This window comes from Adiantum capillus-veneris, chromosome 21 (assembly GCF_014529385.1).
Source record: "Adiantum capillus-veneris isolate H3 chromosome 21, ASM1452938v2, whole genome shotgun sequence".
NCBI lineage: Eukaryota > Viridiplantae > Streptophyta > Polypodiopsida > Polypodiales > Pteridaceae > Adiantum > Adiantum capillus-veneris.
In genome coordinates, this window is record NC_140951.1 from 10,394,224 (window position 1) to 10,538,402 (window position 144,179).

Consider the following 144,179-nt stretch of genomic DNA (forward strand, 5'->3'; position numbering starts at 1 on the left):
ATATAAGAGGTGCAGATGGTATATTTTTCTCACCAAGCAAAAGTACATGTTTACCATTGGCCATAAAGGATAAGGAGTTGTGTTCATAACTAGTATGCAATGTATTTCCTAAACCATGCTCCCGTCCTAAAACTACATCAACACAGTCCATGTTCATAACTTGAAAGTCAAGGGTCATCGTATGATCTTGAACAATAAGCTCAACCCCTTGAACTACCGTGTCCCATAATTCTTTATCATTGCCAGAAATCTGTTTGACCATATACTTGTGAGAGTAGGGAGTCTGTGTAAGCTTCAATTTCTTGACTAGCTTATAGTTCAGGAAGTTATGAGTTGCACCATCATCCACTAAAATAAAAACATAGTGCCATGCATGCAAATCAAATCATGGGGGCCAAAGGTGGGCTGCCACATTGAAGCAGGCACACAACACTTGTGCTTTTCTTCCATATGAAGAACCTCTACAACACAATATTTAGGAGATGAATCTAATGTGAGGCGTTGCACAATGTGCATGGCCTTTTCTTTGCCTTGCAAAAGAGGACAATCTTTCTTGTTATGTTGGTTCGAACGACATCTAAAACACAAATTGTGTTTCTTTGCACGCTCAAAATCAGCAGTGCTGAGAGACCCACATGGAGTATCTCGTGATTGCTTAGGTTTCCTACCCTCTTGTGGGTGTGGAGGGGTGAGACAGTCTCTTATTCCTCTTGGAACGTGTGGGAGATCTACCTCGCCTTGGCTCTTAGCCACATAGCAAAATTATTCTTGGAGTAGGGAAGATTTCCTTTCCTCTCTTGGTCATCATCACATCTTTGTGCATGATTGGTGGCTTCTTCCAAAGTTTTTCGATGTTGGGTCCTGACATGAAGACAATAGTCTTTGTCAAGACCCCTATTAAAACCCCGTATCTTTTGGAATTCATCTGGACATTCTAGTTTTAATATGATTTCCCGATACTTCGAAAGGTACTGTCACATTCATCTAGTCATTCTAGTTTTAATACAATTTTCCGATACTTTGAAAGGTACTGTGAGAGAGGAGGCCAGACATGCAGCATGCATCCCATGCTAACCAATCCTTATCTTCTTCATTGGAGTCCAAAAACTCTTTGGAGAAAGAAGCTTGAAACGCAGCCCAAGACGGAGGGCGAGCATCTATTGGAAATGTCATTCACCACTTATAAGCCTTGCCTTTAAGAGATAGACTTGTTTCCACAGCCGTCTTTATATATGGGGTGCGTCTCAATCTATGAATATCACTCTATTTGTGTAAGAACGTATTGACCGCATCCTTGTTGCGATCACGCTCTTCCCGTGAAACTCAGGAATGGTGATATTCTTAAGCAATGGATTGCTACCTTCTGCATCTTCTGAATCACTTGTCTCTTGCACTACTTGAGTCGTGCAAGCTTGGTTTCCGTGAAACGTGCCACTTGTGGCTCCTTGAGCCATATGTAAATTCATAAATTTCACAAGTAGCTCAATAAGATTTGTAACATTTGCATTGAGTGCAGAAAGGTTTTTTTTAAGTACGCTTTGGCGATTTTCCAAAGTCTTGAAAGCAGCCATATCCACAGGACCATGATCTCCTAGATTATCATTGTCATGCATATTAGTGTCAACAACATCCATGGTGCCCTGATTCCGATCTACATGCTCAAAATCAAAAGTGTGCGTAGGTGGGATATCCTCACTGGCCATGGTAAACACACACTAATATAAAGAGATTAAAAAAAACGTCAACTTGTACCTTGTAAAGTTTGAAGTCTTTGTGTTTTTTATGCTCGGTGATTTGCATTGCATGCGAACCTCGCCTTGCGAAAATTGTAGCGCTTCACGTGTCGTTCGTAAGAACATCTTTGTGAATTCTTCACAAAAAATCATTGTTTTTGTGAAGACTTTTGTTCACTTTGAAGCTACCTCTTTGAGGAAAAAATAATTTTTGGAGGAAAACTTGCCTTCCTCCAAGAAGTGAAAAGGAAGGGTAAACTACTTCCTTGAAGTTTGAAGCTTTACCTTTCCTTCTAGATTTCTTGTCAACACAAGTATGCTATCTTTCCTTGCTATACACAACAAGGATCAATAGCTTTCTTGTCAACACAAGTATGCTATCTTTCCTTGTTATACACAACAAGGCTCAATAGATTGATGGTAAAGTGTTGGCCTCTTATCCTCATGGGGTGGGTTCAACCCTCCTTCACGCAAGGGTTAAGCGGGCCTTCCTAGGTGCACAACCAATGGTGCCAATGAGGTCTTCATAGCCTCGATGTCGTAGAGTTGTCAATCAAGTTTTCCATGGTCGTGCACTGTGGAGGGTGTAGGTGGGGCTGTCGCTGTCTGTCTTTGCACACTGCATACAAAAAATTGTGCCTGCCTTCCTTTTGTTGCATAGTGGAGACGTCGTTGTCTGCGGATTATGGGAGAGAAGCAGCACGTCGCATGCACATGCAACCCACTTTTCTCATTTTTCAGAGATAGCTCGAATACGTGAAAGGGCGATGGTAATGCGCAAACTAGTCTCCACCCAACCGTGCTATCGTATAGCCTCCCCCTAGCGTACACACTTTCTGGCCGTGTCGGTGGCCTTGCCCGTAGGACCCATGTCCTTTTACAGTCTCGCGTAAGGATATCTAGAAAAAGAACATCCTTCAAGTACGAGGTGGACTTGGGTGTGGAGGTAACTGCAAACACTCTGCGATGTGAGTAAGAGGGACCCTCATTATCCTTACTCCACACTGGCTAAACCGAACTCCTTGAGTTCCTAGACCATGTTGTATCCCATGTGACAACATGTGCCAAATCAAACCCTACAAGTGGGTCCATAACTACGTAATCACTACACACGTCGTACAGAAATTGGTGTAGATATCGACGAGATGAAGTTAGTTTTTTAAAACTAAAAAGTGCTGAAATAGGCATCGAAAAAGACGCCGATATCGCGTCGTCGCTATAAGCATTGGTACATTAGGCGCCAGAATAATCTATGAAATAAGCATGTAAACAAGCGTTCATGTGAGCGTCGATAATTCTATAGGATATCTCGACGCGTCTTTCGAAGTGTGTACCGACGCCTGACCGTATTCTGTATGGACGACCAAACCTACAAAATATTTTTGGGCGGAGAGGGTTGGGAATTGATGCTGCATGTACTGCAGCAAAATAAAATAGCCCTCTCTGCCCAAAGGAAGAGTGCACAAGCAACCTCACTCCACCTATAAGCTGACGCTAAAGAGCGAGTGTATGGAAATTAGCAAAATTGTAAGAATAACATAATCACAAAATCAAAATCTTGATCATGGCATAAAGATTTTATGACCATAATTAAAACATGAGTCAAAATTGCAAAACCATAAAGATAACCCGATTGCCATACCATAACCATTACCATAACTTGCTTGTCATACCATAACCATAACAACCATACCATCATTGCACAACCATAACCATAACCATAACCATCACATGATTGCCATACCATCATAGCAAAACCATAACCTTAACTTGATTGCCAAACCTTAACCATAACATTGTGCCATACCATAAACATAACCATAAACCATAAACATAAGGACTACAAAATTGTACATATACAAACAATCACTGAGTGAGACTGTATCAGGAAGACCACAACTACAAAAAAGACTGTATAAAGATGATTGGGTAAAATTGTATCAAGAAGACCCTCATGGTAATGTCTCCTAGTCGACGTGCTCTCCCTCCTCCTGTAGCTGGGTCAAAAGGGCCAGAAGTCCATGCTTGTACCAATTCTTCTCCTCTCGGCGTATCGGAGGGCGCTTCGCAGCAAATTCCTATAAAATTATGGTTTAATCACTAGATAAATCTTCAAATAACATATATATTTTTGAGAATTTAAATCATACATATAATACTTACAAACTCATGTCGTAGCCTCCATTCCCATGATGTGACGCTCCAACAAACTCCAAACGTGCTCTGGCTGCATCTCTGTGCTACTGAAATCTCTCAGGATTGTCTTATGTCTCTCGTGCAATGCCTATCCACTCCTTTGTGTCCAACCATGCTGGCTTTGGACTGCCGGCATTGTATTTGTCTCTCGCCTTTGACCGATAGTGTGACATTGTGACCCTCTCCACAATGTCACACTGCCACGCCCAAAATCCAGCCATTCGATGGTGTGACATTGTGGCCCTCGCCATCCCCAAAATCCAGCCATTCGAGACTAGATCGTACCCCTCTGCCGGCCTGTACTCTTTGTGAATGTCCTCAACGATGTAACTCTTTCTTTCATCATTGAGATTATTCCAAACCTCCGTCACAAAGTGACCAAACTGAATTGTACATAGCTACTAAATCCTCTGTCGCATGGCCTTTCCGACCCTATCCGCCACAACAACCCCATCCCTGCTCTTGTACACCTTGCTAGGATCATGCTCGTGTGATCCCCAAGGTGTACGTGGTGTGCCAATCAGTGAACTATCTACTGAAGAGTGTGGTGGAAGCTCTCTCGGTGGTGTGGATGCATCGATAGAACCGCTATCACAACAACCACCACCTCCAGAATGATGCCTACCTCGTCTCAAGGATGAACCACCCATTGATGTAGGGGGCACATGATTCCTAGGCATAGGGGGCACACTCGACTGAGTTGTGGACCCAGTTGGTGTAGGGACCACACTAGTCCTGGGCATAGGGTTAGCCGTAGTAGGTCTAGAGGAACCTGCTATCCAAACGTTCGGTGCCATTGCGATCTGCTCTGGTGTGAACTGAGACAAAAGCGAGCCCATCTGCTCGGGTGACATGCCGACCGAAGTGACAGGAAAACTAAAACTAGGAGAGTATGGAGCATCGTCATCGGCCATGGCTAATCATACACAGATAATACCCACAAAATATATTAGTTTACAGAAGAAACACTTAATCAATACAAATAACAAATAAACGAAGTTGCAACACGAATGAATGAATCTAAAGTGTATTGTAGACTAATAAAAAGAGTTTCACAAAAGAGTTCCTAGCAAAAATCATTAGTTAATCTCTCATCTTCTATGAGCTCTCATGCACCAAAGATGTCTATCTCAATATGTACTTTTGTATCTTCGTCATTGAACTCTACTTCTTCATCTCTCTCCAAAGCAGCTTCAGTGTTTGACACCTCATCTCTAGGTTCATACTATTGCTCACTGCTGACCGCCACCTCAAAATCTAAGCTTAAAGTTTCCGTCGGTCTTGCGTTTTGTTCACGAATCATCTCTTCAATCTCAACGTCTAATCCTTCACACACTTGCTTGCTTCATGGAGCAACTTGAATGACATAGAGCCAGCACGGTTTAGACGAATCATTCTCTTTCCATAGTGGATCTTGTGTGAACACAACTTGTTCACAATGCTGCAGAAGTACGAATGTACCTCGTGCATCTGTCCACACCTATCTAGAGTTCACTTGAATCAATCCACTCTTGTCTTTACGCACAGTTGCATTAGGGCCGCTGGTAATAACTTTGAACCACTTGACATCAAAGATAAGCATATCAAACTTTCTAAAGCTAATCTTCAAGATGTCTTGGATGTAGCCAAAGTATTCAAGTTGGCTAGTCTCTATGTTCTCATCCCTTCATCCCTGGCACTACTCCTACTTTCTTGGATGAAGCTTGCCCTAACACCACTGTCGAAAGTGACCCTTTGTTCGTCCATCCGTTGCACTCTGAAATGTTTCCCATGCGACCACAAAGCTCCATATTTGTGATACTGCATCCACAAAATTGAAATAGACTAAAATTTATTAAAGCGATGTGATCGTGTGGAGCTCAAAAAGGAAGTTTTAAAAATATACATGCCAATCGCAACCCCTTGACATCTCCTCTTCCTCTTCAGTACTCAACACTCCATTCCTCTTTGCCTCTGAGATTGTCACATCTAACCACCACCCAGTTGGAAATTCATGCAATTTTAGAAGATGATCTAGAAAAGGAAGGTTTCTAGTTGCACGATTGCGCTTAAATTACAGGCAATTTGTCAAGCGTTGTTGCTTTTTCTCTGCGTACCTCTCTAGCCACTTTTGCATGATGTCTGAGTTGAGAAGTCAAAATCTCATAACCTTTTCTCGCATTGTGATGTCCATCTTCCTAATGATGCCTTGTCCCTGCAGCTCGTCCCCTGTCACCTTGATGTTGGCATTAGTAGTCCACATTCAGGGCATCTCTGGATCAATTGAGCCCAAAAATTCACTAATGAGGACAAGAGACTCTTATGCAAGCCATCCCTTGGCCATGCTACCCTCGGGGCGAGCCCTTTGACAAACAAACCCCTTTAAAGTCTTCATAAATCTCTCCAAGAAGAACATCCACCTGCTATGGACCACCCTAGCAATTGCAACTTCATCGACCACATGCACAAGTACATGCATTTGGATGGTAAGAATGTTTGTTGGAAAGTACTTTTCCACCATGCACACTGCTTCAATAGAATTTAAGCGTGCTGCATTAGTGTTGTATTCTCTTATCTCCTTTGAACTAATCCAGTGTACCAACTCACTGATTTTGTAGATTGTTCTTCTAATGTTATTTGTCAAACAACCCTTTATGGTGTTGGACTTAGGGTTGCATAGAAACACACACAACTTGGAAAAGGCGAAGGAAGCTCAAGGCACACAATAGAGAGTGTGTTACTTGGTGTGCAATGGAAAGATAACTAGCCCTAGAGTGATGGGCGTATATACAATGCACGAGGGGAAAAACCTCCTAAAGAGGGAAAAAATGCTTTGATGGTCCTAATGTGTTTACATATAGATGTGGTAGTGATGTGTTCACACACATCACTACCACATCTATATGGCAACAAATCCCCCCTGGAGTGATGCCGTGAACGAGAGCTGGCACATGAGTAAAGGGAAGTGCCATGCCATGAGGCATGATCAATCCACAAAGGGGAGTAAGCCCAAAGCTTTGCGGAAAGCTTCGAGCTTCTCACAAGACAATGCCTTTGTGAAAAGATCTGCAAGGTTGTCATGTGTTGGCACATAAGCCAAGCTGATCTCTCCTGCTGAGAGCCTCTCCCTAACATAGCGGTAATGCACCTCGATGTGCTTTGTACAAGCATGAAAAACTGGGTTCCTCACAACTACTAATGCACTCTGACTGTCAGTGTAGATAGTGTTAGCAGTGTCCTGTCCAATACCCAAATCAGCCATAAGGTGTCTAAGCCAACTGTAGCTGTGAAGACTGCCCTGTACTCAGCCTCACAACTCAAAGTCGACACAGTAGGTTGCTTCTTGCTCAACCATGATATACATGAACTGCCAAGCATGAAACAAAAACCACTTGTGGACACTCGTGTGTCAAAACAACCAGCCCAATCTGAGTCTGAAAAAGCATGTAAGTCTGGCGGAAATGATCCCCCCTTGGGATATAACAAACCAAGATGTAAAGTGCCACTAAGGTAGCAAAAAATCCTCTTGACAACCTGCCAATGCTTAGACCTTGGGCTATGCATAAATCTGCTGACTTGTGAGTGCAAACTGAGTATCTGGCCTCGTGTTGCATACATAAATGAGGCATCCAAAAGTAGTTTGGGAAAGAGTGACATCAGTAGGATCACCAGCGTCATGAAGACTTAAGTTCAAACCTGTTTCCATGGAAGTGGCAATAGGTTTGCAATCCTCAAGTCCAAACTTACATAGCAATGTCTCTATGTAACTTTTCTGACACAAGGCAATACCACCATCACACTGCTTGAATTGTATACCCAAGTAATGATGCAACAACCCCAAATATTTCATCTTGAAAGTAGCATTCAAATCAGCCTTAAATTTAGCAATATGTCTCTCATTTGGTACAGTGATCAGCAAATCATGTACATAAAGAACCACAAGGAGACGTACATCACTCTCACACTTTACATACAATGTGGTTTTTGTTGGACTGTTAGGAAAGCCTTGTTTGACCAAATGAGTGCCAGATTTCTCATACCAAGCACGAGGAGATTGCTTCAACCCATACAAAGCCTTGTTACATTTGCACACTTTGTCCTCTTGTCCTTTCTTGACAAAACCGCGAGGCTGCGTTACATAAACTTCCTCAAATATGTCACCATTCAAGAAAGTAGTAACAATGTCTGATTGATGTACATCCCAACCAAAATGAGCTGCCAATGCACATAGAAAATGCACAGTAGTCATACGACAAGTGGGAGCAAAGGTCTCTTCATAATTTATGCCTTTTGGTTGTGCATAAACCTTTGCAACAAGTCGAGCCTTATAGCGATTGATCTCACCATCTGGCTTGGGTTTCAACTTGTAAACCCACTTCGTACCAATGGACTTTTTGCCAGAAGGCAAACCACATAAATTCCATGTGTCATTTTCTATAAGTGCATCATATTCTGATTGCATGACAGCCATCCAATTTTTTGAATTTTGTGCTTCATCAAAAGATAGAGGCTTCTCAACATCATGTAAGCTAGACAAAGCCAAAGCATAACAATCTGATGCATAATATGCATGACGAGAGCCTGAACGAGTACAACTAGACAAAGGTGCATCCAATTTATTGTCACGCAAAGTGTGCACTAACCATTTTGGCATACCCCAGAGCCTGCTCATTTTCAGCCTTTCCTCATCAAGTACATCATGTACATCTGCATCAATAATAGGATGATCTGTAAAATTTTCAGAAACCCCCATAGGCTGTACATTTGCCTCATTAGAACTTACATTCGTATTTTCATCACTGAAAACACGCAAAAAAGTGTCATAAATGTCCTGTGAGCTTACATTATTGTCTCTAGTACATGACAACTAGGGCTGAACAGAATCTTCCACAAATAGAATTTTGTTTGCGGATGATACAACCTGTAACCTTTTCTTTCAACACTATAACCAACAAAAATACATTTGACAGCCTTATCATCCAATTTTCAGCATTGTGTTTGTGGCACCAAAGCATATGCCAAACAGCCAAAAACACGCATGTGCTCAATAGAAGGCTTTCTATCATGCCATGCTTCACATGGAGTAATATACTACAAAGATTTTGTAGGACACCTGTTTAGTACATAAGTGGCACACCTGATGGCCTCAAGCCAAAAAGAATGCGGCAAAGCTTGACTTTTGACCATACATTGTGCCATTTCCGTAAGTGACCTGTTTTCCTGTCATCAGCAACACCATTGTGCTGAGGTGTATAAGGCATTGTACATTGGTGTTTTATCCCACGACTAGCCAGAAATGCATTGAATTCATGAGACATATTCTCCTCCCCTCGATCGGAACGGAGGGTGCCCATAGTACATTTCGAGACATTTTCAGCCATAGCCAAAAATTGTTTGAATCACATGAAAACTTCAGACTTCGCTTTAAGCGAAAATACCCATGCATGCCTAGAGTATTCATCAATTAAAGTCACGAAGTAAAGGTAATTGCCCAAGGACAGAGTTTGCATGGCCCACAAACATCACTATGCACAAGTTTCTACTTGCATGTGGCCCGAACTGAACCATCCTTTGGAAACTTAGAACACTGCATCTTACCCCAAATACTGCCTTCACAAACATGTTTGACAGGTGCTTCAAGAGGAGGAAAAGAAGCAACCATATCAGATTTCTGCAAATGCATCAAACTGGCAAAATTTAGATGACCACAACGTGCATGCCAAAGTTTTCATATGAAATAGCCCTTGAATCTGCAACTGCATTTACAAAATTTTGTCCACACTTGGAGTACAAAGTGAGCTTATACAGCCCACGGCACAAAAGCCTAGATGCAACGATTTCATCACCAAAACTAAGATCATGAACTGTACATCTGTCATCCACAAATTTGATTGCAAGTCCAAGTCTAGCAAGTGCAGATACAAACAAAAGATTCTTCTTGATCCCAGGTACATAAAGTGCATCAACAAGTGTGAAAGAACTGCCATTAGCAACAGTAAGAACAATCTTTTCAACTCCCTGAACCGGATAAGAGACATTGTTGGCGCAAGTGACTGAATTCCCATGAGGGACAGACTCAAGAGAGGTGAACAATTCACGATGTGAGGTAATGTGCTTTGTAGCACCATTGTCGAAATACCACACATGTGAATCTGCAGCAATTAACATGCATGCATCATGGACAGCAGGATTGTAATTGCACTCAGCACTAAAAGCCCATTCTGCATCAACATCAGCATTACAGTCTCCTTTTATAGAAGACTCAACAATGGCTGCATTTATAGTGGAACCAACATTTGCAGTTTAACCACCCTCTTTCTTCTTAGCCTCTTTGCCCTTCAACTTAGGACACTTCTTGATCAAGTGACCATTAGCTTTACAATAACGGCAACACATCTTCTTTTTGCCCTTATCACCAGAATTGCCAAGCAAAGTGCTGCCAGTAGAAGCACTGGGAACATAATTTTTTCCACTCGCAACAGAACCATAAGAAGTGGCTGCATTGCTGTTACCATCCTTTCTTTCAAAGCAATAAAAGCCTGTTCAACTGCACGCTGTCTAGTCCTGTTTTTTTTTTTGGAAAGTGACTCTTGCAACAGCAATGTGCATAATGCATCAAACTTAACAACTTCTAGAATTCCTTGGGTCATAAGTCTCCAAGTACTAGCAAAAGTGTGGTAAGAATCTGATAAGGCATCAAGAACACTCTGCACAAGGGAACTGTCTGAAATGACTTCACCTGCAAAAATAAGTTTCTCATTGATATCCTTGACACTAGCAAGAAAAGTGTCCATATCATCCTCCTCATGCATAATCTTTGACTCCAGCTCTTTACGCAGCAAAGCAATTTTAGCCTCATTGCGACTTTCATAAAGATCAGCCAAAATATCCCAAGCCTGTTTTGCAGATTTTGCTGAATGGATGTGAGGAACAATGGTGCGCTTCACAGACAACACAATCAATGCATGAGCCTCCACATCCTTTACATCCCAACGAGCTTGTTCTGTCGTAGGCAAAACAACTCTAATAGCAGAAATCCTTGCAGAAAGACCTGCAACATCCTCAACATCGCCTACATCCTCAGAACCAGGACGTACATCAATGCCCTGCACAATATTCTAGATGCCCTTTGACACAAGAACGTGTTGCATCATATAAGCCCACATAGGGTAATTGTCCCCATCCAACCTATCCTCAGCAGCAGCAAACATCTTGAAGACATCTGTGTTGTTGTCAGTCATGGTAAATGCTGCACCTGATGTGAAAAAACTACACGAAAATAGGAATCCGATTGGTTGGGACATATCAACCACATCGATTCCTGTCCACAAGATTTGGAGCTCTTCTATAAGTGGTGCCAAATAGACGTCCATGTTATTTTCTTTGCACTTTCCTAGGACGATCAAAGACAACAATAGGTGGCCCTTCTTGATAGCTAGCCATGGTGGAGGAATATAATTAACCAGACAAATAGGCCACGTGCTCCATGAAAAACTCCGTAATCCGAATGGGTTTACTCCGTCCATTGCCAGATCAAAGTGGATACATCGAGGCTCGTTCTTAAATGTAGGCAAACTTTCCTCTATGTGCTTCCATGCACAAGAGTCAGTAGGTACCCACATCACATCATCTATTGATCTAGTATTTGAGTGCCATGTCATCAAAGCGGCTATGGACTTGCACTTAAACATGCTCTTTATTCTTGGAATGATAGGAAAGTGTCAAAGGACCTTTGCAGGGATAAATTTTCCTTGTGCATGTCCTCCCTGTACCTGTTTGATCCACAATTGGGACACTGTTCCAAATTTGCATACTCATTGCAAAAAAGTATACAATCATTAGGAAATGCATGTATTTTGTGATAATCCAAGACAAATTAGTAAGAAGCTTTTTAGCGGCCGGATGGGTAGGGGACATGTGATTCCCTTCTGGCAAGATTTGCTCATTGAGCAACCTATCGTTACATGAACAAGTCAGCTCCTTGATCACATTATTGAACTGTAATTTTTACGTTATCATGCTTAGGATACAATGTATTTACCTGAAAAGCTTTGTGACTGAGGCGTCAGACCAACCGTAGACAGACTGCAAATTAAGAATTTCCAACGCGGTACGAAGAACTGAGATTTTTGCACCAGTGTAAAGCGGCATGCGTGCAAGACTTCGCATCATCTCGCCCTCTTTATCATTGCTATCATGCAGTCGATATGAACGGGATGGTTGAGATTGGTCCACAATATTGCATTCAATGTTGTCGTCTTCTATGTTTTCAATGATGGGATCCATGTTAAAGAACGCGTCTAACATCTGTTCCATCTCTACTTCTTGAAATGCCACATCAGGTATTGGTTGGAAGGACAAAGTCGATGGCTGTTCATTTGAAAATCGTCTTCTCTGGGATGAAGTTGGAGCAAGATCTATTGTCTCTAGACCATGAGATTGATAACGCAGGTCTTGTAGTTGCTCTATCGGAGAGAGCTCGTGATTGCATATGTGTTGGTCATAGATTACAGTTTTTTTGTTTTTGAAAGATTTGATGCTTGCAATGCGTACAAGGACACACCATCCTATCGTCCATACTTTATCTATCAATGATGCAACAAATAATTAAAACACTCTAGTTGTTATAGCTACACACTACTAAGTACATGACAACCTCACATTATCTAGCGAGGCTCGATCCCCGCACACCTCGATCAAGAGGTGCACAAAGATTAGGACCACAGGGTAATAATCTCATCTTTATTGGTCAATGACTATATATTAAGGTTCTTGAAGTCTGTGTGCCTTTTAAAGTCTGTTTGCGTTTTTTCAACTATTTGCTACTAGCTCTAACAACCTCACATTCTCTAGCCAGGCCCCATCTCCGCACACCTCGATCTAGAGGTGCACGGAGATTAGGACCACAGGGTAATAATCTTGTCTTTGTTGGTCAATGACTATATATTAAGGTTCTTGAAGTCTGTGTGAATTTTTGAAGTTCGATTCGTTTTTTCAACTATTTGCTGCTAGCTCTAACCTAACCTATAACCTAAACCTAACCTAATGTAACATAACCTACAACCTAAACCTAACCTATAGGCTAACCTAACCGAAGTCCTTTTGCGTTTTTTGAAGTACACAAGTCATATTCAAAGTCCGTTTGCGTTTTTCTACTATTTTTTCCTAGCTCTAACCTAACCTACAACCTAAACCTAACCTAACCTAACCTAACCTATAACCTAAACCTAATCTAATCGAAGTCCGTTTGCGTTTTTTGAAGTACATGAGTCATTTTTGAAGTCCGTTTGTGTTTTTTCTACTATTAATTTGTCGCGAGCTCTAACCTAACCTATACTCTAACTTAACCTATAACCTAAACATAACCTAACCTAACATAATCTAAAACCTAACGTATAACCTAATCGAAGTCCGTTTGCGATTTTTGAAGTACATACGTACACTAGTCACCTTCGAAGTCCGTTTGTGTTTTTTTTACTATTAATTTGTCGCCAGCCCTAACCTGGCCTATAATCTAACGTAACTTATAACCTAAACCAAACCTATAACCTAAACCCAATTTAGCATAACCTATAGCCTAACCTATAATCTAAACCTAACCTATAACATAAACCTAACCTAATTGAAGTCCGTTTTTTGCGGGGTTTTTTAAACCAAACCTATAACCTAAACATGAGTTAACTTAACATATAACATAACCTAACTTTTTACGTACAACCTACAACCTAACCTAACCTCCTCTAGCCTAACTTGTTGCCGAAACTTGACCTATAATCTAGCTAACCTAGCCTATAACCTATAACCTAACTTATAACTTAATCTAACGTATAATTTAAACCTAACCTAGAACCTAACCTATAAGCTAATCTAACCTAACCTATAAGCTAACTTAACATAATTAACGTCCTATAACCTAACCTAACCTATAAGCTAACCTAACCTAATGTATAACCTAACTTATAACTTATAACTTAACATATAACCTATACCATAACCTAACCTATATATAACCTAAATTAAACCTAACCAAAACCTATAACCTAAACCTCATCAATTGCATAATTTAAAAAACGACATAATTCAAAACGAATTTTTTTCAAAACAAATTTTTTTCATAAACCAAAATTTCACAACACAAACCATAATTTCAAAACAATTTTTTTCAAAGCAGTATTTCAAAACAAAATGACATAAATATCTAAAGCATTGAAAGTTTAAAGCATGAAATTTTCTTTTGTCAATATACAAATTAATTTAATCTGCATTAAAAGTTCAAGCACTCACATGCGGCCTATTTGAGCAAGAAAGGGTGTTGTAAACGTCTTTGAACCTGCAAAACCACACTTATCGACACTATGTTAAACCCTAAACCCTAAACCTACAAGAAAACTTGAAAACAATCTCACCTTGGTGCTATGGAGTAGTCCACATGCAAGATTTTCACATCCGACAACTTGTTTTGCACTAGATCTGCAGTAGGTGAAGAAGAAGAGAGCAAGAGAAGAGGCACAAAAGAAGAGAAATGCGCAGGGAAAGATCCGTCGGTTTTTTTTTGCAGGGTCCGTTGATACAGGTTTCGTACAGGTGTCGAAACATACATCAATACAAGCGTCAGAAAGTGCATCGAAATAGACGCTGTAAAGCGCATCAGAATAGACGTTGGAAATTTATTAAAAACTTCATCTCCCTCCATACTTACCTACACATATACCGGCGCCCGCCATTGACGCCGGTAATTTAGTGCCAAGATTTAGGTGGCCTCTTGTAGTGAATGCAGAAATTTATTTTGGACATTACAACCTTGTCATCTTGCTGAAAAGCAAAAAATGGATGAAAACATAGAAGTGTATGCATCCTACTTGGAAAAGAAAACAGAAGCAAAACAAAAATAGATGCTTACATGGCCTTGTCATCTTGGTGAAAGCAAAAAATGGATGAAGACATAGAAGTGTATGCATCCTACGTGGAAAAAAAAACAGAAGCAAAACAAAAATAGATGTGTACCTAGAGGTTGAACATAGTGTTCACTTATTTGTAGTGAAAGGTACCTGCCCAAGTTTCCTGCCTGCAAAGGCCTGGGGACACTAGTTGAGAATTAGTGAAATGCAAGTAATATTGCACATGTAACCTTGGGTGTTTCCTTTGCAATCCAAACCCCTTGGTTAAAATCGACATTGTCAAACCCCTTGATAAAACTTCGAAGGAAAACTGCTCAGCTAGCAGCCGGCCCTTGGCCTCTGTCCATGACCCCCCTTGGGTTTGCCCTTATGACTTTGGAAGCTTAAAATTGTCCACTACCCCTTGGCAGTTTGTGGATTTCTTTCCTTAAAAGCGCAAGTGTGATGGTTCCAAGAATTGACCATCAACACCTAATAAGTCACGAGCTGGGTCTTTCCCCAAAGCTATACTCATATAGACACTCTTAGTGCTATTCATAAAATAGAAGAACCACAGAATTTGGAATCACATTCACAACTAGATCTTTTTTGGACCCAAAAATCCATAAGCTTGGGTTTTTATAAACAACCGTGCTGTCTGAAATGTTGGATTCACCTATACACCTTGGCAATAGATGACTCTTAGCCCTACCTGTTGGCATATTGACATGCAAAGATTGCAATGAAATCATGCCTAGTTTCACCTTTCCTGCAGAGAATTTAGTGTGTGTGTGTGTGTGTGTGTGTGTGTGTGTGTGAGAGAGAGAGAGAGAGAGAGAGAGAGAGAGAGAGAGAGAGAGAGAGAGAGAGAGAGAGAGAATTTAGTGAGTGTGTGTGTGTGTGAGAGAATTTAGTGAGTGTGTGTGTGTGTGTGTGTGTGTGTGTGAGAGAGAGAGAGAGAGAGAGAGAGAGAGAGAGAGAGAGAGAGTGTTGGGCTGAGGAAAACCCCTTATTCCAATGTGTTGTATGCTCCTTACATATGCTCCATTGCAGACCATGAATGTGTCATAACTTATCCCATAAGCGTACAACAATATGCTTGTACAATGCTCTCATAGAGAGAGGTACCATAAGTCCCATCTTGACTCACTTACCTTGTATGCGATCGTAATGTAACATAGTGACTTAACCATGGTAGTTTGCTTGTGAATAAACATAAATAAAGTTTTTTGGAGACATCAATAACTTACTGTGTCCTTGACAGGGTAGGTGGTGTTATAGCAAAAGCGTAAACAATACTGAGGTTAAATTTTATCTATCTCACTGGCATGCCATCCATGCAGAGGTGTTTCCCTTGGTGACAATGACATCCCTTCAGATGGATCCAATACAATGAGTGCCTTGCACAAACAGGCATGGATACATCACAATTTGTCGTTGTCATACATGAATTGTGAGCTTATATCCTTACTTTGCCAAATTATTGAGCATGTGTGCTAATTCCCTTGATGCCCAATCAATGGGCAATATCTTAGTACAAGTTAGAAGCCTTGCATCACATGAAATCATCAAAGCACTTTGCTTTGCACGATAGGCAGTCCTTGACAACTTAAAGGTTAAAAGAAATTGTCTAACCTGGGTGCTCCGCATTGGCCAGTTTTCTTGAGTTTTGAAAACAAAACTTGCTTGAATCTAGCTCGGCTCTGAGCCATATATATTGTGCAAGAGAGACTTTTCATATGCACCATATACATCTTCTTAGTAGATAGTGAAATAATCTGAAGGCACTTGCCAAGTACCTCCCAAGTTTATATTCTCATAGCATATTCCAAACTTGAAGTCTTGTCTGTGCACAATATATCTTAGTAGACCCACTTTGAATACTACCATTACTCATAGCTAGAGTTACTCTTGCTGATATACATATGTCAAAATAAAAAAGAATCAATTTTGTCAAAATTTCATAGAGAATCGGCCTTGACTAATTGTGCAGCTTATTGAGAATCATGAGATTGCCCAATATTGATAGAGATAGCATTTGCAGCTTAGCTATCAAGTATCAACTATTGTCAAATACTGCTTGATTAAAGCAACAAGTTAACATACTTATTGACTGCCCTTGGCAGTGAAATTCATAGCATCCTATAGTATGGTTTTTGACTTGGGATTTATCTCATAGCTATGGACTTTGCCTACCCTCTACAAACTATGATGTGATCATGGATCCAATGCATATATACATAGGGATTCATGTCCATGATAGTCTTGTTGTATAGAGCCTTTATCCCTGGGTCAAACATGATTGATGTACCCCTTTTAGATTCAACCTTGTCAATGTGGCTTGTGTTACTTGTACTGCTAGGCAACCTTGCCTTGTTGGAGCACCATAAAATCCCTTGTATGGGTTATCTTTGTTGGAGCGTTGACCCTTAGTCCAAATTGTGGTAACAACCATCTAAATCTGATGGAATGAACTGACCATGGTCATACTTGACCCCTAGGTAGTCTCTCAGGGCACCATGGCCAAGATTAAATCAATTACATGCTCCTGCAATACAATCATATACATAAAGCTATGAAAACTACAAGAAGGTGAATCTCAAACGTTATAATCCATTCATGTTGGAATATTTGACAACAGGCCTTGCATGCGATGCCCTTATTGACAACACTTTGCATGGCTTCTTAATGGTGCTCGATCTCTTGAAATGCTATGATGCACCATGAAGCCTCTCCAATATATCAAAGAACCTTTAACATGTATTGAATTCCGTCAGAAATCCTTGAAACTACGACCTTGTCATGCATGGTATTCTTGGTAGGTCTTGCCCTTTGCTTGCTATGTCAATTCCAAATCGGTATCCATTGAAACCCTTGCTAAATATTGTGATTCTTCTTGTAGTTGGAGATGTCGAGAACCTAGTTAATCATGATATGCCTTGCACCTTGTGCCTCCTCCAAAGGCAACAAAGAGTTGATCGACAACATCACTTGCTCGTCATCTTGAATCCATGCCGAGGTGACCATGCCTTGCAATCTTGTGCATGCTGCAATTGGCTCAAGGCCACTGGAACTATGCTACTGCATTGTCGGTTGCATCCCCCAACATGGCCCATGGGCTCCCTCCCTTGCTCTTAAAATTGTTTCCCTAAGGCCCTTGGCCTTGGGCATTCAAATGGAAAAAGAAGACCAAGGCTATGGCGACGCGTCCATCTGCTACAGAGAGCGAGAAGGAGCAGCACATTGTGATTTTTACCAGCTTGCATGCCCGTGACAAAAAAAGGGTCCCCTCCTCAGTGCGACCCCGCCGAGCTGCTTGCCCTGTGTTTTGATGCAAGTCGATAATGACCCCCAACTTGCTCCAAGAGCCTCTGCACACGTAGGATCCTTGACTCTGACCTTTGCTTAGGGACCTTGCACAGAGAGTCCAGATGTGGCTTATTCTTCCCATGCAAAGCATGCAAAATCCCCCCAATCTTGAGGACCACGCCCTCCATGAGGAGAGAGAGAGAGAGAGAGAGAGAGAGAGAGAGAGAGAGAGAGAGAGATAGAGAGAGAGAGAGAGAGAGAGAGAGAGAGAGAGAGGGAGAGAGAGAGAGAGAGAGAGAGAGAGAGAGATGAAACAAGTCATGCAAGGCCATCTTCCCCCTTCCTCCATAGCTCTCCCCCGTGAGCTCTAATACCAATGTAAGAAACCCGAGAACTGTCACGTCTTGATCCTCCGCCCAATGTCCCTTTATAGGCCTTGCCCCTAGGATCCCGTCTCCATTGGCAGCCAAGGGCTGTCGGTCCTTGACCTCCCTTGGGTTTGCCCTTGGCATTACACTTTTGTGCAAATAGTTTCAATGCCTAAGAAATACCACACGTCTCCCAAGTCTTTCATGTCAAAATCCTGTATAAGTAGAGCTTGCACACCCTTCTACTTCAGCCACATTATCACCTCCAACAATCAAACCATCCACATAGATACATATTACCACAATTACTACCTCATTCTTTCGCACATACAATGAATGGACTAAATCAGACATCTCAAAGCCCAATGAAATGAGGATTTCCACAATCCTCTCAAACCAAGCTCTAGGTTCTTACTTTAGTCCATAAAAATGCTTTCTTCAACCTGCATATGAGGTCACGTAGCCTCATATTTGCATAACTTTTGAGGCTGCTTAATATGCACAACTTCCTCCAAATCTCCATTCAAAAATTCACTCTTTCCATCCATTTGTTTCAACACCCATTTTAATGTGGCAGCCACTGCTATAAACACACGAACAGTAGCCATCTTAGCTATAGGGTTGAACATCTTCTCATAATCAATCCCATAAGTATGTGCATAACCTTTGGCCACAAGTTTAGCCTTGTACCTACTCACATTGCCATCAATGTTATTCTTTATTTTGTAAACCCACTTACATCCAATTGCCTTGTTTTCCTTTGGTAATGGAACCAATTCCCATGTTCCATTTGCATCAAGTGTAGCCACCTCTTCATCCATAGGTTGCGACCATTTTTCATCGTTGACAACATCCTCAAAACATGTGGCTTCTACTTCCTCTGTAATCTTTGCCATAAATGCACAATGATGAGCCACATAACTGTCATAAGTCAATCTCTACACAGGATTTCTTACCCTTTTTGACGTGCGTGGTCTAGGATCACTTGCAAAAGCCCTATTCCCTACTTGCATTCTTCTTGCACATGAAGTCTTCATAGAGGGTATGCCAAACTCCCAATCCAAACTCTGCTCAAAACCAATATGATAGCCATCATCATAACCAACACTCAAATTTGGCAACTTAGGGGCATCATCAACTTTTTCCTTTCCTTTCCTTGATACATTTGAAGAGTTCGCAGGACTCACTCTTTCACGTAACCTACCAATCCATGGATTCTCACCATGACTTGCACTAGAGGATCCTTGCGGCCCACTCAAAACTTGTGACTGTGCACCTGTATTTTTTGCATCCACATTTCATCTTAAATCAGCCCCCAAATCATCTTTTACATCAGCATAACAACTTTCCATTTCATAAAAAACGACATCCTTGCTCACCCTCACTTTACTCGTGACAAGATTGTAACACTTGTACCCTTTCTTCTCAAGGGGATAGCCACTGAACACGGATTTTTTTTCTTTTGGATCAAGCTTGCTTCTTAACTCATCTGGCACATGCACATAAGCAATAGATCTGAACACTTTAAAATCTATTACATCTGGTTTTTCAATATTGAACTTTTCTGTAGACGTCATATCATGTACTGTAGCAGTAGGGGTCTTGTTCATAATGTACACTTGTAGCAACAACCTCAACCCAATAACAATGAGGAATGTTCTTCTTATTCATGATCAATGCTCTAGCCACTTCTGCAATGTGCATGTTGTTCTGCACAGTCACACCATTTTAATGGGGGAGTATACCTACACAAAAATTGCCTCTAAATTCCATGCTCTCCAAGCCATCATTCCCACCAAGATACTACATTGTTCACTAGGTAAATTCCCCACCTCAAAACCTCCCACACTTTGAGATTGACGGCATCAAGCCTTCACATAGTGCATCTGTTTAGCACCATGTTTAGAGGCTCACGCAACCCAAGGGGCATTTTGGTCAACATGCAAAGGCTTGCAATACCAAATTAAATCGGTGTGAAAATTCAAAGAAATTTGTTGTGAAAAGTGGCTCCACCATAGGTGAAGAGGTGCTTCACATCAACCATTGATAATTGAATGGCTAGTAACAATAGTACTTCAAAATCAAAGCTGGAATATTTTCCTGAATCAATCGTACGTAAGCCCAAGAATTTGAGAGGTAACATCATGTCACGGCAAAAATCAATTCAAGATCAAATTCGATTGCAGAATCCTGGACCTCCCAATGCTCTATCACCACGGATACCTACACCTATGGAAGAAGTCACCACGGATACCTACACCTATGGAAGAAGTCGTTGAAAATGACCTCAACCAAGCAAATAAAGCTTATGCATACAACTTGGTCAATAAAGTTTTAAACTTTTGATCATTGTTTTTGTAAAGCACTCATTTGTGTGTCTAAGCCACCCTCTATGTTTTTGTAAGGGAAGGATTTGTGTGATCTCACCTTGTGTTTGAGGGATCTAATGTTCCATACCCTACATGTGTTCCAGGGGATGATTGTTTATACCTACACCCTGATGTGTGACAAGAAACTTCTATGCCTACACCCTATGTGTCAAGGGGAGGCAAGTTTATATTTCTTCATTTGTGTTTGAGGGGAGGCAATTGTGAAATATGTGAGTGCTATTTTGTGCATCCAAAAGCCACAAAGGGGAGGATTGTAAGGATTGCCGGTTTTGCAACAATCCCCATGTGTAATCGCTCTCCATGTTTCAAACTACTTTTGTGTATTGTGTTGCCTACCATGTCTCAATTTACATGTCAAACATGTGTTAGCCAGTGTGTGTGTCAACCATATGTCAACCTATGTGTCAATCTTGTGCATCCTTTGTAGCTCTATATAAGAGCACCTTCGCACAAATTTCAATAACAAATCAAGTGTCTATTTTGCATCCATGTTTGATTATCCTTCTCGAATTATTTTTAGTTAATTAACATCTTCTAATTATGAATGGCTCCTTTAATTATCCGCCTTCAAAACCCTACACTTCCTTAGAACTAAACCCTTCAATGATGTATCTCGGACCCCTAATATGTTGAGTTCAACTAATGATTCCCCCTCTGGGGCTTAGAACTAAACCCTTCATTGATGTATCTCGGACCCCTAATCTGTTGAGTTCAACTAATGATTCCCCCTCTGGGGCTGATTTGATGCAGTTTTGAATCAGTCTCGATGAGGGATTGCTGATGGCCACCAAGGGATAATTTACGCTCTCATAACACAGATAATGATGGAGCCAATAATGGACAACAATGGGAGCACTCAACGTGGTGAGGGAATTTCCAAGAAGAGGCTCAATGGGTTGACGAAGTATCAGCCTGCCACATGGAAGATAGAGTTAGTAAATCAATCGCATTCTTGATGAGAAAAAAGGGTAAAAATTAAAAACATTGGATTGCTTTACTAATCTGGGCAGTTGCTCATGATGAAAAGCCAAAAACACCACGGTTGATCTGTCAATGCAAAACTTTGGGGCTGATTTGCAACAACACTGGCTCTTCTCCTAGCGTTAGCTGATCTGAGAGAAAACGTTAGATCTCTTGCTCCTTTTATAGGGGGAAATATTGCTAATGAATCTTTTAGGACTTAGGGAGGGCAAACTTGGAATACAAAGTTTAAAAATAGATCATCTGAAATGATTTATTAATAAACTTGTCCAATTAGAATTTCTGGGTGAAACCATCGCCGCCCAGTAATCCAATTGATGTGGGGAATAGCTTTTAATTTCTCTAGCCTAAAACTACATGCATGTCATGCCAAATTCCCACCATAGTGTAACAATAACTGTCAAAATTCTTGTACATTCCATTTATGCAAGGGGGTTCCAAAACAGAAAAACCTAATCTAATGGACTTGTTTGAACATACAAATCATGTAAGTATGCTCATGAAATTGCCGGTACTTGTCCTTCTAGGATTCTAGAGACTCCTATATAGGTATAGGTATAGAATCCACTCTAGAGCATGTCCATGTGCCATACAAATCCATGTGCACATGATGACATTATGTGTCTGCCACCCTCCTTCAATATGGGCCCTCGATTAGTTTTGAGTCTGGTAGAAACTGGATGTGAATAAAGTCATCCAAAATAGGCAATGGATTATGGCCTATAGTAGAAGATGATGTGTAGAAAGATATGAGGCATTATCATGCAAATTTGTGTTTAATTTGTTGGAAATTTATTCTACCTTTGGTTCTTTACATTTATCACCTTTCAATGATCCATTAGGTCGACATTGCCTATGTTATATAATCTTTTTTCTCTTGCTCAAAATGATAGCTATTACCTTCTCATGGTACATAAATACTTGTTGAGGTCTGATTGTGAATGTGCAATGTTTCTGTCAACATTCAATCATCATAGACTTCATGCCTATAAGGTCAGACATTTGGTACAGTACTATTTTTTTGCACCTTCATTTCTTTGAAAGACCATCAACATTTTTTGACGCACAAGAGTGGTGAAAGTTGAGCTACTTAGATTTTATATGTACTATCATTTCTTTGAAAGACCACCAACATGTTTTTACGGACAAGAATGGTGAAAGTTGAGTTGCTTAGATTTTATATGTACTATGGGCCATCCAATTTGTGGTTGATGAATGCAATCATTTTATCTGCATAATGATGGAGGTTCCCTTATCAATAGGTGAAAGAGTTTCTATCATTTCCTTTGCTGTTTATTGTCCTTACCAAAATGTTGTTTTTGGATCAGGCTTCAATAACTTGGAAGACACCTTGTCTTGGATTCTTATTCATGACCAAGGTGAGATTATTCTTTCAATACTATACTTCATTTTGTTCAAGTGGGCTTTGCTTTATATATTCACATAATGACTCTTTGGTGTATGTGGACAATTGTGGTTTGCTTCTCTTGGGAAGGTTGACAAGGAAGCAAGTGAAACACTTGCCTTGACACCTTGTCAACAAAGCGAGTATGAAGGGTTCCTAGAAGTAGTGAGCAGAGCAGTTGTAGGAGAATTTGATTACTTTCTACTCGTTACAAGGCAAGTTAAACATAAGGGTTTTCAAAATCCTTTTCATGAACTAAAAAATTATATAACTTGTGCTCAATGTCACTGTTGTACTTGCTACTTTTTATATAAATTTTCTAATTCAAGTTACATATACTTTGTTCATCACTTTTATGCTAACGCTGCAAGCATAGTAAGTTCTCTCTTGTGGAAGGTTGACTTTAGAGCATGATGACGTTCTATCCTATCTCTTTGACTTTGTTATGTATGTGATGAGACCATTATATGTGTCTATATTTTAGTTTAAGTTCTTGAGGTGTAAGGATGGCAGTGCAAGTCCTAAAGTGAGCTACCAAATCATCAAGTTTTTGTAAGTTTGAGCATAGTGTAGCATTAAGTTCAAAGAAAAATTGTAATATTGTCAGTTCCTTTGAGATTTGCAATCACTTCCATGTCAAAGGTATTGGCTATTGAAATCTAAATATTGAACCAACACAAATAATAAAAAATTTCAACCATTATTACTGCTCTACACATCAATACATCAAGACAAAGAACATGCCATGGCTATTTAGTGCAATGAAACTAAGGTTCCTATTAGAGGTAGGTGCTAGACATGGCACAAAACCCCTCTTTTGGTGCTATGGTATTCACACTATGAATGTCATGACTGATTAACTTCTCTGACTTAAACAACATCAAATCAATGTACTTTAGCTAGTTCAGTTTTTGGTTCTCATGGCACATGTAGGAGGTTGAAGTTTTTTAATTTCACGCACTTTTGGATTAGCTTGTCCACAACATAGCAAAGATGGTTAAGTGGTCTAGCAAGTATGATAATGTGTTGTAGCGTGTACATGGAAACTCAATTGTCATCCACCTAAGAAAATACTCCATAATGTGCTGGCTCTTCTTGTAATCTTTTGCACTTAATGTAGGCTAGATTAACAATTTTGGCAAGTCATTGAAAGCTCTCAATATTTAATTTTGAAAATGTTTTTTGCTTTATTTCCACAAATGGATATTATTATTTTTTCTCATGTGTGAATCTCATTTACACACAAGAGAAAGCGTAGAGCCCTTTTTCACACAATAGACTCTTTGAGATTCACTCTTGTGCATAATTTTTGCATATGAGGTTTTTCCCCAAGACAGAGAGCATGTTATCATAATTATTCTCACATCTATAAGGTTTCCACCTTTCTAGCTGCAAGGAATGAATTCAAAGCTTTAGGAGAAAGCATTGGTCGTACAAACAGGTAAAAACACTATCTCAAAAGCAATTAAAAATGGTATTTTCGAAATCTTAAGCATAACAAACCCAGGGCTAGAAAGTTTTAGAATTAAATTTGGACAAAAACTGACCCTGCTAGTCCCTCAAGAAGATTCAATGTAAATTAAATTGCTACGAAAAATTGGATGGTTGCAGTAATCATTTAAGCATAGACTTTTACTAAGGCCTCCGAGATATTTTTCCCAGATATTTATAAAAATAGTAAAAAATAGCCAAAAAATTAGCAGGGTTGATTTTTTAATCAGGCAAGCTGTTGGAGGAGATTGCAGGAGCTTCTAGGCATTGAATTAGTAGTAGATGGATCCTTCTTGAGGATGGTGTGCGCTCCTTGCCGCACTGTCGAAGCAAGGGACTTGCCAATACACCGTGTGCGAGCCACAGACGGCTCCAAGCACACAACAAGCCTAAACTAGCAAGCTCAAGAAAACAAAGGGTGTGTCACTCACCGCTCTACGCTCGCCTTCGTGGTGGATTCCTCGCCGCGATGAAGAAGAAGCTGCAGTCGTGCCGCACTCAACCGCTTCGCCGCCGTCGTGCCTTCGTAATGCTCGATCGCACACACACTCTCCCTCTCTCTCTCTCTCTCTCTCACACACACACACACACACAAGGAGGTGAAGAAGAAGAAGATGGAGATGGAGCAAGAGCACTCTTCAATTGCACAAATGAGAGAATGAGTAAAAATTAGGTTTAGTTGGCTTTTATAGGAGCTCACCCCATTCACACTTGGGCGCCCATGCTTAACCAACTAATCCCTTGAATGTCCAAGTTAAAGTGCGCCTCTCATCGGCGATCACTCTACCTTTCCCTATTGGTCGGACAAGCCCGATACCTGACTCTACCAAATACATAATACACGTCCATCGTAGGTGATGGGTGTCCGTGTGCCGTGAGGGTTAACATGCCCCCCTTCCTGATGTAGATTCCGTCCTCGGAAGCTATTGAGTTGAAGCTGGGTCGTCGAGGTGGAAGAGCATTTGAGATGAATGTCCTTAGCCTTCTTCAGTCACTACAAAATCAAACAACATTGGCACAGTAATTGCATTCTCTTAAAAAGCATATGCAGTTTTAGGTAGACACATTGATTGGTCAAAGAATTTCAAACAAGTTGATAGCAATGAACATTAAATTGCAATGTAATCAAATGCATAAACAGATGTAAAGGCAAAAAATTAAACAAGTCTGGGGTCGCTAATTTGACGGTCGAAAAGCACTAGAGATCGAATATTAATACCATGGGTAAGCTTCTTAACTTTCTGTGGTCAATTAAGTTGTTTAATCGCGAGAGCCAAGTATTCATGTTCAAGGGCTGACTAGAGGCTATATCTAGAAAACCTTGTAGTTAAGCTACCATAAAAGGAATTTCTCATGAAATCATCGCCTGACTGATTACTTTTTTTTTGACCCCCCAAGGTCTTTTCACAGTGATTCAATTATGATGTGTGTGCTTATTTTGTATGCCTTGGGTTTTTTGCTTTTCAAGGAAAAGCGCCCACACTGGGAACCTCTAGGGCTCTAGTACCATAGGCAATACATGTGAGTGAAGTACCAAATCAAGCTGAGATTTCTCTTCCAGCTTAAAATTTTACATTGTGGCACTTTGATTTTTTGTTTGTTCATTTTCATCATTTTAATTTTGTAACTTTGGGGGGTCATATAACACTGTTACCCTCCCCAGGCTCATCACATTAGTAAACTCCCTTTATAATACTTACGCTAAAGGTCAATAGGGTTAAGCCCACTAGAAAGCCCTAGTACATTTCATACAATGCTGCCTAAATCGGATTAAGAACCTAAGTAACCATTGTTTATTAGGAAGGCATTCCCCATGGTATTAAGAGAAGATTTCTAATACCTAGCTTGGTCAAACTAGCTTAGTCGGACTGCTTGATTTTTAAACCTAGACAAGTGATTATGACAAAACATTACATTGAATTAAATGTTTGATACTAAGCCAATGCGCTGAATATTATGCTACCAATCACAATCAAAGCAGACAAACATGCATGCACAAAAGATAAGGGCAATGCTAATGGACAAGAAACACCTGTTTGTGTCGATGGTCGCGCTTGATTTGAAGGTTCCATGAAGGTCCAAATCCTATCAATAGCAACACGTTCCTGTACACACTATGAAACACAAACAATACTTCTAGGAGGCACATCAGTGGGAAAAGAGAACTTTGTTAATCACTCAACTCTAAAACAGAAACACTCCTATCGTACTAATCTTACCTACCCTCCATCACTCAAGTGATGAGGATCAAAGGTGTTTTATGGCATAGGTTTCTGTTTCACTGTACCAGATGTGACATGTGTAGGTCTGAGTCAATGTTTTGACTTTAATGTGCATACTCGTTTGCTAATTGCTCTTGCTCTTTTTTTTCTTTTTTTTTCATGAGTATAAAGCTTTATATGTACATTCCCTAAGATCGGAGATTAAGAGGTCAGGGAGAAAGGTTGAGAGGGAAACAAATGAATGATGACTGTCAGCAAACACTCCCCCCTTCCTTGGGTAGATCATACCTTTTGAAATGAGCTTGTCACCCTTTGAAACCAATTGTTCCAGTTGGTAATAGGTGAGGATTTTTGCCAGTAGTTTTCTATTACCCTAGGTGCCTCGTCAAGTTGCAACGGTGGTAAGGTACTCTCCCAGGATCGAACTTGAAGTGGTTCATCAGGTGATTCTTGAACACTGGGAGGTGTGGATTCTTTTGTAGCTTCATGGAGGTCCACTACTATAGATGGAGGCGGTGTAGAAGCTTTTACCTCTATGGATGTATTACATGAGAAGCTAAAAGCTTCATGGGACTCCCCCCTTCCTGAGCTAGGTGGAACAAATCGTTCTTTCTTTGGTACCCAAACTAGCTCGGGAGCGGGTGTGTAGCATTCTGTGATTTTTTCCTTTCCACGATCATTGATTCGTTTTGGAGCTACGGGATTGGGCTCACTTGGGTCAGGTGATAGGTAAGAGCACAATCTACGTTTTGGCACCCAGATTTGATCATTTCCTTGATAGTAGCCTTGGGCTTCCAATAGTCGTTTAGGGATCCACCGCAACATTTTCTTACTTTTCTTGGAGCGAGTGGTACATTTCTTACAAGGCTTCTATTTTTTAGCACTAGCTATGGTCACTAAAGAAGCTTTAGGGACCCACTTGTATGTTTTCTTCGTTACATTAGGATGAGTCTTGTCAGAAGCGATATGCATTGCTTGTAGCATATTTAAGGGTATATGCATTTCATCCCCCTCAGGTGTTACCCAGGTCGTCCCCCTATTTCCCCAAGTGTCTATGGTTGATGCTAGGTGGACCCAATCCACATTGTCCGACTCAGTCATCCCAGGTAGGATATCCATATAAGGAGAATCTTGGCCAATGTCTGTATCCTTCTTACAAGTGTAACAATATTGTAGTGGGGCCGAGTGAACTGTGGTGTCAGAGCGATGATCAATAATGGTTTTACTCCCTAAGGGGTGTACCTTACCAGTCACCAAATCCACTCTAAGGACAGAGTCTTGGAATTGCAAATAGACATGATTTTTAGACCAATCGTGAACCATTTGTGCTTCCCTCATGAATGGTCGTCCTAAAATCATTTCATATGACATAAGGTGTTTAGAGAAATCCATTACAATGAACGTATGTCGTACCTTGTGTCCTAGAACTTTGATCTTAAGATCCTTGAGCATCCCCATAGGTTTGGCTATGGTACCATTTGCCATCTTTACCACAATGTTAGTAACACTGAGGCGGGGTTTTCCCATGGATTCCCAACAATCTTTTGTAACGATGCTAACTCCCGCACCACCATCAAGAATTCCCTTTATAGTTATTCCCTTGGTAGTGATGGGTAGGGTCGCATTAGACTCGTCGCCTTCAAAATACTGCCCCAATTCGTTAATGGGTACCTCAATCACAGACTCGTGTCCATCTAAGTCAAGTGATTGCACATGATTTTCCTCATCAATCATAATCGAGTCAGGCCTATTTGGTTGCGCAAACTGCGGTAATCCCGTTCGTAGCTCTCCGTTAAGGAATGCTCGAAGTGCAAGGAATAACTCAGGATCTCCATACAACTTTGCTATGATCGTGGTTTGGACCTCAGAAGACATGAAGTCCACTAGTTTGGCAACATTCATTGGCGTTTTGCAGGGTGTAGGTCCTTGATTAGGAACTGGTGAGGATGGAATCTCATATTCCTCAATGGGATCAGGTATTCCTTCGTTAAACATCCTTTCCAACAAGAAGGGTGTATGCTCACTTTCTGATGTCCTGTCCTCACTCCCTTCTTGGATGATACTAGATATGGCTAACGGTCTATGGTTCATGTGGGGTGGATGAACTTGCGTGGGAAACATTGTGTCATGAATTTTTACATGCATGGGTTCTGGTTCTAGTTTCCTTTGAGTCTCCTCCACTAAACCTCTTAGATGTTTCACCTGCTTAATCTCGTCTACAGGGTTTGGGTACGTCCCAATCTTCTTTTTACGATTTTTCCCTTTTTGCCCCTGCGATTTATCTTGGGGGTCTTGGATTGGATTTGGAAACACTTGTGGTGTTTTTAGAGGCTCTTTATGGTTTTCTCTCATTCGGTTTTCATTTGGTTCCATGTTACGGTTTTCTTTGTCGGTCTTTCCCTTTGTGGTATTGGTTCTAGTCTCCATTGTCTCGACTGAATCTGAATCATCCTCGAGGTCATTCATATACACCGGGTCATCTCCTTATGTTTGTTTTGGAACTTGGCTTTGAATTTTCCGTATTCTGCGACTTCTTCCTTCGTGTCTTCTTTTTCTTTGCTTGGATAATTGACGCGGTATCTCTCTCTTCGAGGATATGTCCTGGCCCTTGAAGCATGGACCGTGTAATCGCATAAGCGGGTGTGACGGGTGGTATTGGTGATGTCACAGTAGCAATTTCGACCAAATTCAGGGGTGTGATTTTAGGCGCATTTGGGTTATAGGGGCATTGGGAAATCAAGTGATCTATGCCACAACGATTACATGTGAGTATTGGCATTGCACCTTGATTCATTTGCATCTGTGCAGCATTCTTTTGCAGCCTAATAGGGCACTCTGCTACTCGATGTGGTCCACCACACTCGTAGCATTGAAGAGGTGGCCTCCTACCCTGGGTGTTGATATTTTGACCTCTGGATGCGAGAGCAGCAGCTTGATAAACCGGCTTGACTTGTCCCCAACAATCTTCCATGTAGTATATAGGACATTCTTCCAATGTATCAAGTCCGTAGGCAATACTAGTGTCTATTTCCTCCTCACAGCCATCTGGACAAGCATTTGATGGCTCGCAACCCACTTGGTTCATAGGGGCGACTCTTGGATGCGGGGGCTGCGGTCCTAGCACAGGAGGTGGTAACGGTGTAGCTTGTACAACATTTTGAGATCTAGGGACCATGTGTTGCGGTAGTTGCTCAACAGGTGGAGTAGGCATCAATACAGGAGCTCGAGGCGCATCCGTCCAGGCTATAGGTGGTCTATTTGCCATCATACGTTTGATCATTAAACAATCCTTAGCTTGGTGACCATACCTACCACATGCGTTGCAAGTTCCATTAAATTTTACTCTAAACGTAGGGCACTCACTAGTGCTATGTGGACCTAAGCAAATGGAACACCATTGTTGCTCCCTTCTTGGATACATGTGACTATTTTGAGGGGGTCGATTATCCTTAAGAGACTCTTGGATTGCCTTGGTGAGGTCTGTCAAGAATGTCTCAAATACCTTTGGCTCATTGGCAATGGGCTTTGCAGTCATGGGTTCATACTCAATGGCTTGTGAGCTAGTGGATCTCGTGTCAGTAGACACCCTCATGCCTGCTATCATCAAGTTGTCCTCTAATTGGATTGCATTGGCAGTGACATCTTCCCAGGTTGTGATACCTCTAATCACTAGTCCATTATAGATTCCTTCATTCCTCAACCCTCGAATGAATCGATCAAGCAGTTGGTTATTGTTGAAGCGCTCATTTACAGGGCAGCGAGAGTTTAAGTGCTTTAGACGACTAATGAAGTCCCTTACTGACTCTCCTTCCTTACGTTCGGCCTTCTGTAGCTAAGATGCTACACCCCAAAGCACACCTTCTCGTATGTACTCCTTTAGAAACAACCTTCGAAGGGTAGGGTAGATTGTTTTCTCGTCCACCCTTAGGGTCCTATACCAATCTCCAGCCTTCCCACTTAATGTCAAGCTTAAGGCATTGCACTTATGTAGTTCGTTGCGTTCCCCTAAGGAATCACATACTTGTTCAAACACTTCAATGTGTTTCCTAGCATCTTCGTCCCCATTGAATTTTTGCGTGAGTTTGGCAATTTGTACTGCCTTACTTCTAGGCTCTCTATCAGATGCATGACGCATATTTTCCGCGATAGATCGACCTATGGTTTGAGCAAACGCTGCCAAGTCACCTATGTGAGGAGGCAGGGCCGGTGGAGGTACTCTTGGAATCATATGTGGGAGAGGAACGGGTACCGGTCTTGGCATATGTGTGGATGATGTAGGATATGGAACATAACCGGGCATAGGTCCACTCGGATAAGAGCTAGGGAGCGGCACTCGAGGAGCATAAGCAAGTGGTACAATTAGAGGTGTGGGGGCCATGTGTGCATAAGGGGCTAGAGGCACATATGGTCGAGGCCCCATATTAGGTACTACGACACTAGGTAGTGGCACTGCGCTAACCGTAGATGTCATCGGTACATTCTCTGTCAGGCTTATCCCTGGAGTGAGCACTGTGTTTTCCTTGATAGAGGGTTGAGCCAAGTTAGGGAAGCTAAAGTTTTTGCTCGGAGGCTCAGATTGCATAGAGACCCTAGGTGAAATGACGTAAGATGGGTCCATGGGGCTCATTAGAGGAGTCTCCATTTGAGATAGAGTAGGCTGTTGAGCCTTGCTCATATCCAGAAATCTCATGGGGCCAGTTGAGAGTATATTTACCCCTCGGTTTTGCCTTTCTGATTGAATAATGCCATGGATAACATTACAGATCATTTTCTGTTGATCTTCGATGCTCGTGGCACTAGAGGTGGATTGTACAATCTCTATCCATCCTACATGGTAGGCGTGGCCAGAGTGTAGATCCGTCAACACCTCAGTGTGGAGGTCGTATGTCCAATGATCATTAATGAACAATCCTTCTAGAGTCGACGTGTTAATGGTTTCTTGTGAGGTAGAAGCAATGTTGCTCCCCGTGGTTTTACTTGCCACCAACGGTACTCTAGAGGGAACTTCTGAAGGAGGCAGCTCAACAGGGCCTTCTTGGTAAGAAGTTGGTAGGATATCCACATGGACACTCTTTGGGGGTGTGGGGTCCACGTGCGATGTGAAAGGAGATTCCACTTCCCCACCCCCTTCGTGTGCTTCATTTGCATCAGGTTCCGAGCGAGTAGCTCTACCTAATGTTTCCATGAAACGGCTAAACATACTAGTACTAGGCTGTGGAGCTTCGGGAGGTGCATGGCTTTCTCTCTCAGTGTTTTGGGTAGGGTATGCTTCCATGATTTCTGAGTCGGAGGAGGAATCACTAGCGGCTATTTTAGGGTCTTGGGTGGTGCTACCTTGTGTCCCCGCTGAGGGTCTAGAGCTTATCGTGGATGGGTAATGGGTGTCTGTATGAACAGAGGCACCCTCAATATGCTCGTGTTCTAGCACCCGCCCAGAGCGTAAGTGCATGTGCTTTTGATACCCTAAGGTGTCAAAAAGCTGCTCTAGGAGGCCTTGTGACTAGTTTTTAGCGTGTTTTTTGTTTGTTTTTTTGCTAGATTTTTTAGAGCGTGTCGTGGAATGGGCCGCGTGATAGCTCAAAACGAGCGTATCGGTCAGAGGGTCGTGCCGTGCTTTACAGCCCTCCGTTTGGTCACTCTATGCTCTCGGAATCCCTAAAACTGTCAATTTCCAGTAGGGAACTAGGCCCAAACTAGAAAGTCTAAGGGTGCAAGTGGGAAGAGAAAGGAGGAGAGTGGAGGACTTGTCCCACATGCTCTCATTCTCTCTTGAGGGAGTAGGGTATATATATAAGAGTGAGTCTAGTATATATCATAAGATTGAGGACTGAGGCCTGGGCTTGGGCTTGGGCTTGGGCTTGGGAAAATGATCCCGATCTATCTTTTATACAAACCAACCCGTCCGTTTTAAGAGTCACGTTTTTTATTTTCGAAAAATTTCGCCGCCCGCTCACTCGCGTTTTTTTTATTTCCGAATTTTTATTTTCTTTTTTTTTTCAAATTTTATTTTTTTTTTTTTGGGAGAAAAAATAAAAAACTTTTTTTTTTGTGCAGAAAATACAGAAATTGAAAACGCAGGTATGCAAAAAATGCAGAAATTGTAGAAAATTGCAGAAATTGCAGGAAAAAACGCAAAAATTGCAGAAATTGCAGGAAAAAACGCAGAAATTGTAGAAAATGCAGAAAATTAAAAAAACGCAGAAATGCAGAAAATTGCAGAAATTGAAAACGCCGAACTTGAAAATGCAGAAATTGCGGAAATTGAAAAAACGCAGACAATAGTAGAAATTGAAACTTGACAGCAATTGCAGAAAACGCAAAAAACAGAAATCTCCACACACTCCTTCCCTGCCTTTCCTATGATAGAAATTGCACCACAAGGAAGCGTAAAGTGCTAACCGAGCTTAGTGTAGAGCATATCCCCAGCAGCGGCGCCAAAAATGTGCGCTCCTTGCCGCACTGTCGAAGCAAGGGACTTGGCAATACACCGTGTGCGAGCCACAGACGGCTCCAAGCACACAACAAGCCTAAACTAGCAAGCTCAAGAAAACAAAGGGTGTGTCACTCACCGCTCTACGCTCGCCTTCGTGGTGGATTCCTCGCCGCGATGAAGAAGAAGCTGCAGTCGTGCCGCGCTCAACCGCTTCGCCGCCGTCGTGCCTTCGTAATGCTCGATCGCACACACACTCTCCCTCTCTCTCTCTCTCACACACACACACACACACACAAGGAGGTGAAGAAGAAGAAGATGGAGATGGAGCAAGAGCACTCTTCAATTGCACAAATGACAGAATGAGTAAAAATTAGGTTTAGTTGGCTTTTATAGGAGCTCACCCCATTCACACTTGGGCGCCCATGCTTAACCAACTAATCCCTTGAATGTCCAAGTTAAAGTGCGCCTCTCATCGGCGATCACTCTACCTTTCCCTATTGGTCGGACAAGCCCGGTACCTGACTCTACCAAATACATAATACACGTCCATCGTAGGTGATGGGTGTCCGTGTGCCGTGAGGGTTAACAGATGGGGTATTCTTGAGAAGCAAGGAATTGCCAGATGCAACCAGAGAGAGCCTATGTGTGCCTGAAAAACTATAAATAGGACCCTAGGACTCTCATTTTCATTTAGACTCGGAGACCTAGCCCTTTCTCTCTCACATAGAGAGAAACTCTACTATAAAATCACTAAAGAGCAAGAACTCTAGCTAATTATCAATGGTAATTAGCCTAATCTCTTTTTAATTATAAAATGAAGCTAAATTATCTCTATTTTCTTAATTAATCTAATTAATTAAGAAGATTCAAACTCTTTACATTATAAGTTACTCTCTTAACTCTTAATATTCTACTAATTAGGCAAAAATTATCTATCTTTAACAAAAAAATTAATGAAAAACCTATTTAACCAACTCAAATATTCCTAAGTTAATTATCATAGTAAGGAAACACTATAAGGAGCACGGTGTAATTATCTCATCAACAAAAAATTAATTTATCTATTTATCTAGGTCAAAATAGACTAATTTTAGCTAAAATTAAAGGGGGAAAATTATCTAATCAAGTTAGATAAATATGTGCTATTTATCAGAGTTAGTATACATCATACTTAAGTTGTGATAATTAGTTTATGGTAAGAAAGTTAATTTGTCTATTTAATTAAGCCAAAACAGACTAATTTTAGACAAACATAAAAGGAGAAAACTAGTTAATCAATTTAAATAATTATGTGCTATTTATTAGAGTAAATATACATCATAATTAATTTTTGATAATTATCTTTATGTCAAAAAGTTAATCTAGCTATTTATCTAAGTCAAAATACTAAAATTAAAGGAGAGTAATTAGCTAATCAACGTAGAGAATTATGTGCCATGATAATTAGCTTAAGGTCAACAAGTTAATTTATCTATATAATCAATCCTAAATAGATTGATTTTAGCTGAAAATAAAAGGGAAAATTTGATAACTAATTTAGATAATTGAAAGGTAATTATCAGTGTTAGGAAACATCAATATCTACTTGTGATAATTATACATAATTTATTAATTAGTTTAAGTAATTATAATTGATCAAAAGTCTCATTTTTATTTAAAGATTAATTAGGATAAATAGAATCTACTATCAAAAGTCTCTAGGAAAATTACCAAAAGTATAAACCATTGATATAAAGCTGAGAAAATGCAATCTTTAAGAGAAAATTATTATAATAAATATTAATCTTAAAATAAGAAGATTTCAAGCTTAGTAAAGATGGAGGAATAAGAAAAAAGATGTAAAAAATTAAAAAAAATTAAGAAGAGCTTAGAAAACCCTTAAGGAAGCTATGAAAAAGTCATTTTACCCATATAAGTAGATAAGAAATTACTAGGTCAAGAAATTACCATATAGGACTACAAATTTAACCTTGATTAAGTTAAGAAGAGAAATTAGATTGAATACGAAGGTTATGTCAAACTTTTGGATGATTTACCTAATAAATAGACGTCCTTTTTTATAGGGATATGAAGTCATGGCACCAAAAAGGACCCGAGCCAATCCTCCATCTAATGATGAGGGCAGTGTTCCTAACAGAGCTAGAGCGTCGCACGACGATGAGGTTGGGCCTAGTACTAGGCCTACTGATGAGAGCATTCAGACCCCGGTATTATAACAAATGCCCGATCAGTCTCAGGTGGGTCTTCATTATACTTAAGTTTTAAATAATTCAAGTTTTTTTAAAATATTAACATTGCATACGTAAAGAGGGAGTAGGGAATTAGAAAAAGTAAAACTGGCTATAATGGAAGACATCTTCCAAGAAACCAACATACACTTGTTTGTAAATTAGGAAGGAACTGTTTGAGATAAGGTTGGTTGACTTAGGAAAGAAGGATTGGTCATCCTTAAGACAACTTGTCTCAAGACACTTCTGATTCCTTGGAATATTTTCACTTCAGGTGATGGGTAATGATGGCTTGTCAGTCATGGATGAGTCGGTTTCCCCCATGTACGTGGAGTCTGTACCTATTACATGTGTATGTTTTTGGATATTACTTAGGATACCATTTTTATTGTAGGGGAAACGCCCGGTTGTATGGGCAACTGGTTTTGGCATATGGGCACCTCGAACTTTGGGTGATGGGTTTCCATCCTATTTTGAAATAAAGAAGGGTGTTGTTTGTTCACCCATGTATAGGTGTGCTTGAGAGAAGTGGAGTGCATGTCACGATTTTCAAGATATATTATAAGTGATTGTACCTTGTCTCAAGTCTAAAGATGTTTGTTCTCTAAAAGACTCTTTTCAATGTTGATTTCAATGACTTGTCTTAATGAATTACCGTGACGAAAAGTCAAAAAGGAATCCATTATTTTAAATGTTAAAACACATCTGGTAGTAATTAGGAAAAAAAAGGATCATATGTGAGTGAGGGGTGGTAAGTGGGGATAGACTAAGGTTGTCAATCATGGACGGGTGGACCTGATTAGTCAGGTAACTATCCATTCCCATGTACTAAAAATATTTAGAAAACTTTTCCAATTGAAAGAGGAGTTCACCAGCGATTGTGTCGTCACATCTGTTGGGCGAAAAAGCGTTGGTTGAGAATACCTCAGCCCAAATTGTGAAAGTTATAAGGTTGAAACAGTCTTGGATTTTTAAGATGTTGTCTCGTTTTGCTGTGAGACAAGATTATGTGTTCTTCTAGAGCTAAAGACCCAAGCCATTGTCAATGGTAAAGGTCTATTCTAGGGACACTTCTTACTTAGAGATTCTAACTTTCAGTAGAGCTAGAGACCTGTCAAGGATCCCATCCCAATCTTGGTATTGGTGGGTTGGGGATCACACAAGTTGCATCAGAGCAAGGTTAATTAAGGTCTTGGACCTAGAAGAAAAACATCAGGTACTAGGGAAAATTGGTTTTTGCAAAAGAAATTAAAAAATGTGTGTAATTGAAATGTGAGAGAGGAAGAGAAAAGAGAAACATTGTCCCCATCTATGCAGGAAGAATTCCATCAGGCCTTTTGCAAGTTTTTGGTCTTCAACATCATGTTTATGGGAGCATGCACATCCCGAAGATACAGAGTATGGAAGAGTGTAATGAAGCTATTGGATTACATGGTTTTCCCACCCACTTGGGAAATTAGCTTGGGAAGGTATGGTGGAGTTTTTCTCATAGATGCGGGAGAGATGGAAGGGTTTTCTTAAAATCTCAAAAGACTCAAGTGGGCCGATGAGCTTCGAGTAATTGAAGTATACTTTTTCATAGGAACAGAGGATCCAAATGAAACTATAGCAATAGATGGTGGTATTTTCGTGTCACAAAACCAATGAGTATTTGATCAAATAACTACCATAGTCTACCAAGGAAAAATTAGGCCTATGGGTGTAAGTACTAGCTTTAGAGGATCAAGAGATGTTGTATTTTGTGATCCTGTATCCGACCCACCCATGGTGCATATGATTTTTATTTAGGAGTGTTGATGTCCTTGTACATATTAGTTTCTTGTATTAGTCATTGTATATACCATGAGTTTTCCTGGAACACTGTATGTCATGTTTATTGGAATAAAGATTAGTGGATTTACTGTTTGATCATTGCAATGTGAATGAAGTGCTAAATGTTTTGAAATAAGTAAAGTAGAGAAAAATTTAATAAATACTAAACTCCCTAAGTTAATCTCACAGGGTAACCCTCGCATAAATAGCCTCTACACTGTTACACAAGAAAAGAAATTACTAGTAAAGCAGGTCCAACTCCCTGTCTTCAAAGGAGAAGGGCCCAACCTAGAGCGGGATGCAGAAGCTATGGATGATTATTTCATAGCTGCAAGAACTGCTCAAGAAAACTAAACAATGCTAGGTATGTTCTGTCTTAGTGGAGATGCCAAGCTGTGGTGGACCTACTAATAAACCAACTTGGGAGAAGATGAAGCAGGCCATTATAGAACATTATCTTCCTCTTGCTCACCAAGCCATTAAGATGAATGAATTCTTTGGTCCACGCCAGTTAGGAATTTCACTAGAGAAGTACTATACAAAGTTTGTATCTTTACGATGTTATGCTCCTCAGATGACCATGTAACAACAAAATGCCCGATTCTGTCAAAATCTCAACAAGCCCTTGAGCACACGTCTTGAATCCATGAGACTTATATCAATCTATGATTCCCTTCTTAGGGCCAAACCTCTTGCAGCTGAAGGAAACAATTCCACTAAAAACTATTCCAAACAACTATAACAATTATAGCGGAAGAGCTAGAGGAAATTTAAACCAAGGAAGTCAACGACGTACAGTAATTGATGTACCAACTCTCAATCAAAATTTCCCTCATATAAGATGTTATGGATGCGGTCAGATGGGACACTACAAGCGCAAGTTTCCCTTAGATTTAGACCCTAGAGCTATGACTAGGCCTAACTGCCAACCTCAAATCAACCAGGGTAACTTACAAAGAGGAGGAAGAGATAGAGGGCATGGCAGGGGAAGAGGAAGAGGAAGTGGAAGAGGAGCCCAAGCTTATGCAGCAGTAGGAGAGCCTACTCTAATGAATGAGGAAGATGAAAGAGCAACCTTGTTTGCCTCAATTGACAATCCTAGAGTGTGCCAGCAATATGCGATCATTCACACTACTGCAAACCGACAAGGTGAAAAGTTTGAATTACTTATAGATTGTGGTAGCACCCATTCTTTTCTTTCTCAAAATGTTTAAGGAAACTTAAGTTGAATCAGTACCTAGTCAAAATAATGGTAGTGGAATTATCAGATGGAAAAGAAGTCTTTTCTCGACATTGAATCGAAAAAGTAGAATTTGAATTAGGAGGAGTTTCTACCTCATCTTACTTTCATACCCTACATATTGGAATCTACAATGGTATATTGGGAATGGATTGAATAATGAAAAATCAAGCACACATTCACTGCGACGAGGGTAGTTTATCCTTTAGGAATGAGCTAGGGGAGGAAATTTTAGTTCAAGGATGTAATGGGAAGCCAAAAGCCCATCTTGTCAAGGCTAGTAGACTAATTAAAGGTCTACATAATGGAAAACAAATCTTCATGGTCAACCAACTTCATGGCCAACCAAGTTGGTTGGCCTCTGAATCATGAACTTCCAAAGTGGCTTAAGAAATTTTCAGATGTGTTTCTAGAGGACCTCTCAAATTTACCTCCCCCAAGGGACATAGACCATGAGATGGAAATTTTTCCAGGTAGTGAACCTATTTCCAAAAGACCTTACAAAATTTCTCTACCCAAAGCCATAGAACTCAAAGAACATCTTCAACAACTAATCGAGAAAGGGTTCATTTGACCAAGTATTTCTCCCTAGGGAGCACCTATTTTGTTTCAAAAAAAGAAGGATGGATCCTTACATCTCTGCATAGATTATTGAGGCCTTAATCAGGTATCCATAAAGAAAAAGTATCCTATCCCTCGTATAGACAAACTTTTGGACATATTTTACAGGGACAAAAATTGATCTCAGGTTGGGGTATCATCAAATCCAGATTAAAGCAGACATATACCAGACTGCATTGAACACTTGATGTGGGCACTATGAGTTCATAGTGATTCCCTTTGGCCTTACAAATGCACTAGCAACTTTTAATCGGCTCATACAGGATATATTTTGAGAATACCTGGATGATTTTGTTCTTGTATTCTTTGATGATATGTTGGTATAATCTAAAGATGCTAAGGAGCATGAGGAACATGTATGCAAGGTCTTGAGTATTCTTCAACAACATCAATTATATACTTCCAAGTTTTGGAAGTCTCTATTTGAAGCTTTAGGAATACAACTATGTTTTAGCTCGGCATATCATCCTTAGACAGACAGACAGACAAAATGGGTAAACAAAGTAATTGAAGATATCCTTCGAGCTTATTGCAATAGAGAACCTCGTAAGTGGATTCAATTTCTTCTCTTGGTAGAATTTGCCTATAACTCCTCTTTCCATAAAAGCATTGGGATGTCACCTTTCAATGCTCTGTATGGGCATGAATGCATATCACCATTGAATTTTTTTGACCCTATCCAATGTGTGAATGAGTAATTGGCATTTTCTACCAGTTCTGATGATGGATTGGCCAAATAGTTGATATATGTATCAAAATTGGCTCAAGATTAAGATAGATCTCTAAATTAATGCTCAATTGTGAATAGTTTTAGTTTATTGCCATGCTAATGATTGATCAATGTCATGAACATGGCAAATATACATTACTGTGTGTGCCTAGTCAATGGCATTAAACATCCAATTTGTGAATGAGTAGTTGGTATGAAATATCAATTATGATGACTAAATATTGGTGTGTGCATGATTTTAATCAATTGGGGACTAGAGTGGATGACTCAATTTGCACATAATTGGAGATGATTGAGGTGCAGCACCATAAATCCAATTGTGCTATATTAGCATTCGTCCCAAGTGAAATCTGGTTTTAATGTTACGCTTGCACGCAACATGATTGGTGGGCTGAGTAGAAATTTGCATGAATTTTTGGCATGTATGCCCATTTGTGAAGTGAGTGCATTCATTAAAATTGGCTTGAAATGGGTTTAAAGATTGCAATGATCACTACATTATGTTGAATTTTTTTTAATATGTGTGATATTGCAAAGAGAAACCTAAATTGTTGTGAGTTCAAGTGAGTGTTAAATATCAATTGTATTCATGATCCCGTGAGGTTTTATTGATCAAAGCCTTTCCTCACGACCAAAGGGGTCGATGTCAAGTCCCAATCTTTATACCAAATCTTTACACACACAATAGTTTTATCCCTTTGGTGTAAGCGAAGTCGAGAGGCCATCCTTTCAAAGACGCTCAAACACACCCTCAAGTTCCATCTTTTGCCAAGCTCCCATCTGACGCGGCGAAGTCGCAACTTCACTGGCTCTCATCAATCATGCCAACCAATGATCCCACGTGGTCCACTTGCCCCATGCTGCTTCCTTTGGACGTCACTTGCTTTCGAAATTCACAGCCAAAAACGTTGTTAATTGAGAAAGTGGAGAGTTGAGACCTTGAGCTCGCTAAGTCAGCGAGCACACACACATCGTCGATACTCTTGGTCTAGAGTGCTGCAATGGTGTGGTGAGTTTTTGTGCATCCTTTGACTTAGCTATTGAGACTCTAAGAGCCATCCCTCGCAACCTGCAAGCTGCTGATCTTTTTAGACTATAATTTGAGCTATGATTAAAACCACTCAATGGAGGTAGTGAAGCTGACCCGACTTGCGCCATCGATTGGCATCACTTGCACTATGTTGACAGCATTGGCAAGCTCACAACTCTCTCTCTCTCTCTCTCTCTCTCTCTCTCTCTCACACACACACACACACACACACACACCTTTTTCGCTTGCAGGTCGATCTCTGCCAAACTCGCCCCTTTGCCCTGCTTCCATCACCTGTGATTCGCCAATGAGCTGATGGCATCTCGCCCTTGTAAGCTACTACACAAGACGTCTCGCCCTCGTAGGTTGCATCCGGCAATCAAAAGAGGGGGAGGTTCTCACCCTCCTTCCTTCGGGAAAAAAACCTTCAAAAAAAAAGAAAACAAAAATAAAATCGATTTCTTGAGTGTTTTGAGTGAGTTTGGTCCTACATTTGGCCACTTAAGTAAATAAATTCAGTTAAGCTTTGGGTCGGACAAAAAATCGGAGGATGCTTGAAAACGGGATCGGATTGTGTTTGATTACACTACCAAAATGCTTTGATGCATTAATTGTTGGGCTATATTAAGTTGTGATTTGCAGGCTTGAGTTTTTATTGAATGAGGGGGAGATACATCATTTGGCTATGCAGAGCCAATTCATTGTATCATCATAGCTAACAATTGTCCATTATGCATGTTAGTCTTTGATGATCACTCAAAAAAGGTGCAAAAAATGAAGATCTCGTTCCATGATGAAAATCTTATTTTTTTTGTGTGTACTAGGGGATGCATGAGAGTACGAGCAACTCATCGTTGTATACGGTCACTGAGCAACACCATTTCTCTCCATTTCTTGCTTCGTATGTCAACATTGCTTCATAAGAGCATGAGAGCAAGCAAGCAAGCAAACACACACCTACACAAGAATGCAATTAACAGGCCTACTTTGCATTAGTGTGGCCATTCCGGTCCATCCCCTCAATGCTACTACCCATGCACGCACACTAATCAGACACTTTGTAGAGAGAGAGAGAGAGAGAGAGAGAGAGAGAGAGAGAGAGAGAGAGAGAGAGAGGGATGGAAGGCATGACCTTCGCACACCATGGCCAATGGTGTGGATAGAAGATATTAATTAAAAAGAAATTAGAGATCTAGCATCACACTAGTACAATGTACCCAATGTTACAAAGAAGTTGGTGTCTATTGGCAAAATGGTCACGCAAGGTTTACAGATCAAAGCTCAAATCGAATGGTCTGTATGTAAAAGGATACAAGAAAAATGGAAAATTCATTGAAGAAGGTAAAAAAGTGAAAAAAAAATCATTCTTGATGTAAATAAATTCTAAGATGAAAGTTGTCATGTTTGCACAAGGGTCACAAGGTGTCTCAAACATAGACATTTGGTATTAGCATACTAGACATATGAATGTGTTAAGTCTGAAAACTACACAAAGTGAAGAGCTTGTTACAAATTTTCCATTTTTAAAATGGACGAAATGCATAATTTTGTGAGGCTTGACAGTTTGGAAAGTAGGCAAAGGAATCATTTCCTCATGACAAGCATGTAGCCCAAAATGTATTGGTAGGAGACGATGCATTCAATGTGTAAAGTCATACGGTAACCATATCTATGGGTAGATGCAAGTTTTAGGATACCTTCATTGATGACCATTCAAGGAAGGTATATGTGTACTTCATGAAAGAAAAAAGTGAGGTATTTACTCACTTTCAAATTAACAAGGTTATGGCTTAAAAATGACAGGAAAATTGTTAAGTATAGAGCCTGATTTACCCCTTGTATTTTTTTGTATTAAAAAGGCACATTTGTAGGTTCCCGTTATGAGGAGAAGCCATCGTACGTGAAGGAAATCACTCGCCGAAAATAAAAATTACTCGTCTCGAAAATCGAAATTTTCACGCCGAGTCTCAAGCCGAATTCAAAAGCGGACTTGTCTTTTCAAGGGCGGCCACACATGGGCGGATTGGAGGGTCCGATTTGGACTTATCTACATAAGGGCGGCTACAAGTGACTGCCTCTCATGAGAGAGGGCAACCCTTTGGGCCTATAAAAGGAGGCCATTTCTACACACATTTCAGAGTGTGAAGTTGATGCAACAAGGTGGGTGTGAGATGGTGAGATTAAAGCAAGGCGAGAGCTCTATTAAGGGTATAATCCCTTTTTAACCTACTTTTTGTTTAAAGTACTAAAGCCATTAAGTGGCTGTTTTCCCGTGGATGTAGCCCACATTGGGTGAACCACGTATATCGTGTGTACTCTCTCTCTCTCTCTCTCTCTACTCTATAATCTCTTGTGTGTGAAAATTATCTTTCTCCATTAAGTAATCTACTCAATTATCTACTTAGCTACATCATATTTTCTAACAAAAATATGCACGATATATGAGGTTAGATGGAGAGGGAGAGAGAGGCACACACATAGACAAAAGAACCTTGATTAAAAGCTCAAGCAAGACTCATTGACACCAAAATGAGAGTGAAACATTAATGTTTTCATCATAATAAACCACATCCATGAAAGAGCAATAGAGAGGTAAATATTACAAAGGAGTATGATAGAGAGAAGGTTAAAGAAGCAAGAGGGGTTTCATTGGGATTACTCTTCCATATCTATGTGGTTCAAAATCATTGCTAGGTGCCCTATTTTCTACCCTCATCCTTCTTGCATCCATAGTCTTCACGGAGGGTATTCCAAACTCCTCATCAAGACTTTGATTCAAGCCACTTGAATCATCATGACTTGCACTCAAAGTTGATATCCTTGAGGCGTAATCAACCTTTTATTTTTCCTTCTTTGATACATTTGGTAAACTTGCAGAACTTACTCTCTCTTGTAACCTCCCACTCACATGGATTCTCAACATGGCGTGAACTAGGTGACCCTTGCAATCCACCCAAAATCTATACCTGGACATCGACATTTTCTACAACCATATTCTCCTTTTGATTAGCCCAAAAATTATCTTTTACACCAACATACCAAAACTTTAACTCATTAAAGAAACATTCCTGCTCATCCTCACTTGACGTGTGACATAGTTGTAATACTTATAGCCTTTCCACTCAAGAGAATAATCAATGAATATACATTTCTCAAATTTTGGATCCAACTTTGTTCACAACTGATTTGTTACATGCACATAAGAAAAACACTAGGCATAGCAAATCAAAATTTTTTGCCAATAAGACTCTTTTTAGGTGACATGTGATGTATAATAGTAGTGTAATCAATGTGCTTAAGTATTTTTGCATCATCTCTTGTTTCTTAGGTTATGTAACATATTAGGGTTGGGGTGAGAGAAGCAAGAAATATCGCATTGGGATCGTTCATTTTCTCCTTGGGAATTAAAGGAGGTGCTATATCCCTCTAGGTTGAGTTGCATAAACCTACCATTGCATTGCCTTTTTTTGGGCATACAAATTGTCAGTTTGTTTAATACTGACTTTTGTGTGGAATCTTGCAATTGCCTTGGGTAGTGGCTTAATTTTTTGGAAGATTCAATCGACTTGGTATGCTAGATCCATCCCCTGATGATCTAAGTAGTGAGGCGGTCCGGGGCGGGCAAGAAGAAGAGCAACCTCTAGACACCCTTCAAGGCTCTCGTGCTGCTCAATGGGGCTGGGGCACAACACAACACAAACCAAAACAACAAACCCACAGCCAAATCCCAACTACACAAGGGGCACCACCTAGTTTAAGAGCGAACTAGGACGCAAAAGAGGAGAATCGTTAGAGCAACCCACAAACAAGCAAGGAATTTACACTAACTCTAACACCAATGGAACACTCTCACACACTAAAACACGAGAGAGAGAGAGAGAGAGAGAGAGAGAGAGAGAGAGAGAGAAAGAGGGAGGAAGTGCTCGGGCTGCTTTGAAACGTATCGGCAATGATCAAGCAAACACAATTATATATGTAAGAAAGAGAGAGAAAGGGGGAGGGGGTGCTTGTTGCATTAATACCTTCTTACAAATATGTCATGACAAATCAAAGTGAGATTAGTATTTGTTCAACATAGCTTGCGTAAATTTCACCACAACACATCACAAGAAAAGCCATCCCAATCACTGTCTTAAGGCCAGGGGAGTCCTCTCCACCCTGTCACCCTCTTACAGTATGTAGGATTTATGGCTAGATTGATGACAACACCAGATACAAGCTATCAAGAACTTAACAAAAAACACCAAGACACTTACGCATCATTGTTGTCCATTACTTCACGTTGGAAGGGAGACAAAGTATCCAAGCTTAGTCCAAATCCACCCTCCTTGATTCAGCAAATGTTGGGCTTACACTAGTAGGAGAAATGATAGATTTCCTACTCTCAATTGAATGATCACTCTCTCTCTTACAATGGCATAGAGTTCCCTTGCTAATCTCCTATTACAACACATGCACATGCATAAGACAATGAGCTTCCACTCAAGAGCTCCTTCTAGAGAGGTTGAGCTTGGCTTCTCAAGCTATAGCATAGTGCTCTTTCTTCTCCCTCTTTTGTGCTAGCCACACCCTCCTTTTATAGAAATTTTGAAGGCTAGGGTTACTCCTCTAACCATGGTTGGGTTAGATTTTCAGCCATTTATCTAATTTCTTTCTCTTGGAATTATCAAGAAGTTGGTGGGGAAAGAGAGAGGAGAGAAATGGAGGTGATAGGACTTTTCATAGTGGGTTAGTGTTAGTAGAGTCAGTATTAATTTACAAATGGAATTGGATATTTACAATGGGAGTATCCATGTAAGATACAAATAAGGAAGAAAAACTCTTAAGAGGTAAGAAAAGGTGGATTTCTTACAAGGTTGATGCTCCAAGTGTCTTGAGTAGGGCCAATTTTGACGCTTGTTGACGGTCCACTAGCTTTGACGGTACATTTTTTCTCCACTCTTGACCTTCCTTGAGAGACAAGGTAATTGAAGCTGAGTAATCAACCACCATGATGCTGTCTTTTAAGAGAAGAGGCTGAATTTTGTGGTTTTTTTGATAGATATGGGTAAATTGGAGGAGGAAAAATGAGACTAGGTGGTCAATTTTGGAATGGAATTGTGTGTGGGAGGTATGAGTTCACCATGGTTTCTCTTATTCTTCAAGGTTGAGGAGAAGGTGATAAGGGTGCAGAGAGGAGTGGTGAGAGAGGTGGGGATGATGAGTGGACAAGTGTGTGTGAAAGAGGAAAATGATAAAGTGGAAGAGAGAGTGTGGCTGCATAGCATGGGAAAACTGGGGTCCACTAATAAAATCATAGCTCACAGCTCGTAGCTCAAAAAAATATGAAAAAATTTGAGGCAAAAGTTCAGTCCACGAGCTACAACTTTTGTTTGTATCACCTTTTCAAATTCGGAGAGCAAGTGAACTTTAAAAATTCAGCAAAACCGACCGTTTTTTTCCACTGCACAAGGTCCTTGTGGAGTCCTTCTTTGGATGATTCTTTTGAATACCTCCAAGAGTGAGCCCTCCATAGTGCATGTATGCATGCCACCTACCCTTGACCTTATTTGGTAGGTCTATAATTGAAGATATTGTTGAGATTATGATATAAGTGAATAGTACAACTAAGAAAATCAAATATTGAGGGGTCTAAAAAATATGTACATGTCAAATATAAATAATATAAGTGGAAAAAAATATAAAGGGGTCAAAAGAAATCTCTCTCATTATGAGGCTACCATAAAAAGATAAATATTTTTGGTGTTCTAATTTTTTAGAAAAAAAAACAAAATAGATGTAGGAAGGGAAAAATCACAATAGTGAAAAAATATACACATAAATAAAACTAGTTTTTTTGGATTTTTGTTGGGGTGGAGTTACACCAAATAAATGAGAAGCTTACATGAAAATATTTCTATATGGAATAAAGAGTATGAAAAATGGTAAGAAAAAATTGTGGTAATGGTGAGGCAATGTACAGAGCATAAATAACACACACCTAGGTAGAAATATTTAAATAAATACCAAAATAATTATGAAAAAATCTTTTATTTAGGCCCTATATACAAAGAAATATTTACATACGCATGGGCCATAATATACTTATATTTTTTATTTTATTTTTGGCTCAACTAGCCCAATGCCTAGCTAATTGAGGGTTTTTTATTTCAGTAAGGAGATATGGGAAAAGTCCCGTGACTCACGCACGCCTATGTACAGTGAAATGGTAGGGATAGCCACAGTGTTTGGGTGATTTTGGTAGGGTGAGGTAACTCACTGTGGCAATTACAAAGAGCCGAAAAACGGCTATCAGTAGTGGTTTGTTTTGTTGGAAGATTCAGCTATGTGAGATGTATCGCATGATTAATCTTGTAGCCTCACTTGATAATTGGATCGCTCAAAAAGTTTTTCCTTGACATTAGAACTCCTCCGATGATTGTATTTAATTATTGGCTTCACATGTAGAAGCATTAACATTCGTATGCATCAGAGCAATCATTTCTTGACAAAACAAGTTTTACAACCCTTCTCACGTTTGAAGCACATCTTGATGCTTTTTTAAGCTAAAATTCAATAAACGTCATAACCACAAGGAGTATGTCCACACACCTTTGATAGTTTCATAAACTACTAGGAATCTGTCCTTGTTCAAACAATCAAAGATCAAACTTCACAACTAGTCATACTTGGTTGGTCAAGTCATACGATCTTTTGTTTTTAACATGGAAGTTAGATTGTTATTAGAGGAAAAAATATATATGTCTCTATTAAGTATATGAATCTTGACATCAAATACTTACAATTGAAGAAAACATAGGTTTAAAGTAATGTAAAGTAAGTGATATCAAAATGCACAAATGAAAGTAGACTATCGACATGTTAAGCGAGAAGGTATTTCATTCAAAGAAAACATATGTTTAAAGTAATTCAAAGCTATTGATATCAAAATACAAAAATAAAAGTAGACTATCTACTTGTTAGGCGAGAAGGTGTTTCATTTGTGTAATACCGAATATGATGTTTTGACAAGCTACAACAAAAACCATAAGATTAGTTAAACTTTTCATAATGACACAAAACATGAACCACATAGTGCAAAACATTCAAAAGTGCCACATAAAAGTACGGCGGAGAGTTGGCATTAGAAAAAGTTTAAACTCAAATTTTGACTTGTAAGAAATGCCATAGCCAGTGTAGAGAAAGATAATGAAAAATTCATTTTCTCATCTTTCCTGAATGTTTTTCACAAAAATTGAGTATCTCCTTCATTACAATGTATTGTTTCTAAAAAAGCCCAAAAAATAACCAATCATGATAGCACTTCACTGTTTGCGGCGGCTAAAAATTCAATGTTGAATATCTCAACCTTCTACATTTTTGAAACTAAGCTCTGCTTTATTAGCTCATTCTTCCCCCTAGTGTGCTCTTGCGTGTGAATATTGATTAAATTTACTCCATTGTCCTCACCTCCTCCTACAATAGTTTTGATTAGACATGTCTTAGTCAAAGATTGTAGCTTCTCCACAAAGAACGTCCATGAGGAATCAAAGAGATGTGTGTCATATGCATGAGTCCCATTGCAAGAAAAACAAAAAATATATCATTTTTGAATCTTCGAAAGAAAACTTTAGATCAGAGGGCCTGAAAAATATGTACCTTTGGATAGACAGAAGAATTTTTCATAAACATCTCGTCACAAATTCCACTCCACCTTTTAAGGATATAACCTCTTTGGTGAACTATGTGGGAGATGACCACAATGTCCTGCATGGTTACACTAAAGAAATTGGCCATAAGACATGATGTTTTGCAATGAGAGATACATTGCATGCAACAAGAATGTACGATTACATAAGAAAGTCACGCAATGTGCTCATCAAGTTGAAAGCAGCAAAAAGACTATCAAGGTGCTTACACAACAACTCAAAGAGAAAACAACAATGCTAAGTACTCGACAAAGAGAAAGAAGACTAAAAAATATTGAAGATAAAGGTTAAGAAAAGAGTGCAAGCTATCAAGTAAGCCTTTGTATCTTTCTTAAGTCGGTGAAACACATCCTCAAATACTTGAAGGGTACAACAAGGAGGTGTTTACGCTTCGATAACTGTGATGCTTCTATTGTTGGTCACACGAATACAGATTATGCAGGTTGTAGAGAGAGTAGGAGATCTACGTCTAGCTACATTTTCATATTTGTAGGAGGAGCCATTTCTTGAAGATTATGCAGGTTGTAGAGACAGTAAGAGATCTACGTCTAGCTAGATTTTCATATTTGTAGGAGGATCCATTTCTTGTACGTCTTCTTGATACACAGGGTCCATAAAGTTGTCCTTTTGAGATCTTTTATTTACCGATGGTGGCCAAGATTTTCCCCTGTCCTAGGCATTCCATCTGCTGACAACAAAACAAATCTTACTTATTGATGTAAAGTCTTGCTAGTCGCTTTGAAGAGGTTTCTGTTGTCCAATTTGTTCGTCGCTTTAGAGAGGTTGCCACTATCCAATTTGCAAAGCATGTTGTGAATATAGTGAATGTTTGCTCTTGTACATAAGGCATGAGGTCAACACTAGAAACAAACATAAAGGAGTAACATTAGCTTTAAAATGAAATCACTAGCGTACATAGCATCATGGTGAGCAATATCAAGAGAGAGGGAAAGAGTGATGACATTTTCATGTAGGTTTCGAGCTTCCATGTCTCGTAGAGACTAGCTAAAAGGGTCGAATGGTCCCCTCTTGTTGGAAGAACTTTGCTCTTTTTTGGTCAACATATATCTGTTTCTCTTGAGACCTATAGAAAACGCAACCTTGGACTCCTTAGATGGAGCAATCTTGTCCATTCAATCTTCCACCCTATGGCAAAGCCTTTGCAATGCCATCTAACTCGATCCCTTCTTCACTTTGGTCTTTTGAGCTTACCACATCCTCTTCAAGTTCCCCTTTCATGTCAAACTCCCGACAATCAACACCATCCCCTTCCTATTGTGGCAATGTGGCAACCAAATCTCCATTTGGAGATGCAGTACCATCTTGATTCATATCTTGTTCATCCATTTTGTGGGGACGGCTTTACAACTCTTTCCATTAGCAAGAGCAAGCCAGGGAAGCGAATGTCATTGAGAGACCTGATATTTCTTGGGGGTTGCATTGGTGGCAGCCATACAGGCCACAAACTTGGAATTATTATTCGCACATTTGATATTCTTGCAAAGCCGGACAGCATTCTGGGAGGATGTGCAAGCGGACACACATCCATTGTTGCCAATAGATAGCTTGAGCCAGTGTAATAGGGTACCAGCGGGACATAGCCCAAACGTTCTGAAACGGCGTTCAGGACGAGTTCCATTCCCAAAACAGAGTCGAGAATGGAACGCGTTCTGGAATGGGGTGTAACCAGAAGGATGTTCGGGAACAGGGGGAACATGAGGCGGAACGGAGAAACGCAAGGCAGAATGGGTAAAAGAACATATTTGGGGGGAGATTTGGGGAACATATTTGGTGCAATTTGAGGGCAGGTTTGAAGTCAGATTTGGGGGCAATTTTTGGGTTGTTTAGGAGTTTATTTGGGACTCAGCTGAATGGAGGTAGTTCAAGCTTTACTTTAGTCAACCGTTCCGATCCCGATCCCGGTCCTGTTCCGGCACCCCCTCCTCCTCTCCCCGTTCCCGTCCCGTTCCGGACCCTCTCGTTCCTGTTCCCCTTTCCCTTTCCGGGTAACTATGGCTTGAGCACATAAAGCCGTTCAGGAAATCTGGCCTGGTGGGTGTTTAGCGTGCAAGTTTGAACACATAATCAGGGCCGCTCATAGGTTTGCCTTCGGTCACCCAAGAAGACAAGCCATAAGCACAACAGGCGTTTTTGTGTTGAACAAGCGGAAAACCCTCGTTGGCTAGCACGTAGCACCTTCCACTTCTGCTTTGCATTCAGTGCAGAGGTTTAGCCATGTCCTTGACGAAGGAGCTCTTTGCACCGCCTTGATTGGGGGAAGCCTCCTCTGCGGGTTGGCATTGAGAGACGAGGACAAATTCTTGACATGGGTAAAAGTAGGCTTTGGTGATGCCTCTTTGGATTTGTGGGTCACCTTTGACGGGGCACTCCTAGAATCAACCTCTCTGCTAGCGATGTTGGGCTCGGAGGAAGTCTCGTTGCTGCTCTTCTTTTGTGATTCACCATTGACATGATAGGAAGGGTGTTGAAACTACCATTACCACGGGGCTTGACTTTAGAATCAGATCCACTTAAGAGCAGGCTGTCCACTGTCTGCTTTGAAACTACTCATTTGCTTCGGCTTCGACAAGCTTACCTCCGATTTTTTGTTATCGTTAGATATCGCGGTTGTCCATTGTCTGCTTTGAAACTACTCATTTGCTTTGGCTTCGACAAGCCGACCTCCGATTTGCTGTTATCGTTAGATATTGCACCTTTGCCAATTTTGTGCATGAATGATCTTACAAAACACTTTTCTTGAATTTGTACCTCTACTGGCATACGTTGAGGCTCACTGGGGTCCTTAACAAAGAGAGGACAGTCCCCTTCATGGCCACCTATCTTCACTGCCCAACTTGCACCACCATTTCTATTGTTTGAGCTATGACCCTCTTCACTAACCTACACCAAAACAGTTATATCAGTCAATGTATTGATGAGGTTGTATTCCAGGAACTTCTTATGACTATCTCATCATATAATGTATCATCCATGCAGGTGTAGCTTATGTGGCAAGAAGACCATAGTCACATGGGGACGGGGACGGGTCTCAAGGACGTGGCGTGTCCCGAGGACGGGGACGTGGCAAAACAAGGGACGGGGGACGCGACAAGGGACGCGCTTTAAAAAACACCAGTTCTTTGCAAATTTAATACTGAGACAATAGTTAACACTAAGAGCACAAGATTGCAAAGAAAAAGTGGTTTTTGCATTCATATTACATAACACCAAAATATAATAAAGAGCATGCAATGTGCGCAACACAGTACACCACTGGTGTGGTGATCAAGCATCAATCATCCTCGCCAAGGGGCAAAACATAATGATGTACAAGTGAAGAGTGGATAAGTAGATTTTAGCATAAATGGGAGTCAAAAAGGGAAGGACTCGAGTCAAGAGTCAAGACTCGAGACTCTACATGTTGGCCCATGGTGCCAACTCAATGTCAATTGGCTCTGCATAATCCATTTGATCCAAAAAATCATCCTCAAGTGGTGTTGTCTCCATCTCTGACTCTGGCACCGTTGCATCTATCTGTGTCTCTGGGATAGGATCATCCTCAGCAAGTGCCCACTCCGCAAAATCATCACTTTGGTCTGACTTGGAAAGCATCTTCAAATTTGGTGAGACATATATGAGATCATTGGCTCTCTTCACATCAAGACGATTCCTCTTCTTTGAGGCTACATGAGCATTCACACTCCAAAGTTGCTCCAAGCAACTCGTAGTGTATGCTTGGATAAGAATGCGAATAGTCAAATCCTGTAAACCGTCCAATCTTGCCACAAACTCCTCCCATCAAAGAGCACTCCCCATCTCTAACCAAGATGCTTGTACATCGGGCATGTGATAAATTTCTCCCTTTCCATTCTTGTAGACATTGATTTTCCTCCAAATCTCGGTCCTTTCCTTTGGGTCGGGCACAAGGCGCGCAAGGATGGTTTGCCAACCATTCATCATCTCTTTTCCCTTCCATTGGTTCCCTTGTTGGAATTGTGGATCCACTACATAAGCGGCCGCATGAAGAGCATAATGGTAGGCATTCCACCTTGACACACACAATTCTTGGATCTCCTTGTACCTACGTTATGAATTGTCTTCTCATTTACCTTTGCCACACTCTGTGCTTCCACCCACCTAGTCATATAGTCTACAGCCACTAGAATGTAGAGTTTACCATTTTTTGTCCTAGGCAGAGGACCCATAGCATCAATGCCCCACTTTTCAAAGGGTCCATTTGCAAGCACTATTTGCCTCAGGCCATGCACCAACCTTCTATTTCCATTTATCTGACAATTGTGACAGCTTTTACACCAATGTTGGACATCCACATGCAGACTTGGCCAAACATACCCCGCAAGCAAAATCTTCTTCACAGTTAATTCTTGGGCAAAATGACCACCACATGCTTCTTCGTGCAAACCTTTTAGAATGGCTGGAATTTCCTCAATAGTTGGTACTCTTCTGCACACTTGATCCCTCCCTCTTTGATAGAGGGAGCCTTCTAGGAAGAGATATGCGCTTGCCTTCTTCATGAGTCTCCTCTTCTGAGCCTTCGTGAAGTCTTGTGGAAACTCGCCCTCCAAAATGTAGCTAATAATGGGAGTCAATGACTCCAATCCCTGGTATCTCGGTTGCTTGACAGTTGCTGCCACCATGATGACCTGCACTTCTTTCTCAACACATGTAACTACTTGCTGTGCAAGTAAATCGGCATCTTCATTCTGTTTCCTAGGAATATGATATAGTTGCACTTCTTCAAATTGATTAAACAATCTACGAATGGCATGAACTTTTGTCCGTAAGCTTTCATTCTTGCATGCCCAAATACCTAAAATCTGTTTAACAATGAGAAGTGCATCTCCCTTTACCATGAGGCGTTGTATCCCTTGGCCAATGCACATCTTCAAACCATGAATTAGTGTGTCGTATTCTGCTTCATTGTTGCTAGCTGAACTTGGTAGATTGAACTTCTCTTTCATGACCACCTCTCCACTTGGGTTGAGCAACACTAGCCCTCCCCCTGCTTTTCCTGTGGCTCGACGAAAAGCTCCATCAAAGAACAAGGTAAAAGCATTAGGAATACTTTTTGGTGGTGGCAATGGTAGGGTCTTTACTTCAGGCACCTTAATCTCCTTTTCATGCACCCTATAAGTGAGAATCCCTGCCAATTGTGCACGCACACTATCTTCTACCTTGAAAGAGTATTGAAACTCTTGCAACTCCATAATCCACTTTGAGATCCTAGTACTAAGATTCATTTGAGATGACACCCAAGGGAACAAATTCTCTGCGGTGAGGATTACAAAAGGTTTTGGGAGCAAGTAGGATCTAAACTTCCTTATCGCAAACATGAGAGAAAGCATCATGAGTTCTGCCTCCGTGTAGCCTCTCTCTAAAGCATTCATGACCCTACTAGCAAAGTAGATGGGCCGCATCCTGGTACTATAGGGATCTTGTTGTAACAAAACTGCACCAATTGTTTCTTTCCCAGCACTAGAGCTAACAAAGAATGTGTACTCCCAACAAGGAGGCATGAGTGTTGGTAGCTCTGACAAAATGGCTTTAATGTTACAAAAGTACTCTTCAAGCTCATCAGACCATGCAAATTCTACTTGTTGTGTCAACTTTTGCAAAGGGTGAAGTAACTCCGAGGCTAAGTGAATGAAGCGTGACATATACTTCACCTTTTGAATGAATGAGATGACCTCCTTAAGACTCTTGGGTGATGGTAGCTCAATAAGAGCCTTTGCCTTCGAAGGATCCACTTCAATGCCTTTGTAAGAAACTTTATGACCAAGCAAGATTACTTCATCCTCACCTATATGGCACTTGTCGGGGTTGAGTTGACCTCCCATGTCGTAGAGCTTCTTTAAACCTTCTTCTACCCTTTGTAGATGCAATGATTTTGAGCTATAAATACAGAAATCATCAATGAACACCCTAATTGACTTTCCAAAGAATGCTTGAAACACCATATTCATGAAACGTTGGAATGTTGCAGGAGCATTTGTCAGACCAAATGGCATGACTCTAAAAGCATAACAACCCCAAGGAGTGATAAAGGTTGTTTTCAATTGATCCTCCAATGCAATCCCTATTTGAAAGTAACCTGAGTAACCATCGCACACAGTGTACTTCTCATGACCAGCTACCTCATTTAGTATCTCATCCTGGAATGGGAGGGGAAAGTGATCTCTTTTTGTTGCCTCATTGAGGGGACGGTAATCCACACACACCCTCCACTTGCCATTTTTCTTAGGAGTGACAACAACAGGAGAGACCCACTCTGAATTCTCCACTGGATAAATGAAACCTGCTGCTAGAAGCTTTCTTACCTCCTTGAGTAGAGCCTGCTCCTTTATAACTCCTAGCCTTCGTAGCTTCTGAGCTTTAGGTGTGGCCTCAGGCTTTAACTCAATCTTGTGTTGAACAACATCTACCCCACGCACGTCGGTGTAGTCTTTAGCAAAAAGCCTAGGAAACTTCCTTAGCACACATTTGAACTCCTCCCTTTCATCCTTTGTAAGTGTTGTTGATAGCATACCTTCCAGCATCCCTTCATCTTGAACACCTTCGTTCTCTTGAGGACCTACCTCCTCCAAGCCTTGACAAGAGGTCTCTTGGTTGCTTGGCTTAAACCTTACCCCCATGACTTCGATGGAAGACTCCTCTTCAGTAATGCTGCCGCTACTTTCTTCTTCTGAAGTGCTATCGGTCCAACCTTCTTCCGTCTCACTTTGAGATGATTCTTCATGGAGCTCCTCTTGGCGTTGCTCCTTCATGTCAAAGACAACCTTCTTATGATTGTCATTCCTGCAAATTAATTTCCCACTCTCCCAATCCTGCAAAGCTCGCATTTTCATTAGCCATGGTCTTCCTAGGATAAATGGATAACCACTTCCCTTGGTCAACATAACATAAAAATCCACCGCTTTCTTAATGCCAAAGGCCTCTACAAAGACATTTTTACAAATGCCTACACACCTAGCCTTGCTATTGTTTGCCATCTTGACTTTGATTTCAGGTGTCTCATGGATGTGCATGCCTAGTCTTTGCATGAGTCCCTCTGTCATGATGCAAATTTGTGCACCCCCATCCACTAGACCTTTCCTAACCAATCTTCCTTTGATGTAACAGTCTAGCACCGGTGTAATGTCCTCATTCATTTCAGCTTGTGCAATTTTTACAACAGGCACACTCTCTTTTACCTTTCTCCTAGTGCTAACTGCCCTTGTTAAATCCCTCCTTACTTGTGGACATAATGCAAGAAATTGAGGCCATGAAATATCAGGGCCCTTACCTCTCATGTCTTCCAACAAGTTGTACGGAGCCATACCATGTCCAAGAGGGAAGTCTTGGAGGTTGATACGACGTCGAGTCCTCTTGGTTTCCTTGGTCTCCTTTTCCTTTTTGCCTTGTCCATGGTCACTCTGTGATGTGACTCCTTCTTTCTCTTTACCTTTCCCTCGGCCACGCTTAATGCCATTGGCTTCCATGTCAACCTCATTTGAATTTGTCACCTCTACCACATGCACATTTGGATCTGGCAAAGGTGGAACTCCTTCTACCCCTTGTGGAGGTGGTCTTGGTCCATTTGGCCTTTGTAGAAGCCTTGGTTGTTGACCAGCTCCTTCTCCTGTATTCATCATTGGGTAATTCAAGTTAGGTCTCCTTGGCTCTCCACGGGGCCAAGGACAATTATATATCCCATGTCCAGACTCTCCGCAATTCCAACATTGCAAGACTCTCCTAGTTCATGGCTCTCTCTCTTCTGACTTCTTTGCTTGTCCCTTTGGACCTACAGCTTGTGCAAGGTGAATTGACAGGCTGCTTAAAGATTCATTTAACTTCTCAATCACTTCAGCCGTTACCTCAGAAAGCTCCCTAGATGTTGATGCTTGTGACTTACCTTTGGGTCTAAGACCTTCTATTGTAACCTCTCCCCTTAAGCACTTGAGTTTCCTATACTTCTCAGCAGCCCTAGTTTCCGCTGCATCAAAAGTAGCAGGTGCACCCGCCTCAACTTTTACCTTAAGGTCAGGAAAGAGTCCGGCTATGAACCTCTCCTTCTTTAAAAATTCTGCACCATCACCAGGGTTAGCAACATTTCGTATCCATAGAGCCCAAAGACGTAGAAACTCTTGCTTGTACAAGTAGTAGTCATCTAAGTCTTTTTGCTTATGAGAAACAATGTCTTGCCATAGTTTTTGAGTGTTTTGGGGATCAAAGAAGTATCTCTTAAAACGATTCAAAACTTCTGTGTAATTCCCCTTAACTTCCTCAGGCAAAGAGTCAAACCAAGTACTAGCATCTTTCCTAAGGACCACCTCAAACATTTCTACACGTTCTTGATCGGTTACTATCCTCTTGATACGGCAAGACATCTTGAAATTTGCTAAAAATAATTCTGCATCCTCTCCAGGCTCTCCAAAGAAAAGAGGATATCCAGACATTTGGCGTTGGCTCTCCATTATTATGAAAGATTACAACACGAGTTACAATAAGGGATACAATAGAGATTTAGAACCACTCGCCTGCAAATGAAGAAGTAAGAAAATACCACTCTAGGTTTTCTTCTTCAGCTATCCAAGCTTCAATGAGGTCTCGATTTGTTTGATCAAAACAAAAAGGTAGACTATTGATGAGCTCTAAGAAGGGTTGAAATTCTTCAAAGCTAAGGCGATAAACAGAAATCTCTAGAACTTCATTTTCTGGATCCAAAAGAGCAACCACGTCCCAAGTGATAAATTGCACTTGCTCTTACAATTCCCAACGCACAAGCGGTTTGTATAAAAACTAGATCTTCATGCTCGTCGAAGGCCGTGAGAAAGTAGCAATTGACTAGGAGCTCCTTTCCTTCGAGTTCCACACAGTCGGAGTGAGGCAACCTTCTCACAATTTCATAAAGAACATCCTCATCAAGTCCAATCAAGTTTGCAAGATTTAAAGACTCCACTTGTGCTACAAAATTCCTGGACAAAAACTCCTTAGGATTATGGTTAAATCATTCAAAAGCATAAAGAGATTTACAATGTCTCTATGAACAAAGTGTCATAGAAAGTAGAGAAGGATGAGAATTTATACAAATTTGCAATCTTCTCTATGCTCTCTTTATTAAGACAAGCTCTGAATAGCTCCCTATCTCCTTTGTTGAAAGCGAAAGGAAGACTATTAATAAGACGCAAATGAGGGAAAAATTCACCAAATGTGAGTCTATGAAGCATGAACTCTGGCCGCAAGTTTCCTGAAGAGTCTTCCTCAATGGTGAAATGCACTCGCCAAACGCCAAATTTCACTCTATTTACCAATCTTAGGGCACACACTAGTTGGATGAATGCGCGGTCTTCCTTAGTGCCCAACAACAAGAGGAAAATGGAATCCACGCGTAGGACCTTCCGTCTTAACTTCACCACCCTCTTGTTATGAGGGAGACGCCTTACTACTTGCTCCTGCAACTCAATTGGTAATAGAGCTAGATCCCTAAGGATTGAACTTTCACTGCACACACATTCCCAGTTAGAACAAATGATCGTTTTTTTGTTTCTTGTAACAACTTGGACAAAGAAAAAACAAACATACACACTATTTTGCCGGCTGCACTTCATTTTAAAATAAAATGAACACATGTACATCAAAAGAAGTGTGGTAGTTGATGAGAGGTAGAATGACAGGGTTTGGTGATGCAAGAATTTCTCCTACTCTTTGGGCACCAAACATGAACACCATTCGTTGTTGAAAATGGATTTTCTACTAATTGCAATGTTTATTCTAATGTGTGGAGTAAAATGGAAGGGAAAAACCTCTATTCCTGGGCCATTATCCATGGCCTATGCATGTCCTAATGCTTAAAACAAAACAAAAATATAGACGTCCAAACTAAGGTCGTACCTAATGAGAGGCAAAATAAAAGGATTTACTGAAGCGTTTATCTCGGCCAACCTAAGAGGACCTAAAATTCTACGAATGACACGTTCAAATTGCAACTTAGTACTAACAATTATGTGTACCTTTTGCCTTGCAATGGGAATGAAGGGATCATACAAATTTTCGTGATTCATGCAAACTACTTGACTATGCTAAAGGTTGATTCTACACAAAAATACACAAGCCTTCCTCAGTGGGGGCACCAATTTGAGGCGGTCCGGGGCGGGCAACAAGAAGAGCAACCTCTAGACACCCTTCAAGGCTCCCGTGCTGCTCAATGGGGCTGGGGCAAAACACAACACAAACCAAAACAACAAACCCACAGCCAAATCCCAACTACACAAGGGGCACCACCTAGTTTTGGATGCGAACTAGGACGCGTAGAGAGAGAGAGAGAGAGAGAGAGAGAGAGATAGTGCTCGGGCTGCTTTGAAACGTATCGGCAATGATCAAGCAAACACAACTATATATTTAAGAAAGAGAGAGAAAGGGGGAGGGGGTGCTTGTTGCATTAATACCTTCTTACAAATATGTCATGACAAATCAAAGTGAGATTAGTATTTGTTCAACATAGCTTGCGTAAATTTCACCACAACACATCACAAGAAAAGCCATCCCAATCACTGTCTTAAGGCCAGGGGAGTCCTCTCCACCCTGTCACCCTCTTACAGTATGTGGGATTTATGGCTAGATTGATGACAACACCAGAGACAAGCTATCAAGAACTTAACAAAAAACACCAAGACACTTACGCATCATTGTTGTCCATTACTTCACGTTGGAAGGGAGACAAAGTATCCAAGCTTAGTCCAAATCCACCCTCCTTGATTCAGCAAATGTTGGGCTTACACTAGTAGGAGAAATGATAGATTTCCTACTCTCAATTGAATGATCACTCTCTCTCTTACAATGCTATAGAGTTCCCTTGCTAATCTCCGATTACAACACATGCACATGCATAAGACAATGAGCTTCCACTCAAGAGCTCCTTCTAGAAAGGTTGAGCTTGGCTTCTCAAGCTATAGCATAGTGCTCTTTCTTCTCCCCCTTTTGTGCTAGCCACCCCCTCCTTTTATAGAAATTTTGAAGGCTAGGGTTACTCCTCTAACCATGGTTGGGTTAGATTTTCAGCCATTTATCTAATTTCTTTCACTTGGAATTATCAAGAAGTTGGTGGGGAAAGAGAGAGGAGAGAAATGGAGGTGATAGGACTTTTCATAGTGGGTTAGTGTTAGTAGAGTTAGTATTAATTTACAAATGGAATTGGATATTTACAATGGGAGTATCCATGTAAGATACAAATAAGGAAGAAAAACTCTTAAGAGGTAAGAAAAGGTGGATTTCTTACAAGGTTGATGCTCCAAGTGTCTTGAGTAGGGCCAATAGTAGTGTAATCAATGTGCTTAAGTATTTTTGCATCATCTCTTGTTTCTTAGGTTATGTAACATATTAGGGTTGGGGTGAGAGAAGCAAGAAAGATCGCATTGGGATCGTTCATTTTCTCCTTGGGAATTAAAGGAGGTGCTATATCCCTCTAGGTTGAGTTGCATAAACCTACCATTGCATTGCCTTTTTTTGGGCATACAAATTGTCAGTTTGTTTAATACTGACTTTTGTGTGGAATCTTGCAATTGCCTTGGGTAGTGGCTTAATTTTTTGGAAGATTCAATCGAGTTGGTATGCTAGATCCATCCCGTGATGATCTAAGTAGTGAGGCAGTCCGGGGCGGGCAACAAGAAGAGCAACCTCTAGACACCCTTCAAGGCTCCCGTGCTGCTCAATGGGGCTGGGGCACAACACAACACAAACCAAAACAACAAACCCACAGCCAAATCCCAACTACACAAGGGGCACCACCTAGTTTAAGAGCGAACTAGGACGCAAAAGAGGAGAATCGTTAGAGCAACCCACAAACAAGCAAGGAATTTACACTAACTCTAACACCAATGGAACACTCTCACACACTAAAACACGAGAGAGAGAGAGAGAGAGAGAGAGAGAGAGAGAGAGAGAGAGAGAGAGAGAGAGAAAGAGGGAGGAAGTGCTCGGGCTGCTTTGAAACGTATCGGCAATGATCAAGCAAACACAATTATATATGTAAGAAAGAGAGAGAAAGGGGGAGGGGGTGCTTGTTGCATTAATACCTTCTTACAAATATGTCATGACAAATCAAAGTGAGATTAGTATTTGTTCTACATAGCTTGCGTAAATTTCACCACAACACATCACAAGAAAAGCCATCCCAATCACTGTCTTAAGGCCAGGGGAGTCCTCTCCACCCTGTCGCCCTCTTACAGTATGTGGGATTTATGGCTAGATTGATGACAACACCAGAGACAAGCTATCAAGAACTTAACAAAAAACACCAAGACACTTACGCATCATTGTTGTCCATTACTTCACGTTGGAAGGGAGACAAAGTATCCAAGCTTAGTCCAAATCCACCCTCCTTGATTCAGTAAATGTTGGGCTTACACTAGTAGGAGAAATGATAGATTTCCTACTCTCAATTGAATGATCACTCTCTCTCTTACAATGGCATAGAGTTCCCTTGCTAATCTCCTATTACAACACATGCACATGCATAAGACAATGAGCTTCCACTCAAGAGCTCCTTCTAGAGAGGTTGAGCTTGGCTTCTCAAGCTATAGCATAGTGCTCTTTCTTCTCCCCCTTTTGTGCTAGCCACACCCTCCTTTTATAGAAATTTTGAAGGCTAGGGTTACTCCTCTAACCATGGTTGGGTTAGATTTTCAGCCATTTATCTAATTTCTTTTGCTTGGAATTATCAAGAAGTTGGTGGGGAAAGAGAGAGGAGAGAAATGGAGGTGGTAGGACTTTTCATAGTGGGTTAGTGTTAGTAGAGTTAGTATTAATTTACAAATGGAATTGGATATTTACAATGGGAGTATCCATGTAAGATACAAATAAGGAAGAAAAACTCTTAAGAGGTAAGAAAAGGTGGATTTCTTACAAGGTTGATGCTCCAAGTGTCTTGAGTAGGGCCAATTTTGACGCTTGTTGACGGTCCACTAGCTTTGACGGTACATTTTTTCTCCACTCTTGACCTTCCTTGAGAGACAAGGTAATTGAAGCTGAGTAATCAACCACCATGATGCTGTCTTTTAAGAGAAGAGGCTGAATTTTGTGGTTTTTTTGATAGATATGGGTAAATTGGAGGAGGAAAAATGAGACTAGGTGGTCAATTTTGGAATGGAATTGTGTGTGGGAGGTATGAGTTCACCATGGTTTCTCTTATTCTTCAAGGTTGAGGAGAAGGTGATAAGGGTGCAGAGATGAGTGGTGAGAGAGGTGGGGATGATGAGTGGACAAGTGTGTGTGAAAGAGGAAAATGATAAAGTGGAAGAGAGAGTGTGGCTGCATAGCATGGGAAAACTGGGGTCCACTAATAAAATCATAGCTCACAGCTCGTAGCTCAAACAAATATGAAAAAATTTGAGGCAAAAGTTCAGTCTACGAGCTACAACGTTTGTTTGTATCACCTTTTCAAATTCGGAGAGCAAGTGAACTTTAAAAATTCAGCAAAACCGACCGTTTTTTTCCACTGCACAAGGTCCTTGTGGAGTCCTTCTTTGGATGATTCTTTTGAATACCTCCAAGAGTGAGCCCTCCATAGTGCATGTATGCATGCCACCTACCCTTGACCTTATTTGGTAGGTCTATAATTGAAGATATTGTTGAGATTATGATATAAGTGAATAGTACAACTAAGAAAATCAAATATTGAGGGGTCTAAAAAATATGTACATGTCAAATATAAATAATATAAGTGGAAAAAAATATAAAGGGGTCAAAAGAAATCTCTCTCATTATGAGGCTACCATAAAAAGATAAATATTTTTGGTGTTCTAATTTTTTAGAAAAAAAAACAAAATAGATGTAGGAAGGGAAAAATCACAATAGTGAAAAAATATACACATAAATAAAACTAGTTTTTTTGGATTTTTGTTGGGGTGGAGTTACACCAAATAAATGAGAAGCTTACATGAAAATATTTCTATATGGAATAAAGAGTATGAAAAATGGTAAGAAAAAATTGTGGTAATGGTGAGGCAATGTACAGAGCATAAATAACACACACCTAGGTAGAAATATTTAAATAAATACCAAAATAATTATGAAAAAATCTTTTATTTAGGCCCTATATACAAAGAAATATTTACATACGCATGGGCCATAATATACTTATATTTTTTATTTTATTTTTGGCTCAACTAGCCCAATGCCTAGCTAATTGAGGGTTTTTTATTTCAGTAAGGAGATATGGGAAAAGTCCCGTGACTCACGCACGCCTATGTACAGTGAAATGGTAGGGATAGCCACAGTGTTTGGGTGATTTTGGTAGGGTGAGGTAACTCACTGTGGCAATTACAAAGAGCCGAAAAACGGCTATCAGTAGTGGTTTGTTTTGTTGGAAGATTCAGCTATGTGAGATGTATCGCATGATTAATCTTGTAGCCTCACTTGATAATTGGATCGCTCAAAAAGTTTTTCCTTGACATTAGAACTCCTCCGATGATTGTATTTAATTATTGGCTTCACATGTAGAAGCATTAACATTCGTATGCATCAGAGCAATCATTTCTTGACAAAACAAGTTTTACAACCCTTCTCACGTTTGAAGCACATCTTGATGCTTTTTTAAGCTAAAATTCAATCAACGTCATAACCACAAGCAGTATGTCCACACACCTTTGATAGTTTCATAAACTACTAGGAATCTGTCCTTGTTCAAACAATCAAAGATCAAACTTCACAACTAGTCATACTTGGTTGGTCAAGTCATACGATCTTTTGTTTTTAACATGGAAGTTAGATTGTTATTAGAGGAAAAAATATATATGTCTCTATTAAGTATATGAATCTTGACATCAAATACTTACAATTGAAGAAAACATAGGTTTAAAGTAATGTAAAGTAAGTGATATCAAAATGCACAAATGAAAGTAGACTATCGACATGTTAAGCGAGAAGGTATTTCATTCAAAGAAAACATATGTTTAAAGTAATTCAAAGCTATTGATATCAAAATACACAAATAAAAGTAGACTATCTACTTGTTAGGCGAGAAGGTGTTTCATTTGTGTAATACCGAATATGATGTTTTGACAAGCTACAACAAAAACCATAAGATTAGTTAAACTTTTCATAATGACACAAAACATGAACCACATAGTGCAAAACATTCAAAAGTGCCACATAAAAGTACGGTGGAGAGTTGGCATTAGAAAAAGTTTAAACTCAAATTTTGACTTGTAAGAAATGCCATAGCCAGTGTAGAGAAAGATAATGAAAAATTCATTTTCTCATCTTTCCTGAATGTTTTTCACAAAAATTGAGTATCTCCTTCATTACAATGTATTGTTTCTAAAAAAGCCCAAAAAATAACCAATCATGATAGCACTTCACTGTTTGCGGCGGCTAAAAATTCAATGTTGAATATCTCAACCTTCTACATTTTTGAAACTAAGCTCTGCTTTATTAGCTCATTCTTCCCCTAGTGTGCTCTTGCGTGTGAATATTGATTAAATTTACTCCATTGTCCTCACCTCCTCCTACAATAGTTTTGATTAGACATGTCTTAGTCAAAGATTGTAGCTTCTCCACAAAGAACGTCCATGAGGAATCAAAGAGATGTGTGTCATATGCATGAGTCCCATTGCAAGAAAAACAAAAAATATATCATTTTTGAATCTTCGAAAGAAAACTTTAGATCAGAGGGCCTGAAAAATATGTACCTTTGGATAGACAGAAGAATTTTTCATAAACATCTCGTCACAAATTCCACTCCACCTTTCAAGGATATAACCTCTTTGGTGAACTATGTGGGAGATGACCACAATGTCCTGCATGGTTACACTAAAGAAATTGGCCATAAGACATGATGTTTTGCAATGAGAGAGACATTGCATGCAACAAGAATGTACGATTACATAAGAAAGTCACGCAATGTGCTCATCAAGTTGAAAGCAGCAAAAAGACTATCAAGGTGCTTACACAACAACTCAAAGAGAAAACAACAATGCTAAGTACTCGACAAAGAGAAAGAAGACTAAAAAATATTGAAGATAAAGGTTAAGAAAAGAGTGCAAGCTATCAAGTAAGCCTTTGTATCTTTCTTAAGTCGGTGAAACACATCCTCAAATACTTGAAGGGTACAACAAGGAGGTGTTTACGCTTCGATAACTGTGATGCTTCTATTGTTGGTCACACGAATACAGATTATGCAGGTTGTAGAGAGAGTAGGAGATCTACGTCTAGCTACATTTTCATATTTGTAGGAGGAGCCATTTCTTGAAGATTATGCAGGTTGTAGAGACAGTAAGAGATCTACGTCTAGCTAGATTTTCATATTTGTAGGAGGAGCCATTTCTTGTACGTCTTCTTGATACACAGGGTCCATAAAGTTGTCCTTTTGAGATCTTTTATTTACCGATGGTGGCCAAGATTTTCCCCTGTCCTAGGCATTCCATCTGCTGACAACAAAACAAATCTTACTTATTGATGTAAAGTCTTGCTAGTCGCTTTGAAGAGGTTTCTGTTGTCCAATTTGTTCGTCGCTTTAGAGAGGTTGCCACTATCCAATTTGCAAAGCATGTTGTGAATATAGTGAATGTTTGCTCTTGTACATAAGGCATGAGGTCAACACTAGAAACAAACATAAAGGAGTAACATTAGCTTTAAAATGAAATCACTAGCGTACATAGCATCATGGTGAGCAATATCAAGAGAGAGGGAAAGAGTGATGACATTTTCATGTAGGTTTCGAGCTTCCATGTCTCGTAGAGACTGGCTAAAAGGGTCGATTGGTCCCCTCTTGTTGGAAGAACTTTGCTCTTTTTTGGTCAACATATATCTGTTTCTCTTGAGACCTATAGAAAACGCAACCTTGGACTCCTTAGATGGAGCAATCTTGTCCATTCAATCTTCCACCCTATGGCAAAGCCTTTGCAATGCCATCTAACTCGATCCCTTCTTCACTTTGGTCTTTTGAGCTTACCACATCCTCTTCAAGTTCCCCTTTCATGTCAAACTCCCGACAATCAACACCATCCCCTTCCTATTGTGGCAATGTGGCAACCAAATCTCCATTTGGAGATGCAGTACCATCTTGATTCATATCTTGTTCATCCATTTTGTGGGGACGGCTTTACAACTCTTTCCATTAGCAAGAGCAAGCCAGGGAAGCGAATGTCATTGAGAGACCTGATATTTCTTGGGGGTTGCATTGGTGGCAGCCATACAGGCCACAAACTTGGAATTATTATTTGCACATTTGATATTCTTGCAAAGCCGGACAGCATTCTGGGAGGATGTGCAAGCGGACACACATCCATTGTTGCCAATAGATAGCTTGAGCCAGTGTAATAGGGTACCAGCGGGACATAGCCCAAACGTTCTGAACGGCGTTCAGGACGAGTTCCATTCCCAAAACAGAGTCGAGAATGGAACGCGTTCTGGAATGGGGTGTAACCAGAAGGATGTTCGGGAACAGGGGGAACATGAGGCGGAACGGAGAAACGCAAGGCAGAATGGGTAAAAGAACATATTTGGGGGGAGATTTGGGGAATATATTTGGTGCAATTTGAGGGCAGGTTTGAAGGCAGATTTGGGGGCAGTTTTTGGGTTGTTTAGGAGTTTATTTGGGAATCAGCTGAATGGAGGTAGTTCAAGCTTTACTTTAGTCAACCGTTCCGATCCCGATCCCGGTCCTGTTCCGGCACCCCCTCCTCCTCTCCCCGTTCCCGTCCCGTTCCGGACCCTCCCGTTCCTGCTCCCCTTTCCCTTTCCGGGTAACTATGGCTTGAGCACATAAAGCCGTTCAGGAAATCTGGCCTGGTGGGTGTTCAGTGCAGAGGTTTAGCCATGTCCTTGACGAAGGAGCTCTTTGCACCGCCTTGATTGGGGGAAGCCTCCTCTGCGGGTTGGCATTGAGAGACGAGGACAAATTCTTGACATGGGTAAAAGTAGGCTTTGGTGATGCCTCTTTGGAGTTGTGGGTCACCTTTGACGGGGCACTCCTAGAATCAACCTCTCTGCTAGCGATGTTGGGCTCGGAGGAAGTCTCGTTGCTGCTCTTCTTTTGTGATTCACCATTGACATGATAGGAAGGGTGTTGAAACTACCATTACCACGGGGCTTGACTTTAGAATCAGATCCACTTAAGAGCAGGCTGTCCACTGTCTGCTTTGAAACTACTCATTTGCTTCGGCTTCGACAAGCTTACCTCCGATTTTCTGTTATCGTTAGATATCGCGGTTGTCCACTGTCTGCTTTGAAACTACTCATTTGCTTTGGCTTCGACAAGCCGACCTCCGATTTGCTGTTATCGTTAGATATTTCTCCTTTGCCAATTTTGTGCATGAATGATCTTACAAAACACTTTTCTTGAATTTGTACCTCTACTGGCATACGTTGAGGCTCACTAGGGTCCTTAACAAAGAGAGGACAGTCCCCTTCATGGCCACCTATCTTCACTGCCCAACTTGCACCACCATTTCTATTGTTTGAGCTATGACCCTCTTCACTAACCTACACCAAAACAGTTATATCAGTCAATGTATTGATGAGGTTGTATTCCAGGAACTTCCTATGACTATCTCATCATATAATGTATCATCCATGCAGGTGTAGCTTATGTGGCAAGAAGACCATAGTCACATGGGGACGGGGACGGGTCTCAAGGACGTGGCGTGTCCCGAGGACGGGGACGTGGCAAAACAAGGGACGGGGGACGCGACAAGGGACGCGCTTTAAAAAACACCAGTTCTTTGCAAATTTAATACTGAGACAATAGTTAACACTAAGAGCACAAGATTGCAAAGAAAAAGTGGTTTTTGCATTCATATTACATAACACCAAAATATAATAAAGAGCATGAGATGTGCGCAACACAGTACACCACTGGTGTGGTGATCAAGCATCAATCATCCTCGCCAAGGGGCAAAACATAATGATGTACAAGTGAAGAGTGGATAAGTAGATTTTAGCATAAATGGGAGTCAAAAAGGGAAGGACTCGAGTCAAGAGTCAAGACTCGAGACTCTACATGTTGGCCCATGGTGCCAACTCAATGTCAATTGGCTCTTCATAATCCATTTGATCCAAAAAATCATCCTCAAGTGGTGTTGTCTCCATCTCTGACTCTGGCACCGTTGCATCTATCTGTGTCTCTGGGATAGGATCATCCTCAGCAAGTGCCCACTCCGCAAAATCATCACTTTGGTCTGACTTGGAAAGCATCTTCAAATTTGGTGAGACATATATGAGATCATTGGCTCTCTTCACATCAAGACGATTCCTCTTCTTTGAGGCTACATGAGCATTCACACTCCAAAGTTGCTCCAAGCAACTCGTAGTGTATGCTTGGATAAGAATGCGAATAGTCAAATCCTGTAAACCGTCCAATCTTGCCACAAACTCCTCCCATCAAAGAGCACTCCCCATCTCTAACCAAGATGCTTGTACATCGGGCATGTGATAAATTTCTCCCTTTCCATTCTTGTAGACATTGATTTTCCTCCGAATCTCGGTCCTTTCCTTTGGGTCGGGCACAAGGCGCGCAAGGATGGTTTGCCAACCATTCATCATCTCTTTTCCCTTCCATTGGTTCCCTTGTTGGAATTGTGGATCCACTACATAAGCGGCCGCATGAAGAGCATAATGGTAGGCATTCCACCTTGACACACACAATTCTTGGATCTCCTTGTACCTACGTTATGAATTGTCTTCTCATTTACCTTTGCCACACTCTGTGCTTCCACCCACCTAGTCATATAGTCTACAGCCACTAGAATGTAGAGTTTACCATTTTTTGTCCTAGGCAGAGGACCCATAGCATCAATGCCCCACTTTTCAAAGGGTCCATTTGCAAGCACTATTTGCCTCAGGCCATGCACCAACCTTCTATTTCCATTTATCTGACAATTGTGACAGCTTTTACACCAATGTTGGACATCCACATGCAGACTTGGCCAAACATACCCCGCAAGCAAAATCTTCTTCACAGTTAATTCTTGGGCAAAATGACCACCACATGCTTCTTCGTGCAAACCTTTTAGAATGGCTGGAATTTCCTCAATAGTTGGTACTCTTCTGCACACTTGATCCCTCCCTCTTTGATAGAGGGAGCCTTCTAGGAAGAGATATGCGCTTGCCTTCTTCATGAGTCTCCTCTTCTGAGCCTTCGTGAAGTCTTGTGGAAACTCGCCCTCCAAAATGTAGCTAATAATGGGAGTCAATGACTCCAATCCCTGGTATCTCGGTTGCTTGACAGTTGCTGCCACCATGATGACCTGCACTTCTTTCTCAACACATGTAACTACTTGTTGTGCAAGTAAATCGGCATCTTCATTCTGTTTCCTAGGAATATGATATAGTTGCACTTCTTCAAATTGATTAAACAATCTACGAATGGCATGAACTTTTGTCCGTAAGCTTTCATTCTTGCATGCCCAAATACCTAAAATCTGTTTAACAATGAGAAGTGCATCTCCCTTTACCATGAGGCGTTGTATCCCTTGGCCAATGCACATCTTCAAACCATGAATTAGTGTGTCGTATTCTGCTTCATTGTTGCTAGCTGAACTTGGTAGATTGAACTTCTCTTTCATGACCACCTCTCCACTTGGGTTGAGCAACACTAGCCCTCCCCCTGCTTTTCCTGTGGCTCGACGAAAAGCTCCATCAAAGAACAAGGTAAAAGCATTAGGAATACTTTTTGGTGGTGGCAATGGTAGGGTCTTTACTTCAGGCACCTTAATCTCCTTTTCATGCACCCTATAAGTGAGAATCCCTGCCAATTGTGCACGCACACTATCTTCTACCTTGAAAGAGTATTGAAACTCTTGCAACTCCATAATCCACTTTGAGATCCTAGTACTAAGATTCATTTGAGATGACACCCAAGGGAACAAATTCTCTGCGGTGAGGATTACAAAAGGTTTTGGGAGCAAGTAGGATCTAAACTTCCTTATCGCAAACATGAGAGAAAGCATCATGAGTTCTGCCTCCGTGTAGCCTCTCTCTAAAGCATTCATGACCCTACTAGCAAAGTAGATGGGCCGCATCCTGGTACTATAGGGATCTTGTTGTAACAAAACTGCACCAATTGTTTCTTTCCCAGCACTAGAGCTAACAAAGAATGTGTAATCCCAACAAGGAGGCATGAGTGTTGGTAGCTCTGACAAAATGGCTTTAATGTTACAAAAGTACTCTTCAAGCTCATCAGACCATGCAAATTCTACTTGTTGTGTCAACTTTTGCAAAGGGTGAAGTAACTCCGAGGCTAAGTGAATGAAGCGTGACATATACTTCACCTTTTGAATGAATGAGATGACCTCCTTAAGACTCTTGGGTGATGGTAGCTCAATAAGAGCCTTTGCCTTCGAAGGATCCACTTCAATGCCTTTGTAAGAAACTTTATGACCAAGCAAGATTACTTCATCCTCACCTATATGGCACTTGTCGGGGTTGAGTTGACCTCCCATGTCGTAGAGCTTCTTTAAACCTTCTTATACCCTTTGTAGATGCAATGATTTTGAGCTATAAATACAGAAATCATCAATGAACACCCTAATTGACTTTCCAAAGAATGCTTGAAACACCATATTCATGAAACGTTGGAATGTTGCAGGAGCATTTGTCAGACCAAATGGCATGACTCTAAAAGCATAACAACCCCAAGGAGTGATAAAGGTTGTTTTCAATTGATCCTCCAATGCAATCCCTATTTGAAAGTAACCTGAGTAACCATCGCACATAGTGTACTTCTCATGACCAGCTACCTCATTTAGTATCTCATCCTGGAATGGGAGGGGAAAGTGATCTCTTTTTGTTGCCTCATTGAGGGGACGGTAATCCACACACACTCTCCACTTGCCATTTTTCTTAGGAGTGACAACAACAGGAGAGACCCACTCTGAATTCTCCACTGGATAAATGAAACCTGTTGCTAGAAGATTTCTTACCTCCTTGAGTAGAGCCTGCTCCTTTATAACTCCTAGCCTTCGTAACTTCTGAGCTTTAGGTGTGGCCTCAGGCTTTAACTCAATCTTGTGTTGAACAACATCTACCCCACGCACGTCGGTGTATTCTTTAGCAAAAAGCCTAGGAAACTTCCTTAGCACACATTTGAACTCCTCTCTTTCATCCTTTGTAAGTGTTGTTGATAGCATACCTTCCAGCATCCCTTCATCTTGAACACCTTCATTCTCTTGAGGACCTACCTCCTCCAAGCCTTCACAAGAGGTCTCTTGGTTGCTTGGCTTAAACCTTACCCCCATGACTTCGATGGAAGACTCCTCTTTAGTAATGCTGCCGCTACTTTCTTCTTCTGAAGTGCTATCGGTCCAACCTTCTTTCGTCTCACTTAGGTACAGGGTGTAAGTCTGTGGGGTCTTGTTATTTTGTAGACTTAAAAGTGACTCGTGCGACGTGAATACCTATCGGGGTCGATCACAAGTTTTTCAAGAGAGTCAATCATGGTGTCCATGGCCTCATATATCTTGCCGATGCAAGGCTTCATGGAATCCAACACCCGCAAGAGGTGGATGATAGGCTTCACCATTTTGGAGATTATCTTTACTTCCTCCCACCATTCCGGCATATCGGCCCGTGCTCGGCATGCCACTCTGTTGACACTTTTTGACTCGGGCATTGCCAAGAACTCATCACTAATGAAGAGTCCCCTCACATGAACTCAAGCGATGGAGCATAATGAAGTTGTAGGCGAAGCGAGTCTCCGAGTATTTGAGAAGAGCTAGCTTTGACCTCTTTGAAAATTCAACTCTCACCTATTTAGAAAAATCAAATTTCAACATTCAAAACAAGAATGGGCCTTCCATATTGAAATTAGATTCGTATTGAAATAAGATTGGTTAACACTTAATGGTTACCTTTTGATGGTTATTGACAAAAGTCACCAGTAAATTCGTATGCTCAATGACGGGGAAATCCATTCCAAGGCGACGCGTTGTCGAGAAATTTGCGGTCTTGCCAGGTAAGCACCGGGCTTATGGCTGTGAGAGTTTGTGAGAGAACTCAACAAAAACTATATGAAGGAGTTAAACCATAGATGCCATGAAGACTAGGGTTTGGAAAGAAGTGCAATCAAAGAAGACTCACTCTTTCTCTCTTACATTCACACACACAACGAAAGAACGCAAAAGAGAATTTCAAAACAATACGAAGATGAAAACATCAAGGCTATGGTCATATCGTATCATGGGTAATATGAAAGGGTTAATGGATGAGTTAATGGCATTCAATCTTGGCTGACCAAATAGGCTACGAATTGTTCTTTGGAATTGTAATTTTGTGCTTACCATAATATATATATTTTGTCTAGTGATTGGGATTAATTGTGTGTACAAATCCTCTTGGTTCATAGCAAGATAACTACGCTTACATCAAAAGAAAAATTATAGTCTATGAGAGGTAGTATGATGGGATCCGGTGATAGAAGTATTTCATTGAGCCTTTCAGGGCCAAAGATACGTTGTTGAAAGTGTATTTTACAGCTAATCCATACGTTAATTCTAATAGATTGTACAGAGTGAAAGCGATAGAAATGATCATCATGTGGGTTATTCATCTAGGATAATATGTGAGAAATGTAGATATGAGAGAAGTGAAGAGATGAGAATTTTCCCTCCCAAGCCCTATTCTTGCCCGTAGACAATAAGGATACTGTGAGGAGAGATGTACCTGTAGCAAGAGAACCTAGAGAGGATGAATTACTAAGAATGAGAGAGATAGGTTTGGTTAAGGAGATGAGATTATATATATATATATATATATATATATATATATATATGTCGGATTAGAGATGAAAATGAAAACAATAAGAAATCAAGAAAACATTAATGTAGAACATATCTTACTTGACAAACCCTTCGGCACCATTATTGATGGAGAGAGAAGAAGAGGAGAGCACTCCACTTTCATTGATACGCCAAGTACAACACCTTCTTTGATTAGAGTTGATCTTCCAAGGATAGCGTACAAGAATGGCTAGTCTTTCTCTAGGAGAAAGTGTAGGCTTGGGCTTATGTTAATGGGGCTAAGTACAATTAGGCATTACTACTCACTCCCTCAAGAATTCCTCTCATCAATGGCTTGAATGCTTGAGTTCCTTCCAAGGAAGAAGAGGTCCCCTTTTATAGTTGAAGGGAAACCCCAAGGGTTTACACAAGAAGAGAGGAGCCAATGTGAACAGGAATTGAAAAAGTTGGAAATGAGCTGTCCCTGCATGATGTGGGCAGACTGGGGTCCAGTATTTTGATCATATCTCCTCAATCATGGCTCCAAATAAAAAAGTAAAAATATGGGCAAAAACGTCAGCTCATTAGCTACGATTTTCATTTTAAAATCATTCTCCAATTTGGATTAAAACCTTGTGTAAAAAATTCATCAAAATAGGGTCCATTTCTGGCAGCAAAAGTCTTCCCGTGGTCCCCTTAGCTTAGACTTTCATTTAATTCCAAAGGACACCTCATGCCATATGAAAGCATGACATTGCTCCTTGACAAATTTTTGTAATCATGCTTGCAATAATTCATTAAAATAAGTGTATCTTTGAAATCATGCCACCTAGTGTCCCACTAGGATTTGATTCTCTCCTAGTAGCTATTTAAAAAGAAATATAAGAGAAGTATAAAAAATACATAGAATATATATATATTAGAGTTTACCCTAGATATAGGATCTAGCTAGGGTGTGAGATGGTAATAAAATAGTAGAAATAAAGAATCAATGTTTTTTGCCCCAAGTTAAAGAGGCGGAGCTATTGATGCTTTTCCCATAGTATTTTCTGATGGTAAAGTAAGGATATGTTACCCTTGAGAAAAATAATAGGATGAGATAGAAGGCTTATTATTATTCTTAAATATGCATATGTACACTATAGGAAATATAATTATGTATCTAAAAAAATACAAGATAGATCTTGTAGCATGCGTTCCCACTATGTACGTGTCACAGCACGACATCCACCCCCTCTAAACCTGCACATCCTCCGGTATGTGCCACATTGTCTCTTTGTAAGATTATACCTCTTGTACATCTTCCTTGTCTTCTTCTTCACTGGATGATTCCAGAGCTTCATGTTCACTTTGATCTTCACCTGTGTTTTTCTCTTCTTCCTCATCCATATCTTCTAGATCATTGTCTCCTCTTCTCTTAAACATTTTAATCCTTTTTCCTGCAGTGGGAATCTTTACTTCTGTACCATCTAGTTCTGACAAGCTGTAAGTAGCATTTTCATGCACATGCTTTACAACATACGGTCCAAACCATCTTTTTGAGAACTTACGCATGACTGTGTGCTGGTTATCAAGGCTACTATCATACACTAAAACCCAGTCACCTTTGTCAATTGGTTTGCTCCTGAGTCGATGTCGCTTATCAAAATAGTCCTTGTTTTTCAACCTTGCATTTTTGAGTCGTTCTTTTGCAGCTTCAATGTCTCCAGGTCTTCTCTCTAGCTGCCTTATACGCAGTGCAAGGAGATCTTCCCTACTAAGCCCCTCTTGCCAAGGTAGTACATTCCATGTGGGAATTGTATCCTCAATCGGCATCACTGGCTTTTGACCATGCATTAGCTCCGCAGGCATGTAGCCAGTTACTGAGCTATGTGTTGTACGATCAACCCATAAAGCATATGGTAACAATTTTGGCCACTCACCAACTCTTCCTTCGCAAGCCTTGGCCAAAGCTTTGATGATAGGAGGATGCCCTCTTTCACTCTTTCCATTGCCTTCAGGGTTGTAAGCTGTAGTAAGAGAAAGCTTGATCCCTAATCTAGAAAAGAACTCCCTTTCTTCTTCGGCATCCAGTTCACCTCGATCTGCAGTGATTTTTCCCACACAACCATAACGGCAAATCACCTCATCAAGAAGGAATTTGCACACAGCTTTTGTGGTCTTAGCTCTTAATGCTCTTCCTTCAACCTGGTTAGTTAGGTCCTCTCGTGCAAGAACCAAGTATCTCATCTGCCAAAGTCCTAAAGGCATCGTGACTAGATCCACAACCCATTTATAGTGCATGGCTAGTGGATATGTAGGGTGCAATCCATCACGATGTCGAACATTTGAATACATTTGACAAGTTACACATGACTTTACAAACTGAGATACATCTTTATACATACCCTTCCACCAGTATTTTTCTTTCAACTTGGAGAAGGTTGCCCACACACCCCTGTGTCCAGCCCATAGACTCTCATGAAACTCTTGCATGAGCTTTACTTGAGTCTCTTTTTTACATATAATCCGTTGTGGTGTAGCACCCTTTTTTTTAGGATGCTTCCACAAGTAACCATCCCTTAAAAAGTACCCATATGCTTTCCTACGTATCCTCTTGAATTCTTGTTCAGACCAATCATCCTGTTTTGTTAGAGTACTCAAGTACCTTCCAATAGAAAGCCAATCACTTCATAAAGATCTTTCAAGAACAATTCAAGTGAATTAGTCATGCAGACATTGTTACCTTTGACATGAGAGATAGAATAGAATTTTGTGCCTACATCATCTCCCTCATCAATCATTTGTGACTCATCTTCATACCTTGCCCTTGATAGCATATCTGCCACTGTATTGTCTTTACCTGCAATGTGCTTAAACTCGGGATTTAAGGACTTAATGTAGGCAATCCACCGCAACATAGCAATGTCTGGTGTTGAGCAGCTTGTAATCATCCCAAGAAGTGGTAGACAATCTGTTTCTACAACCACACATGCACCAATTAGGTACTCTTTTCCACTTTTCAAGGCTGTAACCATACCCCATAACTCTCTCTTTATCTGTGGATAGTTTCTTTGGCGAGCACTTAGTACCTTTGCTCCAAATCTTACCACATACCTGTGTCCTTCTTTGTCATCTTGCCCTATTGCCCATCCAATCCCTGTAGGACTGGTATCTACTGTCACAATCACTGGCCTTTGACACTCATAGTCTACCTTTCTCAAAGTCGTTGCTGACTGGAGTAACTCCTTTAGCTTTTTCATGGATTTTACATGTGCTTCTGTCCATTTAAACTTTTGATTCTTTCTAAGCAGCTGATAAAGAGGATCAGCTACATGTGCATAATGTGGAATCCAAATAACATAGAAGACACATGCTCCCAGAAACCTTCTAACCTCAATGATGCTAGTGCATGTTTCTTTCATTCTTTGGATGGCATCTACCTTTGATGGACAAGGTTTCCTACCATATGGCCCGCACATGTGCCCCACAATGAGCACTTCTTTGACACCAAACATAGACTTTTTCCCTGACAATGTAAGATTCACTTCTTCCAACCTAGACAAAATTTTATCACAATCATTTATATGATTTACCACAAACTTGCGACATCCCTTGAGATCCAAAGCTTCATCTTTGTCACTTTCTTCACATCCTTTGATAGGCAAATCATCAATGAAAGGCATTGTGATTTGAGGAATAAAGTCACGTAAGACCTTATTCATCCCATTCATCATATGTGCAACCGAGTTGGTTGCTCCCTGTGGCAAGGTACACATCCTTACCAAACCCAAAGGTGTCCTCATGGTTGTCAAGTCTCTGCTTTCGATTTCAAGCTGAAATTGATCATACCCTGAGTAGAGATCCCCCATTGAGTAGATTGCCCTCCCTGCAAACGCCTCTGCAAATTCATCCACAATTGGACCTGTACCTACATTTCTAATTGTCACCTTGTTCACTGGTTGCATATCTTGGATGAAGCGTAGAGAACCATTCTTCTTTGGAACTGTGAACCACCTGTTTGAGTATGGAGCACAAGAAGGCTCCAAGATTCCCATTTTGATTTTCTCATTCAGTAGCTCTACTAACTTTGGCAAATGAGCCTTTGGAACCGAAATAGGCCGCAGATTCCAAGGCACATGAGGTATTGTGAAAATTACCATAGGAGCTACAATATAAGGATCAACACATCCTATCTCATGTCGCTCAAATGCAAAAGCCTTACCATGCTTTGAAAGCATTTCTTTGAAGCACTTTTTCTCCTCCTGTGTTAGAAACTCCTCGCAACCAATCTGCAACTCTTCAAAAGACTCCTTTGTGAAGGTATGCCCGATCTTTTTAGGATTTCGCAAACTTGGTTGTAAAGAAGCCTGTTCAATCCTTTCCCTATTGTTGGGTGGTAAGGGTGAAGCTACTGGTTTCACCTTCTTTGCTACACTCTTGTATTTAGTTTCAACATGGACTTCTGGGCCAACTGTTTGGCTTTCTTTAAAGGCTTCTATTACTTGATACATTTCCATAGAGCAAACTTCCACAACTTCATTTTCAAGATGCAAACTAGACCTCATTATAGCATCAAGCTCACCCATAGTATCTACAAAAGAAACTTGTTCACATAAACCCAAAACATTTTCAGTAGGCTTTAGCAACCCACTCTTTTTCATGCCTATCTGTATATTATGCACATATTGCCTCTCACATTTCTTCAAATCTTCAAGTTTTGTAAAACATACTGATCCATTCCTTGTTACCAAGGAGCTCATTGAGAAAGTTTCACCTATTTTTGGATCAGGCGAGACCCTTTTTCTTTCTGTACCACTGCAATCCCGCTTTACAATGGTACTTGGCAAAAACCCATCATTTCTCTATGATCATGAAACTCTTTGCTCACCTTTGGTAGAGGATGTTCTCTGAGGTTGTCACGATTTCTTTCATGGTTTACACAAACTGTGAGAAATTGGACAACACGTTTACCATCTTTGCTACGTATCCTAGCATATGTTGAACCATCGTCCATTACCTTTGTTTCCATTCGAACTCCCACAATGTAGGGTTGTCCAAGGATGAGATGATATAAAGATGTATCCTGAACAAAGAAGTTTTGGTCAATCTTTACATCACCTATTGTCACCTTCACACCTGAACATGCTGCATACAATTCACCGGATGAATTGTTTGCCACTTTTACCATCCAACCATGATCTGTGTCCATCGGCCATTTGCACTTGTTGTAGAGGCTCTTTGACATTATGTTTATTTTTGAACCATGGTCAATCAAGGCAACAAATGGCTCTTCAAGATCACCTACCTTGACCAAAGTTTCTGTAGTAGCCCTTGCCCAATGACTTCGTGAATAGTAACTCCTAGGAATATCTTCAACTTCTTCATCATCATTTGAGAAATGCATTTGCTTCACTCTCCCACTAGATTGGTAGCATCCTACCACAGCTCCATCATCCTCCTTATTTTGTAGCTGCATCCCTTGTGTCTTCGAGGTTTCCCCTTCAACCTGTGGAAGAGAAACTTCAGCAAGGGTTTGCCTCTTCCTCTTGATGATGTCAATGATCTCCTCGTGGAATTCACGCTTTGCAATGCCAAGAACTTCTCCCAGAGTGAACTCAATCTTGCTATTCAAGATCCTTTCCTCCAAGACTTTCTTTAAATCTGTAGCAACCTCAATATCAGATTGTAGTTTATAAGTTGGGCCTTTTGTCTTACCTTTTGTTGGCTCTTTCTTCTTTTCTGTTGTAGACTCCTCCATGAGTACTTCAGGTGGAGATGCTCCTTGTGTCGAGGGTGTTTAAGAAGGCATTGAGTCGCTTCTTCCCCCACTTCTAGAAGCTCTTTTTGATGGTCCTTCATCAGCATTCTCACATCTGCGCTTCTCTTCTACAATAGCCTCATTTTGTTGGCATTTTGTAATATAGGCATGCACTGACAATGAGTCCACTGGATCATTCCATCCTGTTTCTAGACGTATGCAATCACCTACTTTATGTAGAATCTCTTTTGTAAGCTTTCCCTTTTTAGCTAATTGCATGACATTTGGCCAAATTTGACCATGATGGTCACTCACCTCTTCATCACAAAAATGTTCAATTTTTACTCCATAAGTAGCTGCCTCAACTGAAGAGGTGGCATGATTGGTTGCCATATCTTCAACTAAGGTTTGCATTCCCCCCTTCCCAAAGTTAGTTCTCAAGGGTAGACCTGTCTCTCTTAAGTGGATTTTACCATCCTTAAAAACGACAAAATCTTTTGACAAAGCATCACTAAAATCATCACAATCCCTTCTTACATGGTCTGTACTATCACACCAAATACATCTATTAACAAACCCTTCTTTGGGCTGTTTTTGCCTAGGAAGTGGCCCTGATGGTTGGCCTTTTTCTTCAAGATTTGAAAACTTCACCTTCAAGTCACGCATTCCCTTCACAAGCTCATCTAGCATGGACTCATCAAACTTAGGAGCGATAAAAGTAGGCTTTACCATTTTGTCAGAAGTTGAGGTGGAAGGACTTGTAGTGTTTACTACCATCTTGTCCCTTCTTCTTTGTCGTTTGGCAAGCAGTGAGACAGCACCTTCAACCTCATTCCAGTCGGTCTTTAGTCCTTGCTCAGCATCTTTATCTTCAAGAAGAAGCTCCAAATTTTCTTGAAACTCTTTACCTGCAGCTTGTAAGAAAAGATCTGTCTTCTCTGCATCTAGTGTGGCCCTTTCTGTCCAAGTGAGTTGTGCATAGCGCCGCTCAAATTCCCTAAGTAGCTTTGTTATTGATAGTCCTTGCTTTGGCTTGACTACCCATTCTAAGAATGTCCTTTTGGTCACTCTCTCCGAGTCCTCCATGAAATATTCCTCCTTTAAAGCTACTTTGAGTTCTTCCCAATTTCTCCCATGCCCATCTTTAATTGCCCTAACATGCTCCCTAATTTCTGGAGCAACAACTAGCTCAAAGCTTTGAATCATCTCACCTTCTGACACACGATGCTGCTCCATCTCCTTCACATACTCGCGTAAGTACTTGGTTACATCTTTTCCATTGAACTGATCCATTCTGTTGACGACCGCTTGTATGGCCTTCGTTGCTGAAATCTCCCTTCTTTCAGTAGCATGTTGTTGTTGCATGAACATTGCAAATGCTTGAAACATTTGCATTGTTGCTGGGTCAAAATGCATACCCTGTTGCTCAACATGATCACCCATGGTTACCCACAAACTCTCACCCTAGCAGATTCGCGTCGGGTTCACCAAAAATATGTCGAGAAATTTGCGGTCTTGCCAGGAAAGCACCGGGCTTATGGCTGTGAGAGTTTGTGAGAGAACTCAACAAAAACTATATGAAGGAGTTAAACCATAGATGCCATGAAGACAAGGGTTTGAAAAGAAGTGCAATCAAAGAAGACTCACTCTTTCTCTCTTGCATTCACACACACAAAGAAAGAACGCAAAAGAGAATTTCAAAACAATACGAAGATGAAAACATCAAGGCTATGGTCATATCGTATCATGGGTAATATGAAAGGGTTAATGGATGAGTTAATGGCATTCAATCTTGGCTGACCAAATAGACTACGAATTGTTCTTTGGAATTGTAGTTTTGTGCTTACCATAATATATATATTTTGTCTAGTGATTGGGATTAATTGTGTGTACAAATCCTCTTGGTTCATAGCAAGATAACTACGCTTACATCAAAAGAAAAATTATAGTCTATGAGAGGTAGTATGATGGGATCCGGTGATAGAAGTATTTCATTGAGCCTTTCAGGGCCAAAGAGAAACACTATACGTTGTTGAAAGTGTATTTTACGGCTAATCCATACGTTAATTCTAATAGATTGTACAGAGTGAAAGCGATAGAAATGATCATCATGTGGGTTATTCATCTAGGATAATATGTGAGAAATGTAGATATGAGAGAAGTGAAGAGATGAGAATTTTCCCTCCCAAGCGCTATTCTTGCCCGTAGACAATAAGGATACTGTGAGCAGAGATGTACCTGTAGCAAGAGAACCTAGAGAGGATGAATTACTAAGAATGAGAGAGATAGGTTTGGTTAAGGAGATGAAATTAGATATATATATATATATATATATATATATATATGTCGGATTAGAGATGAAAATGAAAACAATAAGAAATCAAGAAAACATCAATGTAGAACACATCTTACTTGACAAACCCTTCGGCACCATTATTGATGGAGAGAGAAGAAGAGGGGAGCACTCCACTTTCATTGATACGCCAAGTACAACACCTTCTTTGATTAGAGTTGATCTTCCAAGGATAGCGTACAAGAATGGCTAGTCTTCCTCTAGGAGAAAGTGTAGGCTTGGGCTTATGTTAATGGGGCTAAGTACAATTAGGCATTACTACTCACTCCCTCAAGAATTCCTCTCATCAATGGCTTGAATGCTTGAGTTCCTTCGAAGGAAGAAGAGGTCCCCTTTTATAGGTGAAGGGAACCCCCAAGGGTTTACACAAGAAGAGAGGAGCCAGTGTGAACAGAAATTGGAAAAGTTGGAAATGAGCTGTCCCTGCATGATGTGGGCAGACTGGGGTCCAGTATTTTGATCATATCTCCTCAACCGTGGCTCCAAATAAAAAAGTAAAAATATGGGCAAAAACGTCAGCTCATTAGCTACGATTTTCATTTAAAAAGCATTCTCCAATTTGGATTGGAACCTTGTGTAAAAAATTCATCAAAATAGGGTCCATTTCTGGCAGCAAACGTCTTCCCGTGGTCCCCTTAGCCAAGACTTTCATTTAATTCCAAAGGACACCTCATGCCATATGAAAGCATGACATTTCTCCTTGACAAATTTTTGTAATTATGCTTGCAATAATGCATTAAAATAAGTGTATCTTTGAAATCATGCCACCTAGTGTCCCACTAGGATTTGATTCTCTCCTAATAGCTTTTTAAAAAGAAATATAAGAAAAGTATAAAAATACATAGAATATATATATATTAGAGTTTACCCTAGATATAGGATCTAGCTAGGGTGTGAGATGGTAATGAAATAGTAGAAATAAAGAATCAATGTTTTTTGCCCCAAGTTAAAGAGGCGGAGCTATTGATGCTTTTCCCATAGTATTTTCTGATGGTAAAGTAAGGATATGTTACCCTTGAGAAAAATAATAGGATGAGATAGAAGGCTTATTATTATACTTACATATGCATATGTACACTATAGGAAATATAATTATGTATCGAAAAAAATACAAGATAGATCTTGTAGCATGCGTTCCCACTATGTACGTGTCACAGCACGACAGTGTATCTTTGAGAAGATTGTTGAGGCAATGAGCCATGCAATATGTGACCGTGGTTTGTGGATAAAGAGATTCAATGATGGCTCCAATGGCACGATTGCTATTTTCTCCATCGGTGACGATGGCAATGACATATGCTTTCCCACCTCAAATTCCCTAAGTAGCTCTGTTATTGATAGTCCTTGCTTTGGCTTGACTACCCATTCTAAGAATGTCCTTTTGGTCACTCTCTCCGAGTCCTCCATGAAATATTCCTCCTTTAAAGCTACTTTGAGTTCTTCCCAATTTCTCCCATGCCCATCTTTAATTGCCCTAACATGCTCCCTAATTTCTGGAGCAACAACTAGCTCAAAGCTTTGAATCATCTCACCTTCTGACACGCGATGCAGCTCCATCTCCTTTACATACTCGCGTAAGTACTTGGTTACATCTTTGCCATTGAACTGATCCATTCTGTTGACGACCGCTTGTATGGCCTTCGTTGCTGAAATCTCCCTTCTTTCAGTAGCATGTTGTTGTTGCATGAACATTGCAAATACTTGAAACATTTGCATTGTTGCTGGGTCAGAATGCATACCCTGTTGCTCAACATGATCACCCATGGTTACCCACAAACTCTCACCCTAGCAGATTCGCGTCGGGTTCACCAAAAATATGTCGAGAAATTTGCGGTCTTGCCAGGAAAGCACCGGGTTTATGGCTGTGAGAGTTTGTGAGAGAACTCAACAAAAACTATATGAAGGAGTTAAACCATAGATGCCATGAAGACTAAGGTTTGGAAAGAAGTGCAATCAAAGAAGACTCACTCTTTCTCTCTTGCATTCACACACACAAAGAAAGAACGCAAAAGAGAATTTCAAAACAATACGAAGATGAAAACATCAAGGCTATGGTCATATCGTATCATGGGTAATATGAAAGGGTTAATGGGTGAGTTAATGGCATTCAATCTTGGCTGACCAAATAGGCTACGAATTGTTCTTTGGAATTGTAGTTTTGTGCTTACCATAATATATATATTTTGTCTAGTGATTGGCATTAATTGTGTGTACAAATCCTCTTGGTTCATAGCAAGATAACTATGCTTACATCAAAAGAAAAATTATAGTCTATGAGAGGTAGTATGATGGGATCCGGTGATAGAAGTATTTCATTGAGCCTTTCAGGGCCAAAGAGAAACACTATACGTTGTTGAAAGTGTATTTTACGGCTAATCCATACGTTAATTCTAATAGATTGTACAGACTGAAAGCGATAGAAATGATCATCATGTGGGTTATTCATCTAGGATAATATGTGAGAAATGTAGATATGAGAGAAGTGAAGAGATGAGAATTTTCCCTCCCAAGCGCTATTCTTGCCCGTAGACAATAAGGATACTGTGAGGAGAGATGTACCTGTAGCAAGAGAACCTAGAGAGGATGAATTACTAAGAATGAGAGAGATAGGTTTGGTTAAGGAGATGAGATTATATATATATATATATATATATATATATGTCGGATTAGAGATGAAAATGAAAACAATAAGAAATCAAGAAAACAGCAATGTAGAACACATCTTACTTGACAAACCCTTCGGCACCATTATTGATGGAGAGAGAAGAAGAGGGGAGCACTCCACTTTCATTGATACGCCAAGTACAACACCTTCTTTGATTAGAGTTGATCTTCCAAGGATAGCGTACAAGAATGGCTAGTCTTCCTTTAGGAGAAAGTGTAGGCTTGGGCTTATGTTAATGGGGCTAAGTACAATTAGGCATTACTACTCACTCCCTCAAGAATTCCTCTCATCAATGGCTTGAATGCTTGAGTTCCTTCCAAGGAAGAAGAGGTCCCCTTTTATAGGTGAAGGGAACCCCCAAGGGTTTACACAAGAAGAGAGGAGCCAGTGTGAACAGGAATTGGAAAAGTTGGAAATGAGCTGTCCCTACATGATGTGGGCAGACTGGGGTCCAGTATTTTGATCATATCTCCTCAACCGTGGCTCCAAATAAAAAAGTAAAAATATGGGCAAAAACGTCAGCTCATTAGGTACGGTTTTCATTTTAAAATCATTCTCCAATTTGGATTGGAACCTTGTGTAAAAAATTCATCAAAATAGGGTCCATTTCTGGCAGCAAAAGTCTTCCCTTGGTCCCCTTAGCCTAGACTTTCATTTAATTCCAAAGGACACCTCATGCCATATGAAAGCATGACATTGCTCCTTGACAAATTTTTGTAATCATGCTTGCAATAATGCATTAAAATAAGTGTATCTTTGAAATCATGCCACCTAGTGTCCCACTAGGATTTGATTCTCTCCTAATAGCTATTTAAAAAGAAATATAAGAAAAGTATAAAAAATACATAGAATATATATATATTAGAGTTTACCCTAGATATAGGATCTAGCTAGGGTGTGAGATGGTAATGAAATAGTAGAAATAAATAATCAATGCTTTTTGCCCCAAGTTAAAGAGGCGGAGCTATTGATGCTTTTCCCATAGTATTTTCTGATGGTAAAGTAAGGATATGTTACCCTTGAGAAAAATAATAGGATGAGATAGAAGGCTTATTATTATACTTACATATGCATATGTACACTATAAGAAATATAATTATGTATCTAAAAAAATACAAGATAGATCTTGTAGCATGCGTTCCCACTATGTACGTGTCACAGCACGACAGCGTATCTTTGAGAAGATTGTTGAGGCAATGAGCCATGCAATATGTGACCGTGGTTTGTGGATAAAGAGATTCGATGATGGCTCCAACGGCACGATTGCTATTTTCTCCATCGGTGACGATGGCAATGAAATATGCTTTCCCACCTTCTCAATGGTAAGCGCCCACTCCGATGCAAGTACTTGGGCACTCTTCCCGGTCCCCCGATGTATCATGGGAATTAATGAAATACATCTCCTCCCGAGAATATTCCACAACGTTGACGGGAGTAAAGCGACACCCGAACCCCGGCGGCCTCTAAAACGATGAGGGCCGATGGCACGCCTCGAGCCGGTCACGGTAAAGCGAACAGGGGGCACCACCTAGCTTTGAGCGGCTAGGACGCAGACCACGATGATGTGATCACTGCAAACTTACACACACACACACAAAGAGAGAGAGAGAGAGAGAGAGAGAGAGAGAGAGAGATTGACAAATGATGAAAACCCTCGGGGGTGTGAGGGAGAATTATTTCTGCAGTATTTACAATGACCTTCCTTCCAGCGAGGCGGCACAGCGTGGTGATAGAGAGGTAGGGAGAAAAGATGGTGAGACTACTTGGTGCGTTCTCTAACAATGACTCGATGATTGTGAAACTTGCTACCAAGAACGTGTATGTGTGTGTGCATCGACCATTGGAGTCGAGAGGTGGACGTGGCTCCCTTCACATGGTGCAATTCCCAAAGAAAACCATCACACAAGCCCCCTCCCTGTGATGCCAACAGTGTCAATTCTTCCCGCTCAAACTCTACCAAATGCTAACCTCTCATGAACTGCCCCCCCCACCAATAGTGACCTCTCAGTGCCATTTTATAGGTGTTGGCTGCTTGGATTAGGGTAATCCCGATTTGATTAGGGTAAGCTAATCAGGGAGACAAAACAAGGTGGTGGGCCCGGTGTGGTTGACCCTTGCTTTGTCTTGGGAGTTATTAAAAATGAAAACCTCTAGGTGGGCCTTTTGACCATCACCTAGAGAGAGGGAATTTACAAATTGGAAATTTTACAAGGCTTGGGTGAAAACTGAAAAAATGATGATGATAACCTACGAATTATTGAAAATGGTGTCGTGGTTGCGTGATGCCGACGAACGGTGTGTTGCCGGTGCGTCGGTGTAGCGCGTACGTCTTTTCGGGGTTGGCCGGGGCATGCCTTCGACGCATTTCTTTGCTTCAGTGTCGGTGGCGCGTGCTTTGACCGTCTTCTTCTTTATCGATGTCGATGTCATTTTTGTTTTTCCTTGTTTTTTGTATTTTTCGGTGCGTGCGTATATACATGTCGTGTGTATGTATGTGGGTATATGTGGGTGAGCGTGTGTGTATATATATAGAGGTGTGTGCGTGTGTGTATGCATGTGTGGGAACGGGGGGAGTGGGTATTAATATATATATTTTTTTTATTTTATTTTTTTCCCGGACCTAGCAACGCAGAGACGGAGGGGGGGGGGGGGGGGGAAGATGGTGAATGAGGGGGGTCTGTGTATGCTAGGGTGTGTATGTGTGTGAGCGGGTGTGTGTGAGTGTGTGTGCTGGAGACGGCGCTGCACAAGCTGTGTGAGAGAGAGCGCAAACGGGAGGGTGGCCGCCTATAGTGCGCGAGCGCGAGGAGAGAGGGAGAGGGTGTGGAGAGAGAGGGGGGGGTGAGAGGATAGGGGGTGGGTGGTGTGTGTGTGGTTGTTTATATCCAAGGCACCCGCGAGGGCCGGGTTCCGGGGGTGCGAGTGTGAGAGAGAGAGGCGGGGCTCGACAGCGGCCGCAAACGAAGGAGGGGGGGGTGAGAGGCTTAGTCAACAAGCAAGAGAGAGAGAGAGAGAGAGAGAGAGAGAGAGAGAGAGAGAGAGAGTATGCCTAGCGGCGGTTCCCACCAAGGGAAAAAGAGGGAGAGAGAGGGGGTGTGAGGTTGTGAGGAGAGAGAGAGAGAGAGAGAGAGAGAGAGAGAGAGAGAGAGAGAGAGAGAGAGAGTGGATAGAGAGAGAGAGAGAGAGAGAGAGAGAGAGAGAGAGAGAGAGCTAGAGCTAGGTGAAGATAGGGGTGTGGGGGGGGGGGGGGGGGGGGGGGGGTTAGACCAGCGGTTCGCCAGGGTTGGGGGGAAAGAAAACAGGGGGGGGTATAAGGCCGAAGGGAGTGTGGACGAGAGGGGGGGGGGGTGTAGTGGCCCGCCGGGGTTGGAGTGTGGACAAGCAGAGTAAGGGAGGGAGAATATTTGGAGGAGAGAGAGAGAGAGAGAGGATAATATCTGTGGCGGCCCGTCAGAGGGTCTGACAGAGGCACCAATGCACCTATCGGGCCGAGTGATGCAGCGGCAGAGTAGAAGAGAGAGAATATTTGGAGGAGAGAGAGAGAGAGGATAATATCTGTGGCGGCCCGTCAGAGGGTCTGACAGAGGCACCAATGCACCTATCGGACCGAGTGATGCAGCAGCAGAGTAGAAGAGAGAGAATATTGGCGGAGGCGGACAGTAAGAGAGAGAGGGGTTGCCTTTTGGCGATAATGAAGGGGTGTGGCCAAACTGGCGGCACCCCACTAGTGGTTAACTTTTGGGGGGGGGGGGGGGGGGGGGGGGGGGGTATGGTGAATGGTAAGGGCTTCTTTTTGTTTTTTTTTTTTTTTCTCTTCTTTTGGTAACAAGCCTTCCCTTCCTTAGGGTGTGGTTCTCACGGTCACGGTTTCGAAAGCCGACCATCATTAGCCCTCCCATCTGGCTAGAGGCATTCATGATTCTAGCCCTTCCTTTGCATCTTTAGTTGTGGAGTTAGAGGGTTCTACCTCTTCTGGAATGTCTAGCATGAACTCTGGATCAAACCTAAGAAAATACTTTTTCAGCCTCCATCCATTGACTCTAGTCTTGTGAATTCTCCCATCTGCTTCCATCAGCTTATAGCTACCATTGTCATAGCGTTTCTTGATGATGAATGGTTCTTCCCATCTGGGTTGAAATTTCTTGTCCTTCCTGGTGTCAAATCTGTTGTCGTATCTCAGCACTAGCATACCTTTTTCCTGGCCCTTCTCTTTAAGCTCTTGATTGAAAGTGAGCCGGCGTCGTTCTGCCTGCACTGCATAGTGGTTGATTGCTTCTTCCCTATCTAGTTGGAGCCTCTCCAGATCCAGGATGTGGTTTCGAAGATTTACAATTAGGCGTTGTATCTGGCTAGCCAAGACTCGTAAGCTGTCTATATGTACCTCAATGGGTAGAACTGCCTCCTTCCCATAAACTAGATGGAAAGGGATGAAACCTAATGATGTTCGGAACGTCGTTCGGTAGGCCCACAGAGCTGCCATGAGATGTTTATCTCAGTCTCCTGTGTGATTGTTAACCTGCCTTGTGATGATTTTGCAAATCATTCCATTTACCTTCTCTACCAGACCATTGCATTGTGGATAGTATGGTGTGGAGTGTCGGCGTGTGATACCTAACTTTTTCATCAGTTCTCCCACCAGATCGCCCCTAAAACCTGTTCCTCTATCTGATATTATCTCTAGAGGAGTGCCAAAACGGCAACAGATATGCTCAAAAATGAACTTTGCTACCTTTTGGGTTGTAATGCGGGTGGTGGCTGTTGCTTCTGCCCATCGAGTCATGTAGTCTACTCCCACTATAATGTACAGTTTACCTGATTGGGCCCTTGGTAAAGGATTGATTGCATCTATTCCCCATTTCTCAAATGGACCATATGAGATGATAGGAGTTTGTGGCTCATAGGTTAATATGCGATCACTGGCCACTTGACAAGCCTTGCATGTACATCCCTGTTCAAACTAAGCCAAGAGTATCCGGCTTGTAGAATCTTCCTACTGGTGATATCTAGAGAAAAATGACCGCCGCAGACGCCATCATGGCAACTTGAAATTACCTCTGTGATCTCACTGGAGGTTGGCACCCGCCTAAGAATTTGATCCTTGTCCTTACAATACAAGTGGTCGTTTACAAGGCGGTATCTGGTAGCCTTCCTTACCAGCCACTGTTTTTGGCTTTTGGTGTATCCTTCCGGACATTCTCCTGCATCTAGAAAGCTGACGATATCAGGCATAGCATCACTACCTTGAAAGAGGGGTAGCTTCAGTTTGATTGCTCCTACAGAAATGTCTTGTATTCTTTCTTTGTCTAGAGCATCTGCCTCCTGATTTTCTGCTCTGGGGACATGAAATAGTTTCACTGCTTCAAATTTCCTTAGAAGATCCTTAACTTGGCGTAGTTGACCAAGTAAAACCTGATTTTTACAAACCCAAGTGCCATTTATCTGCCTTATTAAAAGCAAAGCATCGCCAAACACATTTAGGCGCTGAATTCCTTGTGAAATACATTGTTCCAACCCAAGAATTAGGGCTGTATAATCTACTTCATTGTTGGAGTGGGAGTGTAATAACTGCCCGATGGAGAATACTCTTTCTTGTTGCTCATCGAAAATGACTATGCCAGCTACAGACTGGTCCATTGTTCTCTTGTATGCTCCGTCAAAGAAAAGAGAGTGAGCTCTTTCTAGCCTAGGATTCTCTATCATTGGTGTTTCTTCCTTTGCTTCCGTGTTGACCTTCATCTTCTTCTCATAGTGGCGATGAGTGAGAATTCCCACTAAACTAGCCCTGGTGGAGTTTTCTACTTACATGGTGTAGTCAAACTCTTGTAATCTAACCAGCCATTTAGAGATCCTAGATGACACATCCATGTGTCGTATTACATATGGGAAAACCTCCTCCATTGTCAGGATTACAAAGGGTCTAGGCAGGAGATAGGAGCAGAACTTTGTGGTAGCAAACATTAGTGCCAGAACCATGTGTTCTACTTTGGTAAATCCCTTTTCCGACGGGGTCATGTCACGACTAGAGAAGTAAATAGGACGCATGAAAGAAGTTGGGGGTCCTTTTGCATTAGCACGGCTTCGAGTGTATCACTTCCTACACTAGGGTTCACATAAAATGGCTCGTCCCACTTAGGGGGTGAAATGGTGGGAAGCTTAGCTAGGATTTGCTTTACCTCGGTAAATTGCTACTCATTTTCTTCACTCCATGAGAAGACATCCCTCTGGGTGATTTGTTGTAGGGGGGGGACCACTTGAGATAGCAAGTGAATGAACCTGCTTAAGTATCTTACCGTCTGAAGGAAATAAACCAACTGATTAGCGGTGGTGGGTGAAGGCAAAGATACCAAGGCTTGAATCTTGCTAGGGTCAGTCTCAATCCCTTTTGCTGAATTACATGGCCAAGGAGAGTGACTTTGCTTTCACCAATGTGACACTTATCCACGTTGAGCTGGCCACCCAAGGTTTGCAGCCTGGTTAAGCCATCATAGACTTTGCTTAAATGAAGGGCTCGTGAACTATAGATGCAAAAATCATCTATGAAAATCTGTATTGATGTTCCAAAGTAGGGCTGGAAAACAAAGGTCACATAGCGCTGAAATGTGGTCGTGGCGTTAGTGAGGCCAAAAGGCATCACCCTGTAAGCAAAGCATCCCCAAGGTGTGATGAAGGTTGTCTTCTTCTGATCTTCTTCCACAATGCTAATTTGGAAGTATCCTGAGTATCCATCGCACACTGTGTATTGTTCGTGACCCGCCACTTCATTGAGAATTTCATCCTAGAATGGGAGGGGAAAGTGATTCCTCTTCGTGGCTGCATTGAGAGGTTTATAGTCCACACAGACTCTCCACTTACCATTCTTTTTTGATGTGACTACTACTGGGGAGATCCATTCTGAGTCTTCGACACGGTAGATGAAACCTGCTTGTAGCAAACTTCTCACTTCTTTAAATAGTGCCTCTTGTTGGATTACTCCAAGTCTTCTGAGCTTCTGCACTATGGGTTTACTGCCTTCCTTAAGTTTTATGTGGTGTTGCACTACTGTAATTCCTGTGATCTTATCATAGCCATCAATGAACAAAGTAGTGAAGTTACCTAGCATGGAGACATATTCCTTCCTTTCTTCATCGGTTACCTCATTTGAGAGCATTTTTTGTAACTTACCTGCATCCTCTAAGGACTGCGTACCTGATGATTCCTCTTGGTTTCTCGGGGGTGTTTCAGATTGTGTCAATCTTTTTGGGTCTTTAAGAATGACCCCCATCACTTCGATGCTACTGTCACTTCCGTCAGTGGTGGTTGTCTCTTCTCTTGAGGTAGACGAATAGTCGCTGGTGGACTCATCTTCTGAAGCCTCCAAGATCATGTTGAGTTGCTTCCCAGTCCTCATGTTGTAGAATATAGACTTCCCTTTAGCGTCCTTCATCTGAATTATTCCGGTGCTCCAGTCTTTTTTAGCTTCCATAGCCATAAGCCAAGGCCTCCCAAGAATGATGGGGTAGCCCTCCCCTTTGTGTGGCATGACAAAGATGTCTACCTCCACTTCTGTATTGAATGCTTTTACTTTGACCACATTCACAATGCCCACGCATTTCACCCTTACATTGTTTGCCATTTTGGCTCGGCAGGGTGCCGGCCTACTCACCTCTAGACCTAGATTGTGCATCATCTTTTCACTCATGACGCATATTTGTGTGCCACCATCTATGTAGACGTTTGAGATTCGTTGTCCCTTGATGTGAGCATCCATAGTTGGTAGGATGTCGTCGAGATCCCTTCCAGAGATAGCCTCAGCTATCCTGGATCTTGATTTCCTAGTACTCACCATTTTTGTCCATTGCCTCCTCATTCTTGGTGCAAGGTGGAGTAATTGGGGCCAAGTTATCTTCGGGCCCTGCATCAATACATCCTGAACTAATTCATAGGGTTTTGCATACTCACCTAGTGAGAAGTCCACGATGTCTATCTTCCGTCGCAGTTTAGCTGCTTGCTTGCTAAACTCGGCCTTCCCTTTCATTTTCTCTTCTCTTTGAGAGGCTTCCTCGTGCCTGGCACGCTTTACTTCCATAGCATCCACTTCTTCTACCTTAGGTTTTCCTTTGTGCTTCTCTCGAACTGATTCTTCTACCTTTGCCTTCCCTTTAACCTCCAAGCTAATAACACTCACCGCTTGGTTCACAACAGGTGGTGATGGTAGTGGTGGAGTGAGAGATTGTGGTGGTGGTTGTTGTTGTACGGGTGGTCGAAGGATCTGGATCGGTGGGATCGGCCCTGGTTGCCTAGGTGGTGGTGGTCTTGCTCTTGGTGGAGAGATCTGATTCTGTCTCCCCTTTCTATTGAAATTCTGCCTCTTTGGATGTGGGCAGTAGTACATACCATGGCCGTCTTTCCCGTAATTGTAGCAGTGGTACTCTTGGTTCTGCCTTCGTTGTCCTCTCCCTTGTTCTGGATTCTTGACAGGTACATGCCCTTGCTGCACCAGATGCACGGATAAACTCTCTAGTTGGATAGTGATGCGATTTAGCAGGTCTTGCTATTCCTCGGATGCCTCTTGCGGTTTGGCTCTATGACTGGCTATTGTAGTCACTGGGGTTGGTCGGACCGAGCTTGTTTCCTCTGACTCGTTTACTCTTGCTTGCATGTGCAACTTCTTGTCTTTAAAGCGAGCTACTTCTACTGCCAACTCATATGTTGCAGGAAACCTTCCCTTCACCTTCTCTCTAAGCGGCAACCACAGACCAGTAATGAAACGGTCCTTCTTTAGGAAATTAGGCACTCCTTCGCCTTCCTCCAGTGAGGCAACCCATGTCTCCCATAAGTCCACAAATTTGGACTCGTAGGTGGCATACTCTAGCAGACTTCCCTGCTTCAATTTCGTCAATAGCTGACATAGCTTCTCCGAGGTTGTGCCTCCACCAAACCTCTTTACAAAGGCAGCCCTTAACACATCCATGCATTCTTGGTAGCCTGGGGCAATGCATTATACCAGGACTTGGCCTCTACTTTCATCAGTACAGAAAAAATTCGAAATCGTGAAGCGTCGTCATCTTTGTTGGAAACGACACAAGCAATGTCGAAATCGTCCAAAAAGTCGGTGGGTGAGATTTTCTATCTTCTTTCCACTGAACGTGGGGAAAGAAACACTTGCCATGGTAGTGACCCAAGAAATTACAAACTTTTTTTATTATTATTTTTTCTTTTTAGATTAATGACAGTAGCGGCTCATAGACAGGGTTGGGTGGATAGGTTAAAATAGGATAAAGATAGAAACATTAAAGGAATGATGGTAATCCGATATGGGGAGAATGATAGGGTTTATGGAATTAAGGATTTCTCTTAGTACCACCGCACCGAATAGGTGCACGATCTTTTGTTGGTAGAAGATTTTCCTATCTACATAGATATTCACATGCATATGCTGCAGGAATCTGAACGGGAATGTTGTTGGCCTGTTTTCCATCATGCACAGAGGGTGGAGTACTTACTTATACTCTTACCGTGCCAGTGTTGATGAGTCGACACATCCACAGGAGGTCGTCGCCTTTCACGGGCTCTACCTTTCCTTCGTCGCTCAGCACGTACGGGGTGATGGCGACACGTGTGACCACTCCCAGCCTCTTGGCTACTAGCAATTGCAGATAATTTCCGTAGTCGGCGTGTTATATGAATTCCACTCCGTTCAGCTGCAACTCGTCTCCAGCCCACTGGGTTTCACCTATGGTGGAGAGCTTCTTCAGGATAAGTTGTACAGGGAGAGGGGGAAGACCCTCTACCCGTCTTCCAAAACAGCGAGAGCAGTAGCCGAACCACTCTTCCTTAGGACATGGGAATCTTCTTACCACTTCTTCTTCAGGATTGTCGAAGTGGACTGGTAGTACTCGCATGCGTCGTGCAAATCGATAGGCGACCTTTCGCCGCTTAGCTTCGGATGACTTCCTCTTTGGCAAGCTGGGTACAATCCGGCTCTCTGAGCTTGAAGCACTTGCTTGGTCATGTGTTTCCCGACTAGCTTATCTTTTCCTTGCCTTTGGCTCGAGCAGCCCCTTTAGGCCATTTTGGAGTAAAGGTTATAACTTTGACTGTAGTTTCTTTAGGGAAGAGAGGCCTCACCGTTTTCTTTCCTCCTTTGATGTGGATGACTTCTTTGCGATGAATGTCGATGTAGACGATTTCAGCCCCTTCGCTGCCTTCGTTGCTGGCACTCAGTGACAGTGTGTTTTGGTTGACAACAGTGATGGCACTTCATAGACCTCCCACCTAATGCTCTCAATTTGTGGTTAGAATGAGCAACACAAGATGGAGAATTTACCTCTTGAATACTGACGACATTGCAGCCTGGCAGTAGTACTTTAATGAAGGCGGCTAGTACCCCCTTAGTCTCCTCCTCTTCTGTCCTCCACTTAGAAAATTCATTCAGCCATTCGTCCATGATTGATGGTGTACGTCACTTTCAGCATTATAAACTGAAGGTTTCTTAGAAGCCCTCCTCCGTAGGGGCACCAAATGGTGAGAGCAAAGCGACACCCGAACTCCGACGGCCTCTAAAACGCCGGGGGCCGATGGCACGCCTCGAGCCGGTCACGGTAAAGCGAACAGGGCGCACCACCTAGCGTTGAGCGGCTAGGACGCAGACCACGATGATGTGATCACCGCAAACTTAGAGAGAGAGAGAGAGAGAGAGAGAGAGAGAGAGAGAGAGAGAGAGATTGACAAATGATGAAAACCCTCGGAGGTGTGAGGGAGAATTATTTCTGCAGTATTTACAATGACCTTCCTTCCAGCGAGGCGGCACAGCGTGGTGATAGAGAGGTAGGGAGAAAAGATGGTGAGACTACTTGGTGCGTTCTCTAACAATGACTTGATGATTGTGAAACTTGCTACCAAGAACGTGTATGTGTGTGCATCGACCATTGGAGTCGAGAGGTGGACGTGGCTCCTTTCACATGGTGCAATTCCCAAAGCAAACCATCACACAAGCCCCCTCTCCGTGATGTCAATAGTGTCAATTCTTTTCGCTCAAACTCTACCAAATGCTGACCTCTCATGAACTCCCCCCCCCCCACCGATAGTGACCTCTCAGTGCCCTTTTATAGGTGTTGGCTGCTTGGATTAGGGTAATCCCGATTTGATTAGGGTAAGCTAATCGGGGAGACAAAACAAGACGGTGGGCCCGGTGTGGTTGACCCTTGCTTTGTCTTGGGAGTTATTAAAAATGAAAACCTCTAGGTGGGCCTTTGTGACCATCACCTAAAGACAGGGAATTTACAAATTGCGAATTTTACAAGGCTTGGGTGAAAACTGAAAAAATGATGATGATAACCTACGAATTACTGAAAATGGTGTCGTGGTTACTGATGCCGGCGAATGGTGTGTTGCCGGTGCGTCGGTGTAGTGCGTACGTCTTTTCGGGGTCGGTCGGGGCATGCCTTCAACGCATTTCTTTGCTTCGGTGTCGGCGTGGCGTGCTTTGGCCGTCTTCTTCTTTGCCGATGTCAATGTCGATGTCGATGTCGTTTTCATTTTTTTTTCTTTTTTGTATTTTTCGGTGCGTGCGTATATGTGTGTCGTGTGTATGTATGTGGGAATATGTGGGTGAGCGTATGTGTATATATATAGAGGTGTGTGTGTGTGTATTTATGTGTGTATGTATGCGTGCGTGGGAACGAGGAGGGATGGGTATTAATATATATTTTTATTTTTTTCCGGACCTGGCAACGCAGAGACGGAGGGGGGGGAAGATGGTGAATGAGGGGGGGGTGTGTGTGCTAGGGTGTGTGTGTGTGTGAGCGGGTGGTTGTGTGAGTGTGTGTGCTGGGGACGGCATTGCACAGGCTGCGTGAGAGAGAGCACGAACGGGAGGGTGGCCGCCTACAGTGCACGAGCGCGAGGAGAGAGGGACAGGGTGTGGAGAGAGAGGGGGGTGTGAGAGGATAGGAGGTGGGTGGTGTGTGTGTGGTTGTGTATATCCAAGGCGCCCACGAGGGCCAAGGTCCGGGGGTGCGAGCGTGAGAGAGAGAGAGAGGCGGGGCTCGGCAACGGCCGCAAATGAAAGGGGGGGGGGGGGGGGGGGGGGGGGTTGTGTGTGAGAGGCTTAGTCAACGAGAGACTTAAGAGAGAGAGAGAGAGAGAGAGAGAGAGAGAGAGAGAGCCTAGCGGCGGTTCCCACCAAGGGAAAAAGAGGGAGAGAGGGGGTGCGAGGTTGTGAGGGGGGGGGAAGAGGATAGGGGTGGGAGAGAGAGATAGAGAGAGAGAGAGAGAGAGAGAGAGAGAGAGAGAGAGAGAGAGTGGATAGAGAGAGAGAGAGCTAGAGCTAGGTGAAGATATAGGGGGACGGGGGTGTTAGGTCAATGGTCCGCTAGGGTTGGGGGGAAAGAAAACAGGGGGGGGGGGGGGGGGGTATAAGGCCGAAGGGAGTGTGGACGAGAGGGGGGGGTGTAGCGGCCTGCCGGGGCTAGAGTGTGGACAAGCAGAGAAAGGGAGGGAGAATATTTGGAAGAGAGAGAGAGAGAGGATAATATCTGTGGCGGCCCGTCGGAGGGTGTGACAGAGGCACCAATGCACCTACCGGGCCGGGTGATGCAGCGGCAGAGTAGGAAAGAGAGAATATTGGCGGAGCCGGGCAGTAAAAGAGAGAGAGAGGTCGTCTTTTGGTGATAATGGAGGCGTGTGGCCAAACTGGCGGCGCCCCACTAGTGGTTAACCTTGGGGAGGGAGGGTACGGTGAATGGTAAGGGCTTCTTTTTGTTTTTTTTTTTTTCTCTTCTTTTGGTAACAAGCCTTCCCTTCTTTAGGGTGTGGTTCTCACGGTCACGGTTTTGAAAGCCGACCATCAACGCCATGAATGGAGCGGCGATGGATATATCACTCCACCCATCCACAATGAGAGATACCACATTCTTCTTCCATGAAGCCCTTGTGGATGCACATGCCGCCTCCACCATGATTTTCTCCCTGTCAAGAAGAGTGGTGCGCAAGCTCTCCGAAGAGGGAGAGACATATGTGGGTCCAAACTCTCCGATCTTCCGTGCCATTCTTTAAAATATGGAGATCTTTTATGTAAAAAAAAAAGTGTAAATGAAGCTTGAGTGATATACATTGTATAAACTAAAGATTAAAGCTTGAAAGCAATATGATCGTGGTAGAAAAATCTTGCTACGGCGACATCTACCTCCTCTTTCAAGGCCGGTTTCCAACTATCTCCAAGAGTTGCTTGCCGCTTGGGTGGACGAAAATGAGGGACAGATGACGATGAAAGGTTGGTAGAGAGTGGAGGTGGGCGGTCACCGTCGGTGCCGGTTGATGCACAAAATGGTGCCGAAGAAGGGAATGCCGATGTTCAGATGAAAGCTGCCGTGGCCATCTCCCTCGGATTCACCGTGCGTCGCTTGGTACGATTCTTCTTGGCTTCTTTTATATCCGTAAGAGTCTTCTCAAGGTTTAGAAGCTTTTGCTTCTCCTCTTCCGAGCCGGTTTGCAGGCAAAATTGAACTTGATATCCTTTTTCGTGAAGGAAGTCGGCGCGCAACTTCCTTACGGAACCATTGCGCTCGTAGCCACAACGGCGGCACTTCCATGGCTTGCTTCCACCTCCAACACCGGACTTGGGAGCAATCACCTCATTCCACCATGTCCATGTGAAGTCGATGGAGGGAGGGGGTTGAGAAGCGACGACGGAGCCGGAGGAAGGAGGAGGAGAGAGCTTAGAGAAGCTTGGGATGCCATTGATAATAGATATTAGAGAAAGCTTGAAGAGAAGGAAAGAGGAGTAGGAGAAAGCTTGATGGGGGGCGGGGGGGGGGGGGGGGGGGGGGGGGAAGAGAGAGAGAGAGAGAGAGGAACTTCAAGGAAGTGGCCTTGAGGCTTGGGTATGATATTATGAGGCTATGAGCCTTGAGGCTTGGAAGTTGGGTTCTCCTAAGTAGAAAGAGCTCCCTCCAAAATGGGGGTTTGAACTTTGAATTTTAAAAGGCCCCCCAAAAGTGAGCTTTTGAAATTTGAAAGTCCCCCAAAAGTGGGCTTTTGAAATTTGAAAGACCCCCCAAAAAGTGGGCGTTTGAACTTTGTTTGAAATTTGAAAGTCCCGCTCCCCCCGTTGGTTGCAGCCTGCGCGTCCTATCTGCTGGTGTCAACAGGGACGTGCGTCCCGGGACCCGTCCCACCCCCCGTCCCATGTGAGGGACGTCCCCCCGTCTCAGAAACGCGTCCCCGTCTCCGTCCCAACGTCCCCCGTCTCATCCCCGCAAAAATGGGCCGCGTCCCCCCGTCCCCTGTTTCTATGAAGAAGACATACTGTGGATCACCATCGTTCTCTAGATGATCATGACTTACCTGCTGTTTGCTGGTGTCATTCCATATTTCAGTATCGTCTGTCACAGTTTGCAAGAAATTCATGGACTTGATTGTCTTCTCCAGCAAAGCATCAATATTGCACTGCATTATCAAGAAGTCATCACAATTGGAAGGGTTGCTTGATCCCCAAAGGACTCACAGAGTGTCCATGACATGTGTAAGGAAGAGCTTCTTACCTTTCCTGAGATAGGGATAATATTTCTAATCTCATGAGCTAAGCTTGAATTAGCTGTCTGTCCTCCGCATGGGCTTCGCACCTCGTCTAGTTCTTTTCCTGCCAGTTCTAGTGAGCTCACCTCGTGCATGCACCGATAGACTACCTGCAGCTCCTGGAATTCTTGGTGAGAGGTAGATTGCTCTTAAGTATCCTAAGAGGACTTCTATGTTGATGGATGTTCGTCTGTGTCTACTCACATGCAAGCGATCGGTCTCACCAATTTGTCTGTATCTTCCCATCTGCAAGATATTGGTCTCAAAAGTCAGGCAGAAAGTACTCAAATCCTCTTTCAGCTTTTCAGTTGCAACATCCTTGCCTTTGAATGTATGTTGTGAACACTCATCATCATCCCAAACGGATGGTGCACTTGAGGAAATGCTACTTGATGGAATGCTGGAGGTCATTGAAGCATATCTTTCCACATGAATTGGATTTAGAAGAAAATCTTTCATGTCATCACTCTGCTCCTCTTGTCCATGAAGGAGAGATGCCATGAAATTGTCTAAGTCATCAAGCTCACTGCTAAAGGCCTTTCGCAGGGCATCATAGGATGATGGTTTTGTTACTCTGGAATGCTACATATCATCACCGCGAAGCAGCAAGCTTGAGGAGTGCTGACCTTGTCCAGTATGAAATACGAACTTTCCAATGTCACTGCTGTTAAAGGAGTCAAATGTATCCACATATTCCAACAGGCTGCTGCTAGGTGAACAACTATTCAAAGTCCTTTCTTCACAGTGCAAGGTGTTACTTGCAACAAATTAGATCCTTGTCGAGAAGGCGAGCATGGCACATCGTGCAAATGTCTGCCTCTAGCAACCAGAGTACTCCAGATGTGTGAAAGTTGTCACATTGTCTGGAGCAGTACTTGAAACTTTTTTCGAGGGTAGTACCTGTTGCTGCTGATCGACACACACACATGATGAGAGAGAGAGAGGAGAGGGGGGGGGGGAGGTGCAGTAGTTCGACCTCCTGCCCAGTGTGCTTGCACGTATGCGGTTCTTTGTCGTGCCCTCTAAATAATCATTCGCTGTCTCTGGTTTTTCCTTTCATTTATTTATTGCCTCATGGATTAACCTTCTTGCAGCGCTTTTAAAAACATCGCTGGGTTAACCAAGGGATAAGCATCTCGAAGCGCACAACGGATGCTCGATTCCAAAGACCCTAACAAACAGTCAATTTCATAAAGGACCACCTTAGAGCTCCAGTTTGTGCTTGGCCCTTACGGTCTAGCAACAAGTTTTAGTAAGGATATACAACTCAGACTCACGCTTGGTTCTTTGTGTCTGATTACGACTCAAGACAAGGGAAACGCAACCCATGTATCTCAATGCAAGCATCAATCTCCGATGTGATCTTGAGACCCACAAATATTTACCCAAAATAGGCCTGAACTTCATGAATCGTATTCAAGAACTCGATCTGCGACACTTTTTTCTGCTTGTATATCCAAATGCTTCATGCATGCAGAAAGAAAAGTCATCCAAGAAGTAGCATTTGGCTCCATAGGCATGCGTTCAATGAGATTCTCCACGTCTGAAATCTGTCCAGACCGTCCCAAAAGATCTATTAAAAAATTGAAGTGCTCCATTGTGGGTGTAACACCATAGTCTTGACCGATCTCAAGAAAATACTGCCCACCTCTCGATGCGAGTCCCGCATGGCTACAAGCAGAAAGGACAATGGAAAGTGTTGATTCATTTGGTTTTACACCATGAACTTTCATTTGCTCAAATATCTCAAGAGCCCTTTCACCATGCCCGTGCTGTGCATATGACGAAATGATGGTGTTCCATAAAATCACATCCTTGACAGGTGATTCATCAAAAACCCTTTGTACGTCTTCCAAGCTGCCACACTTGCTATACATCTTGATAACTGCACTTCTAATCATGGCATCCAAAACCAACCCAAACCGTTCAATGTAGCTGTGTATGTGTTTGGCTTCTGACAAGATTGCTTGGTTTGCACATGCGTCGATGACACCTAGCAATGTCACCCCATCTGGAACGAACTCCTGCTGGATCATATCTTGGAAAAATTCAAGTGCCATCTTCTCTTGCCCGCATTGCGTACACACATTTATCATTGCATTCCAAGAGATCACATTCCGATTGATCATTTGGCTGAAAACCATGAAAGCTTCATCAAAGCTTCCACATTTACCATACATATGCAACAATGAATTCCCTATACTAACATCCACCTCAAGTCCCAAAAGTTGAATGCATTTATGTACCTGTCTGCCTGTATCCAAGCTTTCGGGAGACGTACATGAAGAAAGGAGGCTGACCAAGGTCACAATATCAGGTGGGAAGCCCTCATATTGCATCTGTGTAAGAAGTTCATGAGCGCCAGCAAATTGTCCATGTTGAGCATATGCATCCATCAAAGCATTCCAAGCGACCAGATCCCTCTTGAACATCCTGTTAAATGATCGATTGGCAGCCTTCAGATTACTAAATTTTCCGTACATGTTTACCAGAGCTGTACCCACAATAAGATCGGACTCAAATCCATCGCTCACAACAAGCTTATGAATCTCGACACCACTACATGAGTCCAAGCAACCAGAACACGCTTCAATGAGACCGATATAAGTGATAACATCGGGGACAATTCCCTCTTTCTGCATTTGAATGAAGAGGTGAAGGGAGTCGTTCCCTTGCCCATGTTGTGCGAACGCAGAGATCATGGTATTCCACGTACAAATGTCCCGGTGTGGAACCTTCTTAAAAATCTGCTCTGCTTTTTTGAAATTGCCGCACTTGTTGTACATATTGAGAAGAGAATTTGCAATGGTAGTGTCACAATCAAGACCGCTCTTTGCAATCTGTCCATGAATTCGGTTGAGTTGTTCTGTATCATTGCACACGGGGAGGATGTTCAGGAATGTCATTTTGTTGGGGGTGCATTCTTGCAACAAACTCTGGTAATACTTTCTAGCTTGAGAAATCAAGCCATGTTTCACACATGCTAGGATGATAAGATTCCACCCCACAAGGTTGCGCTCCGGCATCTGCTCGAAGATTTCAAGGGCATCTTCAAACTTACCACAGTCTATGCATGCACTGAGCATGATGGTCCAAGAATACACATTCTTCTCTGACAGATGCGTGAAGACATCAACAGCATGTGCGAAGGCGCCACACCTGCCATACATGTGGATGAGGGTATTTGCAAGCAATCTGTTTTGACCGTGCCCATTGTCGACAATGCACCGGTGTAGCAACTTGCCTTCTTCCAGAGCTCCAGATTCGCAACATTCGCGCACCAAGGACAGATAGGTCTGGATGTCATGTTGTGAAGCGTGTAAATTTCCTTCTCGCAAGCTCTCAGAAAAGGGCTCATCACTGAGGTTGCGCAGGGCTGAAGACTGTCGATTAAGGTCGTTCCTGCAAATTTGGGAGGTAAGAGTGTGCTGTAGAGAATGGAAATGGACGGGAGAAGCAGAAGATGAAGAAGAGGTCAAAGGGGAGGGAGATGGAGAGAATGGCGACGTGCATCCCGCGCAATGGGAACCCAGCATCATCTAAACCTCAAAGGCATGCTTCGACGTTCAAAGAGAGGAACCACCTGATGAGCCACTTCTATATTTTACACCTTCCTTTTTGGAGAGGATCTAGGATCCCAGATCATTGTTATTCGTGTGGACCGTTCGATTCATTTGGAGGAAAAAATTATGGGTTTGGGTGAGATTTGATATCACTTCCTTCTCATCCCCCTTTTTTTTTTTTTTTTTGGACAAAACTCACAATTGTGAGTGGATAGTATTAAGAACATTAAAAATATACACCAACCTCGAGCTCGGCGAGGGTTAGTGAGCCACTTCCTTCTCATCCTAAGGCCAATGCTTTACCACTATGTTATTGCACACATTTTGAGAGATGCACATTTTGAGAGATGCAGAGAATGGTAGCATTATATTGCGTTATTTTAGCACGTCACGATCTTAGTTCACACCGAGTTTAGTTTGTGTTTACAACGAGTTCACACCATAATAACATAGTACACATAGTTTGTAGAGTTCACATCTAGTTTACATGCAAGTTCACAATGGCATTCCTCCAAGTTTATATCAACACTACAAGAGGTCACTTGAATTCCGGCGTCATTGGCGGGTGTCAGTGTATGTGTGTGTATTTATGGAGGGAGCTAAGTTTTTTTTTAAATTTTGATTTTCAAAATTTCGACATTTTTTTCGACGATAGTGCGAATTGATATATCGACGCTTATTCCGACATTTGTACCGACAGTTGTACCGACGCCACCTGCAAAAATCAAAACCACGAGCTTTCTGTGTGCATTTCTCTTGTTCTTGTGCATTTTCTCAAGCTCTCCTCTTCCCCATCTCTCACAGATATGGTGCGAAACAAACGTCGGAAGTGCTAATCTTGCTTGTGGGTTAGCGCATAACACTAAGGTGAGATTGTTTTCATGTTTACTTGTAGATTTAGGGTTTAGGGTTTAACTTTGTGTTTGTGTGTGCGTTTTTGCAGGTTCCGCGACTTTTACAACAACTTTCTTTGCTCAAATAGGACGAATGTGAGTGCTCGAACCTTTAAATGCATATTAAATTTATTTAAATTACTTTGTATATTAAAAAAAGAAAATTTCATGCTTTGAAATTTGAATGTTTTAAAACAAATTATGGTTTGATATGTGAAATTTCATTTTAAATTATGAAAAAAATTTGTTTAAGTTTATGAAAAAATCTTGTTTTGAAGAAATTTTGTATTGAATTATGTCGCTTTTGAAATTATGCAATTGATGGGGTTTATGTTTTAGGTTAAGTTTAGGTTATAAGTTAAGTTAGATTAGGTTAGTTAAGTTATCTTATACGTTAAGTTACATTAAGTTAAGCTACGTTGTTAGGTTAAGTTATACGTTAAGTTAGGTTATCTTATACGTTAGGTTAAATTAAGTTAAGCTACGTAAGGTTAAGTTATATTAGGTTAGGTTAGGTTAAGCTACATTAAGTTAGGGTAGGTTATCTTATATGTTAGGTTAGGTTAAGTTAATCTACCTTAGGTTTAGCTACGTTAAGTTAGATTATGTTAGGTTAGGTTAAGCTACATTAGGTTAAGCTATGTTCGACAATACGGCAAGCCATAGAGCTTACCCACAACGCATATTAAAAACAACACAATGGCGATCCGTTCATCAATACGGCAAGCTATAAAGCTTACCCACAACACATATGCATTGTGGGCAAGCTCTATGGCTTTCGGTATTGCCAACGGCTCGCCATTGTGTTGTTTATATATCTGCGAGCGATTTTCAACACCTAAAATAGCTAAGCGGCCCTGAAAATAACACCATGGCGAGCCGTTTGGCACTACGGCAAGCCATAGATCTTGCTTATAATGCATATGCATTGTGAGCAAGTTTTATGGCTTTCTGTATTGCCAAACGGCTCGCCATGGTGTTGTCTATATGTTTGCGATAAAAATTGCCTCGTGTCCCTAAAAACAACACAATGGCGATCCGTTTGGCAATACGGCAAGCCATAGAGCTTACGCACAAGGCGTATGCATTGAGGGCAAGCTCTATGGCTTTCCGTATCGCCAAAAGGCTTGCCATTGTGTTGTTTTTAGGACCGCAAGCGATTTTCAAGCCCTAAAATAGCTAAGCAACCCTAAAAACAACACAATGGAGATCCGTTTGGAAAAACGGAAAGCCATAGAGCTTGCCTACAATGCATATGCAGTGTGGGCAAGCTCTATGGCTTGCCGTATTGCCAACGACTGGCCATTGTGTTGTCTATATGTTTGCGAGCGATTTTCAAGCGTTAAAATTGCCTCGTGTCCCTAAAAACAACACAATGGCGATCCGTTTGGCAATACGGCAAGTCATAAAGCTTGCCCACAAGTCATATGCATTGTGGGCAAGCTCTATGGCTTTCCATATTGCCAACGGCTCGCCATTGTGTTGTCTATATGTTTGCGAGCGATTTTCAGGCCATAAAATCGCTTTGCAACTCTAAAAACAACACAATGGTGAGCTATTTGCCAAATTGGCAAGCCATAGAGCTTGCCCACATCGCATATGCATTGTGGGCAAGCTGTATGGATTGTCGTTTTGCTAAACATCTCACCATTGTGTTGTTTTTATGTTAGGTTAAGTTTAAGTTATAGGTTAGGTGAGATTATAAGTTAGATTAGAACTATCAACGGCATAATAGTCGAAAAAATATAAACGGACTTCGAAGATGACTCGTATACTTCTAAAAACGCAAACGGACTTCGGTTAGGTTATGTTATAGGGTGGGTTTAGATTATAAGTTAGGCTACATTAAGTTAAGTTAGGTATAGGTTTTAGGTTAGGTTAGATTATAGGTTAGGCATAATGATTATAGGTTAGGTTAGAACTAGCGTCAAATTAATAGTAGAAAAAATGCAATCGGACTTCGAAGATGACTCGTGTACTTTTAAAAACGCAAACGGACTTCGGTTAGGTTAGGTTATAGGTTAGGTTTATGTTATAAGTTAGGTTAGGTATAGGTTTTAAGTTAAGTTAGATTATAGGTTAAGCATAGCGATTATAGGTTATGTTAGAGCTAGCATCAAATTGATAGTAGAAAAAACACAATCGGACTTCGAAGATGACTTGTGTACTTCTAAAAACGCACACAGACTTCAAGAACCTTAATATATAGTCATTGACCAATAAAGACGAGATTAATACCCTGTGGTTCTAATCTCTGTGAACCTCTAGACCGAGGTGTGCGGGGATCGGGCCTGGCTAGAGAATGTGAGGTTGTTAGAGCTAGCAGAAAATAGTTGAAAAAACGCAATCGGACTTCAAAAGTGCACAGAGACTTCAAGAACTTTAATATATAGTTATTGACCAATAAAGACGAGATTATTACCCTGTGGTTCTAATCTTCGTGCACCTCTAGACCGAGGTGTGCGGGGATCGGGCCTGGCTAGAGAATGTGAGGTTGTTAAAGCTTGTCATGTACTTAGTAGTGTGTAGTTATAACAACTAGAGTGTTTTAATTATTTGTTGCATCATTGGTAGATAAAGTATGAATGATAGGATGGCGTGTCCTTGTGCGCATTGAAAGAATTAGATCTTTCAAAAACAAAAAATCTACGACCAACACATACGCAATCACGGTCTCTTTCCGATAGAGCAAGTACAAGACCTGCGTTATCGATCTCATGGTCTAGAGATTTACTTCATCCCAAAGAAGAAGATTTTCAAACGAGTAGCCATCGACTGAGTCCTCCCAACTGATACCTGAAGCGGCATTTCAAGAAGTAGAGATGGAGCAGATGTTGGACGCGTTCTTTGACATGGATTCCAACATAGAAGGCAACAACATCGAACGCACTACTGTGGACCTTAGCCATCCCGTCCATATCGACGGCATGATAGCAACGATGAAGAGGGAGAGATGATGCAAAGTCTTACACGCATGCCACTCTAAACTGGTGCAAAAATCTCAGTTCACCGTACCGCATTGACAATGCTTAATTTGCAGTCTGTCTACAGTTGGTCTGACGCCAGAGTCACAGAGCTTTTCAGGTAAAAATATTTTATCCTAAGCATGGTAAAGTGCAAATTACAGTTCATATAAAGTGATCAAAGGGCTGACTTGTTCATGTAACGTCAGGTTGCTGAATGAGCAAATCTTGCCAGAAGGCAATCATATGCCCCCTACCCATCCAGCCGCTAAAAAGCTTCTTACTAATTTGGGCTTGAATTATCAAAAAAGGCTTCGGTGAGTGCTCAGGTAAGTGTCTTTAAAACCCTCGCACACATGTGATTCATGGCTATGTCAACGCTTTTATATTTTGATGTTTCAGGCTTGAGTTACTCGGGCAATCATGCATATCCGAAATGTGGTCCTCGACTTGGCTTCCGCCGCTCTGAGCATTTGAGAGCATGGTAAATTTTTGCTTGAAGGACATGAGCTACGTGGAACAAACATATGCAAACATGACATGCATCCACTAAAAGCGAGCGATTGGAAAAACATGTGGCTAGAGAGGGGAGATTGGATGCCACCTGGAATGAAAAGACTTTCTATTTTCCATAATCTCTTGTATTGGAGTGACCTGCTGATTAATCATTTGCTCGACCCAATGCACATCTTCAAGAATGTGGGGAAGATCATCAAGAAGACCATCATTGGAAAAAGGGAGAGCAAGGCCCAAAGAGATGACCTGCAGGCTGTGGGTCGAATGCCAAAGATGTGGCCTCGACTTAAACCCAATGGAAAGTGGTCTATACCAAAAGGTCCATGGGTTCTGAGTCGCGCAGAAGAGCAACAAGTGAAGAAGACTATATCTTCATTCAAGACTCCCACAGGGTGCATGCGATGTTTGTAAACAGTTTTTACGAGAGATGACAATCTCATTGGTCTTAAGTCCCACGATTGGCACAAATTTTTATAGTTCATCTTACCAATTGCCATAAAGGGTTGTTTGACAGATGACATTAGAAGAACAATCTACAAAATCAGTGAGTTGGTACGATGGATCAGTTCAAAAGAGATAAGAGAAGACAACATCGATGCAACACGCTTAAATGCTATTGAAGCAGTGTGCATGGTGGAGAAGTACTTTCCAACAAACATTCTTACCATCCAAATGCATGTACTTGTGCATGTGGTCGATGAAGTTGCAATTGCTGGGGTGGTCCATAGCAGGTGAATGTTCTTCTTGGAGAGATTTATGAAGACTTTAAAGGGGTTTGTTCGTCAAAGGGCTCGCCCCGAGGGTAGCATGGCCGAAGGATGGCTTGTACAAGAGTCTCTTGTCCTCATCAGTGATTTTTTGGTCTCAATTGATCCAGAGATGCCCCGAATGTGGACTATTGAGGTCAACGTCAAGGTGACAGGGGACGAGCCGCAGGGACAAGGAATCGTTAGGAAGATGGACATCACAATGCGAGAAAAGGTTATAAGATTTTTCCGTCTCAACTCAGACATCATGCAATAGTGGCTAGAGAGGTACGAAGGGGAAAAGCAACAACGTTTGATAGATCGCCTTCAATTCAAGCGCAACCGTGCAACTAGAAACCTTCCTTTTCCAGATCATCTTAAAAAATTGCCTGACTTTCCAACTGGGCGGTGGTTAGATGCGACACTCTCAAAGGCAAAGAGGAGTGGAGTGTTGATTACTGAAGAGGAAGAGAGATGTCAAGGGGTTGCGATTGGCATGTATATTTCACAGCTTCCTTTTCGAGCTCCACATGAAGATTAGTTTGCTTTAATAACTTTTAGTCTGTTTCAATTTTGTGGCTGCAGTATCACAAATATGGAGCTTTGTGGTCACATGGGAAGCACTTCAGAGTGCAACGGATTGAAGAACAAAGGGTCACTTTCGATAGTGGTGTTCCGGCAAGATTCATCCAAGAAAGTAGGAGTAGTGCCAGGGATGAGAATACAGAGACTAGCCAACTTGAATACTTTGGCTACATCCAAGACATCTTGAAGATTAGCTTTAGAAAGTTTGATATGTTTATCTTTGATGTCAAGTGGTTCAAAGTTATCACCAACGGCCCTAATGCAACTGTGCATAAAGACAAGAGTGGATTGATTCAAGTGAACTCTAGGCGGGTGTGGATAGATGTGCGGGATACATTCGTACTTCCGTAGCATTGTGAACAAGTTGTGTTCATATACGATCCACTATGGACAAAAAATGATGAGAATGATTTGTCTAAACCCTGCTGGCTCTATGTCGTTCAAGTTGCTCCATATAGCAAGCAAGTGTGTGAAGGATTGGATGTTGATCTCGAAGAGGTGATTCATGAACAAAGCGTAGGACAGACTCCAACTTTAAGTTTAGATTTTGAGGTGGATTTCAACATTGAGCAATTGCCTGAACCTAGAGATGAGGTGTCAAATAGTGAAGCTGATGCGGAGAGCGACAAAGAAGTAGAGTTTGATGATGAAGATGCAAAAGTACAGATTGAGATAGACACCTTTGGTGCATCAGATCTCATAGAGGATGAGAGATTAACTAATGAATTTTGCTAGGAAACCTTTTGTAAAGCTCTTTTTATTGGTCTACAATACGCTTTAGATGTTGTCATTTGTGTAGCAGTTTCGTTGATTTGTTATTTGTATTAATTAAGCATTTCTTACGTAAACTAACGTATTTTGTGGGTGTTGTTTGTGTATGATTAGCCATGGCCGATGACGATGAGCCATACTCTCCTAGTTTTAGTTTTCCTATCACTCCGGCCGGAATGTCACCCGAGCAGATGGGCTCGTTTTTGTCTCAGTTCACACTAGAACAGATCGCGATGGCACATCACCTTTGGGGTGCAGGTCCCTCTAGACCTACTACGGCCGACCCTAAGCCCGGAACTAGTGTGGTCCCTACACTGAGCGTCCCCACACCTCAGTCTAGTGTGCCCCCTACACCTAGGACTCGTGTGCCCCCTACACCGACGGGTGGTTCATCCTCGACACAAGGTAGGCATCGTTCTGGAGGCGGTGATTGCTATGGTAGTAGTTCTTCCGACATGTCCACACCACCGAGAGAGTGTTCACCACTCTCTTCAGTAGATAGTTCACCGATGGACACACCATGTGGGCACACCACGTGGGCACCATGTACACTTTGAGGATCACACGAGCATGATCCTAGCAAGGTGTACAAGAGTAGGGATGGGGCTGTTGTGGTAGATAGGGTCGAAAAGGCCATGCAACAGAGGATTCAACGGATTTGTACGATTCAATTTGGTCACTCTGTGATGGAGATTTGGGATAACCTCGATACTGAGAGAAAGAATTACATCGTCGACACCATTCAGAGAGAGTACAGGCCGACAAAGGGGTACGATCAAGTCTCGAACAACTGGATTTTGAGCGTGGCGAAGTCCACAATGTCACACCGTCGGCCAGAGGCGAGAGACAGGTACAATGACAACAGTCCCAAGCCGGCATGGTTGGACGCAGAGGAGTAGACGGGGATTGCACGAGAGACACAAGACAATCCTGATAGATTTCAGCAGCAGAGAGATGCAGCCATAGCACATTTGGAGTCTGTTGGAGCATCACATCTTGGGAGTGGAGGCTATGATACGCTTCGACATGAGTTTGTAAGTATTATACATATGCTTTAAATTACTGATAATATATATGTTATTTGAAGATTTATTTAATGATTAAACCATAATTTTGCAAGAAGTTGTCGTGAAGCGCCTTCCAACATGCCACGAGGAGAAGTATGGATACAAGCATGGACTTGTGGCCCTTTTGACCCAGCTGAAGGAGGAGGGAGAGGACGTCGATTGGGAGGCATTACCATGAGGGTCTTCTCACTCAGTGATTGTTTGCATATGTATAGTTTTGTAGTGCTTATGTTTATGGTTTATGGTTATGTTTATGGTATGGCACAGATATTATGGTTAAGGTTTGACAGTCAACTTAAGATTATGGTTTTGCTATGATGGTATGACAATCATCTGATGGTTATGGTTATGATTATGGTTGTGCAATGATGGTTATGGTTGTCCAATGATGGTATGGCAATCAGGTGATGGTTATGGTTTTGCTATGATGGTATAGCAATCATGTGATGGTTATGGTTATGGTTATGGTTGTGCAATGATAGTATGGTTGTTATGGTTATGGTATGACAAGCAAGTTATGGTAATGGTTATGGTATGGAAAACAAGTTATGTTTATGGTTTTACAGTTTTCGACTCATGTTTTAATTATGTTAACAGGTTATGTTATTCTTACAATTTTGCTAATTGCCATACACTCGCTCTTTAGCGTCAGCTTGTAGGTGGAGTGCATTGCTTGTGCACTCTTCCTTTGGGTAGAGAGGGCTATTTCTTTTGCTGTAGTACATGCAGCATTAGTTCCCAACCCTCTCTCCCCAAAAAAAATTTGCAGGTTCGTTCGTCGGTACATGCAACGGTATGAGCATCGGTAGAAGCAACGATACAAGCTTCGGAATATACTATACAAATACCGATGTTTATTATGTTGTTTATTTCGAGCATATTTGAAGGTTTATTCCGACACTAGCTATACCGATGGTCATACTGACGCTACGATAGCGGTGTCTTTTTTGAGGCCTATTTCAGTGCTTTTTAGTTTAAAAAGTAACTTTATTTCGTCGGTACCTGCATCGATTTTTGCGTGACATCTTGTAGTGCAAGTTCACATTTGAGATCAACAATTGTGATCTTCACCAACAATTGATATTGATTTCCAATCGTCAATCACCTCTAAAATTGAGGTGTCAAGTAGAGACGTATGGGGGGGGGGGGGGGGGGGGGGGGGGATGAGGGGATCTACTGTCAGGAATTTCACATTCGAATGCCAAGAAGATCGCATTCATAGGTGTTGAGGGCGAGATTTTTGAAATGGGGCCTCTAAACCCAAACCAATGGGCCTACCCTCACAAAATGTTCGTAAAGAGGTACGCACACTACTTGGGGCACCACCTTCTTTTCGGAGTGGAGAAGGAAACCAATCAAAATAACACTTGCACTCACCCACTCAAGCAACACACTTTGAAAACCCCCTTACTCTATATACACTTTGGACACTTGAACACCATCAACGATTATGCAACCCAATGCCGTGCATCAAAATGAAATATGCAATTTGTGGAATAGCATTCACCTTCTCCCCATAAGAATACCCATAATACATCCAAACTCTTCCTCTCTCAAGCACTCATCAAAAAAATCATGCGCACAAGACTTGCCTCTCAAACACACAAGAGAATCACTTACATCAAACTAACACACTTTGCATAGAGAGCTCATCTCCATCTATGCAATGCCGTGACACAAATAAAATCACCATGAGAGGTAGCCACATGCATATGTAATGAAGCAAAAGAGAGTTGGAGTGAGAAATTTCTTTAGACCAATTGAATAAGTGTGGAGAAACAAACCAATGGTAAATTGAGAATAGAACACTTACTTGATTTCTCGCACACCTTTTAAGGGGAGGATAGACGCTGGCTAACCATCACGAATTGCGACACTTGAAAGTTTTGAAGATGATTTCATGATCATTAACATAACCATGAGAGAGATCATGATGTATTTACAAGTTATTGAGGTGCTACAAATGATTTATTGGGTTGATGGAGTAAGAGATGGTAGAATGGAAAGAGTGGAGAATAGAGTTGCACTTCCTCCAAAGAGGAGGGTTAGGAGGGAGGATGTGAAAGAGGGAGATTTGGGGTTTTCTCTACTATTGATCAAGAAACAACATGAAGTTGAAAAAATAGGTGTGTGTCATTGAGTCTCTCCAAGGGGGGCTATTTATAGTTGTGTAGGAGAGGGATTATGCTACACTTAATTAGAGTAAGTGATTAGACCTAATTAAGTGTCCTTTGACCACTCATTGAATATTGGACATAAAAGGGACTATTTATTCACCAAAAATATCATTTTAGACCGTGAAGGCTCCATAGGGGTGCATAATGTAGGTGGGCCCCACCATGAGGCCCTACGGGTGGCTCCTGCGGGGTATCTCAACTTGTCTGTCTTGGCATTTAGAAAGCATCTTTAGGTTGGTCCCATCACATGCAAGTGACCTTGAACACTCATTGCTCTTCTAGAAGATGAGTAGGGAAAAAATAAGATCTCACCCTCTTGATTTACTTGATTTACAGTTCCCTTTTGCTGCGAATCTGACAGATTTACACTATTTTGACCATAACTTTTTACCTGTAGCTCGGAATGACATGCTTCAAAGGGAAAAATTGACCTTCTCAACATGTTTGATATGAATTTGGACTATTCTTCACGCCCATGCATCAAGGAATTCGGTTTGGAAGGTCCACACTAGGCTAGGGAACCTTTTGCTTCCAAGTCTTCTTGTATGGGCCCTTTGCTTGTATGCATCCAAGGGGAATCATGCTTTTTCAAAAGGCTATGATGCTTAAACAAAGAGAGGAGGGCCCAATATTATTTGCTTGTGAAAAGAATATACAATTGGAGTCTTTTTTGAAAGGAGAGAAACTATATGTATATTCTTAAGAGATATTGGGCCACCTATGTAGGGGGCATAGAAGACTTGTAGAGAGGGACCATAATCTTTGGTAAAGACAAGTGGAGAGTTGATTTCCATGGGAATTTATCTATATGGGGTGGAAGATGGATATATTATTTTTCTACTACTAATTCACAAGAGGTAAGAAAGTTTGGGGGTATATAGTTGGTTATTGTATGCTTATTCTATTTACAAAGCAAAAAAGAAAAGGGTGGTAATATAAATATATGACTAAGGTGACATTTTTGGGAAGAGTATAATGTATGTGTCGCCACAAAGGTTAAACGAAGAGGGGCAATTTACTCTAGATAACTTAATAGCGTAGAAAAATATATACACATATGAGGAAGAGGACGTTGAGTAGGCTGACAAATGTTGCAAAAAGATGGTTACCATTTGATGCCACTCATATTAGCCCTCCCCCAAGCATAAAGATATTCATATCTTTAGGAGGACGGTGTTGCTTCTTTTTCTTCTTCTTTTTTCTCTTTTTTTGTCATTTTTTCTTTTCCACTTTTTTTTTTCAATAGGAAGAGTGTCATGCACTCTTTTACTCCATTAGATCTGCTTTTCATTACCTCAATCCCATAAATCGGAGATGGGAGGGTTGCATTGGGTATGTTCAGATTCCAAGGCTAGTTCTTCTTTGCACATCAAAGCTTTAAAAATAGGTGGAGCATTTGCCAAGTTTTGCATTCCCAAACTTTGTTTTTATCATGAAAGGTCCCTCCCATCTTTGCAAAAACTTTTTGTCAAGTCGAGTATCAAGTCGGTTATCATAGCGAAGAACCAACATACCTTCCTTCAATCCTTTCCCCTTGAGCTTCTTGTTGATTTTATCCCTTTGGCTTGTCGCTTTGGTGATGTAGTGATCAATGGACTCTTCTCTATCTAGCTCAAGTCGTTGGAGATCTAAGATCCTTTTATGTAGAACCTCTTTTGGTTTTTTTGCCACTCTTGCAAGAACGCACAAGCTTGAGAGCTCTACCTCAATGGGGAGAAGTGCCTCCTGTCCATAAACTAGATGAAAAGGGGTGAACTGGGTAGATACCTTGAAAGATGTCCTATACGCCCAAAGAGCAGCCGTCAAATGGCGATCCCAATCATTAGGCCAATCCACAACCTGCTTAGAAATGATCTTACATATCATTCCATTCACTTTTTCCACCAATCCATTGCATTGAGGATAGTAGGGTGTGGAATGCAGGTGTTTCACTTTTAACCTCCTCAAGAGATCATTCAGAAGGTCAGCCCTAAAACCCGGGCCTCGATTTGATAAGATTTCTAGGGGTGTTCCAAACCTACTACAAATATGATAAAAAATAAACTTTGATACCTCTTCAGTTGTGATTTGGGTTGTGCTTGTTGCTTCCGCCCATCGTGTCATGTAGTCAACACCCATGATGATGAAAACCTTCCCTGTAGAAGTACGAGGTAAGGGACCTATTGCATCCACACCCCACTTTTCAAAAGGGCCATAAGATATTATTGGGACTCGAGGCTCATATGTTAGTCGTCTATCCCCAGCAATTTGGCATGGCTTACATGTCTTACACCAATATTGGACATCACGATATAAGCCCGGCCAAATAAACCCTACTTGTAAATCTTCCTACTTGTAATATCTTGAGAAAAGTGACCACCACAGACATCATCATGACATGAAAGAAGAATTTTCTCTATCTCTTGCACTCCTAGTACTCTCCTCAAGACCAAATCTTTCCCTTTGTGATATAAATCATCCCCAATCAACTGGTAAGGTGTGGCCTTCTTAACTAGTCTATGTCTTTGCACCTTGTCTAAGTGTTTGGGACACTCACCTGCTTGTAGAAAGAAGATAATGTCTTTTAGCTCCTCTTGACCTTGATATTTGGGTTCATATAGTTTCACACCTCCTACCGCCATTTGAAGCTTTTCATTTGTGAGTAAGTCTGCTTCCTTGTTATGAGTTCTCACAATGTGTTGTACCTGTGTTGCTTTAAAACCCTTCATCAAAGCTCTTACACTACTAAGCCACTCAAACAATGTACGATTCTTGCACCTCCAAGTCCCTTGGATTTGCCTGACCACTAGCAAAGAATCACCTTTTATAATAAGTCTTTGTATGCCTAATTCTTTGCATTCTTCTAACCCAAGGGTTAGAGCAGCATACTCAGCCTCATTGTTAGAGTGAACACTGGGTAGAGTGATACCTTTTCTAACCATTACCTCCTTTTGTGGGTTCAAAATGATGATTCCCCCTACTGCTTTGTCTTGTTGGCGTTGATAAGCTTTGTCAAAGCATAAAGTATGGGCATTATCAATCTCCTTCACTTTGAACTGTTTTGAACCTTCCTCTCTTTGTAGTCGTGATCCTTCCCTTTCTGTCACTTTGTAGGTGAGAATGTCTGCAAGTCCTGCTCTTGTGCTATCTTCTACAAGGAAAGTGTATTCAAATTCTTGGAGTTCAAGCACCCACTTTGCTATTCTAGATGAGAGGCTCATGTGTTGTACTACATATGGTAGATTGTTCTCTAAGGTGAGAAAAACAAATGGCACAGGGAGAAGATACGATCGAAACTTCCTTACCGCAAACAAGATTGCAAAGACCACTTTCTCCATTTCAGTGTATCCCTTCTCGGCCGGAGTCATCACCTTGCTTGCAAAATAGATCGGCCTCATGTATGATGTTTTAGGATCTTTTTGCATCAAAACAACACCAATTGCTTCGAAACCTACACTTGGAGTGACATAGTAGGTCTCCTTTGGATCTGGTGGCATTAGGATTGGGAGAGAGCTAAGAATGCCCTTCACTTCCTCAAAACATTTTGCATGTTCCCTCCCCCATTCAAATGTAGATTGGCTTGCCAACCTATGCAAAGGGGGGATGGCTTCTGCTAGGAGATGGATGAAGCGAGACATGTACCTCACTTTGTGGTTGAAGGTCATTAGCTCTTTAGTTGTTGTTGGTGGAGATAATGACAAAAGGGCCTCTACTTTAGAGGAATCCACTTGAATTCCTTGTGAAGAAACCACATGGCCTAGCAAAACCACCTGAGATTCACCGATATGACACTTCTCTGGGTTGAGTTGTCCCCCAAATTGATGGAGCCTCTTAAGCCCCTCTTCAACCTTTTGGCAATGAAGTGATCTACAACTATAAATACAGAAATCATCCATAAAGACTCTTATAGATTTTCCAAAGAATGACTGAAATACAAATATTGTGAATCTCATGAAGGTGCTAGGAGCATTGGTGAGCCCAAAAGGCATTACTCTGAATGCAAAACATCCCCAAGGTGTGATGAAGGTTGTTGAGCTAGCAGAGGATCACACCCACATTTTTGCTCACACTCATCATTTTGTAACCATTGATTGTAATAAATGTCTTTCCGACATTAATTTTGATTTGAGCCATTCATTAAGTAATGGGACTCAATTGAGTTTCCAGCTTGTAATCCCGAAGTAATTTCACTTGCTGATGTAATTAGTTAGAGATGTTCTCACCTCCAAGGCTGAGGTATATAAGCCAAAGTTTTTGTAACCTAAGGAAGAGATTATTAATCAAAGTGAGTTTTTGAGCGCCGTGACTGTGTCTGAGAGAGAGAGAGAGAGAGAGAGAGAGAGAGAGAGAGAGAGAGAGAGAGAGAGTCTTATCTACTTGCTACACGAGCTACGGAGCCGCCATTGGAGAAGCGACACCGCCATTGTGTTAGCAACGGCGAGAGCTACGCACAGATACCAAGAGTGCGTGCTATCGGCTTCTATGTGTGGTAAGTTCCTACAAGCTTCGGTGTGAGTTTTCTTCCAACTCGTGTGTCGGAATTGAGCGTGCAGCATATCTATAGAACCACAACAAGTAGAGCTACACATTAGTACCATCGGGGTCAAGTTTCGGTCACCTGTATATTTCGGCCTGTCTTCATACGCGTTTACTGCACGGAGTGGTTATAGGTTGAGTTTGCAGTTCAAGTCTTTAGGGTGTTGTTCTTACCTAGTGTATAGACTTCCCCTTGAGTTTGAGATCGATTCAATGATTCTAGATCTTGTTTCGTATAGCATTCGTTCGTAGTACGGATTTCAGTCACTTGCGTATTTTAGAACTTAGATTTGATTTCCTTAGTAGTGATTGTCATTAGAAGGTCAAGTAGGTGATTTGACACCCACCTAGTTGTTTCCATGCGCCTGCGGGTCAAGCTCCGTCCTCGTCTGACAAATTCTGTTGTTGGTTGAGTTCTCGCTATTTAGCTTCCGCTAGCGCCATAACCGCCTTAACATTTGGCGCCGCTGCCGGGGACGAGAGCCATAAGTAGGTGACTTTAGACTAATCCTACGAGGTGAGTCGTATAAACTACTTTGTATACTTTAGTTAGAAAATATCTAAGAGTGGTGGACTCCGAAGATCTCGAGAGATACTAAGAAGTGGGGTATTCCTAGGTCTTCCGTGTTGACAGTATTTTTAGTTTAGCTTAGATTTGTTTGTTGTTTTGTTGGTGTTGAGTAGTTGTTGATAGAAGAAGAATTTGCTAGTCCGTGAGTGGCAGTGGATCTCTTTAAAATCACAATTACCAAACCCATTTTATGATTAGGAATAGCTTAGGTAGGACTTCATTTGATCCTGATCTAGAGCTAGTAATCATTGGAGTATTTGCTTGATATGGTTGATTACATGTTAGATCACTAAATCGTCGAGTTAGTAGTGAAACTTGCAATAAACAAAAGTCAGAGAAATTTTCTGTGTATCTGGGAGTTGCTAAGCACTTGAGAAAGCTTTAGGAAGGATTCTGTGCCAAAAAACTGGAATCTGTAACTTTAGACATCATACGCGTATGATGTCTAAATGACCAAACAGAGACCAAAACAGAAATTTTGACTTTACCAGAGTGTTCAAAAGGGGGGTTATACCCTAATTTCAACTTAAAACAAGAGCATTAACACTCAAAGAAACCCAAAAAGACAAGTCGGAGTCCAAGAAACGCAAAGAATAGGAAATTTTGGATTCAGATCTTGTTTTTACATTCAAACCTGACAAAAACACTTGAAACTCAATTATAAACATTGAAGAAGGCTTAAAACCAAGAATAGTCAAAATCTGGGACAAAACACATTATACGCGTATAATGTCTTTTGGCACATCCACTGCTTATTTTTGATATCTGACCTGACAAGATTGTTGCAAACACTGTAGAAAGCATAAATATTAAGTCTTGACCCAAATTGATGAAAAAGACATCATACGCGTATGATGTCTTTGACCTAATTTTGGACATATTTTGATACTTTGCCAACACAGATCCATTGTAATAGCTGTCTAGAGGTTATATTTCAAGTTTCATCCCATTTGGATCACAATTGACCCAAAACAAGTCAAAAGCGAAAAATTGCCAAGAAAAGCCTAAATTAGCCATAACTTGCTCAAACAGAGTTCAAACTGAATTTTGTGAGTGGACAGAGCATAAGGGGGCTATTGAGAGTGAGCATAACCAAAATAGTCCAAATCTGTGAAAAAAGACATCATATGCGTATAATGTGTTTTTCAGCATAACTACAACAAAATTCTCACTTGATGAAACAGAAGTTGTCCAACTGACAAGATTAAACAATTGACCAAGTATTAATCAGTTTGGATCAATTCTGACCACAAAAACTTGGGAAAACAAATCCTTTAGGGGAATTGATGAATTTGAGATCGGGCAGGAATCTCTAGAATAACCAACCAAAACAAGGGGAACAAGCAAGTGTCATATCAACCGAGGGAAGTGTAAACCAAAGTTGGGTGCAACCATTAGAGCCGATCTTTGAAGGAAGTGTTTCTGATATTTCTTCGGAGAGATCTTACGAGATTTTCACCGAACACTTGGAACACTTGAACCTGAACAACAGAGAAAATATGGCAGCAGGACCATCAAACCCTTCCGCCACAATGAAGCTATTGTTCATAAAATACCAGTACGACAATGAGCAAGGTGCCAAGATCTACAAAGATGGAATGGACCGCTATTGTGTAAAGATAGAAGATAGACCTAGTGAGTTCAAGGACTTAGTGCCTGTGAGCTATAGCGGAGATAGATATCTAGATGACGAGGGTACCATGTATTTGGTAGTCCTAAACCCTAACATTGTGGACAAGTGGGGATTGATGGGCACCAAAGCCAAAGTAGATGAAGAACTTGAGGAGAAAGCGCCAATAATGAACTTCCCTGATGCAAGGTTAAGAAGAGAGAATGAAACTACAAGGATCAACACTGATAACATCTATGTGGGGCTATACAAATATAATAATGGGGAGCAAGATCTCTATTATAGATGTGAAGAATCCTACACTGGAGAGTTGACAGACCAAAAAAGACTTTATGTCTTTACCTACACAGAGGGATCAGAAGTGAAAATTGCCGCTTACGACAAGTATGGGAGGCAATACTCAACAATGGGCAAGAAAGAATTAGAAGGATATACATACTTTGGGGGACCACTACATCAGTATTATGTTACTTCTAGCTCACAAAGACCAGCACCAACAAATGGAGTGCAAAACCCAATGACAACAGGAGGACAAAGAATTCAGGCTGCTGACTCTTTCAGTCAACCTCAGTACTCGAAGCCCGGACCAATGGGATCATTACATTCCAGAGAGTCAATGGATACGAATCGAGGTAGTGCAGTTCCAATCCCCACATATACCACTCCAGGTCCAAGGTTCGAAGCGGAACCATCACATTTACCTCCTAGTAGTAGACTCAGGGCAGGGGAACCGACAAGGGTAACCCATGAAGTCCATGATGCTAGAGAAAGCTTTAGCCGGGACACAGGAGCAATGAGATTGGTAGCAGACCATAGACGTATGAGACCATCTCAAGTAGCCAAGTGTATGCCAAAGAAGTATGGTGGTTCAGGAGATCCGTATGCACATATGTCACTCTTTAAGCAAGTCTTAAGAGCTGAGCAGATAACAGATTTCCATACACAATACGAGGGATTTGGTCTTACTCTAGAAGGTACGGCATTGACATGGTTTCAACCACTGAACAGAGTGGGATTCCATGACATTGACCATTTGCTAAGAGAGTTTGCTGAGGAATTCTCAAAACGAGGGATTAAGCACAATACGGTCTCACAAATATATGCTTTTAAACAGAGAGAACACGAAAAAGTGAAGGAAGCTTCACTTCGCTTCAAACAATACATTGAGAGATGTCCAGTACGTGAACGACCACAAGATGACATACTATCTGTTCTCTTTATTGAAGGATTGAGAAACGACACTCTCAAGAAGGACTTGCACTTGAAAGCTTGTACAAGTTTCGGCAAGTAACGAGAGAAGCATTGTACTTAGTGGATAACTGTACGGTTTATGGAGAGGTGTCAGCGGATACAGATTTTGCATCCAGTAGCTCTTCCTCCGTAGCGAGCGAGACTACCACTAAAAAGAATGTTCAAACAACAACCATGCCAAATGTAGAGCAAATGATAGAAGATGCTCTAAAAAGGATGGCACCATACCAAAAACCATTGCCAAAACCACTGAAATGGTGTGCTATTGAACAAAAATGGACAAACCACCCAACAGAGGAGTGCTATTACAACAAAGGGTATGTAAGGGAGCGTCAGTATGCACCTCCTGCTCAATTAGCACCACCTCAAGTACATCCAGTACCTCGATACCCAACGGGAAATGTACCAGGACCTATGGGGATAGAAAGACCGCAACCGGTATTGGGACAACAACCACCTTTACCAGGAGCAAGACCAGTGGACATTAGATATGCACCAACCTTAGAGAATCAGGAAGAACAAGCCTTAGTGCCTGGTCAAGCCTATTATGAAGAATCTGGTGCACACATGTCTCCAACTGTGTATTACCCACCAGAAGAACCCAAACAACCAGAACCATGGGGCATGATTGGGAATGTTGGAACACCAACAATTACAAGTGCTTCTGATGAAGAGAGATACAATTTGGACACAAGAACATTGATGTTCATAGCTCATGGAGGGTTAATAGGACAAAGACCATCCTATCTACAAAGGACGAATCAAGTGGGACCAAGACCAGCACTAGGACCCTGTTACAAGTGTGGAGGTGACCATCTGATGAATGTTTGTCCACATACGGAAATCATTAGAATTAACGCTTATTGCACTGAGTGCGGGGTTACTCACTTCATTGAGGATTGTTCAAAGAATCCAAACAAAGTGCAAAAGACGACATTGAATATGCTAGAAACTATTCCTACCAGTAGTGGGTCCGAAAATGAAACTCTGATACCAACGCAAGTTGTTACTAGAGCTCAAGCTAAGAAAACCACTAGAGAACCTGAGAATGGAAAGTTAGCGACTGAAGTGGTTAGTCAAGGACCGCGGAGTCAGAGAAACACATGGAAAGCTAGAAAAGCACGCATGAAGTTGAGAAAAGAACGTGAAGACGCTATTCTAGCTGAGGAACTAAAGCGAACTAAAGATAGATTAGAAAAACTTGAGAGTCAAAACGGGAAACGAGAGATGAGCCCGGAAAGAACGAAACAAAAGAGTATCAAAGAAACAACGAGCTTAAGCTCAGGGGGATCAGTGCTAGTCGACAAAGTACACGAACCATTGGACGCACTGATGAGAGCTTACGAAGCTAGGTTAAAGAACAACCAAACACAAGAACAGAGGTGGATGACATACCCAAACGCGGAATTGGAAAAGCAGAGACTTGAAATGTGCCAGAGAATGATCGAGACTGCACAAGCCTTATTAGAACCACCAAGAGAAACAATGAATTGTGGAACGGAAAACCCAATTCAGCAAGAGACTATCATTTCACGGGTAGCTGAAAAGACTCCCAGTGCACAAAAGCCTGAAAATACACACAAGGATGACCGCATAGTATTGAACACAACCGATCAGGAGATAGAGAGTTTTCATCTAGTCATACAGAGGATTTACGGAAGAGATGAGGATTACAATGAATTTTGGAAACAAGTGAGAGAGGCAAACTTTGCAAACGAGCTAAGTTGCCAAGCTAATCAGACAAATTGGGAAAAGGACATCAGGAATCCTCCCATAGTGGAATTTGAGGCAGGATCTCAAGTGGACTTGGATCTGCAATCTTACTGGGGAGATGGGGGCTCTGTTAGAACAATGGAGAGCAAACCTCATTCACTGAATACCTTACCTTCATACTTAGGAGAGTATGAAGAAAAATCCGAGATTAGAGCACTTCCCTCACGAAGAATCTCATCAGAAAAAGTCATGGACTCGCAAGGATTGATAGAGATCTTGTCAACACCAGTGACATGCACTATCACTCTAGCTGAGCTTTTGAGGCTAAGACCACATATGTGGACCACTGTAGGAAAATGCTTGGAGAAATTTGGGATAAAAGACCCAACATCGAGACTGCAAGAGGGTATACAAGAGCTGAGCAAACCACAAAAGAACGCTAAGCCTGTACCCTTAAACAAGGTCGGAGAGTATTGCGAAGGTGAAGAGGGGAATACAACCTTACCAGTTGAATTCCAAGGAGTGAACACGATGGCAATACTAGACAGCGGAGCTGGGGTAGCCATTGCTACAAAAGAAATCTGGAAAAAATGGGGGAAACCAGCAATAAGGAAGACTAGGTTGAAACTCCAATTAGCAGATGGACACATGGAGAAACCTATGGGGTTATTAGAGAAAGTCGTAGTGACTTCTTGCGGCATTGAATACGAACATACTTTTGCTATTGTCGATTTTGGCAAGGAGAATAACTATGATATCATACTGGGAAGACCATTCATGAGACAGTTGAAAATGGTCCAGAATTGGGGCTACGATCACATATACCTGAGAAATATGGAAACCACTACACGTGTGAACCTGAGAGACCATAGCTAAAAAGATGTGAACCGAACACCGGTAGAGGAGTTTGATTCAGCTACTTTGGCGGGATCCGAATTTCCAGCTTGGTTAGGTAAGCCCAAGGAGTTATGGATGTGTGGAGCCTCGAAATGTGGAAGTCTGAGGCGAGAAGAATATGTTTTAGAAAGGGCTATCGAAGACGAAACTTATATAGGAGAACCCTTTCCAGAGGACACGCTTGAACCATTAGAATGGACACACATTCTAGCAACCCTAGATGTTTGTGCAATTCCAGATGGTCCCACAACGAAATTTTGCGACAAGGACGGGTACGACGTGGTTCCGTACTTCATGCTGAGAACTACACTCGAAAAAGAAACTGAAAAGAATGATACACTGGAAAAGGAAGATGAAGAAGAGGTGTTTCACGACATTCCCGATCATCCAAAGTGGGGAAATGAAGCAGACAACGAGTCAACGGACAATTCAAGCGAAAACGAAGAAACTATAACGGATGTCCGATTTTATGATTTTCCGAACCAAACTAAACAACGCCAGAAACGCTATAGAGCAAAGAGAAAAACAAAGGGGTTTAGAACCAATCCGATGCCTAGAATAAGAGGAAAAAATCAATTCCTAATGCTAGTAAAGACGGAAGATTGTGTTAAGGACAAGATTTCTGGAAGAATGAGAGGCAATGAGCAAAAGAGCTTACGAAAAGACAAAAGAAGCTCAAGAAATCAAGTTCAAAGGAATGAAACGAAAACTGAAACAGAAAAATCAGAAAAGAACAAGCGCAACAGAGAACACACGGAGTCCAAGTTAGAATGTAGAAACAAGTACAGAGAGCTCAAGAAAACTCTGAAAGAAGTTTGGACGACAGAAATTGAGAGTGGAGAGGACGAAAACGCCAAAATCAAGGAAAACATGGATGTTCCCTCTCACTACAGGAAATTCACAATAGAGGATAGGAAGGTGGTATTAACCCAACCTATTCGAGAGAGAGGGGAGAACGAATCTTATGACGGACCGGAGGATGCAAAAAAAGTTGATTTAGCAGCTCCAGGTGAGACACCTAGACCGGTGTACATAGCCACAGATTTGTCTCCAGGCGAGGAAGAGAGACTTTTGAGTCTTCTCAGAGAGTACAGGGATGTGTTTGCATGGTCTTATAAGGACTTAAAGGGAGTTGACCCATCGATATGCCAACACACAATCCCACTAAAACAAGACGCAAAGCCTAGCAGACAGAGACCATACACATATAATGATACGTTTGCTAAGGGAATCAAAGAAGAGATAGATAAGCTAATGGAAGCTGAATTCATATACGAGATTGAACACACCGATTGGGTATCTCCGATTGTGGTGGTACCCAAGAAGAACGGAAAACTCCGAGTGTATGTCAACTTAAAGAAAGTGAATGCTCCAACAATCAGGGACAATTATCCCCTGCCGATAACTGATCATGTTCTAGAGCGTGTATCAGGGAAAACAGCATACTCCTTTCTTGATGGTTTTTCAGGATATAACCAGCTAGCCATAGCACCAGAAGATCAACATAAAATAGATTTTGCAACGGAGTGGGGAATTTATGCTTATCGGGTTATGCCTTTTGGTCTAACCAATGCTCCCGCAACCTTCCAGAGGCTGATGACGCATGCTTTCAAAGAATACTTAAGGTTGTTTCTAGAAATATACATGGATGACTTATGTGTACATTCTCTTCTGAGAGATGAGCATCTAGAACACCTAAGAAAAGTATTTGAGAAATGTAGGACATATCGCATTTGTCTCAATCCTGAGAAATGTGTGTTTATGGTCCGACAGGGCAGAATTCTGGGACATATTGTCTCACAAAACGGAATATCCACGGATTTAGAGAAGATAAAAGTTATAGTGGATATGCCTAGACCAACCAATGCGAAACAAGTACAGAGCTTTATGGGACATTGCGGATATTATAGACGATTCATTTACATGTACGCTATAATAGGCCAACCACTTTACAGGCTAATAGTGAACTTTGAATGGACAGAGGAGTGTGAGGAATCATTCAAGAAATTGAAAGAGGCACTCATTACTGCTCCAGTCTTGAAATCACCAGATTGGGAGAAGATATTCCATGTGCATATAGATGCTTCGGCATATGCAATAGGATGCATTCTGGCTCAGCCAGAAGAAGGAAACATGGATTTTCCTATCTGTTACGCCAGTCGACAGCTCAACAATGCAGAGAAGAATTACACCACAACAGAGCGAGAGGGATTAGGAATGATATATGCTGTGAAGAAATTTCGGCATTATCTTCTAGCCAACAAGTTTGTGTTTTTTACGGATCACCAAGCCTTGCTCTACCTAGTGAATAAACCATGCAATACCGGGAGAATAGTGAGATGGTTCATTATCTTACTGGAATTCGACTTCACGGTAGTAGTAAAGAAAGGAAAAACACATCTTAGAGCTGATCATCTTTCGCGATTGACGAATGGAGAAGACCCTATAGGAGTAGATGACGACATGCCAGACGCGTACTTGTTCAACATAGAAATGATACCGAAGTGGTCTCAAAATGTCGTTATCCTATTAACCTATGGAGGAGAGTTTGATAGAAGAGAATACAACCAGAAACATATTGCTATTCAGCAATCCAAGAATCTTCAATTGGTTGCAGGAAGGTTGTATCAATTAGGAAATGATCATGTTTTACGACTATGCATCAATCCTGAGGAATATAATATATATCTGGGCGAAGCACATGTTCAGGAATGTGCATTTCATTGTTCAAGAAGGAACACATATAGGAATTTGTTACAATTGGGAGTCTATTGGCCAGGAATGAAAGAAAAAGTACATGAATATGTCACTGTATGTATTGTATGTTCATCAAAACCGCCAGCAGAGTATTCGACATTATATCAGATAATGATCGCTCCGAAATGGAGTCAGTATATTGTTGAATATCTCACAAATATAACTTTCCCAGAAGGAACGTCAAAAGCTCGTCAGAAATCTGTGGAGACAGAAGCTAGAGATTACTCTTTAATAGGAGATCAACTCTATAAGAGAGGTAAAGACAACCAGCTTAGGATTTGCGCATCAGAGTCTGAGTATGTGATAATCCTGGAGCAAGCTCATGGAGGAGTAGGTGGAGGCCATTTCTCAGGTGATAAGAAAGCAAAACTTGTCTTAGCCGCAGGAATATGGTGGCCAACATTACATATGGACGCTGAGGAATATGTTAAACGGTGTGATGACTGTCAGTGGACCAAAGTACCACTTAAAAGAGATGATATGCCGCTTAGACCAATGATGGGGGCAAGAGCTTTTGCAAAATGGGGGATTGATTATGTCGGACCCATTTCACCTCCTGCATATAAGACTCATGCACAATACATCATTGTGGCTACAGACTATCTAACAAAGTGGGTCGAAGCAAAGGCAACTCAAAAAGCAGATGCCAGGACCACGGCACAATTTCTATATGAATACGTCTTTGTACGATATGGATTGCCAATAGAAATTGTGAGTGATCGAGGCACACATTTTATAAATGAAGTGATAGAGATCCTTCTAGATGAATTCATGGTAATCCATAGGAAATCAGCCCCGTATCATCCACAAGCAAACGGACAAGCTGAAGCAACAAACAAAACCATATGCACGGTCCTTACGAAGATTGTATCTGAGTCGAGAACTGACTGGGACCAAAAGTTGCATTCAACATTATGGGCATATAGGGTAGCATATAAAACATCAATAGGAACGACCCCATATAACATGGTTTTTGGGCTAAATGCTATCTTACCAATAGAATTCTTGATTTCAACCTTAAGGGTGGCTAAGGATCTAGAGTGGACAGGGCACGAGCTTTCTGATAGAATAGATGACCTGGAAAAGCTAGACGAGCTTCGCCTAAAAGCAGTAGCTTCTATCTACGCTCAAAAAAGGCGACAAAAGGAATTTTTTGATAAGCATGTGCGGACTAAAGAGTTTAAGGTTGGGGACTATGTCCTAGTTTACACTCTGAAACAGCATGCTAAGAAGCTTAAAAAGCGAGGGATGGGACCTCTGGTGATTAAAGATCTATCACCAAGTGGAGCCGTCAAGCTTGCTACATTAGACGGAGAAGAAATGCCCAATTGGATTAGTGGATGCAGAGTGAAAAAGTATCTTTTGCCGCTAACCCAAGACATGCTTCTCAAAATACATCAAGAAAAGCTGCGTGTCCAAAAAAAGAAAAAGATTGTGGAGGAAGCGCAAGCCGAGGCGAAGGAAAGAATGGAGAAAAGAAGACTACTACGTCAGAAACAGCGCAATGAAGGAGCAATACGAATAAACGCAGTCAGTATAACAGAAATGGATAATGACAAAGAAGAACCCATCATTGAATGCAAAGTAGGAACCAACCAAATCAAAGCCAGAGCACTATTGGATTCAGGAGCTCAAACTAACCTTCACTCAGTTTGTATAGACAATTGACAAATGACACTAAATTACAAACTGCCAAGCAAGAGTTAAAGAGTTACTCTGAGAATTCAATCAAAACTGTCGGATGCACAGTTTTACATATACAGATTAACCAGTATGTGTATCCTCATATGTTTTACGTGGTTGAAGACCAAGCTACACAACATCCATTATTGCTAGGACAACCATGGCAGAAGCAATACAATGCAATGATTGACTGGAGTTCTAAATCAGTGCTTATCAAATACGAAGGTGAAAGTCAATCAGTTAAGTTCACCAAAGGAGCAGAGCCAACTCCAAAGGAAGAATCCAAGAACAAAGGTAAACAACAACCAGAGAAAAAGAAGAAGCAATGGCAACCAAAAGTTTCTATACAACTGGATTGCTCTTCGACGAGGAACTCTCAACATTGGATAAGGAAGACAAGCAATAATATAACAGCTCAACCTTGGGAAAAAACGGAGTCAAAGTTGGTATGGAGACCAAAAAAGGTTGTGCCAGAGAACACAAAGGTGGAAAACAGAGTCTTCAATACCAGACAACAGAGTGATTCCAGACAATCAAGGACAGTGAAACAGATCTGATCCAAAGAAGTTCATGATGGCACAAAGCTATAGCAAGCAAATTTGGATCCCAAGGATTTGTAAACAGGAACTCCCTTCAGTACAATCCACGGAAACTCCTAGGTATTTCAAGGCGAGGAAATCAACACAAAGAACAAAGCAGGTTTGGGTCGCAAAGAGTTTGTGGCAAGCACAAGCGAAGCGGAAGCAGATTTGGATTGTGAAAAATAACAACAAGGTGAAGAAGAATCCATCTACTGATTCTACTACCGAAGTGCCAAAACCAACCCAAAACCCGACCACCAATCCTTCAATCAAACAAAGAGCAGCTTTATTGGAAAGACTGTTGTATCATCGCTCTACAATTGCATTGGGAACTTATGACCCAAACAACTACAATGCTTCGCCCACAGACACTTCATAGTCGTCCGGGAGGACTCAGACTAGGAGGGGGGGAGGTATACAGGTATACAGGAGCTACAAAGCAGCTACAAGCGACAAAAAATAAAAATTATATTACAAGGGCAGTGTCTTACATGATTTTGCAATTTTTATGTTTGATTGCGGATATTGATAATATTTATGCCCTTATATACCTTGTTTTGCAACAAGAAGAGATCAAATGATGAATTTGGGTCTCTAGACGTGTAAATATCACTAAATAAGAGTGTTTTTAGAGTTAAAAAGTGGAAAAAAGTGGTAATCCAAGTCCAGAAATCACAAATAAGTGTATATTCATATACACAGGGTTACCAGCTATTTATTGTGTATGTTTGGATTTTTTTGGCTTCAATTTGCTATTTTCCTTTATTTTTTATGATTTTCTTAATAAAAGTAAAAGAAAAATAAGAAAAAAGTAGGTGAAATGAGATCGAAAAAAAGAAAAGAATAGACGGTGATGGTCCTAATGACAAGGGCAATCCATGGTAAAAATTGGGTACAATTTTGAAAAAGTTACGGAAAGTCCGAAACGGCAGAATTTTGGCAAGTGCACGGAATTCTAAAAAAACAGGTCAAACGGAGTCCGATTTGGAAAATTTCAGATCCTAAAGCGCATCTCACAATGAGATAGGAGTACATGACAAATTTGGTGGCAAGTGAACCGGGAAGTCCGAAGTCAAGTATTTTTCACATCACTTTCAAGCTCATTCACACTATTACCTTCTTGGAGAAGAGTAGAGAGCCACAGGAGCACATATCTTCTACGACCTTCTACGACTTCCACGAGAGCTCAGAGGACACCAGACATGAGAGGTAGACTCGTTGCCATAAGCTTTTGATGCTTATCATTAACTTTTGTTGCAAAAACTGACCAAAACCAAGAAACAAGAGCAGACGGGGAATGGAGTAGAATGCTAGGTAGTGGCCCAACCGCCTAACCAAACCTTACAAGAACTTATAGGTAGGTTACCCTAGTATAGAAGATGGGTTTCTAACACTCAAAGCTCGAGAAAGAACGACTGAAAAAACCCTAGGTCAATAGAGCCTGCAAGAGGCAAACAGAAAAAAGTTGTCGAAACAACACGAAACTTCACAGGAAGTTCAACCACATCAAGGACAATGCAACCATAGAATATGTCCAAGTTTGAATCACAAAAAGTAGGTCGGAACAACCGATTTGGCTGCGGAAACACAAAGCGTCATTTTGGCATAACGGCTGAAATTGACGACCGAATGAAATGAAACTTCACAAGCGGCTTCAAGTAACTATCGATGACTTATGTTGGCAAGCAAAACCCAAAAGAAAGCTGATTCACTTACCGATGGTGATAAAAAGATGCTTTCGGGCAACCAAAGGGAGAAAGATGGAGAACGGGGAGCCAAAGTCAAGTTCAACCAAATAGATGGCTTCACAACATATCCAATGAGCTGGAAATGCAACTCTCGAGAAGAAAAGTTGAAGAAATTCAACTCCAAGGCAAAAAGACGACTTCGAAGACTTAAATGCCTATAAGGGGGCTTTTTAGCTAAACTGATGACTTTTTAAGTTGAAAACTAGTTAGCAGGGCTTAGGGCACTAGCACAAAGCATTCTTTGCACAAAAAGACCAACATTTCAAGAAAAGACATCATATGCGTATGATGTCTCATAGCATGAATTTCACATCCATTTCAACATTTGAGTGCATAGACTCATTCCACATGTTAATCACATCCTATGAACCAAGTATCATGAGAATTGGAGTTAGAAAACCCAAGGAAAACCAAAAAGACGCAAAGTAGGCCATAAAATTGATTTTTGGTCCTAATTTTGTCAAAATAACTCCAAACTCATTGAAACTTTGTAGGATTGTTGTTAAACACATCTACAAGCTATCTGGAACCAAAAAGCACCATTTTGACACAAGAGACATCATACGCGTATGATGTCTATTTGCACTTACAGAGCCAAAACTGCTCATTTGTCATCATACATCCATTATATATATCTAATACATGCTACATATGAAATTTGGAACCATTTGGTCAAGAGGATCACCCCATTAGCCCAATTGAGGGAAAATCCTTCACCTAAAGCCTATTTTTGGCCCAAATCCAACATACTCAAGTTCAAACCAAGATTTGAGTAGGAACAGTCCTTCACTAGTACATGGGGAGTCCACAGAACCAATCCCATGCAAAATTGATGAAAAAGACATCATACGCGTATGATGTCTCCAGAGCCATTTTTAGCCCAAAATCTATCCAAACTTCATAAATCCACTGAATAAGCTTATCTAAAGCCAAATCCAAGCTTATAGAGAAATTTGGTCCAAAAATACACTAAAAGACATCATACGCGTATGACGTCTCACTATGTGATTTTGGCACCTCAGGGCTTCAACCACCAAACAGAAGTGATCTACATGCCATTTGAAAGTGAACCACCAAGTTTTATCCAATTTGGATCATAAAATCCAATTCCCTTTCAAAATTTTGCCAAGAGTCGGAACTGGACTAAATTGGCCAAAACTTGACCAAATGGGATCCAAACTCAAATCCAAGCATATGATAATCATATATACACTATCACCTACAAGCACAACCAATATGAAGTCATTTTAACACAAAAGACATAATACGCGTATGATGTCTCCAGCATGATTTTGAGCCCATTTTGCATATTTTTTCACCTACCTTGCATCCTTAGGCCCTGAATAGCTCATGTTTCAATTTTCAAGTCATTTGGATAGTTAAAAGCTTCATTTCGGCTTTCAGTACTAAAAAGATGCTAACTTCTGAAATTGGAGTTACAGGATCCATGGATTCCACCAAGTCATCGGCAACGAAGAGAAAAAGACCGACAATCAAAGATGCTATTGCAGAAGCGGAACCATTTGACATTCCAGCAGAAACCCTCAAGCCAACCAAAACTTGGGTGGAGGAAGCAGTATTGGAGAAAGAGGGAATAAAGATCTACCAGGGGACTTTCAGAGATCCTCAAGGGCAAGCAGTGGATGTAACGATGATCCCACTGGAATTGGTAGATTATAGCAGGTCCGAAGACATCAGCAGGTACCTGGAAAGGGCAGATTTGCACAGTTTCTTCACCTCGAGACCATCAGGTGTGGATACAAGAAGAGTGTACGAGTTGGCAACATCCATTCAGAAGGATGGAAAAGCCACATTGACAGCCATGGATGGAGAGAAGGTAGAAGTACAGATCACTCCACAGCTAATTGCAGACGCATTGAAGCTGCACAACAAAGGGAGCTCGGTCAGGGAAAGAAGGGAGGCCATAGAGGTCTATGGGCCCAAGAAACAGAATGCGACCTATGGAGATATGAAGGACCCAAGAGCGGCAACCCTTTATCGACTGTACAACCAATTTCTTCATGTTTGCAGTAAAAGACCGCAAAAGTATACGACACCACCCCATGCCATTGCGACCACCATCACATGGGCATTAAAGAGCAATATGCCAACAGAGGTGAATTACGCTCAACACATCCATGAGCAAGTAATTGCCATGCACAACGAGAAGCCAAAATACATAGGAGGAGCGGAAATTCTGACAAGAATAGCTTATGAAGCTATTGGAGCTAGAGATCAGTGGCCAAAGGCTCCCTCCCAGAATGAGTGGCTTAGAGAAGACGACGAGGAGGAAGAACAACCCGAAGTATCCAAGAGGGCATCCACAAGAGCACGCCGGAAACTAGAAGTAGTTTCAGAACCTGAAGAGGATGTGGACGAGCCACTTAAGAAGAAAGTAAAGAAGAAGGTTGCTCCCAAGCAAACCAAAAGTCAGAAAGCGGCAAGAATGGAAAGATTAGTGGAGCAGTTTAGAGCGGAAAGAGCTCTAAAGGGTGACTTTGAAGAAAAGTGGGTGCCAGACCCCACTAAAGTCGGAACTAGCTCGGCCAGGCCACACATTGATCAATACGATCAATATATTAAAGCTTATGAGGAGTCAGAGGCTATTTTGGAGCAGCAACCTATCAAGCCATACACTGAAGAGGAGGCACAGCAATTAAAAGCTGAGCTGAAAAAGGACGACAAGGGGAAAAGGAAAGTAGATGGGTCTACTAAGCCTCAAGAGAAAGATGGGCAAGCCGACAAAGGGAAAGCCAAGGAAGCTGAGGACAAACATCCCTCTATCACTGATGTACCAAGCCGGAAGAAGACGGAAAAAATTGTGGAAGAGACCACAGTAGAGGTGGACACAGATGTTTTGGAAAATCTAGAAGCCGAGACCAAAGAAAAGAAGATAGATCCAGTTCAGCAAAAGAGAAATGATTATGAGGATCTGGTAGAGATAGGATACACCGAAGAAGATGCCCTTGAGGCAGTTTATGGGATCACCCTACAAAAACAAGATGAACGGAGAAAAAGACAAAGAGTAAAAAAGAAAGTGAAGAGAAACTGGACGAACCGAAAATACTAGAAGAGCCAAAGCCAGTGGAGGTGGTGGCGGAAAGAGCTTTAGAGTTGATAGATGATGATGAAAAAGACATGCACATGGTGCATGAACTGCTCAGCAAGATAAAAGAAAGGTCCAAGGCAAAGGAAGTAGAGATTGAGACAGCCAAACAAAGGGAAGCGGAGTTGCAGAGAAATTTAGAGAATGCTATGACTGAATCTGAAAGTCATAAAGCATCACTCTATGACGCGGAAAACGAGAGAGACGGCTTGATACTCCAACTAGCCGAGGCTTCAAGAGAAGTAACAAGTGCACAGGAAGCAAGGGAGTGGATAGAGGATGAGTTGGAGGCGGGTAAGGATGAGCTCATTGAGCTAAGGGAAAGAGTCGAGCTCCAAGAAAGAACAATCACTAGACTCAGGTCTACCCCTAGAGCTAGCAGAGCAGGAACCGAACAAGAGGGAGCTATCGTACCAGTTTTGGAAGACCAGGTCCGAAGCTTACAAAGAGAGCTAAGATTAGAGCAAGTGCAAAGGTTGCACATTGCGGAGGGATCATTGGCCGCAGAGGAGAGGCTCACATTAGAAAATCAAACACTACGGACAGAGAATGAGGCCCTCCGCAAACAGCTCCAAGATCTACAAGAGCAACAAAGAAGAGAGACAGAGACACCACACGAAGAATCAGATGGAGCAGCCATAGAGCTACCAGAAACTGGAGAGGCAACCACAATTGAAGATCCAGCCCCAGCTCAAGAGGTGGCCTCGAATTTAAGAATCTCTGAAGAAGAAGAACAAAGGCTCTATGACCAAATAGAAAAGTCAGCAGAGGAGAGTGCCAAGGCGGAAATGGAATGGGAGAGGAGACTCCTAATCTCCATTAGACTTCAGGGACTAGACACAAAAGTGCTCCATGAACAGTGGATGCAACCCAACCTGCCTTTCCCTTTGATGAAATTTGAAGTGCTAAAGACGAAAAAGAGACTAGAAGGAGAGCAGTATGTCGCTCTTTACGAAGGCGACATCACAAAGGAGGAACAATCAAAGAAGATAGTAGATTCACAACCGAGATGGAGGAAAGGTTGGCTGAAAAAATACCCAGCCTACCTCATCTACTTGGTGGAGGCACCAAAGGAGATCCGGGAGGATGCAACCTTCTGCCCGGTGCCAAGAGTCAGAAACTGGAAAGAGCATGGCAGGATTGCAGAAAAGAAGCCAAATTGGCTTAATTATCCCAGGATGCCAGGACCAAAGGCAGGAGAGAGAATAGGTAAAGCCTACATGGTGAAAACCCTAACGGGCACCATCAAGCTCTTTACTGGCTCTCCTGACCTTTCATGTCAGATGCTCAAGAAAATCTGCAGGACTCGCTTAGCTTGCATTGAAGTGTTCGCGCCAGATAAAGCCACGACCTCGAGTCTACTATCGACGGCCGACACGGTGTCTGATATGATGTACGATCTTTCATTGCAGCCTTCTCCAAAAGTGTTACACCTCCTATACCAAAGGATTATGTTTTTGCCTAGCTTCCACATGCAAACATTCGAAGAAGCTTTCTACACCGGCTTTTTCACCCACGAAAGCAAAATATTCGGCCCAACCTTGACCATCGGCAAACTATGATACGAATCACATTTGCAGATGCTCAAGACGACAGGAATTTATTGACCAAGCATAAAAGTCATGTCACGGACGACATGAACGCGGGGGGGGGAAGTGTTGAGCCAACAGAAGATCACACCCACATTTTTTCTCACACTCATCATTTTGTAACCATTGATTGTAATAAATGTCTTTCCGACATTAATTTTGATTTGAGCCATTCATTAAGTAACGGGACTCAATTGAGTTTCCAGCTTGTAATCCTGAAGTAATTTCACTTGCTGATGTAATTAGTTAGAGATGTTCTCACCTCCAAGGCTGAGGTATATAAGCCAAAGTTTTTGTAACCTAAGGAAGAGATTATTAATCAAAGTGAGTTTTTGAGCGCCGTGACTGTGTCAGAGAGAGAGAGAGAGAGAGAGAGAGAGAGAGAGAGAGAGAGAGAGAGAGAGAGAGAGAGAGAGAGAGAGAGAGAGAGAGAGAGAGAGAGAGAGAGAGAGAGAGAGAGAGAGAGAGAGTCATATCTACTTGCTACGCGAGCTACGGAGCCGCCATTGGAGAAGCGACACCGCCATTGTGTTAGCAACGGCAAGAGCTACGCACAGATACCAAGAGTGCGCGCTATCGGCTTCTATGTGTGGTAAGTTCCTACAAGCTTCGGTGTGAGTTTTCTTCCAACTCGTGTGTCGGAATTGAGCGTGCAGCATATCTATAGAACCACAATGAGTAGAGCTACACATTAGTACCATCGGGGTCAAGTTTCGGTCACCTGTATATTTCGGCCTGTCTTCATACGCGTTTACCGCACGGAGTGGTTATAGGCTGAGTTTGCAGTTCAAGTCTTTAGGGTGTTGTTCTTACCTAGTGTATAGACTTCCCCTTGAGTTTGAGATCGATTCAATGATTCTAGATCTTGTTTCGTATAGCATTCGTTCGTAGTACGGATTTCAGTCACTTGCGTATTTTAGAACTTAGATTTGATTTCCTTAGTAGTGATTGTCATTAGAAGGTCGAGTAAGTGATTTGACACCCACCTAGTTGTTTCCATGCGCCTGCGGGTCAAGCTCCGTCCTCGTCTGACAAATTCTGTTGTTGGTTGAGTTCTCGCTATTTAGCTTCTGCTAGCGGCGTAACCGCCTTAACAAAGGTGGTTTTTGGTTGGTCTTCTTCTGCTATTCTAATTTGAAAATATCCTGAATACCCATCACACACCGTGTAGCATTCGTGACCTGCTACTTCATTCAAAATTTCATCTTGGAAAGGGAGAGGGAAGTGGTCCCTCTTTGTCGCAGCCTTGAGGGGTTTGTAATCCATGCAGACCCTCCACTTACCATTCTTCGTGGGAGTGACTACAATAGGTGATACCCATTCGGAGTTGGATACTGGATAGATGAAGCCAGCCTTCAAGATTCGATTCACTTCCTGTAGGAGAGCCTTTTGTTGCACAGATCCTAGTCGCCTTAACTTTTGAGCCACAGGTTTGGTCCCTGGTTTCAATTCAATTCGATGCTCTATTACATCTACACCTCTTATTTGTGAGTAGTCAGTGATAAACAAATTGGGATACCTCCTTAACATATTGATGTAGGACCTCTTCTCCTCACAAGTAAGATCTTTTGCAAGCATCTTCTCAAATACTTCTTCAAGGTGGTGGAATCTTTGATCCCCTCGTGTGTGATTGTCTGTTGGCTTTTCTTCTACTGGAACATCTTGAGTGTTGGCGTTGAATACAATTCCCATTACCTCCAAAGAAGACTCCTCTTCACTGGTTGATGCACTGGTTGTCGCTTCCTCATCACTTGAGTAAGGACTCTCCTCCTCGCTCTCTTCATTTTCCGTGGTTTCATAGTTGATATCTAGTTGATTTCCTTCTCGCCAATCATACACCACCGGTTGACCCTTCTTAAGAATCAAACGACCACTTCCCCATTTTTGATCTGCATTCACAGCAATGAGCCAAGGCCTCCCTAGGATGATGGGATAGCCCTCCCCCTTAGCTGGCATGACATACATATCCACTCGTGCATCTATGTTACATACAGAGACTTTTACATTTTCAATGATCCCCAAACACTTCACACTTGAGTTGTTGGCTAGCCTATCTTGACAATTAGAGGACTTTGTAATTTCAAGCCCTAACCTGTTCATTGATTTTTCCGTGATCACACACATTTGAGCTCCACCATCAACATATACATTAGACACCTTTTTACCCCTTATGTAAGCATCCACAATGGGTTCCACATCTTTTTGTAGCTTTGAGGCCACAACCTTAATGGAAAGATTTGCTTTCTTTTTTGGAATTCTTGTACTTACCAACTTTGGCCATTGCCTTCTTACTTTGGCTGATAGGTGTAGAAGTTGAGGCCATGAAATGTTTGGCTTTTGGGTTTGTAAATCCTCCAAGATGTTGTAGGGCTCTAGCTCCTTTCCCAATGGGAAGTCGTTGATACCAATTTCCCTTCGCCTTGATCTTTTCTTCTTGCTACTTTCAACTTCTTCCATCTTTGACTTCTTCTTCTTGTCCCCTCTGGCTGAATTTGTTCCTTCACTTCTCATGTCTTCATCCTTATCATGTGCTCTTGTGCGTTTTTCTGCCGGCATAACATCAAAGTTTAGAGTATGCTCATCTATTACCTCTTCTAGCTTGATGATGTTGACTCCTCTTTCTTCCTCCTCATGTGGGACGGGAGGTATATTTGCTGGTGGTGGTGGTCGACGAAGGATTTGTGGGCCTTAAGCTTGTTCTTGCTGCACAGTGAGAGGAGGCGGTCTGGGGGGATATATGTCTCCCGAAAGTCGCCTTGGATGTGGACAATTGTACTTTCCATGGCCCATTTCATTGCAATTCCAACATCGCAACTCTTGAGCTTGTCTTCGTTGATTGCGATTCCCTTCTCTTGGTTGTCGTTGTTGAGGTAGGCCTTGTACTAGATTCAGAGTGAGGTTCTCAAGCTGTTGAGTTAGCCTTTGTAAAACCTCTTGTTGAGAGTTATCTCCTATTTGTGAGGATTGTGCAAGAGGGGCCCTAATTGGTGCTTCCATGGTTTGTGAAGACTCCCTCTCACTCACTTCATTCAAACCCCTTGCTCTATGTGCTTGGAAGTGTAGTTTTCTAAACTTGATGATGGCTACCTCACGTGCTTCTTCGAAGGTGGATGGGAATTTTAGCTCTACTTTAGCCTTTAAAAGTGGATACAAGCCAACCATGAATCTCACTTTTTTTAGAAAGTTAGGTGCACCACCATGATTTTCTAATGTAGCCTCCCACCTACCCCATAGATTGACAAAGGTTGCTTCATAAGAGGGATAGTCTTCAAGTGATACCTGCTTATGTCCAATAAGACATTTCCATAGTCCTTCAGAAGTATCACCTTGCCCGAACTTGGAGAGGAAGCTTGCTCGCAGTCTCTCCCAATTGGACTTGATTTGGGGTTGCAAGGTCTCATACCATGCTTTAGCTTCTGCTTTTAGAACCAACGGGAAGGCTCGTAGCTTTACTTCCTCTTCATCTCTCCCGGATATGAGATGTGCCATCTCCAAGTTGTCAAGAAACTCTTGCGCATCTTCCCCACTTCTTGCATAGAACGTGGGAAAAGAACTTGACATTTTGTTTAGACTTTTTGAAATTTCTTTTTTTTAAAGAAAATTTTCTCTTACGGGCCGCACAAGATTGTTGACACTATAAATCTGATTACATTAAAATGAAGATGTACACATCCATTGTTAATTCGTACTTTATCATAGGTAGAATAAATGGATTAATTGAAGCATTGATTTCATTGAGGCGAGTGGATCCAAATATCCTCCTTATGATAGATTGAAACCTAAACTTAGTTGCAATGATTATATGAATGGATTGCCGAGCAATAGGCCTAAAAGGTTCATTGTTTTGATTGTGATTCATGTGCTACTCCTCGTTGTTGGTTTGAAGACCTCGTTCCTTCATATGGCCCTTGAGCACCCCTTCACCACTCCTTGTTCCAGCCTTTAAAACAAAATGAAAACGTGAACATCAAAAGAAGTTTCATAATTGATGATTGGAAGTATAATTGGATTGGGTGATGCCAGTATTTCTCTAAGTCTTTCTGCACCAAACATAAAAACAATGTGTTGCTGGAAAAATACTTTTCTATCTATGTGAACATTTACTCTAATGTGTTGTGCAAAATGAAATGGATAGATGGGAACTCCATTGTTCATCACTAAAAAATTTGAAGGTAACTTGGAAATATGTTCCTCCGTGGGGGCACCACTTTATGAGGGCGAGCTTTTTGAAATGGGGCCTCTAAACCCAAACCAATGGGCCTACCCTCACAAAATGTTCGTAAAGAGGTATGCACACTACTTGGGGCACCACCTTCTTTTGGGAGTGGAGAAGGAAACCAATCAAAATAACACTTGCACTCACCCACTCAAGCAACACACTTTGAAAACCCCGTTACTCTATATACACTTTGGACACTTGAACACCATCAACGATTATGCAACCCAATGCCGTGCATCAAAATGAAATATGCAATTTGTGGAATAGCATTCACCTTCTCCCCATAAGAATACCCATAATAAATCCAAACTCTTCCTCTCTCAAGCACTCATCAAAAAAATCATGCGCACAAGACTTGCCTCTCAAACACACAAGAGAATCACTTACATCAAACTAACACACTTTGCATAGAGAGCTCATCTCCATCTATGCAATGCCGTGACACAAATAAAATCACCATGAGAGGTAGCCACATGCATATGTAATGAAGCAAAAGAGAGTTGGAGTGAGAAATTTCTTTAGACCAATTGAATAAGTGTGGAGAAACAAACCAATGGTAAATTGAGAATAGAACACTTACTTGATTTCTCGCACACCTTTTAAGGGGAGGACAGACGCTGGCTAACCATCACGAATTGTGACACTTGAAAGTTTTGAAGATGATTTCATGATCATTAACATAACCATGAGAGAGATCATGATGTATTTACAAGTTACTGAGGTGCTACAAATGATTTATTGGGTTGATGGAGTAAGAGATGGTAACATGGAAAGAGTGGAGAATAGAGTTGCACTTCCTCCAAAGAGGAGGGTTAGGAGGGAGGATGTGAAAGAGGGAGAGTTGGGGTTTTCTCTAATATTGATCAAGAAACAACATGAAGTTGAAAATATAGGTGTGTGTCGTTGAGTCTCTCCAAGGGGGGCTATTTATAGTTGTGTAGGAGTGGGATTATGCTACACTTAATTAGAGTAAGTGATTAGACCTAATTAAGTGTCCTTTGACCACTCATTGAATATTGGACATAAAAGGGACTATTTATTCACCAAAAATATCATTTTAGACCGTGAAGGCTCCATAGGGGTGCATAATGTAGGTGGGCCCCACCATGAGGCCCTACGGGTGGCTCCTGCGGGGTATCTCAACTTGATTACTATCTAGGTGCTTACTATCTAGGTACCTGCAATATCTAATTCAGTTCTCCCTTTGATTAAAGGTCTTCTACTTCCATTAATCATGTGCTCAAAGATTCTTATTTTCTCACACAACATCTATAATAGCTCCTCAATGTCACAAGTAATACGCATTCATGGATTGATTATGGTCTAGAAATACACTTCATGCGTCCATGGGTTGCCTGGATTTTTGTATGGTTCAATGGGCTGACTGCTTTTGCAGTGGACTCCACAAGATTTAATGGCTTGTATTGGTGATTGCATGATAGCCATAGCTAGTATTTCTCCTTATTCACCACTCACATGCACCATAAAATGGTTTGCTATATTCTAGTGTTCTTGAACATGGTAGATGGTTTTTATTCCTTGAGATGAAAGTAGATCAATTTTAATAGACATTATTTTTATCAACATGAAATTGCATTAAGCGTAGGCATTGTAAGTCCACGTTGCGTAAGAATGCATGAATGTTTTTCATTGAGTAGGATTTATAGCATGAACCACTTCAATGTTCAGATAGCAAAACGAGCAAGGGAGGGTTCTAGGATGCCTAAAGAGGTTAGTGATCTAGGCGAGGATATATGAGACCGTCATGTGCACACAATGGGATGATGATAGTTCGCTTATAGACACCTTCTTTGGGACAATGAGTAATACATAGGGTGCCTTTGCGTTTGGTGGAAACGAGATCCCTCATGTAACTTTAGGGATACCCAAAGCTTCCTTGTGACTCTTGGTTTTGGTACATCACCCAAGATGCCCCAACCTATTGTGGCCAACACTTGTCTGCCTCTTTTTACTAGTAATCCATCTGCCATAGCTTCTTTCTTAGATTTGTACGTTCTCGACTTTCCACTTGAGTCTTCCATGTCCTTGTGAGCCACATAGGTCCCCTTCGGTCCTCTTCACTCTTATCATCGAACCATGCTTTGTTGGCTCCTCGCCATGTGCCTATAACACCTACCCACGTGCCTTTTTCTCCTACATGTACACTCATGCCTTCTAGCTAGGTGCCTTTGGCTCGTGCACCTACACTGATGCCTCCTAGCCAAGTGCCTTTAATCCTACCCATACACCCATGCCTTCTAGCTAGGTGCATTTAGGTCCTACCCATACACTCATGCCTCCTACCCAAGTGCCTTTACTCCTACCCATATACCCATGCCTCCTAGCCAGGTCCCTCTGGTTCCTAGCTAGGCTCAATTAGCCACTAGTGATTCTAGCAAAGGCCAAAAAGGCCCAAAAGTTGTTCTTCCCATATGCATTGCAGCCTTCACCGAGACACTATTAAAACACTATGAGGAGCGTGCTTTCATGAACAAAAGGGAGACCTTAAACACAAGGATTAGGAAGCTGTGGAAAATGAATTGAACTGTTGGGGTAAATGTGGCATGTGCCTTGCCCTGGAGCTAGACATCCGATGTCGATTGACCTTGTTCTTTCTACATAAAAGAATAAGGGATCTCACTCATTTAATAGTGAGTGCTCCATCCACACACAAAGTCTATCACTCTACATTCACCACATCTACACCCGCACCACACATTGGTGTGCTCTTCAATTGGTATCAGTGGTGATGAAAACCTTGGCAATGCATCATGGAGAGCAAAGAAAAAGTAGGAACAAGATTTTTTTGCAGCTTCTTTTTGGCCATATTTCATGCTCCAAAACACCATTCTTTGTATATTTCCGTCACACTCAGTTGGATGAATATTATCCAAGGGTCTAGGTTGGGTTTTTGGGAATTCCATATGCAAAGGTGATGCTTACTTTTTTAAAATTCTATTCACAATTACAATAGGTACAAGAGTAGCAGAGTTGTTTTGTACTTTTGGGATGAAAAAAAACTATTTTTTCTCTCACAATCTAACTTGGATCTAAATTATCTAAGAGTCTACCCCACGATATCTTTCCGGATGTGTTCGCAATATAAAAAAAGTGGAATTCTGAATTTTGAATTTTTTGTAGCAACCTGCAACAATTTCTACACATAGAAGCATTGATAGTTGGACTCATACACTGCAAAGAATTATGTAGTGTTCTTTTGTGGATATGTATATCACATGGTGGTGCTACTTGAGAGATAATTTACCTTGATTTTGTGTATGCAACTTTTGGTTTGGGATATGGATTTCAAATTGATACACATTTGAAAGTGCGCATTAAGGCGGTGTGGAATTTTATAGAGATTGCAACACTTGGTTTGTTGGAATTAGGGTTGCAGAGAAATGCACAGAGCTTGGAGAAGACGAAGGAAGCTCAAGGCACACAACTGAGAGTATGTTATTTAGTGCGCAATGGAAAAGATAGATAGCCCTAGAGTGATGGGCGTATATACAATGCACGGAGGAAAAACCCTCCTAAAGAGGGAAAAAATGCCCCGGCGATCCTAGTGTGTTCACACACATCACTACCACATGTATACGTGAACAAACTCCCCCTGGAGTGATGCGGTGAACGAGAGCTGGCACATGAGTAAAGGGAAGTGCCATGCCCTGAGGACATGATCAATCCACAAAGGGGAGTAAGCCCAAAGCTTTACGGAAAGCTTCGAGCTTCTCACAAGACAATGCCTTAGTGAAAAGATATGCAAGGTTGTCCTGTGTTGGCACATAATCCAAGCCGATCTCTCCTACTAAGAGCCTCTCGTTGACATAGTGGTAATGCACCTCAATGTGCTTTTGCGAGCATGAAAAACTGGGTTCCTCGCAGCTGCCAATGCGCTCTGATTGTCAGTGTAGATAGTGTTGGCACTGTCCTGTCCAACACCCAAATCAGCCATAAGGTATCTGAGCCATACATACTCAACCGTAGTTGTGAAGATTGTCCTGTACTCGGCCTCACAACTAGAAGTGGCCACAGTAGGTTGCTTCTTGCTCAACCATGATATACATGAACTGCCAAGCATGAAACAAAAACCACTTGTGGACACTCGCGTGTCAAAACAACCAGCCCAATCTGAGTCTGAAAAAGCATGCAAGTCTGATGGCAATGATCCCCCATTGGGATAAAACAAGCCAAGATGTAAAGTGCCACTAAGGTAGCGGAAAATCCTCTTGACAAAAGCCTTGTTTGACCAAATGAATTTCAGCTTTCTCATACCAAGAACGAGGAGATTGCTTCAACCCATACAAAGCCTTCTTACATTTGCACACTTTGTCCTCTTGTCCTTTCTTGACAAAACCGTGAGGCTGCATTACATAAACTTCCTCAAATATGTCACCATTCAAGAAAGTAGTAACAATGTCTGATTGATGTACATCCCAACCGAAATGAGCTGCCAATGCACATAGAAAACGCATAGTAGTCATACGACAAGTGGGAGAAAAATTCTCTTCATAATCTATGCCTTTTTGTTGTGCATAACCCTTTGCAACAAGTCGAACCTTATGGCAATTGATTTCACCATCTAGCTTGCATTTCAACTTGTAAACCAACTTCGTACCAAGGGCCTTTTTTCTAGGAGGAAAATCGCATAAAGTCCATGAGTCATTTTCTATAAGTGCATCATATTCTGATTGCATGGTAGCCATCCAATTTTTCAATTTTGTGCTTCATCAGAAGACATAGGTTCCTCAACATCATGTAAGCTAGACATGGCCAAAGCATAACAATCTGATGCATAAGATGCATGGCCAGAGCTTGAACGAGTACGACTAGACAAAGGTGCATCCAATTTACTATCATGCAATGTATGCACCAGCCATTTTGGCATACCTCTAGCTTGCACATTTTCAGACCTTTCCTCATGAAGTACATCATGTACATCTGCATCAGTAATAGGCTGATCTGTAACATTTTTGTAAACCCCCATAGGCTGTACATTTGCCTCATTGGAATTTACATTCGAACTTCCACCATTGAAAAGAGGCAACAAAGTGTCATAAATGTCATGTGAGCTAACATTACTGTCTCTAGGACATGACAACAAAGGCGGAACAGAATCTTCCCCAAAGATTACATCTCGTGAAACCAAAAAACACTTTGTTTGCGGATTATAAAACCTGTAACCTTTGCTTTCAGCACTATAACCAACAAAAATACATTTGACAGCCTTATCATCCAATTTTCTGTGCTTTGTGGCACCAAAGCATATGCCAAACAACCAAAAACACGCATGTGCTCAATAGAAGGCTTTCTATCTTGCCATGCGTCATATGGAGTAATAGACTACAAAGCTTTCGCAGGACACGTGTTAAGTTCATAAGTGGCACACATGATGGCCTCAAGCCAAAAAGAATGTGGCAAAGCTTGACTTTTGACCATACATCGTGCCATTTCCGTAAGTGACATGTTTTTCCTCTTAGCAACACCATTTTGCTGAGGTGTATAAGGCATTGTGCATTGGTGTTTTATCCCACGACTAGCCAAAAATGCATTAAATTCATGAGACATGTACTCCCCCCCTTGATCGGAACGGAGGGTGCCCATAGTACATTTTTGATACATTTTCAACCACAACGTCCAGAAATTGTTTTGAAGCACATAAAAACTTCGGACTTCACTTTAAGCGGAAATACCCATGTATGCCTGGAGTAATGATCAATGAAAGTCATGAAGTAAAGGTAATTGCCCGAGGACGGAGTTTTCATGGGCCCACAAACATCATTATGCACAAGCTACAACCTGCATGTGGTCCTAACTGAACCATCCTTTGGCAACTCTGAACGCTGCATCTTACCCAAAATACAGCCTTCACAAACATGTTTGACAAGTGCTAGCAACCATATCAGATTTTTGCAAACGTAGCAAAATGGCAAAATTCAGATGCCCAAAATGTGCATGCCACAGTTTTGCATCTGAAACAGCCTTTGAATCTACAACTGCATTTGCAAAATTTTGTCCACACTTGTCATACAAAGTGAGCTTATATAGCCCATGACACAAAAGGCCATATGCAACAATTTCATCACCAAAACTGAGATCATGAACTATACACATGTCATCCACAAATTTGGCTACAAGTCCAAGTCTAGCAAGTGCAGATTCTTCTTGATCCCGGGTACATAAAGTGCATCAACAAGTGTGAAAGAACTGCCATTTGCAGCAGTAAGCACAATCTTTTCAACCCCCTGAATTGGATAAGAGGCATTGTTGGCACAAGTGACTGAATTCCCATGAGGGACAGACTCAAGAGAGGTGAACAATTCACGATGTGAGGTAATGTGCTTTGTAGCACCACTGTCAAAATACCACACATGTGAATCTGTAGAAACTGACATGCATGCATCATGGACAGCAAGATTGTAAGTTCACTCTGCACTAAAAGCACATTCTGTATCAACATCATCATCACAATCTCCTTTCACAGAAGACTCAACAATGGCTGCATTTGTATTGGAACCAGGATTTGTAGTGGAACCACCCTTTTCCTTCTTAGCCTCTTAAGCCTTCAACTTAGGACATTGCTTGATCAAATGATTATTAGCTTACAATAATGGCAATACATCTTCTTTTTGCTCTTATCACCAGAATTTCCAGACAAATTGCTGCCAGCAAAAGTATTAGGAACAGAAGTTTTTCCACTTGCAGCGGAACCATAAGAAGTGGCTGCATTGTTGTTACCACCCTTTCTTTGAGAAGCAATAAAAGTGTGTTCAGCTGCACGCTACCTAGTCCTATTTTTTTTGGAAAGTGACTCTTGCAATAGCAATGTGCATAATGCATCAAACTTGACAACTTCAAGATTTCCTTAGGTCATAAGTCT

The 144,179-nt window shown here is 41.6% G+C and overlaps 1 protein-coding gene and 3 pseudogenes across 1 annotated transcript; all 4 read right to left on the reverse strand.

Annotated features, from left to right (window-relative positions):
• Positions 1 to 49,843: 49,843 nt before the first annotated feature.
• LOC147430536 (uncharacterized) lies at positions 49,844 to 52,709 on the reverse strand (annotated as a pseudogene).
• A 12,870-nt stretch (positions 52,710 to 65,579) lies between these two features.
• LOC147430537 (uncharacterized) lies at positions 65,580 to 97,635 on the reverse strand (annotated as a pseudogene).
• Positions 97,636 to 97,637: 2 nt separating this feature from the next.
• LOC147430538 (uncharacterized) lies at positions 97,638 to 98,526 on the reverse strand (annotated as a pseudogene).
• A 397-nt stretch (positions 98,527 to 98,923) lies between these two features.
• LOC147430539 (pentatricopeptide repeat-containing protein At5g27110-like) lies at positions 98,924 to 101,358 on the reverse strand. Its single transcript, XM_086493150.1, has one exon. The coding sequence runs from the start codon at positions 101,295 to 101,297 to the stop codon at positions 99,162 to 99,164; it is 2,136 nt and encodes a 711-aa protein (XP_086349276.1). The 5' UTR covers positions 101,298 to 101,358; the 3' UTR covers positions 98,924 to 99,161.
• Between the last annotated feature and the right edge of the window lie 42,821 nt (positions 101,359 to 144,179).

Excerpts from the sequence above, each read along its gene's own strand:
- LOC147430539 (XM_086493150.1), bottom strand. The coding sequence starts at position 101,297 with ATGATGCTGGGTTCCCATTGCGCGGGATGCACGTCGCCATTCTCTCCA.